The 123,241-nt window shown below is 31.8% G+C and overlaps 3 protein-coding genes across 3 annotated transcripts in view; 1 reads left to right on the top strand and 2 right to left on the bottom strand.

Annotated features, from left to right (window-relative positions):
* The first annotated feature begins 30,776 nt into the window (after positions 1-30,776).
* Positions 30,777-83,040, top strand: LOC115882635 (ras-related and estrogen-regulated growth inhibitor-like protein). Its single transcript, XM_030900826.1, has 5 exons — positions 30,777-31,019; positions 43,277-43,355; positions 49,489-49,545; positions 67,868-68,124; positions 81,645-83,040. Exons 2-5 carry the CDS (start codon positions 43,280-43,282, stop codon positions 81,954-81,956), a joined length of 702 nt encoding a protein of 233 aa, XP_030756686.1. The 5' UTR covers positions 30,777-31,019; positions 43,277-43,279; the 3' UTR covers positions 81,957-83,040.
* A 2,382-nt stretch (positions 83,041-85,422) lies between these two features.
* LOC115882636 (mitochondrial fission 1 protein-like) lies at positions 85,423-91,016 on the bottom strand. Its single transcript, XM_030900827.1, has 3 exons — positions 90,873-91,016; positions 90,475-90,733; positions 85,423-85,900 (listed from the first exon to the last, which is right to left on the bottom strand). Exons 1-3 carry the CDS (start codon positions 90,915-90,917, stop codon positions 85,755-85,757), a joined length of 450 nt encoding a protein of 149 aa, XP_030756687.1. The 5' UTR covers positions 90,918-91,016; the 3' UTR covers positions 85,423-85,754.
* Positions 91,017-96,648: 5,632 nt separating this feature from the next.
* The window catches only part of LOC115882638 (leucine-rich repeat and immunoglobulin-like domain-containing nogo receptor-interacting protein 2), a gene marked incomplete at its 5' end in the record, with an annotated part of 56,877 nt that continues 30,284 nt past the window's right edge, over positions 96,649-123,241 (bottom strand). Inside the window, one exon of the mRNA XM_030900828.1 lies at positions 96,649-99,317. Within this exon, the coding sequence (XP_030756688.1) occupies positions 97,787-99,317 (1,531 nt within the window). The remainder of the gene's footprint in view (positions 99,318-123,241) is intronic.

Here is a 123,241-nt window from a genome sequence, read left to right as displayed (position 1 = left end):
AAAATATAATTGCAATATAAAAATTGGACAAACTATAAACCACATTTAACCACAAACGGAAAGTAGAATTTTATAAATATCTTTAGCAAAATTGAGAGTTTGAAATAAAATATTTCTCTATATTGTGGAATCGGTGGAGGGGTTAAACTCATAGTTACGGCCATGGATTTCTAAATAATAGGTTTTTGCTTATTAGGAAATACAATAATTCTATCAGAGTATCTAGTTGAGTATTTGAGTAATGTTTCAATCAAACTCGATTGCCTGACTAGAATATTATTTAGAAAAACATTATAAATGTTCATGAATTAGATTTTAGTATACCTATTAACTAGTATATTAAAGAACATTTATAAAACAACTTAATTAGTTAGCTTAACATATACGTTCGATAGCAAGTTAAAGTAGGCTCATTTAATAATATTGACCTTATCCTTGATGAAAATAATTCTAGGCCTTTACTAGAACTTAATACCCTGAACAACCCCATAGGACTTCTATCAAGGTAAATATTATACGAAAGCGGATAAAAGCAAAAGTGTGTCCCCAGATCGCAAAAAATAATATCACCACAACAAACCTGGACATTTATATTTCATTATATGTATATGTGTTTCTATTATGAAATTTGAAAAAAACAAATATAAGAACTAAACAAAATTTTTGAATGATAGTTATTGTTAAATTGTTAAAAACGCAATATCTCCACCATCTTTTAATATATTTTTATATAAAACTTTTGATTTTAATTAATGAGGGTTCATAAGTTACTATACACTTGCTATCTATTCCTACTTTAAATTCTGAGGAGTGGGGTTGACTTTATTAATGCCCACTTGCACCGTTTGTATAATTAATGTATTAGAAACTTGTATTTTTTCAATTCATGTAAATATGAATTATCACTTAATTATACAGGGTGAGTCTTAAATAAGTGCAAATATTTTCAGGGCTGGTAAATCTCGATAAAAGAAAAATATTTTCTCTTTACCATTTTTCAGATAAGTCCAAAATTACCGAGTTATTTAAGTTTGAAAATTTAAATAAAATTGATTTTTTGAAAAAATTTTAAGATTTCCACCGGATTTTTCTTGTATTTGCATCCCTTTTATTGCCGTAACTATGGTAATATCAGAGATTAAGAAATTATACCGTGGGAAAATTTGCGGTGAACAGGCAGTTTTAAAAAGTTTTCGAAAAATATACAGGGAAATTTAAAAGAAAAGCAGAAAATTTTAAAATTGAAAATGCTTTTTTCAAGAAATTTCATTCTTGAAAATGCTTTTTTCAAGACAAACACATTCTTTAGCCAATTCACTTATCTGTTAACACCTTTGCCTGAAGTATTATGGAAAACATTCTATATAACATTTAAACTTATGCAATTTATAAAATGTGGTATCTACAGCATGAAGTTATTTTTAAGTCGGGTAGTTAATATCGTAAACAACTCACACGTGTGCTGTTTTTCTTTATTCAACAAAACAGCGAGAGTCCGCGGGGAGTGAAGGTCGTTGTCGTATACTTCCCCACACGTCTAGAAGCATTAGAAGAGAAACCAAGCTAGCTAAATAGGGATTAATTATACACGAACGATAAGTTTCACCCCCCTTAGAATTCGAGTTTCCAAAAATCCCTTCTTATCGAACCCTCTACACCCTAAAGTCAATCTGTTTTCCAAAATCAGCTTTTACATCAAGCGCTTTAAGCAGGATCGTGATTAATCAATGACCAGATTTTCGAAACACCCCTGTATACATTTTAAAAAATCTTAAAATATGTAAAAAAATAAAATATACTGTTTTTAAGCGTTTTTCCGAAACTTGAACCGTTTTTAAATATAAAATATTGTAATATTTGGGGTGTGGTGGTTTCACCCCTGTTGGAACTGGAATTTCGAAAATCCCTTCTTATCGAACCTCTATACCCTAGAATCAACCTGGTATGCCAAAATTGAGCTTCTTATGTTGAGTGGTTTGAGCAGGATCGTGATTAATCAGTATGTCAGTCACTTAAGGATTTTATATATTAGTATAGATTAGTTACAGAATAATATTACAAAACGCCGTTTAAATAAATACGAAAAAAGTTATGTATTATATTTTATTAAATACGAATTAAAGTTACTGACATCTCTGTAATAGTTGTCTGGCACAACTAGTCCTCGTAATGTTAAACGAACCGTTTGAACTTCTCGCTATGCCATTTTCTCTACGTAACCTTGCCCTTCTCTTTCTACGATTCGCTTACAAAAGCCTTTACGTAAAGCCATTTTCTCCATTTAAATAGAGTTTAAGTCGCAGAATCTGTGTCGCTTCATTGTGGGTTCATTTTTGATTACGTTGTACGTGTAGTATCGACTTACAAAGAACTTGCGTAAGTTATTCGAAGTTTATATCGGAGTTTGTTTCTGGAAGAGCCAATGTTTGGCGTTATGAGACGTAAAGGTCAATGTTAGTTTAATAATGGGACTTAATTATAGGGGCTGCTTGTTGATGTTTATTTATAAAACGATTTATTTCGAGAAATGATATAAGGTTGTTATGAGGAATTTTGTAAGTTCGGTTTTAAAGTGACCTTAAATTTATATGTCGGTTAAATTGTTACTTTTTCATTATACATATTTGAAAATGCTTATTTGAAATTGCGAAAAATCTTTGGAGATTTGCTCTTTATTATGGCAGAATGACATTTATATTGTTATCTCCTCTGCAGTATTTGTTTAGAAATAAATTAAATTGAAATAGCTTGGCTTCTGACAACTTTACTTTACAAAACGCGAATACAATAATCACCTAAATATAGATAATCTAGATGTAGAATGTAGAATGTTTAGGAGGGGAATTAATCACCGCGACCTTAGAGATCTATTGTGTGTTCCCCTTTCTTGAGTTATAACGAGTTATAACTCATCATACAGTCTCAGGGCTTTAACAAAAGCCAATATCTGAGACGGGTTCCCAGAGACCAGCTCTCCATCCTCGACATCAGCCGTACCAAAGTTCATGGCACGAATGGTCGTCGTTTCGGCGCACTCAGTGATAAGGTATTCTGGTGTTTCCCCATTTTCCCTACGGATCTGTAATAGCCGCTGTTTCTCAGCTTCAGCCTACTGAGGTGTTCGTTGAGGAGACAGTGTCCTGTTAGAAACCCCGTGACAATCCGAAGATTGTTTTTACTTAAATCAAGGAAAACCTTGATTTAAGTAAAAATTGATTTTGATTTTTGATTTTTTCTCGGTCGTAAGTTCTGTGGAACTTTTTCGCGTGTCTTAGACCGTTGGAGGACACCTATTCCAGGTTACGGATGGAGTCTTCCAGATTCTTCAGTTCCGCTTTCAGTTGGCTCCCGCTTAAGGCGTGTCCTCACCTGTCAGTTTCGCTGACGCAGTCCAACTGATTCAGTGATACTGAACAAATAATGAACGTCAGAACACATTTTTATGTTAAATGATCAGTACATTCGTACTTTCGGTTAAAGTGAAACCCAGTTCTACTTTTTTTCATTTTTGACTGATCATTATCGAATAATGAATAGAAACTGAAGCGTGAGAACTACATTTTCGTGATTTGTTCAGTTTACAAGTTTTAAGGTTAGATTAATAATTCGCGTTAGCATATCGCACATCGTTATTCAAAATGGTTTTCCGATGGCGTGATAAACACATGGATGCATTTTTGGATAATTATAGAAAATATGAGTGCCTTTGGAATATCACCGAACACCTGGTTTCAATTTTGTTTTAACCATTTTCATGTCTACGAAATCACCACGTTAAAATGTTTGGACCAACTGAATACTGAATGTAGCAAAACATGAAACGTGTGAATACAATCGTTGTTTTTTATTTTTCATTGATAATGAATCAACAAGTGAGAACCCGCCTTAATGCCATAATATTCATACATTCCATAACATTAATAATTATATTGTAGCGGTAGTATTTGAGTAATAGATGGTAACAGATCCATTCTTTTTTAATCTATCGGTGTTCTTTTTAGCACCGTTGTGCAGGTGTTGTTAATTAGAAAAAAAGTCAAAAATTCAAGCAGGGCCTAACTTATATAATATAAAATTAAAAAAAGAAACAAAAATAAAACAAATTAAAACAATTCACAATAATAATAAAAGTATAATATTATTATCATCATCATTTTCAGCTTATTCAACCATTTCCAATTATGGTGTAGCCCCTAGTTGGATTCATTGTTGTCTGTTGTTGGCTATGCTGGTTCAAGTTATCCCTGCTAATTTCCAACTAAATATCATGGTCATATCTCAGGTTCGGTCTTCTTTTAGTCTCTTAATTCCTCGTGGGTACCATGCTGTAATTTTTGTGGTCCATATGTTGTCCGTCCTTCTTGCCAGGTGTCCTGCCCATTGCCATTTGAGGAATTTGACTTTGTGGATGACATCTATTACCTGGGTCTTTTGTCGTATCCACTATATTCTTTTACGGTCTTTTTTGGTTAAGCTTGATTTTCATGCATCCGTTGTCCGACGATACGATGATAATTAGTTGAATTTAAAGGCTTCGATTGGTTAACCGTTTCTAACCAATCGAAATCTTTAAATTCAACCAATAAAATTAATATCGTATCATCGTATCGTCGGACAACGGATGCATGAAAATCAAGCTTTTTTTATTCCCAGCATATTTCGTTCCATTGAGCGTTGTACGACCTGCAGTTTTCTTATGATGTCCGTTTTAAGTGTCCAGGTTTCGCATGCATAGACCATGACTGGTAGTACACATTGGTCGATTATTTTATTTATTTAGATAGAGAGGCATTCTATGTTTGAATATGATTGAGTTTTTTCTATAAGTACTCCATGCTAACTTAATTCTTCTGTTGATTTCTGGTAGTAGAGATCCCGAGCTGTGTATTAGTTGTCCCAAATATATATGTATATTTTTTCTACTATTTCCAGTGTTGTGTATTAGAATGTCTTTTCTTTCCACCAGTTCGTTGTACATTACTTTAGTACTCGTAATCTACAGTTATTAGAAATGCATAATTAATCTCAAGTAAAATAGCTAAAAAATTAGCTAAATTATATTCAAAAAAGAAAAAAATTGTCTGATGTTAACATTTTAATTGAAATGGAGAAATACTCTAGTTGTCTTTTTGCAGGACAACAAAAGGGTTCTGGTATGAATGGCATTGTTTAGTCATTCCATCTTGCTTTTTCGTTACACTTGTGATCTTCGTATCCCGGTATTCAAACTTGTATAACTTTACTGTTTTCTTCAGTATTTATGGTACGTACAAAATCCCATACCAGTCTATATTTTATTAAATAATTAAAGTTTTCTCATTACAGGAGACCGGAGGGCTGGACTGGAGGCTTATTTGTACAGATTCTCAATATAATAACTATAGTATTGTAAGTTGTAAAGGTCTGTTGAAATTGGTCTGTTAAATGCAGAAATTTATTTTCTTTTATGGTTTATGGAGCATAAAATAATAAGTATGAGCATAAAGTATAATTTAATAAATTTCTACTGTAATGTAACACTAAAATCGATGACCTACATTTATAATATATTATAAAGTGAATATTAAAGCAAATAATGAGATCATAGAGATTTGATAAAAATTAGTGAACTCAATTTATATGGTACCTACCCTACATTTATTGTAATTGATTTATATTGTGAGCGCCAACAACAACTTTGTTTATTATATAGGTACTTACTAATCTGATTACTAATGCTAGGTAATAATATGCTAAATTTACTTTTAATATATAATTTAGCGTATTAATCATTTATTAATCTATAATATAATATTTAATAGCACATTGATGGCCGCTTCATCTATTAAATAGCTACTACAAAACAAATTTATTTTGAATGAAATTGTACGTATTTAGTATACCGGGTGCCGTCTCGAAAGTGACTCACCCACCCCTATAACTTTTTTATTTTTTTAGATAAAAAAAACGAGATTTGGTATGTTATTAGGTATGACATAAATTAGGATTGATGACGTATTCTAATAATTGTTTTTGGTCACTTCCTGTTTCATCGGAAATGACTACAACTTTTGATTATTAAATGGTACCCTCGGTATATATTTACTTTATTCGATAGAAACTGACACTTTGAATAGAATAACATATCATATGTGAACTTTTGACATTTTCGCTTTAAAAGTAATCGTGTTTTAAATTTCAATCTAAGCGCCATGGCTGTGTTAAAAACACTAATTTTTAGTTAAGGAGCCTTGGAAAAATAGTTTTGATCGTCAATTGTTTTTCGAGTCTTGTCCTGGCCTGTTAAAAGATGCCTAAATCGTATTTTTAATCATACCTCAATTTTTCCAAATGGAACAAGTGTGGCTCACGAGCATATTTGGAAAAAGCATTTTTTATGAATAATTTGGTACCACACACTTGACATTTCAAGTCAAGTTGTCGTTATAAACCGCATGTTACAATTTCAGATACACCATAGGCGGAAATGTCAAAAGTTGACATATGATATGTCATTCTATTCAGAGTGTCATTTTCTATCGAATAAAGTAGAAATATACCGAGCGTGTCATTTAAAAATCAAAAGTTGTAGTCATTTCCGATGAAACAGGAAGTGACCAAAAAAAATTGGATACGTCAATCAATCCTAATTTATGTCATATACTAACATACCAAATATCGTTTTTTTTATCTGAAAAAATAAAAAAAATAGAGGTGAGCCACTTTTGAGACAAACCCGGTATAGGTAGCATCTGGGGAATCAAATCACAAATAGTGTATTGGCTTAGTACTACAATAATAAAGTAAGGAACGTGAGATCTAGGTTTATCATCTCAGGTGTAATTACCTTGAACAGGAGGACTGACTGGATATTTCATATATATGCTAAAAAAGCGGGTTTTGAAAGTTAGAACTTCATTATCAAAATGAAATAGAAGCAAATTGGCTAATGCTGAACATAATTTTATTTTCAAATCAATATTTTGAATTAAAATATTTTGGTGTTGTTCTTTATATTAAAACACCTCTGTATTTGTAAATCTGTTTTTTGTAATTTTATATTCTGTATTAACTTTAAATAATATAGTAGGCTTGAGCCTTAAAATGTGAACATTTAACTAGAAAACAATCAACTTAAAAATTAAATAAACCCTTTAAATGGTCGGAGAATCTTTTTTTATTGTTTTAGAAATCACCAGGTTATATTTCTAGTTACTTTTATTAAGCTAGAATTCAATCAGTTCAATAAACTGGTGGTAAATCATGTAAAATGTTTATGTAAAACATATAATCTAGCTCTAAAAATAATATAAAAAGAAAATATTAACATTTTTTAGAATTAGATTAGGAGGTCAATTATGTTATACCAAGGTATGTGTAAAACATTTTTAATTTCAAGTTGAGTTAGATAGATTCACCATGACACATCATTCAGAATTAAATTTATAATGGAACTCGATATTTATTCTGATAATTTTATATTATTTATAGGAAAAAAAGTTGAAGGAAACGTTTCCTCCAAATCACTATTTTACATAAAACCTTCAGTTTTCAAATAGAACGAATTTTTATAAAAGTAAAATTTAGACAACTTAACTGGATTAAACCAATAAACATTTTTTGTTAAATGTCACAATATCGCAAAAAAGCATAAACCCTATATTGTTCCTCATATTAACTTCAATCTTCATAAACATTTTATAGAGTCTGCCGTTTTTAGATTTATTGTGGTCTTTTCTGTCAAATTTTATTAATATCTAGCGTCATGTGTCCGATAAAGCGTTACATATTAGTGTGTTAAAAACACTAATTTTTAACCAAGGAGCCTTGGAAAATTATATTTGATCGTCTAATTTTATTCGTGTCTTGTCCTGGCCGGTTAAAAGATACCCAAATCGTATTTTTAATCATATTTCAATTTTTTCAAATAGAACGAGGGTGTCTTATGAGCATATTTGGAAAAAACATTTTTTTACGAATAATTTGATACCACACACTTGGTATTTTGAGTCAAATAATTGTCGTTATGAATCGCATGTTGCAATTTCAAATAAACCATATTTGAAATTTTGACATTATTGTCAAAAGCTGACACATGATTTGTCATTCTATTCAGAGTGTCATATTCTATCGAATAAAGCAACAAAACACCGAGGGTACCATTTAAAAATCAAAAGTTGTAGTCATTTCTGGTGAAACAGGAAGTGACAGGTTGAAAACAACTGAATACGTCCAATCAATCCAATCAATTTATGTTATATATTAATCTCGATATTAATATACCAAATCTCGATTTTTTATCTGAAAAAATAAAAAAGTTATAGGGGGGCGAGCCACTTTTGAGACGCACCCGGTATACAGCTCTTTCAATTTCAATTTCAGTAGTAAATTTTTATCAAAAACGGCGTCAGCGATGTCTACGAAATGAAGATCGCTATAATTTTACATGTAAAATTATATGAGGAATGTCATCATCTATCCTCACTTCCAAGTCAACTGGACACCGTTTTTATTCAATCATACGGCATTTGACTACTGAAAGAGTCATATGCAATGTAATATAATACTGCAAATATTTGCAAAACGGTTACTTGCCGATCTTACCTTGCATTGATATAGATAGCTGCTAAGATACATAACGAAATATTGAGTTTATAAATGGACTTACTTAAATTATAAATTAAAAAATCATTTTACTGCGACCTAAATGTTCCGTTTAATGCTCGATGATCTAATTACAAATCAGAAGGCATAGTAACACAAATTCGTATCAAGGTTTCCGATTCGAATCGCCACTTTCCACCCACCCCACCCTACCTAGCTTCTTAATTGGGTCGTAAAATTGCTTCTGAAAAAGATTTGGTGGAAATACTGGAAAGTCTTGGCGTTTTTCGGTTCTTTCGACCTAAAATGTCTCTCTTGCCCCTTATCGACAACCACCCGCTCCGTTTTTTTGGGTTCGTTTTGTGTTTTTCCTGACTCTGACGGTTTGGGAACGAAATCTCCAGACGGCGAAATTAAAAATGCTTGTTAAGCCCCGATTGTCCCAAAACTGCCTCGAGTTGAATCATTTTCTGATAGAAGTAAAATCTGGAGAAAGATTTTCTTTTCGTATTGTTTTTTATATTAATGAAAATGTTTCTTTTAATAAGTATTAGTATTCGTTAAATATTTTAATACCGGGTGCATCTCAAAACCGGTTCACCCCTATAACTTTTTTATTTTTTTTTGATAAAAAAAAAACGAGATTTGGTTAGTATATGACATAAATTAGGATTGATTGACGTATTCAATTCTTTTTGACCCCTTCTTGTTTCACAGGAAATCACTTCAACTTTTGATTTTTAAATGGCACCCTCGGTATTATCTATCTAGAGTGTCATGGTTGTAGCACCCTTGTTCATTTTCAAACGGAACAAGGGTAGCTCATTAGCATATTTGGAAAAAACATTTTTTTACGAATTTGATACCACACACTTGGTATTTCGAGTCAAATTGTCGTTATGAATCGCATGTTGCAATTTCAAATAAATCATAAGCGAAAATGTCCAAAATTTTCTATTCTATTCAGAGTGTTATTTTCAATCGAATAAAGTAACAAAATACCGCGAAATAATAATATAAAAATTTAAAAAAAGTTGTAGTATTTTCCGTTGAAACAGGAAATGACCGAAAACAATTTAATACGTCAGTCAATCCTAGCTTATGTCATATACTAACATACCAAATCTCATAAAAAACATACCAAAATCTTATAAAAAAGTTATAGGGGTGAGCCACTTTTGAAACGCACCCAGTATAATTAAAGTTGAAACTTATTTAAGAAAAATAAATACAAACACAGCGATACATGTTTTCATTGAAAAATAAAATAAATAAAAAACAATCTCAAATGTTTAGGAGGGGGAGGGGGTAATCACCGCGACCCTTACAGATCTATTGTGTTTTTGAGTTATCTTCTTCTTCGGGTTCCATCTCCCAATAGAGTTTGGAAATCATCATGGCAATTCTAACTTTGTTAATAGCTGCTCTGAATAACTGGTTTGAAGTCATTCCAAACCATTCTCTCAAATTCTGGAGCATGATGTTCTTCTCTTCCTTTGGCTCCTTCTGCCCTTTTATCTTTTCCTTCTATTATGTTCTGCAGCAGAGCATATTTAGGTCCTGTCATTATGTGTCCAAAGTATTCAAGTTTTCTCTTTAAAGGGTGTTAATCACCTCTTTCGTTCTTCTGAATTCTGCGTCGCAGTTCTATTATTATATTTTTGAGGTTATAACGATTGATAACTCATCATAGGGTCTTCGGGCTTTGGATGAAAGTTAGTATCTAAGACTGCTCCACAGAGGCCAGTTTCCTCAATCTTCGACATCAGCCGTACCAAAGTTTATGGCTCGAACGGTTGTCGTCTAGGCGCACTCGGTGATGAGGTGTTCTGGTGTTTCCCCATTTTCCACACAGAATCTGCATTCTGCCGTTGTTTCTCAGCTTCAATCTGCTGAAGTGTTGGTTGAAGAGAAACCTCGTAATAATACGAAGATTGTTCAAATTAAATCTTTTATTTTTTTCGGTCGTAAGTTCTGAGAAATTTCTTCGACCGTTGATTGATGATGATTCCCTGATTCCCATTTCAGGTTACAGATGGAGTTTTCCAGGTTCTTGAGTTTCGCCTCAAATTAGTTTTCACTTGGAAAGTAGAACGGTTCTGGTCCAGTTAGTGGAGTGTTTGCTCCTTTTCTAGCTAGTTCTTTTGTTTTTTCATTGCTTTCTATCCCTTGGTGAGTTGAAACCCAGAGTAGGAGGACTTTATTTCCTTTGCCTAATTTGTTGAGCTTTTCTAGGCATTTGACCAACTTCGAATTGATGGTTACTGAGTTGATCGCCTTTTTGTGCTGTTTAACTATCGGATAAGATGGCTATTTCCTGTTTTCGATATAGTTTTTATCGAAGATAAAGTATACGAATCTTCCGATAACGTAGAATTCTAACTGAATGATGCTGAGTAGGTGCCCATTGGTTTGGAGTATTTAATTTTCAGCCCAAATATCCTTATCCCTGTCCTTGCTTTGGTTTTGGAAGCATAAGTATACTAAGTTGTGGTATGGTTTTTTACATGCTGAGCAAACGTTTCTCTCTTCCAATGCTTTTTATTGCTCAATACTATACAGTGAGGTGTTTCTTAAAGTTGTACATTCTTGGTTTGTCATCTAATGGGAGTTGGAGGAGTAGAATTTTCTTCTTGAGGGTGTTAAAATGTGCCGAAGTGAGTGCGTCACTCATTATATTGTAGATAAAACAAGGATAAAAGTGTACTATAAAACCGACGCATACGCGACAGGCTATAATACAGGTTAAACTGCGCAGACTGGCCTGTACCGTCTGTCTGTGTTAAATAAATTTGCGTTCGTAGGGGCTCTAAAAGTGTTTAGAGAATTTATACATTCATACAGGGCGAGTCTTAAATAAGTGCAAATATCTTTAGAGGTGGTATATTACCACCTAAGCTCCTGAGCTGACAATTCTCCCAATACTTTTTCCGTCAATGACCATTCTAATCATTGTCGCATTGGCATATCTACAGACTAGTCTAGAATGACCTCTATTGCTGCGTTTGACATGTTCTCATGGCACCTGTGATGCAGATGCATGCTAGTCTCTGCACTTTGCACAGGATTTTCCTTGCTGTACGTTGCTCTAGTTTGTGTACCAAGCAACTGCTCCATGGGTAATCATGGGTCTCACTATTATGACATACATCACATTGACATTTTTCTTTGATACTGAGTAAAGAAATTTATTTTTATTATTATTATCATTATCACTTCACTGTTAGGCGGGGGTACCGTACGAACTTTCTAAGACGGGTAGGCTAGCAACGTGCAATTAAATAAAAAAATATTGTAAGTAAAAAATAATTAAAAAAAAAAACAAATTAAAAAAACATTATTATCATCCACTCTCTTTACTCGTTTGACTAACCTTATTTTCTTCCAAAGCATTTTTTCTGCTATTTGACCGCCGAATTCTCGCGTACATGACACCAACTTGATCAAGCTACCAAAAACAATTCTCAAAATACTCAAACGAGAACTCATCTACATAGCATTGTTCTTACTGTATCCATTTCATTTTATATTTGAGCGATATCTCTTATGGTTGAAAATAATCATATTTTCGCTTTAGAAACAAATGAACCAATAAATAGGTAGTGACACTAATATGTCACGGTTTATCGGACTCTCGACGCCAGATCATTGGTAAAATGTGACAGAAACCACGACAGTAAAATTTAAAACGACAGACGCCATAAAAAGTTTATGAAGATTTTCAAAAAATAATCTGGAGGAACGGGATGGTTTATGGTTTTTTTGCGATGTTGTGACATTTATTACGATCGAAAAAATGTTTATTGCTTTAATCCAGCTTGTCATAATTCATACCTATTTATAAAAACTCGTTCTATTTAAAAATAGAAGGTTTTATATGAAGGAGTGATTTGGAGGAGAGGCTGTCGTTGGCAATAAAGATTAGTATATTTAAAAATGCCTTCAAATTTTTTTGCTATAAAATATATATAAAAATGTCGGAATAAACATATGAAATTCCATTTAAGTTTAAATTCTGAGTTATCTGCCATGAAAATTTGTATCAATTTCAAATGAAGAATGTTGTTTGTTGAATGCGTTTGAACATAGTACAAAATAAGAAATTTCCTAATTTGATTTAAAAAAAAATGATTTAATAAGTTGCGTCCTTAAGGCGTGTTTCCATTAGAGCTGGGTAGATCCAGTATTCTAAAAGACTCGGGTCCGGAGTTACATCAAGCTCCATGGACCTACATCCAGGTTCCAGTTCTGCTGGATTTATATATCCAAAAAATCCTATATGGGTATTTCGCCACTGCAAGAAAATCTACAAAATAAAATAGTTATTTTTTGTAAACACTGCTGCGTTAATCCAAACGAAAACTACTTGTCAGCAGTTAGGTTTACAAATATACAAATTTGCCTAACGAACAAGAAAATGCTTAACGTTCCGGAAAGTTTATTTCTTTTCGTCGTCGGAAGCAAAAAAATACAAAGAATAAAGAAAAAAACTATTTAAAATATTTAAATTCAACTATTCGAGAACCACTTTAGTTTTTTAAAATAGCTACATCTATAAAAACCGTTGACGTTCTGTTAAAATGATATTATATCAAGTTAAACTTCAAAATTAACAATTAGTACCTGATAACAATTACTTAATAAGGTAAAACCAAAAAGCTTCATACTCTCTGTACGATTATTTTTAACTTGTTTTTAATTTTTACATATTGCCATGCATTACTAACGTCTACATATGCAAGAGCAATACATTTATTTTTATTAGATTGTATTAAAAAGCCTCTTTTATTTTTCTTTTAGAGACTTATCGCTTCTTTCATTATAATTTTAGGCGTTATTAAAATTTATTCTGTGCCCTGTGTCCCATGAATGCTGAAAAATCTTAGATTTGTGAAAATCCCCTTTCTTAAATAATCTTTATGTTCTTTAATTCGAACATTTAAGGGTCTAGATGTTTCACCAATGTAAAATTTATAGCATTCACATGGTATTTTGTATATTACATTTTTTGTTTGTTATTGTGTATTCATTGGTTTAGTATGTGATAAAATGGATCTAAGTGTATTTTGTGTTTTGAAAGATGTTCGTAGGTTATATTGTTTTCCTATCTTTCATATTTTTTCCGAAACGCCTCGTATGCATGGAATTGTACCTAAGTTGTATAAATTGTGTATTGTTATCATTGTGTCTAAGATTTGGGGTTTGTATTTCGTTTAATGTTTTGTCAATAAAATATGGTGGATAGTCGTTTTTTATTAATGTATTTTTATGTGGTTTATATCTCTGTTTAGTGAAATGTCTGAACATATTAATTTTGCCCTATCATATATACTTTTTATAACACCTTTTTTACACATATACTGTGATTAGATGTGAAATTTAAATATCAATTGTATCTTTGGATTTATATCATTCTAACTTTTAGTTTTAATTTAACTAACCTAATCAACGTTGAAAAGTTTCGTGGTAAGTTAGAGAATCCGTCTGATGTTGGAGTTTTGTCAAATCCTTATCACCTGATTTTAGCTGTTCTGTTTATTTGGTAGATATACCTTAAGGTTCAAATTTATGACTATGAGACAAAGCATTACGAACTCTAACGAAAGTGGCTCTTGCTTTCTCTATGCGGCATTTTATGTCTACCCAACTCCATTGCTCATTAATCGTAGTACCCAAATATGTGTAATTAGCAACTCTTTCAATTGGGTGATTATTGATTACCTGTTGGCCGGGTTGTATGTTATGTTTACTAATTACCATGAACTTGTTTTTATTTTGGTGAAGAGATAGTCCGTACTCAGTTCTGGCGCTAACTATAATTTTCATTAGTTCTTGGAGACCTTCGAGCGAATCAGCTAACACAACGGTATCGTCCGTATATATTTATATCTTCTGAGTAGTCGCTCTCCGCTCTGATTCTTGCAGTTTGGTGCTAGTACAAATTTATTATAACCGTATAGATTTTTCTCGTCGATGCCTGTTCTTTTCCTTTGTCTTTTTTGAAGTAAAGTTAAAAACAGTAAATACAACTCAATTACAATTCCCTCTTTCTTCCAATATTCTTCAATACGGATTTATTTCGCTGCATCCTTATGTTTTTCATTTCATCTGCCGACGACGACGTGGCCGGTTGGCTGTCAGCAATGCAGCTCCGCGGATATAGGTCGATATTCTTAATCAGTACCGGCGCCGGAGTCCGTGAATTCGTATCTATCTGGACCTACTCATCTCTAGTTTCCATTTATCGGCTTTTGCTGGTCGATACAGACGGAAATACAAAGACTAAAACTACTGAGCTTTTATACTACAGCCAGGCATTCACCCGTGAAGAAGTTGGATGCTGTCAATCGCCAGTTTATCCACTTAAAAGCCTGCATTGGTGCGTTTTATTAGTAGTTGCTATATCGTAGATATTCCCGTTCTAGGATAGCTAAAAATGTTGTTGTTTGCAATAAAAACGGCCTTTTAAAATTTATGCTTTATCTAATGAGGTTCCCTGTGGACAACCCGAGCTGCTGACCACTTTATATTACGCTGCTTTGACCAAACATAGTCTGCTATAATAGACTTCATTGTTAGAATCGATCCAGATTTAAAGGCAGTTTTAATTTTATATTTTTTGGATAACAAACTAAAATAACACAAACAAGACCGGAGTCATTTAAACAAGAGAAAGAGTTTATCTGCCACCTTGTGAATGCGGTGAGTCGTATATTGGAGAGACTAAACGTCCTCTAAATGTAAGCTGAAAATATGAGCGGTTGAACTACAAATTTAGCAAGTGTGGACGCGTTGTTTCATGTTACAGTAGCAGTGTTGCGCAACATTTTTTGATCATTACTGACTACAAATGGGTAACATCTGAGAGATTTTTCCCATTCCACTTGCTTGCGGGCGTTTTAAGCGTCAATCCTGTCAATGTATGTAAATAAGATGTAAATAGTAAATAATAGTCAAAATCACAGAAGAGAATTCAAAAAATCTGTCTCAAAAAAAAATAAATCAAAATGTCTTTGGCGACAGTTGGATATTTGGTGCATCGGAATGTCTCTGAAACTTCTTCATCTAGTTCAGACGAATAGTGGAATGCAATTTTACAAAATCGCGATCGTAAAAAGCGAAAACTTAGGCCACATATTATTGGCTATGAGAATCTATAAAAAAATTTATCTTAAGTCTTTTGTCTAAGTTTTAAAAATTGCGCCAAAATTCCTCAACGTCCACTTCGATCCTAATATTCAGAACTCGGCGTGAGCGAAAATAATGACGTCATTAGTGACGTTTTCGCCGCGACCACAACGTCCGCGATCGTCATGTGGAAGGACCGAAGGCATATTTTGAGCATTATGGAAGCGCTTAGTGGAACGCACTCCTAGTGAGCAGCGAAATTTGCTAAATGCCATAACCAAAAATATGTTATGGAGCAGTGTTATATAGCAAGTGTGCACCCTCCTTTAGAACGTAAATAAAATAACATAATGCATTTAAGAGTTACATACAAAATCAGTTTTTGGTTTGGTACACAAGATTTCAAATGTTTTATAATAATTCAGATACTACAGGGTATTATTAAAGAATCGCTCTTGTGAAATCCAAATACTATATAATAGAAAAAAAAGCGTCCAAATGGTTTGGAAATGTCGATCGATGATATTCTCCATATAATTTTATATATAAAATGCCAGCAATCTTCACTTCATAGCCATCGATAACGCCGTTTTTCTTTCGATCATATTGTATAAAAAAAAAACAGAAAGGGGGGACCCACCACCACAATCCCACCGACCGCCATCTCTTAAGGAGATGAGCGGCGCGGCGCCCCACAATGCTAGTGATTATTTTTTTGTCCTTTCTGTTTTGTCTTTTTTCTCTATTTTCTTTATTGCCAAATAAATTAATAGTAATTCATTTTTAAAGGACCGCTCCTCCGAGACGGCAGAGGGTTGCGTAGCAGCCTCCTTACAATTTGCCCGAAGGCCGGAGGTACCTATCAACCCTCCGTATCATATTGTATAAATGACAATTTTTTATTACGCACTTCTAAACATTAGGAAAACTCTAGGCTATATTTTTATTGGCTGTAATATAGAAAACTCTCATTCGCATTGTCCATTTGTAGTAGGAGAGTGGCAATATCGTAAAATTAACAGGATTACCGCTCCAGTCGAGAACTTATGTGAAATATGGCACCCATTGTGCGAATTTATGGATATTTCTGGATTTAGAAAAGACATACACATCCTGTTTGTCACAAGTAATGTCGAAATGCTTTATTTGCTTGTGAAAATGAAATGAACAGTTTCTTTTTACGTTTGTTATGAATGAATTCTCTGGGGAACAATGGCGGCGAGAGAGAGCTTTAAAAATAAGAGTAAGACCAAAAGGTTGAGATGATGGAAAACATATTCTGTTTAATGAAGTTCCTGAATTGCTGGAATTTGGATAATCGAAAATAGCATCTTAAGTGTTTTGAGTTTATTAAACATATTGGATACTCCTCTTTTTCTCGCAAAGTATTTGAGGAATGTTTTGAAAGCGAAAAATTGTCTATATTATCGGTTAAGCTAAAATTTTATTTTTTTGACACCCATATCTACAAGTTCAAACGAAATAACTGTTTAGTCACTAATCACGTGACTAAACATTTATTTCGTTGGATAGCTTGATCGGCACTGCGTTGCCCTCTTTTATGTATTCCCTTTTAATCAAAATAATTTACGAAACAAAAATAAATGAATTATAAATACATAAACAGTTATAATTTACATACATCAACAAAACTCATCTTCTTAACAGCATTTAAGGGACTTAAAGGGTCAGTATCTACTACCGCTTTCCCGTTCAAAATATTCTAATAAAGTTGCGATGATTTTTTACGGTTATTAAGCTATCTTTTCCACTTCGCACTAAAAGAGGTTTTATAAAGAACAATGTTCGACTGCAATGTTTACTAGTAAACATTTTTAAGTTTAAATTATCACAACACTATTTATTTAAACGAAAAACTAGTAATACAAAACTAAAGTGTCAAAACGAATGGCAATGTCTGGAAATAAATAAATAAATGTGACTGTAAGAAATGTGAATTTACATTTCTTACAGCAGAGCTACCACCTGAATCTGCAGCGCAAAACCTAAAATCCAGTTAGTCAGTCCGGCGCCGAATATGTCCATTGTTGGCAACAATGAATTAATTATTAAATTATAAAACCCTCTGCTACTGCACAGGTTGAAAAACAGATGCTTGATGAACTAAGACCTTCTCTACAAGCGCCAGGTGTATAGGTTGCAGTAAATTGTTTTTAATGTAATACTGTATATTTTTTTAGTCATTAATTTTAAAACAAAAAAAACTGAGTAGTTTTTTGAATACCCTATCGCTGCTCATCTGCGGGATAATTTGAAAACTTTGACCTGCGCTAACTAAAGAGATTCCGCGAGTCTATTGAACCAACCAACGCTCCGAACGATCCAATTTGACATTTTTAAGATTATAAAATTGTTTTTTTAAGCGACAACATGCTTGCTCTCTGTATGGGAGCGTCGCATTCTTTTTTATTTATATCGCGGCGCTGGGCACGAGGCGCCAACATTTATTAAATTCTCTCAGATTTAGAAAAAAGCGCTACTTGCGATGCCGTTTCCGGCTTTTTACCGCTTACTTTTCGTTTTGTACCAAATTGGTTTATTTAATGTTCGTTCAAAGCGGCAACATGAAAAGGTGCTGTTAATTTCAAAGTACCATATTTTTCAAGTTTATTTAGCCAAAAAATATATAAATCATGGATGTTGATCTCTCGCTCGTTATTACAGGATGAGTAATTGGTAGTGGCTAAATTAGATTGGACTGATTTAGCCATGATGCTAAGTTAATATCGTTCTTATCCTATATATTAGAGTGGAAACATCAAATGCATGTGAGGATTTATTCTTCTACTATAAAAATTATTTACATTTTTATTTTTTTTTTTTTTTTTTTTTTTTTTTTTTTTTCTTTTAAAAAGATTATTAAAAAGTTAACTATCGCACGAGCACCGCGTTAAGCCAGGCACGTTTTCTGTCGTTATGTGCCGCTTTTCCAGCCAACATGACCTTAATTTCAGGCAAATTTTCCCCGTTCTCCTTTTTGACATTTGTGACTTGTTATTTCAGTGCAATCGAGCAATAATACAAACGATATTTTATCCATTTGACTGGATGGGGATTGAAAACATATTTTATATTAAACGAATTTCAACGTTTTACAAGCTGGACAGTATTATCTGTTTTGTCTTAGGTGTAAAGATATTCTGATATACGATACATAACTAAACCAAGTTGATTTTTCATTTTTTTTTTGGTGATTAAAAAAAAAAAAAAAAAAAAAAAAAAAAAAAAAAAAAAAAAAAAAGAAATAATAAAAGAAAACCTACAAAACATTTTTTTTCTTTTCATTTGTAACGGGGGAAAATCTGCAAACCAGAGACCGTATGTGGTACTGTCGGGGTGGTTGAGTTACCTTACCGACGAAAAAAACCTCCACAAACCACTTTCGTATTCCCCAAAGAAACTACTTTCGGCATTACTTCTCGATGAGGCGGTTTTACTGTGATGTTTCAGTTAGTTCGTCTAGCTTCTTTCTTTTTTATATCTATTAGTGTCTCCATAAAAGTGTGAACACCATTCCAATTTTCTGGGGATCAAATCATTTCTGAAACTTAGATCGGAAATCTTAATTTTATCGATTCTTAGTTTTTTGTATAGCACTCTTGTTCAAGTTTGTCCATCGGTTAGCATTCTAAAAAAGGGTGTGCCTCCACCGTATCTGCCATTGAAGTGTGTGTGTTATACCTAAAGCAACCGTGGCCAGAAAGTTCTCCATATTCTCTGCTTATCCAACACTCTAGGTCATTTATAAGTGTTCTAGTCCCATTTCTGTTTTCACCCCATCTTTTACACCATATTTCCAAAACTCTATTCCTAATTTCTTCCGGTGTTCTTCCTGAATGTTCCTGCCTTTCCATTCTTTCTTCAATCAGAACTTGTGCAGCCTCCGCAGATATTGTCCTGTATCTACGACATACTCTTTGACCAATCTTTGATGTAATGCAAGAATTTGCTCTCTATGTCTCCGAATCTTGCAGGTTTCTCCCTAAATTTCGGATCCGTACAGAATTGTAAATGCTTGTACAGCAGCTAGCACTGGGCATTTCGTTTGACCCAAGGTAGACCAGTTTGGCATAATTCTGTATAAAATGGCGTTCTGTTTTTCTGCTTTCAAAACTGTACGTCGGATATGCTCAGAAAAGCCTTCGCCCGCTTGGAAAACAATCCCCAAATATTTTATTGTTTTTTGATCCAATTAAGTGTACAGCATACAAGTTAGTGTCTTATACCTTAATTGCCTGAGACACTTCTCTAAGACGATCGATTTGCTACGGGATTTTTTTTTGGAACCGCGCACTGACCTTCCCATTTTATACACCTAGTTATATTTCATTCCAATCATCTTTAAGACCATTTATTAATTTGACCATCGAGTCTAGCAGGCATATAGGTCGATAGCTAAGTTTTTCATTTTCTTTCTGGGGTTTTTTCTATTAATACCAGCTTGGCACGTTTCCACCTACTCGGAATAGATGCATTTCCAGTAACATCTTTGCAGATTACTGTTACTACCAGTACATCAGGTTTTTCCTGAGCAACAATCTGAACTATCTCAATCGGAATGCCCTCTGGTCCAACTGCCTTTCCTCTTTTTAGTAGTAGTGGGAACTATCGAATGAATACTATCGAAACATTCGATAGTTGCAAATCATTCGAATAATTCGATAGCTAATAAGAAAACATTCGTCGAAAACCATTCGAATAAAAATATCGAATAGATGCATTTTTTTCATCTGCCTTGAAATATATTAATTCGGCAGCAAAACCATTCATTTATAAAATTCATTCATTTGTAAAATTCATTTATTGTCAGGATCGATAATAAAATATAAACTGGATTTAGTTGTCGCCCGGCGACGTAGGTTTCTTTCCTAAAAACCCGACAGCGGTCGGCGGTCAGTGGCAATGGTATGAAAAAAGCCGGCATCTTTGATTTTGAGTCAGATAAAGATAAGGACATTATTTTTTATTGAGGCAAGTATTTACACAGAAAATACATTATGAACGGCGCTGTTGCCGTATAATCGTATTAGTTATATTAGCAAAGAATATATTTTGGTATTATAGTTAGTTAGGGATAGTATGACCTGTGGTATGACTATATATTTTGCATTTTTATTAATATTCTGTTGTTACACTGCAATAATACTTTTATTTTGGATGTAGGAAAATGATTTTAAATGTTTTGAAAAAAAAACTGGTTTAATAAATAATAATAGTAATATTGTTATACCTATTAACACCAAAATTGAAAATCATTTAATATAAACATTTTTAAAAAAAAATCTAGAATTATTTTTTGAAGAATTAAAATTATTTATATTAGATCCTATTTAAAAAATAATATAGTTCTAAATTTTTTGTGTGTCAACGTTGGTTTATTAAATAATAATACTACAGAACTAATTTGTTATATTAACAACAAATTTTAACATCATGAAATATAAAACATTTATTAATTTTCTACATGCAGTGTAATAGAAGAAAAATATAAATAAAAATTAGAAATCAAAATTATATATGTTTATTACTTTTTATTACTTTGTATTAGCATTTAAAATAATATTTGGTTTTACTGGTATTTACTTTAAAAAATAAATGAAATTTCTTCGCAAAAAACTATGTAAGAGAATTAGCATAAAAAAATACAAATATCGTTAACTTTTTTAATTAATGCTCGGGCACGTGTAAAACTTTAATCAATCAATTTAATTTTCTCACCCCAAAATTTGAGTTCGATAACCATTTACTTAACCACATTACCACATTACTTAAATATGATTATTAAGTTCAACTAATTCATATTACTAAACATCTAAAAATACAACACATATGTATTTTTAAAATTAATTGTAAGTTCACCTCATCTCTTAAAATTGTTACTTCAAAAATTTCCCCATTAAAAAATAGACCATATACCGTATAAAATTAAATAATTGAAAGATCGGAAAATCACACAAATTTTCGGAAAAATTTTGACCACCTGCACACGTACACAATCGTCAATTTTAAAAAACACTACTACTTTAGTATTTTAAATATTTTAATAAAACGCAAAATAGCACAGTATTTAGAAGGCAAGTTATAAAAATTTTTGAAGAACTAATAATGCACGCAGACACAAACATCAAACGAATACTAAATTTCATTTATCTAAAGCATATGATAGTCGTGGCTTAACGATAACCATTTAGTCGCACGGCGAGGTTCACATATGCTTTAGTATAGTTAAAATGAATGAATGATTTATTCGAATGAAACCATTTGATAGTTGAAATCATTCAGTAACCATTCGATAGTCTTATTTATTCGATAGTTCCCATCGCTACTTTTTAGCCTCCTAACTGCGTTATTGACTTCAGTCATAGATACTTTGGGGAAATCAACTATAGGAAATCTCTTCCAGTTCACATTCTCGCCCCTTGGAAACAGCTTCCTAACTTCATTTAGTTGAGCATCCTTGTCAATTGCATTTTTGTTTTTATTTTTTTCATAATAATTTTAAGTGCCTGTCCTGTGTGTATATGGACATGTCATTTTCCAGTTTATTTACAATATTTCTCCAAGAGATGTCCTTTTGATTTTCGAATTTCATATTTTAGTTTTTTGAAACACCCAGAACTTTCATCACTGAGTGCTGAGACAAAAACGAATAGTGCCATAAGCCATAAATTTTGGTACGACTGATATCGGAGATGGAGAACTACTCTGTCAAGCTGTCTCAGATACTAGCTTTTGTAAAACCTCTGGGATTGTATGATGAGTTATAACTTGTTATAACTCAAGAAAGAGGGACACAATATATTTGTAAGGTCGCGGGTACTAACTCCCCTCCCCAATTCCTCCCTCCGAAAAATTCTATATTCTATATTCTACATGTATTTTTGTTCGATTCATGAAGGAGCTACAGCTTCACCAATTTCTTTGCTTTTTTTTATATGAAAGATCTTTATCCTCAGATGGAACATGGTATCCATCTGTATTGTTTAATCACTATTTGCATATGTGAACGAAATTAGTAAATAAAATGTATTGAAAAAGCTTATGTCATTAAGCAATCTAATACTCAATTATAATATCTGTCGATGAAATTCGTCAGGTTTCAACTAGATATATTTAGATGTCACCATTTTAGAAACAGAAAATTCCTTACGCCTCATATTTAAAATTTTAATAAATTTAATCGTTTTCAAAATATTTATTGTTGCTTCTGTATTCGAATTGGAGTGATCGCAACTGAGGAAAAAACAACATATCGCTTTGATTCGATACTATAAATCTTCCAAAGAAAACAACAATACGTTATTAGTTCATATTGGTTGTCATCGGTGCAAAAAGGAAACCGGATTCAAGGAATCCCGTTTTTAAAATAGATGCCGTTTGCTAAATCTGGATTCGCAGGTTAATTTTTAGACGACTAAAATTAAATAGGTAACAAAAATCTAATTGGGGAAGGTAATTACTTAATATCAAGTGAATGGCACCGGATATAAATAAGAACAGTATTTTATTTATTTTATGGACCAAGGTTATTAAGGAAATTATTAATTAAAGTAATACACATTATAGGGCTGTCTTTTCAGGAAATACCCAGATTTATAAGGCGAATAATACTTTTCTGAGATTTCTAAAAATTTGCAAATATAAAAAATAATTTCTATATGGTTTAGATTTAGATTTTGAAGTGACTATCATTCTTTCAATACGACCAATTCAGATTTATTGTATAGTCCTCTTCTCTGATCCTTAGGTTACATTTTTCATTTACACTCTATATAGATCTTTGTCAACACCTACACAAAATGTGTTCTGTCGTTTCTTCTTTACATTGACTAAATCTGCTCTTTGTCCATCAATCCCATCAAAGAGAGCAGTTCGATATTATTGAGACTGAACAGTAGAACACTGCCAGAATTTCTTTAAAAATTTCAAATACTCATTCTTCCTTCTTTTATTCATTTTTAATCCGTTTACTTAATCCGCAAGCACATATCTGCTATTCCTGAAAGGCCATCTCATAACTATCCACTTAGGATTGCGGAGCACGATCTTTATCTGCCAACCCCGAGCCAGAACTAGTTAAAGGCTCAGTATTGTACAATGCCAAAAATGTACAATCATCTTCCTTTGAATATCAAGTCGCTTTCATTCTTTCCCGCATTTCGCAAAGCTCTGAAAGCATACTTACTGGAGAGAGCCCTATATGCGGTAAACGACTTTTGTTGATGTTTAATCATGAACAATTTTGAATTTTAAATGGATCTACGATTTTTTAAAAAACAAAATTAATTTAATATTTTATAACTCTTAAATAATTATATCCATTTACAATTTTCCTATTAAAAATTTTATTAATACGCCTTTTGTGTGTTCTCCATGTATGTTCTATTTGTACTTGACTTGATTTTTGAATTGAATGGATTTGTATTGTATGACATTTTATTATTTTGTATTTTTTGTGCTTTTGTTTGTTTTGTAAATGCTTTGTCGATGAAGCTATTTTGGCTTTTTGTACAATAAAGCGTTATTTTATTATTTTATCAGTTTTAGATGCCTATTGAGCTTTCAATATATCCTGTTAGATAGATTCACTATATACCGTTTTTCTGTGTTTGCTTATCCGGTCTGCAATAAATTTTAAGGAATTTGATATGAACTTTTTGTTTATCTCTTCTCCACCTAAAATGGTGAAATTTGTTGGCCACCCACCGTTTTGTTAGGTTAGCTACAATGCCGCAGAAGGGTTCCGGGCATATGAATCACATTGAAGAGTCTTTTATATTGTGTATAAAATGCTGAATAGATATACCTGGGCATACCAGGCTTTGGGACTTAGACTGAACATCGATAAAAATAAAATAATGTGCACTCCCCTGGAAAATCACAATAATGCTATAAAAGTCGGAGAAGAACTATTGAAATGTGTAGCGGAATTCAATTATCTCGGCAGTTTGATTCCGGAAAAGGCCAATATCGATCCCGAAATTCACCACAGACGCACTTTAAGAGAGGCGAAGTAAATGACTAAATGACGTTTATAGGCTTGACTCGCAAAAATTAGCATCGATTGTTATTTCCCAGCCGTCATTGAGGCGTTTTTTTCGATCCTATGTATATGAGCGTGTCATATTTTTCTCTGGAAATATTACATTTTTTAACTAAAGTCTTTTTATTAAACATTTTTAAATAGAATTTTTTTTTTTTTGTTTTAAAAATATAAACATTTTGCCAATGTGCACCATTAATAAATCGTTTGTCGTACTCACATGCTAGGTAACTATTTTTATGCAACTCATTTTTTCAAAATTTATATAAATTTTAAAAAAAAAAAAAAAAAAAAAAACAATAATAAATTATTTTTAATGGTTTTATAATGTAGGATATAACATTTTCGTTAACAGATAAATTACGTTTTGTAAATTATGTAATTGGATTGAATTACATCAATGCATGAGACATAATAATAATTGAATACTTTAATCTTGCATTTGTTTTAATATCTTTCGTAATATATTTATATATAACAAAGTTTCACAACCAAAAATTTAACAAGTTTTGGTTGAAACTTTCTTTCAAACATGTTTAGCGAAAGTTGGGTTTAGAGGTTAAAAGGTACTTTTAAGGTGGTGTATTGATGTCAATTTTCTATAATTTTCTATTTAAAGAAATATCTAATTTAGCGTTCCATTAAATAATTAAAAAGTACACAGTAATCATCATCATTCAGCTTATTCAACCATTTCCATTCAGCTTATTTTCCAATTATGGTGTAGTCTCCTTCTTATATTTAGATACTCTATTTGTAGTTTGGCCCATCGTTGTCTATTGTTGGCTATGCGGGCCCAAGTTATCATCCCTGCTAATTTCCTGATATAATCATCCCATCTCAGGTTTGGTCTTCTTCGTACCATGGTGTAATTTTTATGATCCATCTGTCGTCCGTCCTTCTTGCCAGGTGTCCTGCCCATTGCCACTTGAGGGATTTCATTCTGTGGATGACATCTATTACCTGGATCTTTTGTCGTATCCACTCTATTCTTTTACGGTCTATCTTGGTTATTCCTAGAATATTTCGTTCTATTGAGCGTTGTGCTACCTGTAGTTTCCTTATAATGTCCGTTTTAATTGCCCAGGTTTCGCATGCATAACTGGTAGAATAAACCAGTCGAATGTTTTCTTCTTTAGATGACTTGATAGTGGCATTCTAAATTTAAATATGATTGAGTTTCTTCCATAAATACTCCAGGCTAACTTAATTCTTCTGTTGATTTCTGCTAGTAAAGATCCCGAGCTGCGTTGTTAGTTGTCCCAAATATACAGGGTGTCCCAGGTTCCAGGCTGTTTCTAGAGAACCACAATATCTATATCGGAGATTTTTTGCACTTCATTGTTTTACAAAGAGATCTATCGATTAAAAATATTTTCAGTATGGCGACACTTCCGGAAATACCGGAAGTTGACAGCAACTTTCTTATCTTTATCTAGGCAGTTTTTTTCGTTCAAAAATTTTAAATATTTTTTTTTATTTAAATTTAAATTTTAAGGATAATTTAAGTATGTAATAATAAATGGGGGTACCGATTTAAAATAAGAAAGTTGCTGTCAGCTGCCGATATTTCCGGAAGTGCTGCCATATTGAAAATATTTTTAATCGATAGATCTCGTTGTGAAACTATGATGTGCAAAAAATCTCAGAGCTAGATGTTGTAGTTCTCTAGAAACTTCTAACGCACGCTCAGCCTAGGACACCCTGTATATATTCTTACTATTTCCAGTGTTGTGATATTTATTAGAATGTATTTTCTGTATACTAGTTCGTTGTACATTACTTTAGTTTTTGCTAAATTCATTTTGAGACATACTTTATTGCTGGCTGTATTTAGTTCGTTAATTTGTGCTTGTAGATCTTCAGGACTATTGGCAATTAGGACTATGTCACCAGCAAATCTTAGATAGTAAAGATATTCTCCATCTATTCTTAATCCTTTGTTGGTCCAGTCCAGTTGACAAAAGATTTCTTCTAGTGTTGCTGTAAATAGTTTTGGGGATATTGCGTCTCCCTGACTCGTCTTCCCTTTGCCAGTTGAGAACTTTGGGGTTGTTTTATATATCATTACTCTTGCTTTGGCTTCCTTTTTTATATTAGCAAGAGTTTTTATGTCAGGCCTGTCAATACCTTCTATTATTGCCTTAGGATATATTATATATCGAGTTGAAAGTCTTCTCAAAAGCTATGGTTAGTGGAAGTTCTTATTCTTTCTAATCTATAAATTGGGTTAAATATTAGGCTTTTGGGTTAAAAATGACGCCCTAAAAAGCATATTCTACGTTACTTTTTTTTTGGGCCCCCCTGAAATAAATTCCTGTATCCGCCCCTGGTACTAACAATGTATTGGGAAATTAAAATAACTGTGGCTACACATCATAATACGACCACCAGCAAACTCCATAAGACGACGCATGGTGCCATTGATGACGTGCAAAAAAGTTGTTTTAATTTCCCGTTATTTTGAAATCCACTTCTCAAATAAAATTTCATTAATTATTGTTGCTACTAGATACTTACAATTATTAGTGGGAAGTCTATTTTTTCCAACTTTGTTTAAAAATTTGCAACATCTTTTTAAAATTTAAAATAATAAAATAGAGTTATGACAATTTGTAGAGATTTGCATGTGTCCAGGCAGCTAGTAAATACTACTCTTACTAGGATTATTCAAATTAATGAGCAGACAAAACCGTATTTTCAGAGCAACGTCAATTTTTCAGAGAATCACAGGATTTCCGAGAAACGTTGGCGCTTTTGGGAAAGCAATATTACAATAATTCGCAGTGAGTAAGCTCGTGAGTGCGAAATGATTTAAGGCTATTTTTGAAATTGGTGCTTTCCTAACAATACACAAACCGGTCTATTTAAGGTATTTTTTTCACGTATCCTTGATGGAAATAATAAAATATTCTTGACGTAATAGAAATAAAAATGAACTACAACTAAATATATTTTTTATTGCGATTGTGGTATATATTTAGACGCACTTTCTATATTTACAAACGCGGTTTTGCCCGCCTCGAATCATTTCTAAAGTGTTAGTTTAGCTCTATATAATATTTTCGCCTTGACACATGCTTATTGAAAATATTTGATATTAGCTTTGCCGAGAGGACGAACAAGTGTCTCCTTCGAGCCGTTCCAGATTTCGTCCCAAAAATGTCTGGAAGGGAAGAAGGGATTGAAAAGATTTTATGTCGCATTATCACTCTTTCGAAAATTGTGTTAAGGTCGCGACAACAATTAAAGCGAAGGTTTTGATGTGGAGATGATGAACAACAGGATCAACTTTTTCAATATTCTTCTAGATAAAATAAGTATTTGTATTTACTTTTATTTTAAAATAAAAAAAGACTGATCGAATGTTATACAGGATTCTGCAAAAGTCGGTATAGTTATAAAAAAATCATTTACTTGTTGAACTGTACAGAGTGTCGCAAGATTCCGTGGACATAGAACTACCACGTATTTTTGGAATCAAAATAATTTCATTGGATACAATTTACCTCTATACAGGGTGGCCTCTCATACGCCGCGGAAGCTCCAAGGAGAACGCTAGTTTATATAGAAATGAAATTTTGGCAGCATATGTAGGTTAACTGAAAGCATTTTATAAAAATATATAGAATTATACAGGGTGTCCCCCAAAAAGTTACACATCAAAGTTGTGTTTTTTTTCTAATGGAACACCCCATATATTAATTAATTTTCGGATTCTAAGAAAAAGATAATGGTGACTGTTATTAAAGAAGCATATACCTAAAATCTAAGGATTTTGACATATTTCACATTTTGTGAAAATGAAGAGTAAATTTTAAATTTTGCTAACAGCTACCTAAATTGTAGTTGACCTTGTATAGCCTGATATTTAATTACAGTAATCATTGTACATTAAACCAAATTGAAATTTGACCCGAAAAGTTATACAGGGTGAGACAAAATTAATATGGAACATTAGTCACTTTTAAAAGCAAGTTACTCCATTATTTTAAATGGAACACCTAGTATATTTTTCCGGTGTTCAATGGGGAATTTATATATCTTCAAAATATTATTAAGGTTGCCTACCCCTCAGACAAAGATTTTTCTAGATATTTTAATTTTTATGATTTTGCGTCAGTAGATTTATTATTAGAAAAAATCTATGGGGGGCGGGGGGAGTGGCTGTGTGATATACCTTTTGTTAATTAAACAAAAATTAAAGATTGTAGAGTAAAATATCCAACGGTAATAAAAAGATACACGTTATATAAAATATATTTTAATTATTACAGAATTAAAACTAGATATAAACTTATAATTACGTGACAAAAATTAGCTACATGAAATCAAATGCTCAAAATGCTTCCTTTCCTATTAACTGCATAAAATGATTGTCTTTTCAAAAGGATCTTTTCATAATAAAAGGCATATGTGGAGTTCTACCTCGAAAAGCAGCTTCGTCGACAATAGTTCGGGTTTTGTAAACACTGTCTTTAACATATCCCGGATATCCCCATAAAAAAATCCTGACTAGATAAAATTAGAAGCAGTTAAGAATTCTGTGAATGCACACTGCATTCACCAACTAATAGAATCATATCAATTCTCTCTGATGTAAGATAAATTTGCATTGTCGGCAAATTTCTGAGAATTATTTTGTTTTAACGGACACAATATGATAACTAGTTGTTAAAGTTCGACTAATTAGACAGCTATGTTGAAGTAACGTCAGACATATCACATCCAACTAGATTTTATCAAATAACAAAGATCTACTCAGATCAAATCATGTAAATGAAAATATCTAGGAAAATCTGTTTGAGGGTAGGCAACCTTAACAGTAATTTGAAGAGACAAGAATTCTCCATTGAATATCGAAATAATATACTGGGTGTTAGGTTAGGGTAACATGTTTTTAAAGGTGACCAATGTTCAATATTAATTTTGTCTCAACCTGTATAACTTTTTGGATCATATTTTAATTTGATTTAAAGTACAATAGTTCATTTAACTACATATTAGGCTATACCGGGTAAATTCCAATTTAGGTAGCTTTTATTGTAATTTAAAAATTGTTCTTTATTTCTAGAAAATGTTAAATATGTCAAAAACCTTACATTTTTGTCATATAGTTTTCTTATAAAACTCACCTTTATTTTTCTCTCAGAATCCGAAAATCAATTAATATATAGAGAGTTACATTACAAAAAACACAACTTTGATATGTAACTTTTTTTGGGAACACTCTGTAGAACTCTATATATTAAGTGCTCTGAATTAACCTACATAAGCTCACAAAATTTCATTTCAATATAAACTGTCGTTCTCCTTGGAGCCCCTGCGGCGTATTAGAGGCTCCACCCTGTACAAAAGTACTTTGATTGTCCGTTAGAGGACATCAAACTTTAAAAAAATAAACACATTTTTTCAGATATTTGAAGAACCGTTATTCCGATTTGAATAAGAATTTGGGTGTCTAAGAGTTCCGTCCACTGCTGAACAAAAGCCTCCGTTAACTCTAGCCATTTCTTTCTATCTTGTGCCACTTGGATCCAGTTTCCAGTCATTCTCTTAATGTCATATGTCCATCGACTAGGAGATCGTCCTCTGCTTCTATAGGTCTCGTGTCTTGGTCTCCATTCCACAAGTCTCTTTGTCCACCGTCCATCTGTCATCCTGTAAGACAGATATCACCGCATCTCTTACTCCTGTTCGATTTCGTATGGTATGATTGGGTATTTTATCGCTAAGTGTAACTTCCAACAATGGAAAGGTTCATGTTGGGATTTACACTAAAAATAAGACATATTATTAAAGTAAAATATAAAAAGTCCCTTATACCTCTTCTATATATCAAAATTTTTTTTGTTGAGGTTTAACGAATCTACTTCTTTAAAAAACACGACACGCGTTTCGAATTTTCAGCACATGCGGCGCGACGCCGTTTTTCAGCGTCCCGACGTCGCCCTGGCAACCGGAGTTGATATATACCACGGCGTCGCCGTTGCCCTCGCTCAGTTCGAGCGACGGTTGGTTTCTGGCAAAGCGCTCCTGAAAACAGACCGGAAACTTCCAAAGATAAATAAACTGAAACGCGCTTCTTTAAGTTCCGCGCGAAAGTTTATTGAAATCGCTCTTAACTCTTCAGTACTGCAATTTCGGGTCGTGTACGACTAGAATTGTCATCGTTGTTGCTGTGAAGAGAAAATATTTCACGCTGAAGAAGCTACTCGAAGACGTGGTTGCGGTTTTTGTACAAGTAGGTTTTGTAGTTTTAAAAGAATCATTCAAAATATTAAGTTAAAGATGTTAGTTATTTCTATTATACTAACAAAAATCTTGAGTGAATTCTAGTTTATTATTCGCGTGTCTTAAGTTTGTTAAGAACTATAATTTAAGCTTCATTTTGAACCTCGCAATTCGTGGAAGAAATTAGTGGTTTCAATTACACTTTATACTTTTTAGTATACGATCATTCACAATGTTTAAAAAACACAATTAAAATTAGTAGAATATCCTAGCAACAGCTTGCGTTACTCAGTTATATCCATAGAGAAAGCCTAATATTTAGCTTATGAAACAATCAACTTTTGATTTCTAACCACAATTTCTCTTGACGGAAGATAATCAAAGGCCAAAATAACATTTCTAGCAAATTTTGAAGTATAATTTGGGGAAAAGTTAAAAGTTTGATAACTTTTTCTACTAATTGAAAATGTCTACCACTAATTTTGACGTTCTGAATGCTTACATTGAAATTAAAGGAACAAACTTCTACGCTAGTTGAAACCACTAATTTATTCCACTAATTGCGAGGTTCTGAATGAAGCTTTAGAGTAGTTTAATTTTACAAATTTGTAAGTGGGTACAATTTATTGGTCAGAATTACATACATTTTGCATTATCTTGTTAAGGCACAATTCCTAATATATTTAAATAACACTTTATGTTAGTTTATAACATTTATTTTTGTAGTTTAATTTTACTAATTTTTAGATACTTTTTTATGGCTGAATTAAAACCTAGAATTTTTTAAGTGTTACGGTTCGATCTCTTCGTTCGGTTCGAAAAATCTTGTCAATATTTTTCTTTTTTGTACTAACCTGAATGATGAAATAAAAATATATTCTTATACATTTAAAAGAAATACTAGAATTAGTAATCAAAAATTCATAGAAAAATTAATTTACATTTATTATTTTTTTAATTACTATACAGGGTGTCCCAGAAATAAGTGCAAATATTTTAACTGGTAGTATAGTTCAACCCCAGAAACACGCCTATGAGGTTTTTTTCGCGAAAAAAAAAATTGAAAATTCGAAATTTTTAAAAAAAATTTGGAAATATTTTTAGTTTTAAGTTGAAAAACATAATTTCTTGATAATTTGGCAACATAGGTATTAGATTAAATTTACAAGGGAGAAAATCCAGAAAATATCCAGTGGTTCTCAAAATTTTAGCAAAAAATTTTTTTTTGGAAATTTTCAAAGTAAAATAACTCCGTTATTTTGGACTTATTAAAAAACGATAAAGAGAAAATATGTTTCTTTTATCGAGAACTATCACCCCTTAAAATATTTGCACTTATTTCTGGGACACCCTGTATAATACTAATATAACTTTTTTTAATTACTTTACATCTATTATGCAGCTTTACTGGAATTAATTTCTTATTAATATACAAACTAGTTCTTAGTGAAGCCGCTTTATTTGATATATTTGTAATTACACAGGGTGAGTCTTAAATAAGTATAAATATTTTTAGAGGTAGTATATTTCGACCCTAGACTGACCATTATGATTATTTTTTCGCGAAAGAAAAAATTTGACAATTTGGATTTTTTTTACCTTTTAGTTAAAAAACATAATTTATTGATAATATGGCAACATAGATAGTAGATTAAATTTATAAGAAAGAAAACCCAGAAAACATCCAGTGGTTCTCAAAATTTAAGCAAGAAATATTTTTTTTTTGAAAATTTGTATATGAGAACCAATATCTTTCTAATGTTTTAAAATTGTTCTATTAAGTTTATTAAAATTTAAAAAAAAATCTTAAAAATATTGACGTTTAATAATAAAGTTGAGCTTGTCTAGCCCACAATGTTATTTTCATTTGATTGTCCTCTGTTTTTTTTTTTCTCTAAATGTCTTTAGTTCTATCTGTGATTAGGGCGATCCCTGACCTTTTTAAGCCTCTTGGGTTCCGCTGGGTTGTAATTTTGGTAGTCCACCTGTTGTTTAATCCGTATTGATATTTGAAGGATTATATTCTGTAAATTGAATAATTTCAGGGGTCTTCTGTCTTATCCACTCAGTCCTATATTGGACGGTCTTTATTATTCATCATACATCGTTCTATAGACCTTTGTATTACCTGGAATTTACTTATGGATTTTTGCTTATACATATCCAAGTTTCAAAGCTGTCTACAGAGCGAGTCTTAAATAAGTGCATATATTTTCAGGGCTGGTAAATCTTGATAAAAGAAATATAAATATTTTCTCTTTGCCGTTTTTTAAATAAGTCCAAAATATCCGAGTTATTTAAGTTTGAAAATTTAAAATAAACTGAATTATTTAAAAAAAATAAGAGCCACCGTTTTTTTTTCTGTATTTGCATCCCTTTTAGTACCATAACCACAGAGCAAAGCCATTTTTTTGCTGAGTTTGCAAAACTTTTTTTAAATATACAGGAAAATTTAAAAGAAAATGTACGATTTTCAACATTGTTTTGCAAAAAAACCTCATTGGCGTGTTCTTTGGGTCGAAATATACCACCCCTAAGAATATTTGCACTTATTTAAGACTTACCCTGTATATTGAATAACAACCAGTTCACTGTTCAAAATGGTGATTATCTTCAAAAATTTAAGCTGGTTATAACCGTGATTATAAAAATGTCTAAATCCAGGTATATAAGAACGTCAATGGTTAACCGTTGATAATTTTCTTTTTGAATTTAATTATTTTGTATGCTTATGTTTTTGTAACTCATTAACAAATATTACTTATACATATATTAATAATGACAAAATATCATTTAAATTTTCTTTGATTTTCGGTCAGTTAGCATCTCATTCAAAATATTTAGGTGTCAATTAGAAAGATTTATTTACGCTCGAAGTAAAACAGTTAAATATAAACAAAAATATGTCGAAATGATTCATAAACATTTTTGCCTCCATTACATTCTCGAATAAACAATTTATTACTTTTCAAACTGGCATGCCGTACAGCTTCTTGGCTCCTGGCGAAGTTATGCCACTAATTTTAATCTCCAAAAAAACGGTACGTGTTCAAGGGATTAGTATCTTCTAAATTTCGCATGCCAGAGAAAAAGAAGAGTTATATAACGTGTTTGTATTTAATCTTTAAGACACCTGTTTATGTATTAAATCTTCAAGGCATTTAATTTTATATGGAGAACATTACTTTATTTTGGTGAAAAATTTAAAATATAAAAACATAATATGCGGTATTATAAAGATATGCAAAGTTTAGTGTTCATAATGAATTTATAGAAATTATAATATACCAGCGTGTACCAGCGACTTCGTTCGCGTCAAATTGAGGGGTAGTTTCATCTCGTTGGAATTTGACTTTCGAAAAATCCATTTGCCAAAAATAAGCTTTTTACGTCAAACAGTTTAAGCAGAATCGTGGTTAAGAAATTACCCAACTTTTTGGAACACCTTGTATGATTTTTTAAAAAAATGCAAAATATGTAAAAAAACTAAATAAATTATGCTTGTCCAAGCGTTTTCACGAAAGACTAACCGTTTTTTAAATAACAAATATTCTAATATTTGAGGGGCGTTTTCACCCTCTTGGAATTAGAGATTCGAGAAACCCCTCCTTATCCCCAACTCTACACCCCACAGTCAATCCTTTTGCCAAAAATCAGCTTTAAACGTCAAGCAGTTTAAGCAGAATCGTGATTACTCAATGGTTAATCTTAGAATATGTAAAAAACAAAATAAAATATACGTGTTTAAGCGTTTTTTCGCAAACTTGACCGTTTTTTAAATAAAAAATATTGTAATATTTGAGGGGTGGTTTCACCCTCTTGGAACTGGAATTTCAAAAAATCCCTTCTTATCGAACCTCTACACCCTAGAATCAACCTGTATGCCAAAATTCAGCTTCTTACGTTGAGTGGTTTGAGCAGGATCGTTATTAATCAGTATGTCAGTCACTTAGGGATTTTATATATTAGCATAGATAATAAAAACATATATTGGGTTTGCAATGTATAATTTATAATTTATATAACATAAAACCCAATATAGCGTTAATTTTTATGGTTCTTAACTGGAAAAGGCTTAAAACTGGAAAATTCTACCGTCTGGAAATAGACTGAGGGGCGTTTCGAAACAACAAAAGCAGCCTAGACGCGTGGTTACATCGCGGCGCGATTTCCTGGTTTTCCGAGCTGGATAACCGGATAATATGTGGCGACAGCCGCGTTTTGTAATAAAGTAGACGGGGATTAGCGCCGATCTTAATGGGAATACGTCGTTTTCTTTTTGATTCTGGAATGTCAAAGATATCGTAAAATCCACTTTAAAGAGTTGCGAGGCCGACGAATAAAATATTTATTTATTTCTGTCTGAATTAGCCATAATTTATTATTTCAAAGCAACTTTTCTCAAAAAGGTTCGTTTGAAAACTCGACTTTTGTCTTAAACGCTTCATGCTGTGAAGGATAATTGTCTGTTTTGAAGTCTTGGTGTGCTGTTGACAAGATTACTGGTTTCGGTTGCTTATTTATTTGAATGAATTTATCAATTAATTTAACAAATACATTAGGCGAAGAAAACAAAGTATTCCTATGTAATGGAAGGTAATGAGAAAGCAAATGATCTAGCTAGAAAACGAGGGACCACTCTACTAACTGGACCAGAACCGTTCCGCTTCTCAAGTGGAAACCAACTCAAAGCGGAACTCAAGAACTTGGAAGACTCCATCCTTAACTTGGAATGGGAATCCTGCAACGGTCTAAGACACTGGTAGAAGTTTCTTAGGACTTACGAGGGGAATATATATTTATCGGACACTGTTTCCTCATTGAACATCTCAGTATATTGAAGCTAAGCGTACAAACATAGTGGTGCATCTCGATACGATGCTCGCCGCGATGCATCCTACGCGCACGTTTTAAGCACTGTTTTTAAACGGCGAGTAAGTGCGCGTAGGATCGCGGCGAGCATCGGCATCGAGATGCCTCACTATGTTTGTACCCTAAGAAACAACGGCGTATGCAGATTCTGTGGGGAAAATGAGGAAACAACACTTCATCACTGGGTGCGTCGAGATGAGAACTACCTTCTGTAAAATCGTCTCAGATATTGGCTTTTGTCAAAGTTCTGGGATTGTATGATGAGTTATAATTCAAGAAAGGGGGACACAATAGATCTGTAAGGTCGCGGTGATTAACCCCCCTCCCATTCATTCTACATTCTTCTTAAGTAAAGAACCACTGAGAAGTTTGTTTCTATTAGTTTCGAATCTAGTAGCGTTTTATATATATCAGAACTTTTGACATTTATGTATTCTGCTTTAATGGCCCTATTCCCAGAAATTTGCAGTAATATATCAGAGGTTAAATAAATAGGGTTTATATATGTGGTTAATTTATATATTGCAGATAAATAATTTAATTAATTACAGTTGTCGATATAGAAACGCTATTGATCCGATACTGAAAGTTAGAAGTTCAAATATAGCAAGTATTTGGTGATAGTTTTTAGATAATTAAAGGTTAGAGTATCCTTTGTGTCCGTGTAAAGGTTTTAATACATTTCTAAATTAGATATTGCGAGGGATAGTTAGTTTTTTAATCGGTATAATAAATTTAATTAATGTTAAAATTAGGTAATTCATATTATATTAAACGTCTTATAAATTAAAACGTTTAAAAAACAAAGCGTTTATTAATATCATTATATTAACTGACTGACATTCTATACTCTTAATATGGTTCAAAAAAACACACGTATGTCATCATTTACTGTCAGCTGTATTGAAAAAGTCAACAAATTATGAGAAAAAATAATACGCTTTCCTCGATATTTTCAGAGAAGATTTCTTGGAAAATAATTGTTTTCGGAATAATTTATTTTTATGTCATTGGAAATCCATTGTTGGATTCTCTGAAACACGTAATTTATTTTCTTATAAAATAATACTTCATCTGTCAATTACATGAATCTTCGTTGAAGTAAGAAAATTTTTAATAAGGGAAATATTGGAAAATCCGTCATAATCTTGAAGATATTTTCTTTTCTTATTATTCGAGATGCCGACAAGATGTTTTTGAAATACCTATATTTTTTTTACTTTTATGTAATAAAGGGTTGATAAAAATACTGAAAAATGAATATTTAAGAGGGTGATTCCTGGACCTATTCTAAGAAAAAAAATTCATATGAATGTGTGTCCTAACTTCTTTTCGCAGTAACTCTGATGTTTTTATAGATATCTTTATACATTTTAATACACCCTTTTCATGCATCAAAATGCCTATTTTGCTCCACAAATCATTTTATTTATTTTAATCAGTAGCGTCCATACGGGTTTTGCATTGAATATTTTTGAACGAAAAAATGGTGTTTTTCTATTCTTGATTTTATTTCGTCTGACGCATTACTTCAGTATCAAATCGCTAAAAAGGTAGTTATGCTGTTACTGTTGTGTGGAAATCCTTTCTGCATCGGCTGGATGGAAATTAAGAGATATAACAAATATTTTTTGTAGATCTAAAAATAATTTTTAAACATAGAAGACGTGTCTGAAATTTTATAAAGATATCTACAATAACATCAGAGTTATTATGAAAAACACTTTTTTTTAGAAAAATTTACCACCCTGTATCTCAAAATGAGAAATGAAATATCTCAATGAAAGATGTTTAGGACATACATTTTATATATAAGTTACAATAAGTGCAATAAGTCCAAGGGTCACTTCCTTAAATATTAACATGTTATTTTAGTGAATAGGTACCCTATATATTAATTCAAATAAAATCAGATAATGAATATTTACTAGATATATACTAGACATACAAATTTATCATAAAATTATCACTTTAATTAATATTTATATAATTTTGAAGCAGGTTGAAAATATAAACACTGATTTGTGAAATCCTATTTTTAGTTTTCACAAATGCATTCGTATCGTGCTAAAAATTTGCATTTACATTAATACGGCGCAATATTTAGATTACGTATTATTTACTACATTCTGTTTGGTAATGAAATATACATATTTATATGACCGATATTAAAATATGTTGTTTTTGTATCAAAGAATGTTTACATTTTTGGTATGACAACAAGTGGTTATACATATGTATGTATTTTATATTTTATATTGTTGGAGATAAATATTAAATCTGATTGGTAAGCAGCTTATTTGGTATACAAAATGGGATTACATGGTTGAATTGTCTAAAGAGAAAAAATTCTATAAAGTTGAAACGTTAGTCTGTTTCTAGGTATTCGATAGGTGGAGTAGATTTTTTTTCTTAGGTTCTCTAAGCAACTAAACAACTAAACTCACATATTACAGAGAATATTAAATAAAAATTTAAGTTTCTCTCTCCGACAGGATAGCAATGTCATTTTAGGTGTTATTTGCGAAGTCTGATATATTAAAAATCTGTTCCTTATTTGAATTTAGTGTGAAAAATGCTGTTCGGCATCAAATAGTTCTGATGACCACTGTAATTGAAGGATAGATTGAGTGGTACTTACAATACATACACATATACAATACGAATTTTATTTAAAAATAAAAAAATGAAAAGAAGAAAGAAAACAAAACAAAGACATAAAGTAGAAAAAGAAGAAAAGGAAAAAGAACAAACAAGAAATGAAAATGGTAGTTCGAAGATGGTGGCAAAATCTGATAGCCATAAACATACGCTACAATTATTGCCGAGACCTCACTATCAGCTGTTAACAAGGCGCGGTTACGTCGGCAAAACAAAAAGAAAAAAAAGAAAAGAAAAAAAAATAAATAAAAAGACCAAAATAAAGGAGAAAAGAAAAAGGAAAGAAAAAATAAAACATAAAATTAATTTTGATTAATCGTTTTTTAATAATATTTTTTATTTATTTTTTGTTTAATAATATTAATCTAGTTTATTTAATGGAAACAATTTCGACTGCGTATTGTTTTGTTCATTTTAATTCATCAAACAATCGAGACTCAGGGTTGGAACGATACATAGCGATCGGTATTTTTAACCGTCTGATTTTGGACGTGTTCAGCGGTACTGCCGGGCTCCCCTTACTCCTCCTCACCCGTGGAATTCCTCAACGAGGTCTCTATTTTTAGGAGCATGGCGGCGCCGATTCTGGAACCAATGTTGCCAGACAGTATTATAAAACTTACATTTGCGATAATATTTTAATGAAATAAAAATAAAAAGAATAAACAGAAAAAGAAAAATTCATTCTTATTAAACATTACAAACCAACAAGTACCACCGGTACTATTTTTTTAGAAAAGTCAAAATAAAATTGTTTTGTCATCATCGCGACCTTATAGATCTATTGTATCTTCCTTCTCTATCTTCTTATTCCTATCGTATTATTCCCAGTCTCAGGGCTTTGACAAAAGCCAGTATATGGGACGGTTTTACAGAGGTTAGTTTTCCATCTCCGATGTCAGTCGTATCAAAGTTTATAGCACGAATGGTTCTCGTCTCGGCTACTCATTGATTAGGTGTTTTGGTGTTTCCCCCATTTTCCCCAGAGATTCTGTATTCGCCGTTGTTTCTTAGCTGCTCAAATCTACTGAGGTATTCATTGAGGAGGCAGTGTTCTGTTTGGATGATTCTCCCATTCCAGGTTACGGATACAGTCTTCCATGTTTTTGAGTTTTGCTTTAAGTTGGTTTCCACTTGGAAAGCGGAACGGTTCTGGTTCAGTTAGTAAAGTGTTTGCTCCTGTTTTAGCTAAATCGTTTACTTTCTCATTACTTTATCCTATAATTATTATTGAGATAATGAAATGTTTAGTTTCATATGACAAACGTTATACAAATAAATCTATTTATATGCTACTAGACCCAGTTAAAAATATCTCGGTCTGGCAACATTGCCTCGCCTATCCACAACATCATGGAATCAGTCTGGATTTCTAGGAATTGTATGTAAACTTTACGGAGTCAGGTGTATGTGCTTTCCGAAATCTTGTTTTCTTTTTCTTTTATTGTGTTACTGCGTAGATAGTTTATTTGCATTCTAACCTGGATTAAACGGTACCGAATTACGATAGTGCCGAATCGATTAGACTCTAGTCCCGGTGATTTTTTTATTTTAGGCAAAATGGATTCTTTGTAATGTTCGCCAAATTTTTTCACAGTATAATAACTTAATGGGATGAGCATTATAATTGATTATATAGATCCTTTGCCAACATTAATTTTCCAGTTTTTTTCACTTTAGTAAAAAAATATAAGCTGGTATTTTTAGCTAGACTTGTTTCTCAATCAGCTTTTGTAACTTGATGTATTGAATGGAAAATAACGTATGATCGCATAAAAACGGCGTTAAAGAGGTCTGGGAAATGACAATCGATGATAATTTTTGACGAGGTCAATCTATAGACGTCATTTACTATAAATTGACATAAAACTTGTCAAAATTGACACTAATTATAGAAAGATTAAAAAAAAATTTCAGAAATCTATTTCCAAAAAAATATTTTTTCTCGAATTTTAAACTCCAACATTTAAAATTGATTTTACTCAATATAAAAATAAGTTTATAGTATAGTCTTTTTTAGTATTGTATTTGAATATTTTTTAAGGATATTTATCGGATTATAAATATCTACAGGATATTTTAAAAACTTGGTAATTAAATATATTAATTAATTTGTTTATTTTATTTTGCCGTTTATTAAACTTGAATATTTTTATTACAGAAATATTATTTCATATCTGATTCATCTTCTCAATGGAGTTTAATGTTGGAAATACTCTGTAAATGAGCTGTTAAACTCGTCAGACAGTTTATTTTGCAACAAAAAAGAGATTAATTGATATACCGAGTGTGTCTCAAAAGTGGCTCACCGCTAGAATTTTTTTATTTTTTCAGATAAAAAAACGAGATTTGGTATGTGGAGTATATGACATAAATTAGGATCAATTGATGGTATTCAATTGTTTTTGGTCACTTTCTGTTTCAGCGGCAATGGTTTTTGATTTTTAAATAGCACCCTCGCTGTATTTATACTTTACTCGATAGAAAATGACACTCTGAATAGAATGACATATCATATGTCAACTTTTGACATTTTCGCATATGGTTTATTTGAAATTGGAAGATGCGGTTAACGACAATTTGATTCGAAATACCAAGTGTGTGGTTCTAAATTATTCTTAAAAGTATGCTTTTTACAAATATGCCTATGAGCCACCATTGTTTCTTTGAAAAAAAATGAGATACGATTAAAAATACGATTTGGGTATCTTTTAACCGGCCAGAACAAGACACGAAAAACATTAGACGATCAAATCTATTTTTAGTGTTTTTAACACAGCCATGGCAATCTAGATTGAAATTTAAAATACGATTTTTTAAGCGAAAGTGTCAAAAGTTGACATATGATATGTCATACCACTCAGAGTGTTATTTTCTTTCGAATAAAGCAGAAATATACCATTAATGAGTGCCATTTAAAAATCAAAAGTGGTATTGTTTTGTTTTTGTCATTTCCTGTGAAACAGTAAGTGACCAAAAACAATTAAATGCGTCAATCAATCCTAATTTTTGTAATATACTACATACTAAAAAAATAAAAGAGATGAGCCACTTTCTAGACGAACCCGGTATACTGGACAAACGAACCAGAAAAACTAGCCCTATTTGGTGACAATAATTACGTATATTCTTCAGGAACCGTGTTTCGTAATAATACAATTTTGAGCAAAACATAGAAACGGAACTGAGAACAATAATAATAAACTAAATAATAACGTAATAAATTCTTATTCACCATTTCCTCAGTTTATTTATACTTTTATTATTCAAAAATATTTTAATGGAATTTCTTATTATATAGTAGAATGTAGAATGTTTAGGAGGGGGGTTAATCACCGCGACCTTACAGATCTAGTGTGTGTTCCCCTTTCTTTAGTTATAACGAGTTATAATAACGATTTATCTCAGGGCTTTAACAAAAGCCAGTATCTGAGACGAGTCCGCAGAGGCCAGCTCTCCATCCTCGACATCAGCCATACTAAAGTTCATGGCACGAACGGTCGTCGTCTCAGCGCACTCAGTGATAAGGTGTTCTGGTGATTCCCCATTTTCCCCACAGAATCTGCATTTGCCCTTGTTTCTCAGCTTCAGCCTACTGAGGTGTTCGTTGAGGAGACAGTGTCCTGTTAGAAACTCCGTGACAATCCGAGGATTGTTTTTACTTAAATCAAGAAAAATCTTTGATTTTTCTCGGTCGTAAGTTCTGAGGGACTTTTTTGAATGTCTGAGACCGTTGGAGGACTCCCATTTCAGGTTACGGATGGAGTCTTCCAGGTTCTTCAGTTCCGCTTTTAGATGGTCACCGCTTGGAAAACAGAACGGTTCTTGAGAAGCAGAACTGTTCTGGTCCATTTAGTGGAGTATTTGCTTCTTTTCTAGCTAGATCATTTTCTTTTTCATTGCCTTCTATTCCTTGGTAAGCGGGCATCCAGAGTAGGAAGACTTTATTTTCTTTGCATAAGTTGTTGAGCTTTTCTAGGCATTCTTTCACCAACTTCGAATTGATGGTTACTGAGTTCATCGCGTTTAGTGCTGCTTGACTATCGGATAAGATGGCTATTTCCTGTTTTCCATAGTTTCTATCTAAAATAAATGATACGCATCTTTCGATAGGGTAGATTTCTACCTGAAGGATGGTGGGGTAGGTGCCCATTGATTCGAAGTATTTAGTTTTTGGCCCAAATACTCCTATCCCTGTCCCTGCTTTAGTTTTGAAAGCATCAGTATACCACGTTATGGTATGGTCTTTTACATGCTGAGCAACCCCAACCCAACTCTTCCAATCCTTTTTATCTCTCAATACTATAGTGAGGTATTTCTCAAAGTTGTAAATTCTTGGTATGTCATCCACTGGGAGTGGAATTTCAAGTGGAATTTTCTTTTTGAGGGTCCTTTTCTTCCAAGCCCCTGACCTGAAAATTCTCACAGTACTGTTTTTTGATTTAAAATGACAGACAACACCTCTCGTTATCATGTATTCTCTCATTGTACAAACTATAGAATAAATGACTTATATTTATTTACTTATAGGGTTATTCCTATAGGTAAATATTATAAGTACCTATAGTTGTAATAGGGCGTTCAAGATCATGATAATATTAACAAAAAATAATGATTGTTTTATTAATGTAGTAAAAAATGTCAATACCTATGTGGCGGATTCATCTCTCCAAAAAAATCCTTTATAGGAATTTTTTAATATAGTAGATAGTACATTTATATTTTTTGTTACAGAAAATGAAAACCGAAGACAAAAACACTGTTCCTAAAGCCCGTATAGCGGTTATTGGCAAATCAAATGTTGGAAAGTCAGGTATGTACTTATAGCTCAAGTCTACATAAATTGATATTGAAAAATTTAAATTCATTTATCAAAGTTAAACTGATTATTCCTTGCTATTAGAGTCCAATTTTCTGTGTATTTTTTCTTCATACAGTAGAGTCCTGGAAAATAAAAATTAGGACTATAATTAACATACATTATTTATCACATTTAACGCTACGAATGCATCCTGTATTCTATAAATATCTAATTGGGCGGGTATAAAATAGGGTTTTTAATTTTTAACCTTCGGAGTGAAAATTGAAATAGTTTATACGATTTTTTTACAAGTCAACCGAGAACCAGGAAGCATTTTATAATAGCAAATTAAATTTTGAGTATGAGCCAGATTAGTTAAAATTAAAACGTGCGAATTATTTTGAATTAAACATAGCAGATCTTATATTAAGATTAATAATATAAGTTCGGTTGAGAAGGTTATGCGCGTGGATGCAGCCAGCATATGGAGACCATTCCTTAATCATAATATTAATGTATCAAAAATTGGTCAAGTGCGAGTCGGACTCGCGCACGAAGGGTTCCGTACCATTCATTATCTATACAACATTAGACACTATATTATTATAAACTTTTTTTTTCCGATTTAGCTGAAATTTTGAATGCTCGTATAAGTAATTTAAAAAAAAATGAAGAAACACATTACTAAAAATTGTATTAATCAATAATAAATATGTAAAAATATGTAAAAATAAAAAAAAAGATTAAAAAAATTCGCCTTCACTAGGATTTGAACCTGCCTTACTACGGCTCCAACGTCATAGCAGCGTAAAGTCCTAACGCTTTAACCACGCGGCCACCGAGGTCTTGAAAGATTCTATGTAAAATTCTTATTTAAAAGAGAATGTTTAGTGAAAGTACTTTTTTATTTATAAACATTTATTTAATTCTGTTTTTAGTACTTGTTCTTATAGCGGCAACATAGATACATTATCTGTAAAAATGTCAACTATCTAGCTATAAGGGTTCATAAGATAGACCTTTGTGACAGACTTTGTAAGACAGCGAAGTCTTAGTAATGGGTTCCCGTTTTTACCCTTTGGGTACGGAACCTTAAAAATGATATAATTTTAAATGTTAAATGTGGCTAATTGTTTAAAATTCAATTATCGGTTTGGTATAAAGTGCTTTAAAATATTATTGATTTAATAGATATTATTTAAGTTTAATATGCGTTTTATTTTTAGGTACTATACATCTTCAACCCATAAAACATTAATTAATAACTATTAAACTTTGAAAATTAGCCAAAAATATGGTAAACGCTTTTAAAATCATTGATTGGGCAGTGAAAAATGAAATATTATACAGGAAGAGTCATAAAAAACTGCAAATATTTTTAGGGGTGGTATAATTGGAACTCAGGAATATGTATATGATTTTTTTTCGCGAAAAAATATTTTGTAATTTTTGTGTTTTCGATTTTTTTTTTAATTTTTAAAGTAAAATAATTCGGCGCTTTTGGGCTTATTTGAAAAACGACGACGTAGATAAAAAATATTTCTTTTATCGAGATATCTTCTTCTTCTTGAGGTGCCTCTTCTCAGCGAAGATTGGCGATAACCACAGCGAATTCTTCTTGTATTTCTGCTGTTCTGCCGAGTGTTTGGACATTCATTCCTGTTCAACCCTTTATGTTTCTCATCCACAACATCTGTCTTTTGCCTGGACCTCGTTTCCCTTGAATTTTACCTTTGATGATAAGGTGTAATAGATTGTCGATATATACCAGCCCTAAAATCATTTGCACATATTAAGAGCTATCGAGATATACCAGCCCTAAAACCATTTACACATATTAAGATTATGTATCATTCAATAACAGAAAGTTGGAATTATACAGAGTGAGTCTTAAATAAGTGCAAATATTTTTAGGGGTAGTATATTTCGATCCCAGAAACACGATTATGAGGTTTTTTAACCGAAAAAAATTTGAAAATTTGGAATTTTTAGAAAAAAATTTTGGAATTCTTTTTAGTTTTTGCTTGAAAAGAAAATTTCTTGATAATCTAGCAGCATAGGTAGTAGATTAAATTTAGAAGAAATAAAACCCAGAAAAGATCCAGTGGTTCTCAAAAATATAGGAAAAAAAAATCTTTTTTTTTTAAATTTTCAAAGTACATTAGCTCGGTTATTTTGGACCTTTGAACGGCAAAGAGAAAATATGTTTCTTTTATGGAAATCTATCAGCCCTGAAGATATTTGCATTTATTTAAGACACCCTGTAGAGACATAAAATTCCTTCCATGGTGTAAAGTTGTGTGTTTAAAAACAACCAACAAATAAAAATTAAAATTTTTTGTCTGGTCTGTAAGTTGGATTGTTACAAGTCTAAATCTATATTACTCTGATGCTAATAATATTTTTTTTGCATAGCAACTGTTAAAATTGCCTTATATCTATCAAAAATAGTATATAAAATAGTACCTACTTTAACCGCAAGGGTAGATTAAATGATACTTTAACAGCAAGGATAGGTTAAAAACTTTATTTCTTCTGGCACGTTTTTTTAATTGCTTCCATTTTTGAAAATTTTTGTATTCCTTTTCATAAGTTATTCGGGATTTAAATGGAAGTAGTTTGGATATGGCGTTTGTCGCCTCAACCTGAATATCTATTGGTAATTTACTTATTTCGTTTTGAGCCATTTCTGGCTCCAATTCAATCAGCAGTTGACACGAAAGAGAATTAAAAAATATTGACTCAAAACTGACAACTAAAGAGACAGCTTTATTTATTTGTCAAATTATATAGAAACCAACGCCAACCCAACACAATATTTTTTCTACTCGTAATAAATTCCTTGAAATAATAATTTCTGAATATTTTTAAAACGTAACTTGCTATGGAAAAACACATTCTTTTATACACGACGATAAAATTGCATTATCGTCGCCCGAAATTAATTCACTCGCGATTTTATCGCTCGTGAATTAATCTTTTCGGTCAAAATACCATTTTATCGTCATGTATAAAAAATAACTATTATTAAATTGTATATACTACTAGTTAAAATCATACTTTACTCATACTTAGTGTCAAAGTTTGGTTTGAGAAGAGAGGTTAGAGAGAAGAAAACAAAGAAGACGAAAATAAAAAGTTTTATATTTGGACCGTTGATATTAAGATTATGTTTATTTAAATAAGTTATGTCAGAAATTAAATTCTTAAACGACGTAATAATTTAATAATATTCTAATAATATGTTTGATCCCAACTTTATGGTATCTTTTAGTGCCAAGTTTACCAATGAATATTTATTATTCACATAATCCCAATGTCCCATTAGTTAAAAAAATAGGAAAATTAATTTTGGACTATCTATTAAATATTCTAAAAGTATTTTAAATAGACCATTAGTTATAGTATTAATATTTATTCCAAACTATTTTATGAAGCCCGCGAATGTTAAATCCATAAATTTTGCCGGTGGCCAGCTCAGCAGGTAGCAAAGAGAATGAGGAAGTGTTTTCATTGTATTAGATTTAATGTTGAGTTTGTGCCAGACCAGTCAAATCCATTCGACGTTTTTTATGGAAGCGTTTATTCTGCGATGTTTTTGAAGGCTATTTTCAGATCATTACTCGATTGAATGGTAGTTTCTGTCGGCTTGCGGTAAGTGAGCCTCGATTTTTATTATTACTTTATTTTTGCGTGTACATTCGATCTTTTCTGCGTGCGCTATGCATATACGAAACATTCGACCTAATTTTCGGTTTTTGGTTTTGGGTTGAGGTCAGTTCGTCGGTTATCTTAAATCAAAAAGAGCTTACGTATACCAACCTTGATTTTTTTCGTAGATTCATCGCTATTGTATTGGGAAATAAATGTTTGCGTTTAAAATTGCTTGCAGACCAAACCAAAGTGTCAAGGTTAACGTTGTTTCCAGTTGGAAACAATTTGTTCAAAAATTGTCTGTCAGTGACAGTTGTTGTCGGTAATTTTAATTGAAAAGTTAATTGTATTTTTCTGATAATTTTTAGATGTCAAACTATCAAACTATGTAATTTCGTGCATAGCATGTGGAAAAATTCATAAAGTTTCTGACAATATCTCCATTAATCAAAAACATTTTAAAATAATTCAATATAATTGATGGATTAAGAAATTATTAAAACATGTTTCTTCTTCTTCTTTCTTCTCAAACTCTCCTTTTTAGGAGGGAGTTGCATTGCCTAGGCTGCCAGGACCATTCTGGTAAAGTACTTTTCTGCTTATCTTTTTTCTGGGTGGTCACGTTTTATGAACTTTCACCGATTTGTCTTTCTTAACGACTAACAATTATTGAGGCTATTAAACAGGTTGCTTTAAGCTCTGCAACTATTCAGTTATGCATGCATTCTACGAATAGCAGATCTAAGTCCCAATAATTACTGTGCATTTCAAGAAAATGTGATTATGACATTTCAAATTGGCGGCTAGTTTTTTTTCTTGATAAAGTTAATGTTAGGCTTGTTATTAGTAAATATTTAGAGTTTTAAATTACTAACATTCAAAAACAAAGCGACTTGTTTTATGTGTGCTGTCTGGTTGAATTTGAAAAGGATGTCATGCAGGGAAGCCGGTTTTTGATCTCATTGTCGAAATAGGAGTATAAGATTTTTTTGGTGATTATACACAGTGACAGACATCAGCAACCTCTCCACACTGACACAAATTGTCTCTATTAATTCTGATTTTATAGAGATGTGACCGGGATAAGCAATGGTTTGATCTGAGTCGACACATGGTGGTTATTTGTTGCTTTGTCAAGGATTTATATTGTTTGAACCATGGAGTCCTGTTATGACTTTCTTCTTAGTTATATCTAATACGTGACATTTCACAAGAGGTATATTTACTCTTCATTCTTATTTGAAAAAATATAAATCAAGTTAAAGCAAGAACATTTATTGCATTTTTGCAGATATGTCTACACGAATAATGAAATTAACCATTTCTACTTAATATCAGTACCTAGTGTGTCAAAAATCAAAAGATATTACAGTGCCTCTATATGAAATAGTTAGTGCTTTGGAAAGTAAAAAAGAAATAATTTCCAAAATCGCAACAAGAAAATTTATATTAAAATATCAAGTATTTTATTGGTAATATTACAAAATATAAGCGATACCAAATAAATTTTTAGTTACGTCATAGAAGGCGCGATTATTAAATTTATTGTTGCCAACCATGGAAATATTCGGCGCCGGGCTGACTAACTGGAATTTAAATTTCTCACTGGCGATTCAGGTGGTACCTCTGCTGTAAAAAATGCGAAGTTGCCACATTTATTTATTTATTTCCTGACATTTTGATCTATTTTGACACTTTAGTTTTGATTTATTAGAGTTTTTGGTTTAAGTGAATTTTTTACTAGCAGACCTTGCAGTCAAAAATTGTTTTTTTAGAGCCGCTTGTAGTGCGGGGTGCGCAAGATAGCGACGCAGCTTAACAGCCGTTTCTAAAAACTCATCGCAACCTTATTAGAATATTTTGAACGGGAATACCGTAAATAATGGCCCTTTATGCCTCTTAAGTGTTGTTAAAGAAGTGAGTTTTGTTGATGTAAATAATAACTGTTTTTATATTTATAATTAATTCATTTTTATTCCCTAAATAGTTTGATTAAAAGAAAATATGTAAAATTGGGCAACGCTGTGTCGATGAAGCTTAATCACCTGATTAAAAGTTTAATTGGTATGATATTATTCTTGATTAGTAAACAGCAAAATTCACTTATTCGTCTGAATTTTTAGTTGATGAAAAAAAAAATGAACAGCTGGGCTAGTAGAATATCCTAAATGATTACAGGTCGAAAATATTGTATACGATATAATTCTTAAGCTAAACTAGAAAAACTATACCTTATTCTTGACGTTGAATAATGTATAGTTTTTCTAGTAATATGTTCATCATACCTTGTTAAATTATGAATAAAATTGAATAAAAATATATATGTGTATATTTTAAAACTATGTGTACACTATTAATGTAAATTTAATATTAGTATGTTAAATGGATAACCTAAAAATATCAGTTTTATTCATAAAAATATGTGTGAAATGCGCTTTATATATAATTTGGTAAAATGTACTTAAATTTATAATTTATATTTTTTTTTCAGCATTGACTGTCCGATACCTCACAAGAAGATATATTGGAGAATACAGGAGTAACACTGGTAAGTAGGTTAACTGTTGCGTTAGGCTAAACTAATTTAGTTTTTGATTAGATATAATAAATGACGTTTTTGCTTTTCGCCTAATTGAACAGTAAACTACAAATCCATCGTTTCGGTAAAGATAATGATAAAAAACGTCAATAGAAATATTCGTTCACGTGTTAGGTAGCTGCGAAACAAATTTTGGCAACTAATAAGAATTTACCGCACACGCCATTTAAAATCCTTTTCATACATATATTTATTTTGGATGGTAATTTTAGAAATTAAAACAGACTGTTATAAAGAACATTTCTTTTTAATGAAAAACTTTTATACAAATTTCTATAAAAATGTTTTCAAGCAAGTATTGTTAGATTTTCAATGTTGTTTAAGTCAGCAAGCTAGTACGAGGTAATACTAATGTTTTTTAATATTAATAAACAGTAAGAAAATTAATAAACAAAATAGTACATACAAATACGATTTGAAATGCTGAGAGTTTTGTTGGCTGGGCAAATTTTTATATGAGTAGAATATGACATAAGTAAATAAATAATTTTTAAGGTTTTTGTTTCAGTGGCAATGTAACACGAATTAATGCGTTAAAAAAAAAGAACACAGTATACTGCTAAGAAAATATTAAGAAAACAGCTCTTACTTTTAATTAGGTTTATCTAAATTAATTTAGTTTAAAATAGTGTTTTAATAACGCCTATTAATAAATATATTAGCCATGAAGTAGGCTTCAAAAATGCGTCATAATTAAATGATGCATGAATGATAATAATTAAACATGCCCTATAAATTAAACCACAAATTTTTTTTTTTATTTTATTCTAGTGACTAACATAATCTGGCAATCCGTTATCAGCCTTGACTACAGATGAACTTTTGTAAACATTAGTGCCCTTGAACGAGAATTGAACACTATTAGAAAAAAATCTAGGACAATTGCTTAAACAATTTACATAATCCATAATTTTTGGCGGTCAGACAGGTGGGAATCACATTTCTTTCATAACTGTTAGGGTCGTTAAACTAACAAGAATAAATAATTTAAAAATTTTTAATTGTTTTTTTTATAAAGTTTTAATTTTATTTAGTAAGCTACTCTACACCTAACTATTAATGGGCCACATATAATCTAAACTAATATAGTAATAAAAACAAATACAAAATAAGAAAAAAAACACAACAAAGTACAAAGTAAAGAAGAAAAAAAAACAATTTAAACACAATATAACAATTCAAGCAGACAATCAAATGTGAATTGAATTTATATCTGTAATTAACATAAACTGCAATAGATTCCTACATAGGTAAATATTTTGTCAATATGTATTTCAAACTTAAAAAATATTAGTACCTATATATTTATAGTTTAAAAATTATATTAAAAATATTGAGACCATGCCAAATTTAGTCAGTTCCAATTGAAACGTCACTCATTCTCATCAACTTTTCTATTATTTTTACACTGTTCCATTTATTTTATATTATCCATCTTGTACAGAAAAAAATTCATCTCACCGACAATTCGGGTCAACACTTTTTTACCGGTCTCAATTTTTTCATGCCAGAAAACCAAACAATATCACTTAGTTTATTTCTAGACAAGCTTACAAATAAAATTTGAGCTGATGTATTTTGAGAAAAAAAATGTTTGTTAAATGAATGGGAGAGTGCTTTGCTATCGTTAGTCATTAGCTTTAAAAATAGAATTTTCTCTAGGCATAATAAAGATCATAACATACCTTCTACAATAGAATAATATATATGATATATAGACTTATTTTTACTTTTAGTTTACGGCATTATGTTTATAGCGCCGAATTTATTATTTTAATAATTGAAACAATGCGTATTAATGAAAATGATTTAGACCTAGATACTATTTAATCGAAAAATAGAGGAAGAAAGTTTAGAAAACATCTATTTTTAAAGACGGCAAATAGGTGGATAGATACATAAAATGAGGTCTTAATAATCATTAACGCTAGAAAGATATGGTGTAAACAATTATAAAATGGTAACACTGATTTTGAACAGGTGAAGGTCGGTAAACAGTACTGGCTATATTTAAGGTTGAGTCAAGAAGTTAAGAATTTTTATAGCAGGATATCTTCCGATATTTTGAAATATTTTGAGATTTTTCTCAGAAAAAATTCTTGAAATACTAAAAGTAATAGCCTTTTTTTAATCGTATTGATTTCGTATAGATTATAAATGGTATATGATTACTAGAGTTAGATATGAACATTTTTTCTACCTTTAAAAGGTTCTGTTGTAGTTAAACTATCTTCATATGTAATTATGTTGGATAAAGTTATTTTCGAGATTTAAAAATAGCACCACTGGAACAGGAAAATTTATAAAGAAATTATGGTATAATGCTACTTGGTTTAGAATCTACGCATGTAAACATCTTATACTAGGGCTGTTTGTACACAAAGTTGCTTAGCCAACAAAAAATGTTGAAAATGTCTGAATGATGGTGAGATATAACAGAAAAAAATAGCTGTTCAAAATCCGACTATAACGAGACAAACAAGTAATAATCCAATCCAGAGATAAACACATTATCTAATAAATAACAACAGAAAAAAAAAATGAAAATAACAACTGAAGAATGTTTTCTATGACAATCGCTCTTAACTTAAAATACTTAATACCGATATTTTCTCTTACAATATAAATGTTAATTCTAAGGAAAATTAAGTGGATATTCTTTCAAGGCGATGAAATTTCATATGTTGGTAGGATAACAAATATATTGTTATGTTGTTTGGATTACTCATATTGCTTTTTTCTCAAAATTGTAAATATTTACAGAAATCTAGAGATATGTTAGATGTTAGGTGTAATGAAAGAGCAAAATTATAAAGCCGAAGACAGACCTGACGAATGTTAGAGGAAAGGGTTGTAATATGGAACGTGCTAATATTATGGAACCCCTCTTTTATTATGGAACTATATACAGATGACATTTGTACTAAGTAACTAAAACTATGTTAGTAGTCATCTACAAACGCCAAAATGCTTATAATATATTATGCCGTGTCGCTAGTTTAGCTATAAACGATCTATGTGCTGATCGCAGGTTTCTTAAAGCTTTTTTACCAAGAATATTATACAATAATTCTGACTTATTTTGTGGTAAGTAAGTTTCGAGTGTTTTAATAGTTTAATATAGGGTTTGTTCATAATGTTTTCTTACAGAAATATCATTAATGATATCTATAAAAATATAACGTAACAATTTTCAAAAGCATGTATTGTTGTTAATATGCACCCTCTTTTCTGCTGGTATTTTGGAACTGGGTTCCATATTACGTACAGGGGGACTATTATATACATAATTTGTAATTATGATAACAAGGTTGTATGAAATGTAGACCCACTTTGAGTGTGCGGACTGTGAAAAATTGCGATTTTTGTCGATCAATGTTGATAACGTTGATGAAAATAAAATATTACATTTTTGTATTTCCAATATTGTGTATTTTTTTAATCATATATTTTGCCTATGTTTACATTTTTTTAAAAATCCTGATAAATTTCTGGGGGTCCATATTATAAGCATATTTTTTCACGCGCGAAAATTGCGCTTTGATTGAAATTGGTACTTTTCTCCAAAGTAGCTTTCTTGGTGTTAATTTTATTATTCAGTAATTAACAAATCATTAAACAACGAACTTTCTCATGTATAGTTTTTGTCGTTAATAGAAAAAATAAAACAAAATGGGGTTCTATATTACCACCCTCTCCTCAACCATTCGTTCATATTGCAGTGGCGTGACACATTTGAAAATTCTATTCTAGGTGTGACAATACTAATGTTACGTACATCTCAGTACTTGAAACTAAATGCAATGCGTAAGTTATGACGTTGCTCTGAGATTTTCAGCAATAAATTATGTACGTGTTTCAAGTAATCCCTCTATGACACGCAGTGACGTACTATCACCCAGATCAAACTGGCCATTTTTAGGCGGCACGACAAAAAGTAAACATCATTCACAAAATCTGCGCTATTTTAAAAGTAACACAACTATCGAACGAAAAATTACGTCAAACAGTGCTAATTTTAATTGGATAAATATTCGCGTTCGACTTTCTAGCGCTTCTGACAATGCCACAATACTGCGTGGATGTTGAACTTTAATTCAGGTTTTTTCTCGATCATTTTCAAGGAAAATTCCCCGCGGTTTATCACTCACTGTTCAAGTCGGCTAGGTCATTTATCCTCGGCCATTGTCAGGGGCGCACGATGAAATTTTAAGTAAGGAAAGCCCAATTCTTAGAAACTTACCTATTTATAATATAATTCGCCTCTTCATCATTTTCCAATGACGCATGAAAATTATTTTTGGAACATATAACATAGATTACAGTTGGGGGTTGGAATCTTTAGTGTTACACACTAATTCACCACAATACACCGAAACACTGCTTTTAAACACTGAACACGCGTTTTGGTAACCATATTAGCTTCATCAGCAGATGATTAGTACGTTATACTGTTCGAGTTGCTCTCAGGGGTCTGGTGAAGCAGGTGTGTGGTCGAAGGAAATATATATTATATTTCAGGAATTTGCCTAAAGCTTAGCCCGATCCTGTCGTGTTAAGCCATACCCAAAATTCCAAATACACGTGCTTTGATTAAGGTTTGCAGAGCTTCAGCATTTGCCATAAAATAGCGAGCAATTTGTTACAAAACCATATAAATTATATATCACTGTAATCACAAAACTTTAATCTATTTCCGTATTGTAATGGAATTTTAAATTACGTCTTTATTTTCGAGAACATTTATTCCAAACATAAGGAATATTTTGTTGATGTTTGACCATCAAAATCTTCAAAATAAAAAAGTTGTCTAAAAATGTGCTACAATATGGATATAGTATAATTCTTTATGTTTAATTTCCTTCTTCATTTGTGTAAAAATACCTAGCCAGTTTTACATAAAACGTTAAATGCCGAACGCTTGTTTTGCTACTTTTTCGGACTAGTGAAATGGACTCTTAAGAGTAAAGAGTTTTGGTATATTGTGGTGGAAGAAGAAGATGTGGTAGGCTTAATTCTGTTTGTTATCTTAGAATCAAACATGAAATAAAAGTACTATAATACGAATATTGAAATTCAAAACGACAATATTTGAGATTTTTACTATTTTATCAAACTGTTTAGTAAGCTTCAATATACTGACGTATTCATTGAGTGGACAGTGTCCTGATAAAAGTGTTCTTACTTAAATCAAAGAAAATCTTTAATTTTTTCGTGGTCTGGTGAAGCAGGTGTGGTCGAAGGAAATATATATTATATTTCAGGAATTTTGCCTAAAAGCTTAGCCCGATCCTGTCGTGTTAAGCCATACCCAAAAATTCCAAATACACGTGCTTTGATTAAGGTTTGGAGAGCTTCAGGTTTTGATTTGCCATAAAATAGCGAGCAATTTGTTAGCAAAACCATATCTTATATCACTGTAATCACAAAACTTTAATCTATTTCTAGCTATATTGTAATGGGCCTTTTCATTGCCGTCTATATTTTTGGTGGGCTGGCATCCAAACATAAGAGAATATTTTGTTACCTAATTTGTTCAGCAAAATCTAAATAAAAAAGTTGTCTAAAAATGTGATTTGATGGTTACTGAGTTGATCACCTTTAATTATCTCGGTTTATCAACCTGGATAACCTGGTGTTACAATGGAATACAGCCAAAGTATGTCTTTTTTACATCCTCATGTAAATCCCTGGAAAAGTTGGTAATTTTTCCATCGAAAAAGGAATCTAAAAACCAACAATGTTATTTTTGTAAAATGTTACATTGAACATTGTTTGGTTTCAAACCAAACGGAAATCAGTGAACATCGGAACATACCGATATCCGTTAAAACACAGAACCTACTGCAAAGATAGCCCAATTAAAGCACCCATTGAATGTAAAAAATGCAAACAGGTGGTTGAATGTCCTCGATCTATACGAAATACTGCAGAGAAGCTACCGGGCGGCAGTCTAGCTTCAATTCGAGTGTCTACTGTGGATCGGTCGAATTTAAAACCGTATATGTTATGGTCTTTAATATTAACTGAATTAATTGTTTCTTATTTCAAGAATTCAATTTTTGAAAAATGGTTTGCAATTTCTTAAGGAGAATAACTGCTCTGCTTGTTTCCGTGATTTGCACGTCTCTGGCCAATGTTTATGTATCCGTTATTTCGCGAATTCAAAATCGAACTGGCTGAGATATTGTACGTTCGGTGCGCCGTATATTGTATAATTAAGGATAAATATGCCTGGATATTGTTTGAAAATTTTACGTTAAAACTAAACATTTCCGTTGGATTTGTTTAAAGTATAAAATTCCTTTAAATGGTATTCTTCTAAAATCTATTTTTGGAAGTTGTGTTTGGTTATTTTGGTTAAAAACTGATATAAATATGTCTCTTGTTAAAACAACAACAAATCTTTTTTGTTGAGATGTGAAGATTGGCGATAACCACAGCGAATTCTTCTCGTCTTTCTGCTGTTCTGGCGAGTGTTTGAACTTTCATTCCTGTCCAATCTCTTATGTTTCTAATGCACGACAAATGTCTTCTGCTTGGACCTCGCTTCACTTCAATTTTACCTTTGATGATAAGGTGTAGTAGATGGTATTTGTCGTTCCTGAGAATATCACCAAAGTATGCGAATTTCCTTTTCTTTATTATACTTAGAAGCCCTCTCTCTTTCTTTTGGTTCTTACGATGTAATACGGAGTCATTTGACATGTGCTCCATCATCCAAGGTATCTTTAGTTAGTATCTATCCAAGTTTTTGTTCAAGGATCGAAAATGTTTGCTGTTGTTTTGAAAATATTTTGTCAAAGATCAATACAAATCAAAATTAACTGCTTAAATAAAGGAAAAATAGAGAAAAATACCAGTTCAAAGTCAAGCTAAAACCTTCAACGTAATAGACAGGGAAGATTCTTAAAGAAAAAAGTAATTTAAGGCATCAACAAGTGTTGAGAATTATTATTTTTTAGGTATTATTTAAATAACATAGAGAAGATATCCCTCTGAGAGAATACGATAAAACAATGAAAAATTATTAGTGTGAGTATGACACATTTCAATTGAAGGCATTTTACAAAATAAGAAGAATTTATCGACATAATCGCAGTTATAAAATAATTTTGTAGAAAGCAAACTGCTTGTTGAATTTTAGTTTCCTTGTAGCACTTCCTCTAAAGTTCATTACTAGGTCTTACTATCATTTTGGAGGTTCCCTGATCGGTCTTCTTCCTTGTTAAACATTGTTAAGTTCCATTTTGGATTGAAAGCTTTCTGCAGATATGCAGTTTTTACTTTTTTCTAGACTTTCTTAGCCATTTTATTACATTTTACACCATATATTTTTGATTGGCATACATTATACTTTTTAATATATTTTTGTGATATAACCACACTTATGTAAATAGGTTAGTCATGATTAACTGACTGATGTGTACTTGTTTTCAAAAGAAGCTGGTATTATATTCACTTTCAACCAGTTGGCTCGTATGAGTCAAATAAATTGAGCGCGATACTACAAACGCAACAAATGTTTATGTTACATCAATCAGGATTTTCTCTGCATTTTCATATTTTTAGCAAAAACTGAGCTATTTTAGTTTACCGACATGTTGGCGAAAACAAGGTACATGATGTACATTATGCGAGAAAAAATAAATATTGAAAAAAGCTACAATATTTAGTAATTTTCTAGGAAATGCATCGCAAAAACAGTCATTTTAAAATCACAATGGAAAATTCAGTGGTGTGAAAAACAGGCAAAATACTTTTATGGAACAAAGATTTGTTTATTTAGTATACACAAAACACTTGTTTGAAGTGTAATTCGGGGTTCTATTTTGGCGGAATTTTTGATTTTCCGAAATTGAAAGAAAATAGAAAACAGATTTCATAAATAAATTAACAATTTGCAGGCACTTAAATATCTTAATATACAAAATTAAATCTAACAATATTTACTCATTACTCCAGTTAATTCAGTGCTTTTATATTTATTATACGAATATGAGTAATTATAATAATTTGCTGTGAAGGTTACAAATTTATAATATATTTTTGTTTCTTTAACATTTAATAATTTTGTTTCCTATTAATACCTACTTCTTACTAAAGATTTTTTTATCTTGTAGTAAATTACAGTTAAAACTATTAGAAATATATAAACTTTTTTTTTTAAATCAAACTAACTCTAAAGTTTAATATTTCTTCTATTGTCTTAAAAGTATTGATCCATGTTGCTCAGATTACGTTTATAAACATCGTTGAAAACTTATTTTTGATCTCTTTATGTAAAGACCCAATTTCAAATCTCATTAACTTACTTTCCAGAGCTTTCACTTTGCTTTCGTACTATTTAAATCATCATTCTGTTCCATATTTTTTCCACACAGTAGGTAGATTGTTTGATGTTATTTTTCTTGATATATTTATTATTTTTTATTTTAATTTTACTAGATTAGAGATATATTGTTTTCCTTTCAGGCGATGCGGTATAACATCTTTTTTTATTTTTGATCTCAGTATACTATAAGCATAATAACATTTATATAAAAGCACTAAGATATTAAGATTGTTTTTATGCAAAATATATTATTTTTGTTTTATACAATATCTAATACTTACATCGTTTAATCAACATTTTTTAAATAAGCATATTTGAAGTATTTGTATTAGAATTAATTTAATGCTAATTTGTTTAAAAATTGTTAAATTAATTTGTTTTATTTATTTGTATTTAAAATTCACAACTATGTATAAAGATAATTCGTGTTTTGTAGTGTTGTGTGCAAAATTCTGGCATACTTCTGAAATATTTGACGTTGTTTGAGAATTAATATCTGGCTATTTATGTGACCACCGCATTTGTAAATTGACTAACTGCGAGAAGATGCTCCAGAAATTCAAAAAAAATCGAAATTTTGTTGAACTAAAATCAATATTTAACCCAGGTAACCAATAATCACGAATCAATAATTTTTCCATTACACCAGCAAATAAAATGCTCAAGAGTCATGGTTCTGACTGCCAAATTATGTTTTAGGAAAATTTACACACGAAATTATTTCACAGGGTGTTTTAAAGTTAGGCTAAAAAACAACCCTTCGATTAACCCTGTATAATATGCCAAATACTAAAGTTCATAAAGCTGATATAATTATATACAGCTTACTAAAAAAATCATCAAAGTAGAACTAAAAATAACAAAAATATAACACTTGCGTTTTTTTTTCTCGTTTTTTTTGCATCTGAGAGTTTTTTTTGAAGTTGCAATATTGTTACAACACAACCTTATTTAGTTAGCAATATTGTTGTTACAATATTGTGTGGAATATTATACAATATAGGTGTTACAATACAGTGTAATATACTAGAAAAATACTACTCTGCAAATACTGCAGACAAACAGTTGCAAAATTTGTAAAAAAAATTGTAACCGCCATTCTACAGGGTGAGTCAGAAATAAGTGCAAATCTTTTTAGGATTGGTAGATCGGGATAAAAGAAACATATTTTCTCTTTACCGTTTTTTAAATAAGTCCAAAATAACTGAGTTATTTTACTTACCGTTTTTTAAATAAGTCCAAAATAACTGAGTTATTTTACTTTGAAAATTAAAAAAAATCAATTTTTTGCTAAAATTTTGAGAAGCACTGGATCTTTTCTGTTTTTTTTGTAAGTTTAATCTATAACCTATGTTGCCATATTATCAATATATTATGCTTTTTAACTAAAACTAAAAAAAATACCTTATAATTTTCATTTTTTTTGCGAAAAATACCTAATAGACGTGTTTCTGGGGTCGAAATATACTACCCCGAAAAAAATATTCTCACAATTATTTAAGACTCATCCTGTATAATGCATAAAACAAACAATAATAACAGTTAACTTTAATGTTTACAATACTGGTTAAATTGATATCTTCGCTAACATATATTGTCTTAACTATTCGAATGCGAGAACTCAAAATGTAAACGAAAGCCAACAATTGCAGAATATCAACGTTCTAGATTTTATTTTTAGTTGGGCAACGTAGAACAGATTCGGCATTCTTCGGCTCAGTTTTGTGTACGTTAAAAGGCATAATATATATTATCTTGTGCAAGCGCAATGTTTATAATAAGGAATGAAATTGAGAGAAATTCCGAAGAGATTGCACCAAAGTTTCTGCCATTCCATTTTATTCGAAATAAATCGATTTTAAAATTGCTCCTATGTATATTTTGCTTTCCGATAAATACCAGTTTGGGATGACTCAAAATTGTATTCTAGTAAAGCAAAAGTTTATTTGATTTTTTCAATTTGTTTAATTTATTAATATCTCCGTATTGCTTCTGCGGACTGTTTTTACGTTTTTTTCTTCCTCTAATAATTCAGTACTTCCCTACTAGACTTTAGGGGAATTTTTTTATTGTTATCCGGAATAGTTTTCATTAGAATGATGTATTTCTGTTAGCTTAGCCTGAAACAAAACATATTTGTTTATTTCATAAATCACTAGATCGCCAAAGATGTTTTTCAGTTATTTCTGGGAACAGTGTAATATTTTAATATGTTAAAAGATTGTATATATCTCTTTTTTATTATATACTATATATAAAAAATTTTAATTTAAAACTAGAAAAAACAATAGCTTGGTAATCTATGCAAACTAATTTAATGGAAATTTCTTGTTAGAAAAATTTTGACCTTTCTAGAGACAATGCCCTTTATCTGAGAATAATAAAGTGAATTTGAAAAAAAAACTACGGTTTCTTTCAACTAAAAAGAGAAAAACAATCAAGTTTTAGGATAATCAGTTTTAAAAAGTTAAACGAGATTTCCTAAGTAATTGAAACTGTTTACTTTCAAAATATAATTTCATAATAAAATTTGAATAAATCCTATCCAAGACCTATCGCTGAAGTTCTTGACATTGATAATTACAGCTATTTGTAAGTTATTTAAAATTCTTGTCAAAGGTTTAATTGTATCGAGCGAGCAACAATGGTTGAAACTGCTAATACTGTATTAGATGATTTTAATATTAATGATACCGATGCTAAAATGATTTATTAAAACTAATTATTTGAGTTTCGTATATTATTACTATTTGCCGCTTAAAACTTTTTAAAGTGTTTTTATACAAATATATCTGGTACTTTCGTTCCTTAATGATATTTAATAGTTGATACCTAATATTAATAATAGACCATATTATGATCAAAAAACAATCGCGCAAGTTGACTTGGAAATTACGATCGATTATGTACTGATCTTTTAACAAAGTGTCATGATATGACATGGCCAAATATATTGTTTTACATCTTTGAATAAGAAGACTAAGGAAGGAGCATATCAAAAATCTTAGGTACACCGCGATGGGCCTCAAATATGGCCGACTTAAATTCCGGTTTATCAGTGTCGTTCTAATTTTATTTAAAAAATGTAAAACTATGATGTAGGGTAGACGTGGGGTAGACTCAATAATTTGTTGTTTTATTTTACGTTGTGAATAAATGTTGGTAGTTATTAAAATTGTTATAAAAATATATAATTCTAATAAAAATAGATAAGTTATAATAAGTATTTATTAACACAAACATCCGATACGCTACTGAAGCAGGTAAATCAAATTAACGTATCTAAATTCTTTGACATCTAATCTTTGACAAGTAATAAATAAAAGCTAAAATGCAAGAAAAATATATAATTTAGTTAATTTAAGTGAATTTCATAAATGATCGGTTTACTACACGTATGTATATTATATAGTCACTTACTACCGAAAAATTTCACTCAATTTTTGCCGAGATCTACCGCACGCTACACAACCATTTTAGAGTCTTTTTCGATAAATCGCGATAGTGTCACTGTTAATTTAAGTTCTGTCACAATTTCCATCTAGATTTACTACCTTTATACAACTATCAGTAGTAGAACAAATAATAAATAGCATAAATTAAGCTCCGTAAAGACTGACAAATCCACAAAATTTCAAATCAAATTCAAATGTGTCAAATGAATCGTCAAACAGAACTGTCAAGGATCCCCACCCTAGAGTGCTTTTTCCGCCCACCATGCATGAATACATGGATAGCATTATGCTAATTCCTTAGTCTTCTTATTCAATGTTTTACATCGATTGACGTTTAAAGTCATAGGCTACTACGAAAAAGTAACGAATTGAGAAATCTTTTCACTAGCGAAATAAAAAGGGTTTCTATTTGATAAAAATAATTTATGATAATTTTTTAATCGCTCAATTCCATAACCTCTACGGCCAATATTATATAATATTCGAAATAAATTAATTATTGAAATAGATAGCCACACGTCTTCTCTTAATGTCAAAGTGACTGTGGTATCCGCTAAATTTGACGTTTAGGCTATACACGTTTTTTTTACAGGCAGATTTTTTCGTCCAAAAAATTTACATATTTTTTTTCCAAAATCGGTTAATGTTAGATATAGAATGTTCAATATCTCAATCAATTCTAATTTATGTCGTATACTAACATACCAAATCTCGTTTTTGTATCTGAAAAAATAAAAAAGTTATAAAGGTGAACCACTTTTGAGACGCACCCGGTATAATAAAAAACGGGAGTGCCGGTTTAAAATAAGAAAGTTGCTGTCAATCTCCGGTATTTTCGGTAGTGCCACCATATTGAAACCATTTTTAGTCAATAGATCTCGTTGTGAAACAATGATGTGCAAAAAATCTCCCATCGAGATATTGTTGTTCTCTAGAATTGAGACACTCTGTATAACTGTAGTTAAATTCCAAAATATAATTTATTAATTTGGAATTATTAAGTTTGAAGAGATATGCACGATAATCCACACTATAAATTTACTGAAAGAGAAAAAAATACTTCCAGTATTTTTAATTATATCCTCTTTCAGTAAAGGATTTCTAAAAAATACTTCTTTTCAAAACCTGCATTAATAAATGGTTCATAATAATTTCTAAGAAAATATAATAAGCGTAATAATATCAATATTTACTCTGTTTAATTGGAAGGAACTCGCTTAATACTTCCCGGCACTGAAGTGCAAAATAAACAACAACCTGGAAAATTAAATATCGTATTTGTTATGTAAAAATTTGATAAACAATGATATAAATTCGTGGCGTTGCGACTTCCTCGTGTGTTTCCACATATTTTCTATTTAATTGCGAAACGGTAAACATTTAATTCGAATAGCTGGACCTCGGCTGGATATCGGGCGCCAAGTTAGAAAAACTGGATATTTCCTGAACGCTTCCAACAAATTGATTCGATAAATATTTAAAATCCACTCCGGTTCGTAATAGAAAAATTCTAGAGATTTTAAGAGGTTATTATTTTATTAATCGGCCTGTTATATATACAAATTATTTTTCTTTGTGATTGTTAAAGTAATTTTATAGTTCTGTGATGCAAAGTTTTGCGTTATAAGTTTTATATAAAATTAGGGAAATATTTTTTCTTAGAATACAATGGTTTAATGTATCTGATAGTTTTAGGGACATTTTATGGTGATTCATCAAAATTAAAAAAATGTTCAGGCACAATTCAACAGAAAGTTGATAAATAATGTCTATATCTTTGTGGCGGATTTATTTCTTCAAAAAATCTACAAAACAAAATAGTTGTTTTTTTTAAACACCGATGTGATAAGAGATTAGACCAAAAGTTGATAATTAATTTTATTAAAAATTCCGTTGAAATTAGAGTCGACGATTACTATTTCTCAGGAGAACTCATATGTAAATTTGCTAACAACAAAAACATTTGATATTTCATAGAGAAAAACACTTTAAGAAAATGATCGAAATCTAACTAAAACAAACATTTTCACACTTATATGCCTCTATTCAATTTCCATTCTCATTCTGATGTAATGCCAGTCGAGGAATCATCAAGAAGCCCATGTTTTTATGGAATAATTTATGAATTTTCTCCAGAACATCGAATTTCTCGAAACTATTTCGGTTACGTTCATAACTTGTGTCTGAGCCACGGCACGTGAAACTAACATTAGGAATTTAATTAAACATAGAGACAAATTATGGAGATATTAACCTTGGCGTATTAGAATTCCGAGTTATTTTATGACTTCTTGAATCATATTTACTCGACAAATCGCCGAACAGTTCCGCATCATAAATATCTTCATGGCGCTTTAAAATGTCTATTAACGCTCAGACACCAGATATAAAACGGCCGTCTTGTTAAATAAAGGGTCCTTGAAGAGCAATTTTGATTTCGAAATCTATTAATGTTTACAAAAAGAAATTATGCTTATGCAATATAGTATCCTTGAAACCGCTTGACACATCCTAGGTTACTTTTACAGCTAATAACATCGGAATATTATGTTGAAACTGTAATTTGGTAAAATAAATAGAAGATAAACATGAAAAAGCGATTTGTTTAAAAATATGCAGGAGTATAAATTTAATAGAGAATTAAGTTATTAGATCTTAAAGGCCTTATTCTTATTACTATTATTGCCAATCACTGAAAACACAAATGTGATTTAAATTTCCACTGCCTAGATTTTAAGATGTATTGTGGATGTATGTCTTAAAGAGATTAGGAAAAAAAATGAAAGAGTATTTTAAATTAACGTCTCCTTTTTGCTGTTAAGGCGAATCTGCACGGAGCCTACTTTGTTTTGGCGGAATTCGAACCGTGGTCCTCGGCCATATTCTCAAGACTTCAATTTAGACAAACTTGGATTTATATTAAATTGGGAAAAATCATATAAAATATAATTCAAAATAGTTTACAATATAATTACACTAACCCGGCAACGGCCGCGAGGAAATCGAACTTCGGTGACCTGCCTTTGATTATCGACCAGAAATTGTTATATTTTAATTGTTTAATTATTAATGTTATTTAACAACATATATTGGATGATTTTTCCCAATTTGATATAAATCCAAGTTCGTCTAAATTGAAGTCTTGACAATATCATTGTCAAAGGCCTACCGACTTGGTGAGTGTCCAACTCGATTCTTACTCACGAGATATCCGATCCCATCCGGCCTCTAACCGGTGTGAATGAGCATTGTGTGTCAATAGATTTTAGACTCTTGCCATGGAATAACAGCCTAATGGAGTTTCCACACAGTTACCCGTCTATTCACTCACGTCGTTTAATGTCGCTTAACATCAGTGATCTATCGAGAACCAATGTTTCCATGTTGCTGGTCCTTTGTCCAGATTAAGGGAAACTGATATTTACTATTTTTAATTAATATTTTAAAATTCATAGAAAGAGGCCTCCATGGATTTGTAGTTTTCATAAAGCTGCAATTCCATTTTTAAGGTCATTCGAAATTATTCAACGATATATAAAGTTTCAAAGTCTATGTATTTTATCAGTAAGTTTATTCATCATTTACTTTCAACTAACCTTGATTTACCACAGTTTACAGTAATTTTATGGTCTCTTAAATTATATCCACTCGACAAATAGTCTAATATAAAATTCGATATCAATTCTGCTATATTTTCATGGCCTTCCCGTCAATGCCAATTCACATAGAGTAAAAATGCATAAAAATTTAAAGGTAAAACATCAAGAAATCAAGAATTTGTCTAAAAAATGTATTTTATTGTGTTTTCAACATAAACAGTATAATTTTTGAATCTAGAAAGACTTTTTTAGCGGAGATTGAACTTAGGTTGAGATGCAGTTATTTTACTGATTTAAAAATGTGTGTTTTAAGTTTCAAAATGTAAACAAACGGTGCCGATGAAAAGGACACATTTGTCAAAATACCTTGGAAGATGTTTGTTAGAAATTCCCCAAACAAAATTTTTGTTGCGCCAGGTCATTTTGTACATTCTCGAAGTTTTCTGTCACTCACATTATCTCGTTCGTTAAAGTGTGATTTACGACTGGCTTGTAACAGTTCTCAGAATACCAGCTAGAAATAAGGACAATAAAAAATTAACTATCTTTACACATTCCGACCGAATGTATCAACGTTAATTTGTTTCTTACTCATTAGAAACTATTTGTACTCTTAGAATACCCGCATATTCTCAAAAAGATGGTTTGTCTTTAGTTTTTTACAATATTAAGTTTGATTTTTTTTCCTTGATCTTCCAGATTCTTCAGTTCCGCTTTCAGTTGGTTCCCATTTTCCCCAAATCCTTTAATTTAATAGGCGTTAGTAATGTGAACACAATTTTTTTAAGTGTTATTAATTTTAGAAGAATATGTAGATACGTTTAGATGACCTTTCTATATTTGCGTCATATTTTAATAAATTGAAGTAATTCTCTCTAAATAATAAATATTCGTCGATAATCGATTAATGCTACGTCATTACTAAGTTACAAAAATAAAAATAATAAGTCTTCCAGACTTCTGCTCTTACTACGTCATACTTATGTCGAAAGAAACTTTCCATAGAAATTATTCCTACTAATCATGCATTTTTGATACGACTATTAAGTATATCGATATATGATGCTATTACAGTCACCCACTGAGTGTTCATTAAATAGTTATTTTATTATTGATTTCTTCTGATTTAGATTGCTTTAATAACATTGAAAAAAAAAATGGAAACTATATCTGAAAGACAGTATAATAGATTTCAATAAAGCACATGTAGTTAATCGCGCGCCCGCGTTTTTTTTTATTTATTTAATATTTATTAATAATTTTAATCACGTCGGCACTGGCAAATCCTAGCCATATAATGAGAGAAACAATGCTATCCCGTCATATGAAAGAACATCTGCCTATGATAATCAATGAAATCCCTTATGAAAATCCTCCATGGCTAATACCTGAAACTGAAGTAAGACCTGAATAAACTAAAAGGTCAAGACACATCGCCTGAAATATATCAACGAAAGTTCCAGAAAATATTAGAACAGTACAATGAAAAAAATTTCATTTATACTGATGTCTCCAAAACACAAACTGGTGCTGGATGTGCAATTATTATGAACGGGTCAGCTTTCCAATGGGCTTTGAGATATTTATGAAGCATCAGCTTTCTTCACAGAAGCCTTATCCTATGTCATCGAGGAATATAATCAAACTAGAGTGGTAATTGTTTCTGACTACTTAGAGATCGTGTCTAAAATTAATGAAATTTTTGTCCATGATCCTCTAAAACAAAAAAATCAAACGCTTATTCGAGAGTGCAGCGAAAAGGGAAACAAACTCACGGTTGTATGGGTCCTAAGCCACACTAATATACTTGGCAACACAATGGCAGAGGAAACTGCTCGGCAAGCTGCTAGAAGAGATACCATTGATTTCCCTTATATTAGTAAATACTATTTCAAAGTACTACTACATAAAAGAACAGAAAGGGAATAGCAGGATGAGTGGGCAGGTAAACCTTCAAAGCTTCGCGCAATAAAACAGGATCCGTCAACCCCATCCTTATACATCCTGTCTTGCACTAGGATGAGCGGATGATTCCAGAGTGCATCATCTCTGTATTGGGCATACTGCAGTGACTCATGCATATCTGCTTAAAGGAGAAATGCCTCCAATGTGCATAGTCTGTGATGTAACAGAGTTGTTGACAGTAACTCACATTATATATGAATGTCCTCAATATACTGTAGAAAGAAGTAGATTCGATATACGTTGCGAAATTCGCTAAAATTTAATTGAAGAAAAAATTAAAAATATTTTGAACTTTATGAAAGATATTAATATATACCACCAACTGTGGTACTCGCCTCTGATACTGTAATTCAACTGTGATAGTGTGGTGTACATAATTACCTATTTTTCTCGTTATTTGTTTTCGTTTATCTACTTTTTTCTTTTGTTTTTAATCTTCTGTCACTCAAATTGAAATGTTTATGTCAGTGTAGATTTTTAAATTTTGAATTGCTCTTATAAGAGTGATCCCTTGAGGGTATTAAGATAGATCTCTGTGATTACATTGTTATCAATAGCGAGTTGCACATAGCTAATGATCCTGGTGGTGGTCGATGCCTAGGAAAAAATCATATTTTTTTTAAACCAAACCAAACCATATTAAAGAGGTATTATTTCTGAAAATATTACATTTTTGGAGCTATAAGCAAAAAAAGCAAAAATTGCAATTTTTTTACGTTTATTTTTGCATTTTTTTTGGTTCCGTCACGAAATTTGGTTAGCAAACATCAGATTCGGTTTCAGCGCCCGGCGCCCCCAAAAAACTTAAAGAACAAAATAAATCAGAACTACCCCAAAATTTTCCCAAAAAAATACAATTATTTGACCAGACTATAAATTAATACATTCAATGAATTTAAATCGTGTATTTTTTTCAGATTTGCTGTATAGACAAACGCTTACAATTAACAACAGCCCCATAGAAGTAGAGATTGTGGACGTATGTAGTTGTGATCTAGAAGCTTTTCCAGAAGAAGCAATTTACTGGGCGGATGCAGCGATAGTAGTATACGACATCACGTGTAGAGCATCGTTCAATCAAGCCACGGAGATGCTTCAAAAAGTTCTGCAGTTACGTTCACAGTTACCGACGGTATTGCTAGGAAACAAGGCTGATCTCGAACACCTCCGAAAAGTAAGCTTACGTATTTATTTAGCTTAAAAAAATATCTTATTTTTATTGTCATTCAAAATAAACCAATAATCGCCTTTTATATTTCTTAAGTTTAAGTTAATGTGGTTAATCATTTTCAAAACTCATTTAATAGACCTAGAAGATGCGAACTAAATTTTTAGGTTTCAGCTAGTGATGAGCAAATACAAAACCAAGACCAAGACTCCCATGGTTATGGTCTTGGTCTTGCAGAATCCAGTCTTGGTCTTGGTCATGCTCAATACTTTTGCAAGTCTTACATTTTTTTAATAAATTTTTACTAGGCGTACTTTCTACATAGGTAATCTTGAACAAAAAAGTATTTTTGGTAATTTAATGCAAAAAAAACTTTAAAGAAAAACTTATTACAATATTTGTCTGAAGGAAATTATATTATTTTTCAATATATTATATTAAATCAGCATCTTTTTCTTTAAAATTTTATGCAGTAGTCAGAAAATCACTTTATAATAAATTAAAATAATAATTTTGAAAAACTAAGTCATTTCTTATACAAGGTGTCCCAGAAATAAGTGCAAGTATTTTAACTGGTAGTATAGTTCAACCCCAGAAACACGCCTATGAGGATTTTTCCTCGAAAAAATTGAAAATTCGGAATATTTTGAAAAAAAAATTTGGATTTTTTTTAGTTTTTAGTTAAAAAACATTGCACTTATTTCTGGAAGATACCATGTATAATAAAAAAGAAAAAAAAATGCACGACCGCAATAGTCTCGCAACCTTTGTCTTGGTCTTGCAGAAATCTTGCAATGCACGGTCTTGGTCTTGGTCTTGTAGATCAAAGGTCTGATCCTTAGTCTTGGTCATGATCCTGCTTTTTCCGCTAGGCCAAGACCAGTTTCACTCATCACTAATTTCAGCTACCTAAAAATAAATTTCAAATAAATACAAAGGTATATGAAAACACTCTTTGTTTTCAGAAGACAATACTTTGGGTATGTCATTTTTTTTAATATTCCCACAGATAAGATAATATATTGTTACGCATATACTATACCAATTTATTAAACAGAGGTTATCAGAAGAGCTAATCGTTTCTGAAATATGAGAATATCCAGACAAAAATAAACATACATTACCTTCATAGCAACCCAACTTCATAAATTCGTGCATTGGTAAAAAATCTTGGTTAATAATATGGTTATAGTTACAGAACGTAAAGTTTTAAAACTATTTCTCTTAAATATGTCTTAAATACTTGTTAGCATTGATGATATGCCAAAAGGCACTTAGTTAAACATCGTGTGTTTTAGTAAATAACCACTTACAAATAAATAATAGGTCTCAGTAGATGATTTAAATATTTTAAATAGTGAGAATAGATATGTACATTTCTTCTTTTATAATTTGGAATAACAGCACTTGTGAACAAATGATGGAGCATAATATGTTTGGATTTCATTCGGTAAATACCAAAATTTCACCAGTCTTGACGTGCAGTTATTGTTTGGCAACTGAATTGACGTAAATGATTTGCGATAATTTACAAAATAGACGATAGAATCGCAATTAAATAATTATTTTTGAACAAAAATTTGCCTAGAAAAATTAAAGGTCAGTTGGTTGTTTGTCTATATACTTCTCCACCGTCCTTCACCAAGATCCAAAAATAAATCTGCTACAAAGGTACGAACATTGCTTAAAGTGCTAACCCATTTTCCGTTTGTATAAGTTCTGTGTATTATACAGTATGTCCCCGGAATGTCTTTACACGAGGAAAAACTTTTTTATTATTGACATTTAGAGGCAAATTTTGCTTGTTCTAAAATGGTTATTCCCGTTTATACTTTTCCAAATTTTTTTACCGTTTTAGAGAAAATATAAAAAAAACATGAAAAATATTGTTGAATTTTGTCATAGAAGACGTTTCTATGGTAATATAACTTTTGAATAGCATTCTTTAAAGATCGTTCTAATTAATTTTGTTTTTTTCTGTTTGTGTGTATTGTTGCTGTAATAATATGAAAAGTTGCTGCAGCTTTAAATAAATAAAATAAGGCTTTTATTGTACAAAAAGCCAAAATAGCTTCATCGATAAAGCATTTAAAAAACAAACAAAAGCAAAAAAACATATACAAATAATAAAAAAATATCACACAATACAAATCATACAATTCAAAAAAAATTACGTCATTAAAATTACAAATAGAACACAAATGGACAATGCAGAACACAAAAAAGACATATCGATAAAATTTTACAATATGAAAATTGTAAATGGATATTATCATTAAAAAGTTATAAAATATTAAATACTAGAGACTTTTAACCAGAGATGATCAAAATTTTAAAATTCAAAATTGTTCAAGATTAAACATCAACAAAAAAGTCGTTTATCGCATATAGGACTTTCTCCAGTAAGTATGATTTCAGAGCTTTGCGAAATGCGGGAAAGAATGAAAGCGACTTGATATCCAAAGGCAGATGATTGTACATTTTTTGGCATTGTACAGTATTGAGCCTTTAACTAGTTCTGAGCTCGGGGTTGGCAGTTAAAGATTGTGCTCCGCATTTCTAAGTGGATAGTTGTGAGGTGGGCTTTCGGGAATAGCAGATATCTGCTTGCGGATTAAGCTTTTCTTGCATGCAAGTAGAATTGCGAACCGTAAAAACGATCTTAACGCTAAAGATATGTATACAAGTCGGTTGTATACAAATATTCAGATTAAAGTAATTTTCACATAATTCCTCGACATCTGTTGAAAGATCGTGTTTAAGATCGATTCGCACTTTACAACTTTCAGCGTTAAAAAAGGCACCGACATCCATAAATGTATTTATTTTTGTATCACTCGTGTATTTTCATTAACGTGGAAACTTATCTCAAGTAAATATTCAGATTAACAACGTGCAAATTGCACGACGCTCGTAAATATCACGCTGGGTTCGTGTGATCTGGCTGCCGGGGAAGTCGTGAAATTGATCGATTTTTTACTCGTATGAAGTGGTTTTTTGATACGTTCGCCGTTATCATTTATTATTTTTGCCCTGATTCGGTTGCATGTCTCGTGCTGAGCTAATTTGATATTTTTACGATTTTTTCCTAATAATTTAGATAATATTATTTATTGCTTTAGCATGATAATATCTGAAAGTATATAAAAAATGAGATATAATATAGATAAAAAAATCATTCATAAACATAATGTGATAGTTAATCAATATATTTTTTTTATGTCTATAATGCTGGCACCAATTCTTTTCAACATATATACAAATGACCAACGTATTCCAGATAATACTAGAACCTTTGCATATGCAGATGACCTAGCAATAACAGTTGAAGGCAAACGGTTCGAAGATATCGAGAAGAAACTAGAAAGCTCCCTAAAAACAATGTCAACCTATTACAAAAAGAATTCTTTAAAACCCAACCCCACCAAAACGAAAGTGAGTGCATTCCACCTTAATTCGAGACAGGCGACCCGCAGACTTAATGTTACATGGGACGGGACACTACTAGAACACAGAGATAAGCCTACCTATCTTGGCGTCGTGCTGGACAGAACATTGACTTACAAATATCACTGCGAAAAAACACGCAAAAAAGTAGAAGCACGAAATTCCCTTATAAGGAAGCTGACCAATAGTAACTGGGGAGCCAAACCTACTCCTTTGCTGGACAGAAATGAAGACAAATGCGACTGCGGCGCCTTTCAGGACATGGAACATCTTCTTCAATGTCCTGCGTGCCCCCACAGATGTACCCTCGATAACCTATGGCTGGCTAAACGGGAAGCATTGGACGTAGCCCATTACTGGGTTAATAAACTATAATATAATCCGGATACGAAAAAGTAAAGTAAAGTTATGTCTATAATTATAAATATGTCATCATAATCATCATTTATTCAACCATTTCCAATTATGGTGTAGCCTCCCTCATATATTTAGCTATTCTCTTTGTAATTGGGCCCATTGTTAGCTATGTGGGCACATAGCATAAGTTATCCCTGGCAATTATTATGGTCCGATCTCAGGTTTGTTCTTCTTCTAGGTCTCTTAATTCCTCGTGGGTGCCATGCAGTAATTTCTGTGGTCCATCTGTAGTTCGTCCTTCGTTGATTTCCTGCCCACTTGAGGGATTTGATTTTGTTAATGACATCTATTACCTGGGTCGTTTGTCGTATCCACTCTATTCTTTTACGGTATTTCTTTATTACTCCCAGCATATTTCGTTCCATTGAGTGTTGTGCGACCTGTAATTTCCTTATAATGTCCGTTTTAAGTGTCAAGGTTTCGCACTCATAGGTCATGACTGGTCAGGGGCGTAGATAGGTGTATGCTATGGGGGTGGTACTATGATTAAGTCGCAAAAAAAATCACCGTCGGAATTTTTTTGTCGAATTAAAACGACGGCGATATTTTTGTCTATAAAAAGATATAAAAACATAACACAAAAATTAAAATATAGATTTGTAAATAACATACACAAAAATGAAACAACGACGTTTATTAGTTAATTTTCTATAAACTATAAATAAAAAAATCTAAACTATCAAAAAAAACTATAAAAACTATAAATAAAACTACAAAACAAAATCAAGTTTTCTAGTACGCTGTTTGGAAAACCTATCAATAACAGCATCGACATTTATTTCAATATCTTTATGGATATTGATTAGAGTTAACCCCACTAATCTGTCCTGGCCAATAAGAACACTTTGTGTGCTTTTAATTAGGTCGAACATATTATAAACGATAAATCAACATAATTAAAAGCATACAAAGTGTTCTTATATGTCGGATATTAATTAAAAAAAATCCTTTCATAGTCAATGACTATTTCAATTCTCGTATCTCGTCAAGCGTCAGGGGGGGGGGTACTGTCCCCCAGTACCCCCCCCCCCCTTATCTACGCCCTTGTGACTGGTAGTACACATTGGTCGGATGTTTTCTTCTTTAGTAAGTGGCATTCTAGATTTGAATATGACTGAGTTTCTCTCATAAGTACTCCGTATTAGTTTAATTCTTCTGTTGATTTCTGGTAGTAGAGATCACGAGCTGTGTACTAGTTGTACCAAATATTTTCAATGGTTCATGTACTTTTTCTAGTGTTGTGTTATTTATTAGATTATCTTTTCTATCTACTAGTTCGTTATACATTACTTTAGTGTTTGCTAAATTCATTTTGAGACCCACTTTATTGCTGGCTGCATTTAGTTCGTTAATTTGTGCTTGTAGTTCTTCAGGACCTTTGTTGGTTCAGTCCAGTAGACGGAAGATTTCTTCTAGTGTTGCTATTTCTTCTATCATTACTCTTGCTTTGGCTTATTTGTATATATTGGCCAGAGTTTATAAATATATATCTCATATTATATTCTTTTAGTACTATGTGATATAGAGTGATCATGATTTGCCATCTCAATAAAGGCAATGATAAAGGATCTTGAGAATATTTAAAGAAGGCGTCCATTCTTCTCAAAGAGAACTGGTTTAAATTAAAAAGAAGTAAAAAAAGTCTCGGTCTCAACGTTTATATTAAATTAAACAGTGTTTATATATTTAATATGTAAAATGTGAACGTGTGTGTGGATTTACTTTTATTGTATTTGTCTGATGATGCTCGTATGAGTGAAAATGTTGAGACCGAGACTTTGAGTCCTAGTTTTCTTTTTAATTGAGAATTGCTTAGTACACCTCTCAAATAGTGTCGTTCTGATTCGAGTCGTGAACACCTTTGTGTTTGTGAAAAACTGATGATACACACTATATAGATCTGTCATTACAAGAAATTTATTTCTTAATAAACTTTACAAAAATAGTTTTATTTTCAATGTTTTTATTATGGTAAAAATAATATTTTATTCTTCTGGCACTATTGAAAGAAATACAAATATAAAAACTTAAAATTATTGGTTAAGATTAAAAGAAATTTAATTCTAAAAAAAGATCAAAATCTTATCAAAAGCAGGTTTAGATTGCACATTAAATACGAAACCTAAATAAAAACTCAAAATATAACAAAAACTAGCCAATCTAAAAATAAGCAGAGAAGATGGATTATATCGAAATAAATTCAGAATAAAATTAACGAGACTAAAATAATCACTCTCCTCTTTGTTCGATAAAAATCAAACAATAAAATCCGGGAATAACTGGTTTTTTACTTTTATCGTTCCATCGACATTTTCTGGCTAAATATTGGCCATGAAAAAATAAGTCCAACCGATGACATTGAACATTAACAGTCTCGTTAACCGTGCATGAATCAAATGTCGAATTGTTTTTTTTACCAACAAAATAATAAATAAAGGTGCCACGACCAATGCTGCTTCTTTTCCCATTCCGTCTCCTTCTTGATTCATTGAAAAAAACCGAGCGAATGCCGGGCCTAAAAATATTTTTTTTCGGAAGCCTTGAGGAGTTTAGTTAACCTCCCGATCGAATAATAAATAAATATCTGTAATTAGGAAGCTGTAAATGCGCGCCTGGTTAATATCCAGTTTTATAGTCGCTTTTTAAAGAAAAAGAAATAATTTTTTTTGCGGAGGTTATTACTTATCCTTTTGAAAAGAAATTGAATCAATTTTAATTTTACTTTATTGCATTTAAGTGATTTAGGTTAATATAATAAAGAATTTTTTAATTAATTACAATAAACAAATATGATATCTACAGGGTGATATCTACGACGTTCTCTATGGGTATCTCGGAAAGTATTCTAGATAGAGAGTTGGTTAAATCGAGAAAGAATTGGAGTTTTGTGGGGTCATAAATATGCGCCTTTCAGATTTTTGAAAAAGTTCATGGCTTACTAGATATTTTGAAAAAAAAAAATTTCGGCTATTTTAAAAATTGTCCCTAATTCCATTATAATCAATTTAGAAACAAAATTTTCGGATAATAGTTGTAGATAAACGCATCACTAATGAGTTTGTGTTCTCCGATTTTCTTTAAAGCCTGTAATTTTCGACATATGACACAAACATACTATGTTTTTTTTAAATGGAATGGAAACCATAGTTGGCCATGACTTCATAAAGAGCGCGATTTTTTTAAGCTTTTTAGCTATATAAGCTATAGCCAATTCTTATCTTTTTTGACTAATTTCACTTAGTTGGCATGGTGGTCTTATTTTGTTATGATTTATAAAAAGACAGAATATATTATTAAACGGTTCTTTACAATTTACATTATACAAACTAAAACTTAAAAAAATAATATTACTACATATATCAGACTTTTATCAGTTATTTTAGAAAATGTTCAAAAAATCTGCCATTGTTTTGAGTACATAAATGCATCTTTTTAAAACTGAATTACAAGCTATTCTCACAGAACGACGCGACCGGTCGACTTAATAATTAAACTTTTCCCGTACCGCCTCTTCGAGTGCCTCTCTTAATTCATAAGTTCTTTTGTAAACCTTGTTATTAACCATACCGTGTAAAAAAATCTAAAATGGATAGGTGATCGAGTAGGCCCTTGCAATTGGTCCATCTCTTCATATCCCTGAATCTGCATATTTATGATATAAATAATTATTAATATTTCTTTCATTATGTGAAAAAGGGGGGGGGTCATAATGAAATTCAAGTTGGAACCACTCTGTTGATGCGTGATTTAATTTTTCTAACATTCTTAAAATAGCCAAAATTTGTTTTGTTTGGAAATATCTAGTAAGCCATGAACTTTTTCAAAAATCTAAAAGGCGCATATTTATGACCCCACAAAACTGTAATTCTTTCCCCATTTAACCGACTCTCTATCTCCAGTAGTTTCCGAAATACCCATAGAGAACATCGTACGAAACTCACCCTGTATATACTTCTGTGATGGGTTTAAAAAATTATTAGAGGAAAATCTGGTTATTTTTCTATAGAAGGCAGCTAGAATATAGAACGAAGAATGAGTGGAGGTGGGTTAATCACCGCGACCTTAAAGATCTATTGAGTCTCCCTTTCTTGAGTTATAACTCATGATACAGTCTATAACTCATCATGCATGGGGATCTTCCTGTTGTAGAAGGACAGGGTATTTCTCATCCTCCTGTAATGACAGCTGTTCATCCTACGAGGAATGGACATCTATCTCCTCCCTAGAGTGTATATCCTCACACCCTTCGACGGTTGGGGTTTAGCCGTCCGTGCCTTTCACAGTCGAGGAGCTTGTCTCCGGCTGAGGTACCCTTGAGGTGGAGGCTGGAGGAGCAGTCTCTATTTTCTCCACCAATTTTATTTCACTCTTTAACTTGGTTTCTCCTTACACCTGATACCTGATACAGGTATTGTCCCGGATCTATAGATAGAGGCCATATCTCTCTTTCTCTATTGCCTCCTTAGATTTGACGTCAGTTCCTTTTGTAAGGGCCTAACCATGGCCCTCCTCCCTCGGGTTGATGACTTGCCAACACGATGTTCTTACATTGGAGGTCTGGTAGAGCAAGTTATACACCGCAATGGTTAATCCACTTCTACAGAGCTCCGCCTGTAGAAGTAAAAGAGACGAGAATATAATGGTGCCCCAAGGTTGAAACTAGTAGATGTTAGTCTTCTATCTAGTCACGCATCCCTTTGGCCTGGTCCCTCCATCGTAGGATTTAGGTTTTTGGTGATGTTGTCGCCTCTAAATCCTGGTGGTTAAGCGGAGACCACACCCCCTGCCTTAGAGCAATAATTTAAAAAGTCTTAATTTTAAACTATTTGTTAATCAACTGATAATGTTACTTTGTTAAAAATGAAAACAAGAAGGTATTAAAGCTAAAATTGTGTGTTACATTTGAGATGTAAAAAGGTACCAGTTTTCATAATCCGTTAGGTTATGATTATAATTTCTTTAATTGTATAATTTTTAGTCACTTAATTATTAAAACGAACGTCTATACCTTGAATTGAAGATAGATACCGTGTAAGAGTCCAAATCTATTTTATGTCAAATGTCACTGGGTGTAAAAAACATATTTCTTCTTATTTTTTCCAGAGGAGGTAGACTTCTTTGAAAGAATGTGTTTTATTGGTAGGGCAAGTTATTATTAAACAATAAATAGAGTATTTGTTGTATTATATAATGTTGAATATTATTTATATAATATTATATAGTTCTCATATTATGTTATGAGAATATTATGTTATGAAGTTAAATAGATAAAATATTAATCTATTGATAGAATTTTCAGTGTAATTTGGATCTACTTTAACACGTATATTATTAATTTTAGATTTATCCCGCATTATTTTGGCGACCCAATGCATATATAAACTGAAAACTAAATCTTAAACACAAAAAGGATTACTAAAATTTGAGACATTATATTCTACCATTGCCAAATACGTCACAGGATGTCATTACGCTCAAATAATATCCGTTCACCGACGTGGAAAGCACGTATAGAGGAAATTCGCATCTCACAGAAATGATTCCTTGTGTCAGAAATTTGATTTTATGCAAAACGCCTTTGTTTTCTGGATTAAATTCGCCGATCCACCGGTTATTCAACCCTCTGCAGTTATTAAATTAAAAAGTGTCTGCAAATCTTTTAAGGCGGGTTTAGAGCGTTAATATTTATTTTAAGTATAATCCAGAGCGAAAATAATAAAATTTAATACTTAATTACATAGTTTTAGAAATCAGATAGTAACCGACTCTAAGCATTTAGTTAAAAATTGACTTGAATAATACATCTCCGGATTTATTTCCGGTAATTATTAATACTAATTATTACTTAGTAGCATTAAATCCCTTTTTACTGAATTAAAATATTATAATCGTGGAAAAAATCGGAATTACTTTACTATTAATATAACTGTTTTAAATATGGCTAAAATTTATATATAATTTTATAATTATTACTGTATCAAATTCTATCATTATTGAAAATAAACAAAATCTATTTTAACACCATTAAAATAAAACTGAATATCTTGCCTTGAACATAATGAAGTACATACCAATATAAGCATACTTCCATACCTTTATGTGATTTAAAGGTTCATAATAAAGCATTTTTAAGTAAAAAATTTGGAATATAAAGGGCAATGTACTCAAGATGAAACAGACTAAACTTTAACAATTTTTACAGATTTAAGAATTAGTGTATCCACATCATTTTTTACTTTTTCCTCCCATTAAAGAAGAAAAAAAAGAGAAAAATTGAATTTATCCTCGTATACACTAGGGTTGTTAAACCCAGAAAACCGACAGCAAAAAGTTTGCAAATTGGAAATGTTTGAATATCGTTTACGAAATAAAAGAAGTTAAATATTTCGGTTTTCCAGTATGTTACTTTACAAGAGGTCTTGCAAAATAGAAATATAATCCATCAAAATCTAGCAATATGAATTTTTCTTTGGAATTTCTTAAATTATCGAAATCACAGTGGATTTGACAATTATTCTAGTGTCTTAAAAATTGAAACCTGAAAAAAAATTATTTTCTTGGAAACATGGTGTAAGAACAAAACAAAACTTTTTACAAGAGGTTTTGCTTCCATATAACATGGTGGGGATTATTATTTTAAATCGTATCTTTTAATTTCCAGAATGCTCTTGAGTCTCTGCTAATTCTGTGCTGAATTTCAGAGTTTTTTCCAAAATTTTTCCAAGGCCTTTTTCCAAACCAAACCAAAATCAAACTGCCGAAGTAATTGATTTCCGCTACGCATTTCAACAACATATTACACAAAGCCTAGAAAGTACATAGTACATAATATTTGAATTTTTTGTTCCGATATAAAATTACACAATTTAATAACAATATAACGAAACACATTTCTATCACACTAGATAAATAATGGGGCAGGCTATCGTGGATAAATTGTGTATTTTTCTATAAGTGATTGAAAAAAATTAGTTTCATTTATTATTGTCATAACAGACACTTGTCGAAATAGTGGATTTCTTTAAGAATGCCGATTTTTATTCAAAATAGAAATAAAATAATAATATTTACACACGCAAAAACTGAAATACTTAAAAGTAAATAGCAAAGTTGCAGGTTATTGAAAACAAAGTCGATGAAAACATGAACTTGCTTTGAAGGATTTGTTAATATACAGAAATGATCTTAGAAGTCAATCAATTTCTTTCGCCTAGGCTAACTTAACGCTGTTGTGTTAACATTGAGCCCGCTACTTGTTTATTTTCTCAATACGCTTTATGATCCTCCTAGGAAAAACATTTTTGTCGGGAACGAACGAGAAAAGCGGAACGCTAGAGATATGTAATGGGGATAAAAATAACTGCTAGAAAGTGTGTGAGAAAACGTTGGCACCTGATCGTCCGTAAATTTCGGTTGTAATAAAAGGTGGACTCTAATCGTGTTACGACCATCGGATTTATAATATCACCCAAGCGTTAGAAAAACGAAAAAGAACTCTGCACGCTCTGGAGAGCCAAATGGATTTCATTTATTTTTGCAATTTTGTCGAGGTGTTTTCGAAATACCCGCTATTTTTGCAATAACGCCCGTAGTGTCTGCCAACAAATTTATTTACCGCAACTAATTCATGTTATGTTATGGAGTCTCGAGCCTTGGAATCCTGCTAGGCCCATATTCACTTCTGTTACAATCGGATTCCTGTGTAATGACTTTATTACCTAAACATTTTCTTTAATTTGCACATTACGTCTGGTTATTAGCTGAGCAAGTTTAAAATAAAATGATATTGTGTTGCATTATGTGTCATTAAATACGAACCACTTTATATATCACGGAATGGAATTTCATATTCGCGACAAGTATTATCAATTTAAATCCGAATAATTTTTTATGAGGCAGGCAGTTACTTAAGCAGTTTGGTAATATGATACATTTATTTGTTAACTCATTTTGATTTGGTTTGGTTTAATAGTTTAATGAAACTTAGTCCTTACCAAAGTCTTTTAATGAAAAATACTGGATAGCTATATGGATAGCAATAAAAAAATAATCAGTGCACAAAATAAACACAATGGTATTTTTTTGGTTTTTGAAACGTAATTTTTTTTAATTGTCAAAAAGCAAAAACAAAAGGAAAATTGATAATTATAATAATCCGTGTAGATATCTCTATCCCTTATGCAAGCTTCTATCCGCGCTGGCATGCTTCTTAATAAATTATCAACGTTGTCTTAGGGTATGTTTTGCCATTCTGCTAATGCTGCATCAATAAGCTGTGCGATATTTCTTGGATTATTTCGATGAGCTCTAACCCTTTTTTTGAGCTGGTTCTACAAGTGTTCGATAGGGTTTAGATCTGGTGAACATGCAGGCCTATCTGAAACTATGATACCTTCCGTTTCAAGACATTCTCTAGCCACTCTGCTGGTATGAGGAGGTGCATGAAGGTAAAATTATCCAAATTGCAGCTCTCCAAAACCGAACCATTGGTTCTAGCACTAAATCAACATACCTCCGACCGGTTAAAGTTTGTTGAAGTGGTAATAATGGAGTTTCCAGCATAATACCTCTCCAGAATATTATAGTTCCTCCTATGGTACAGATTTGGCAGCCTGGAGTCTCGCTCGTTTTCCTGCAGCTCTGAGAACCCGAATTCGATGGTCATCTGATCTTAGGCCAATTCTGGTCGCATCCGAACTTTTGTCAATTCTCAATTGTCCAGTTTTGATGTTGAAGGTACCAATTTAGCCGGTCAATTTTATTTTGCCGATAACTGTGGGACCCGTAACTGAAACGTTCACACCTGTAGCTGCCAGAAATTGTCTTTGTAGCTGGATGAGAAACATTGGCATTTCTTTTAGCAATTTGGCACACAAAGCGGTCTTGTTCAGTTGTGATTCTTTGACGACTTTGTCTGGGCCTAGTTCTAAGTTCCTTGCATATGTTTTCGATACAACACCCTGGGTAACGCCTGTTATCTCTGCTACGTCTCTTTGGGTCATTCCTTGTTCAATGAGAGCAATAATTCTTCCCCTATGTACATCTGTTAATCCAACATAAGACTTTTTTGGATCTAATGAAAATTACCAGACAATAATTATTTTACTACTGAACACAAAATTCACAAGAAAATAACTCGCAGCAGTCGTTTATTCTTTATTATCATGTTTATTTACAACAAAAGTCTTTATCTTAAAGTTGTATACCCATTTTTACTCTTGCAAAAAGTTTAGTCAAAAATAAAGAATGATTCCATATATTTTGAAACAGCCACTTTTAAATTTAGGTCTTAAATTCATAAGCCAACAAAAATGCAATTTGAATAAATTTATTGTAAAGATTTACCAATATTACTTGACAATTATTATAGTAGAACAGAAAAATAATATAAGAAAAATAAAACAGAAAATAATATAAGGTTCCTTAATAAAAAAACACATAAAAAACCTTTAAATTAAAATATGTATTTACATGTATTATGAGACGACATTGCATTTTATACTTTTATTAAGTATAATTTAAAAATATTCTATCAAAAAATATATCAACCATGATTTGATTAAATTCTTGAAAGACTAATGATATTAAAAAATACCTATTATAAAAAATCCAATTTATATTTTATAGTTACCTTGATTTAACGATATGTCTCTTTGTTACAGGTCGAAGAAACAGAAGGCCGTACCGTTGGTATTAAAAACAACTGCAGTTTCCACGAAGTGTCCGTGGCAGAAAACTCACAGGACATCTACAAAGCTTTCGACGCCGTACTTAGCGAATGTCGTCAAGCACCTCAAAAAACGAGAAAATTCTCCGTATCCAAGATGCTAGGCACCCTTATAGGCAACGTGAACACCAAAACACCACCGGAAACGAAACAGGGTGGTACTGTCGTAGTATGTCACAAATCCGACCTCTACAAGTCCAGAGTCTTGAGAAGGAGACAGAACTTTACAGCTACTGCGTCCCTTTGACTATCGGTGAATGAGTCATAAATTTATTTGATAAGAGTGCTCTGTATATACGATGCGTACTGTAAATTCGAATTATCTGTACAGAATTAAATTTTAACAGTTTTATATCATAGATAAAACCGTTATAAAATTTGAACTTATCTTGAGGATCTTATTTTATTACACTAGAAAACTGTTCTGGTTCAGGTGCATTAAATATAACATTCGTTAAAAGACCAATGTATTAAAATTTACTTAAAGATTTATTCTGCTCGTTTAAAATGTAAGTATTAATGTAAGTCTGTAATTTAAGAATCTTAAAGCTAATGCCTGACTTGGTTTATTTATTATATATGTATATATTATTAAAAACATTTGTGAATCATATCAACACAAATTATGCAGATTAGACTTAAGAGTTCTGAGTAGCAAATTATAATATAATCTAGATACTACTCAGAATAACATCACAATAAAAATTATATTTATAAAACACTTGAAGGAACTAAATGTTGTATATAGTGAAATAAGTACTGAAAAAAACTACACCTTTTTATAATTAATTTTTTCATTATAAAAACTCATATGTATACATATGTATTCAATTCAGTATGCATCGTATATAAAGAATTATTATGGACATATTACCTCAGTTTTATGAGGAGAAAAACATCATGGTCCCTGTAAAAATACATTTTTTTTTATTTTTGGGAACAAATTTTCTTTGATACGGTTATTTTTATACGATAATAATATGTTTAAACTAAATGTTTGCATGAAGTGTTTCATATTAAACATTAAATAAGATCAGTTTTTTGGGATAAAAATAAAGTTACTCGCTTGCAAATGCACATTAAAGTTAAACATATCTGAAAACATTTTTAAATGGATTATTATCCCAGGAGACTAAATTAAAACTAATAGTAATATATTTAGTTTTAATATTCATTCATGTTACTGTAAATATATTTATCAAATTCACTTAGTATACTTTTATATAAATATGATTGTGTGTGCTAAGAAAATGGCTGTGATATATTCATTTCTGGTTTTATTAGAAAATTAGATATAAGTTGTAGGTAATAAAGTATAAATTTATTTATTAGATCATGTAGTTTTATTTGCTCCTATTAATAACCTTTTAAGCATTACGGACTTCTCATTTTGAGTAATAATTTCAATATGAAACAGCATTAAAACTTTAAAAATAAATATGAACACTAAATATCCTGAACAAAAATGAGTTTTCATATAGCTAAATTTAGTATTTTACATTAAAATTTTAATTTAACAAATTTGTTTTTTTGGCTAAGATATTTAATCCATACTACATATCAAGAGATGGCAGTTTAGCCAGAGAATAACATTATTTTTAACTAATGAATGCTTTGCGGTTATAGACATGTTAATTTTTATACTGCTGGAAACAAAAAGAAGCAGTTCCTTGTTAATGTTCCACAGAACGGCTACTGCACCCCTTTGACTATCGACGAATGAGTCTTAATTTATTTGATAAGATAGCTTAGTATACAGGGTGTTACAAAAACATGTACCATCTCTTGTGGGGAGATTTCTTTCGTAAAAATAAAGTTTTCATATTGACATTGGACATTCTGTAGCTTTGTTTCATAGCTACAGAAGGTTAGGTTCGATTTATCATAATTTTCTTCCAAGTGCTTTTAGCATGAATGAAATTTTGAGGCTAAAAGTTACTATAAGTGTGACATAATTTAATGCTAAAAAAGGGTCGACATATATTCACTAGAGACGTGCATATGGGTTTTACCACTGAAATATTTTTCTAAAAAAAAGCATGTATGCCACTGACTTTTTTCTTGTTAGCGAAATAGTGTAAGCAGTTTAATGCCGATTAAAAGTTGTCTCTTGATATTTTGTCGATTTCGGCCTTCTTGATGAGATAAAAGCAATTTTATTAATATCATTAACTTGCGAAAGTTTTAAATAAGTTCTCATTGATTCCTCATCAAAAATACGAAAAAAAGTTCCTGTAAACATGAATATGGAAATGCATAGTTTTACAGTTACAGGATGATAAATCTTTTTAAATTTTTTTTTTGTAATTATCTTAAATAGGTACCACTATTTTTTTATTTGAAATTGCTGCGGCGCACATGTTTTTTTAATGCTCCTATTAATAACCTTCTAAGCATTACGAACTTCTAATTTTAAGTATTCAATATGAAACAGTATGAAAAATATACAAATAAACATAACTATGAAATACCATGAACAAAAATGCGTTTTTACATAGCTAAATTTAATATTTTACTTTATTTACTTTTATTTTTTTTATTACCTTAATCTGCATGTTATAATGATAGGCAAAATAAATACATTTTCCAGAAATTGACAGGGATGACAACGATAATGAGCTGACAGTTATTGTATTTTTCGGAAAACTTTCTGGTTCGCTAAAATGTTCTTAGGAAAACTATGATTTCCGGCCATTTTCCATTAGAGCAGTCTCCGTTTCGATGATTTGCTTGCGGTCAATTTTCCTTTGGCCATTTATTCTTGGACAATTTTCTGGATACGCATTGCTTATTTCTTTCAAGTGTGTTGAATTAGCTACACTGTAAAAGAGAGTTGCCATGATAGAACTTTTATTTTGCTCCAAGCAACCATCAGAAAATAATCTACATATATAAAATGCTAATGTTTATCTGTGTCGTCTCTACTGAAGTAACGACTTGCTCTAGAAAGTTGCTTTTTTTACTAAAAGATAGCTAATTGGCTCTTCTGAAATCTGTAGTCGCCGGAATTTTTGTTTTTCATTTAATTAAAAAAAGTATTTTTTTCCTGATGCCGATGTTGTGGCGGATGCGCCAGGCTTCAACTAGTAGAAAATAAAAGAGAGAATGTGTCATTTTCTTTCGCACGCATTTTGTATGTAACTTAAAACAAAGGACCTAACTCAAATTCCATCTTTCTTGTAGTATAACAATTGATATAACAAAAAGCTCTATCTCAATATACGTCTCTCCATCATAATGAAGAATTCTAGCAATTGAGATGGGGCAAATTTTTAAACGAATATGAAATGAATAAGGTATAATATTGAGATGAGTAAATTCCCTATGTTAAAAAAATTACCTATTGGGTATGTCATGACGTTGATATCTCAAAATCGCCAAAAATCAAGTTACGACTTTTCGTCATAAAGCCGACGATATGTACTTATATTTTTCATATAACAAACATATGAATTAACTAAGAGAATCATTATTACTTACAGGTTATCTTCAGTAAAAGACAAATTAAATATTTATTGACATATATGAAATATTTAATAAAATAAAGCACCAAAATTACCACAATACACCAAAACACTTTTACTTTTGCACTGGAATTTTATATGTATTGCGGTTATTTTAGTGTTTTATTTTATTTTGCTGTTGTAACACTAAAGGTTCCAACCTCCAACTGTAATATAAGGTAGGCTAAACTAAAATAAAATACCATAATATAGTAGGTAGACTTTTATAAATATTGTGTAAGGTACAAACAGACAATCTAATAGAGGTTATCCTTATAAATGTACATTTCTATAGTAATAACTAAAAAAATATTTTTTGGTTTTGTTTTATTTACAAAAATCGTGGCAAAAACATAAATATAGTATAAATTCCTTTTTGGATGAAAGCTTAACACTGACGTAACAAAAATTTAATAACAATAAATTAATAGTACTTACATTACATATACGAAAGTACTAAGTAAAACTAACTAAATTATAGATCTTTTATTAAAATTATCTATCACTCGCTGGAATACAAAATTGTAAGGACTAAAAAACTATCACTTAGACTTTGATATAGCCATTCCGACACCGACAATAGCGCCAACTGCTACCAATACTCCACCAGCTACCGCCATACCCATGAGGCCCTCTTTTTCCATTTTCTTCTTTATTGTCTGTTCTAATGACATTACTTGTTGATTTCCTAATGAATATAAAGATATTTTAGACATTTTCAAATTATAATATAAATAATATGTATAAGCTGTTATGTTTTAAACATTTTGAATTAATGTAAGTGTTTTAAACATGTTTTAATTTCTTTGTTTAAAACTATTTACAACTCTGCTTTAAATATATTTGATATTAAGATGATTTTTTTGTGAAAAAATAAGAAAAACTCTTTCATTTAATTATCTAATTAAAAAAAACTCCTAATACAAAAAGAATAAGAAACAAAAAAGTCACCTCGATCCTGCCAACTTTCAAAATAAAACATAGAGGATGAGAGCATAAATGTTGTCGTTGGACCAATCCAAAAGTTATGTAAACGTTATGCAGTTCGTGGTCTTTTTTACTTTCTTAAAAATATTTATACTCATAACGTGTTAAAATGAAACAAACGATGTAGCGACAGACAGGAGCGGATACAGAAATCTATTTAAGGGGGGGGCCCAAATAAATTTTAATGTAGAATATGCTTTTTAGAGCGCCATTTTTAACCCAAAAGCTTAAATTTAACCCAATTTATAGATTTTAGGGGGGGGGCCTTAGCCCCATGGAACCTCTCTGTATGGGACCCCTCTGTAAACTATGCTATAATTCGGTGAAGTACCATTAAGTAATCTAAAAATTGAATTAAGTTATGCAATCTTATCGTTTGATACATACTTATAAATTTTAAGTAGGTTAGGTACCTACGTTTAAATTTTGAACGACACTATGCAGTTTAAAATAAAGTTTAGAACAACATTATCCCGACTTTAGAGTTAAATCAATAAAAATCATTTTAAATCTTAAAAACACACCGTAAGATTAAAAATAACAAAAGATATGTTTTTTCAAGCCTGTATAGAATCAATATGGAGATACATAAATACATAAATTACATTTAAAGGCTTGTAAATATATAATTACCATTTTAAAATATAGTATACCTATAAAATACATATTCTTTTAAAAATATTCAGCAAATGCCCCAGAAAAATATTTTATTTATGGTAACTTCCACAACTACAGGTGATATTTATGATCTGTGTAATATTATGAGTCTATGTTATGAGGTGATATTTATGATCTGTATATATATTATGAGTATCTGATAGTCAAGCAGCGTTAAAGGCGATCAACTCAGTATCAATCAATTCGAAATTGGTCAAAGAATGCATAGAGAAGCTGAATAAATTAGGCAAAGAAAACAAAGTCCTCCTACACTGGGTGCCTGCTCACCAAGGGATAGAAGGCAATGAAAAAGCAAATAATCTAGCTAGGAAAGGAGCGAACACTCCACTAACTGGAGCAGAACCGTTCTGCTTTCCAAGTGGTAACCAACTCAAGGCGGAACTGAAGAACTTGGAAGATTCCATCCGCAACCTGGAATGGAAATCTTGCAATGGTCTAAGACACTCGAAGAAGTTTCTGAGGGCTTATGATCAAGAAAAATCACAGATCTTCCTGGGTCTGAGTAAGAACAATCTTCGGATTGTCACGGGGTTTTTAACAGGACACTGTCTCCTCAATGAACACCTCAGTAGATTGAAACTAAGAAGAAACGGCGAATGCAGATTCTGTGGGGAAGATGGGAAACACCAGTACACCTCATCACTGAGTGCGCCGAGACGACAACCATTCGTGCCATGAATTTTGGTACGACTGATATTGGAAATGGAGAACTACCCTCTAAAACCGTCCCAGATACTGGCTTTTGTCAAAGCCCTGGGACTGTATGATGAGTTATGATTCAAGAAAGGGGGACACAATGAATCTGTAAGGTCGAAGTGATTAACTCCCCTCCCACTCATTCTAAATTCTAAAATTCTAAATTCTAATTGGTACATAATATAGTATGTTAATTTTAGTTTGTCCCCCTTTAACTAACTGACTATAACTTTTTTATTTTCGGAGTTACATCACTTATTAGAAAATTAAATTGTGGGGTTTTTAGTCAAGTTTTATGGCATATTACCATAAATCATAAATGTCATAAGCTGTCAAATGTTACAGTTATTGGGCGCATTCAGTAAACACACTGTTATTAACTGGTAAAGACCTACCGATGACTTTTCATTGAACGATTAAATTACCGGTACGTAAATAAACCGGAAACAAAATACGGTAGGCCCTCAAGTGACCGGTGACCACAACCGGTGAGTTACCATTGGTATTCACTTTAATTTTTTGCATCGGTGGAGTAACCGGTGTGTTTACTGAATGCGCCTATTGATAGACAAACTACTATCTTTATTTTAAATTGGATACCCTATACAGTCTGTTCTATCGCCGACCTGGACATAGGAAATCCCATGTAAATTTTAAAAATGATGAATAAGTTTTCCCTATTTTATTTTACAGAAAAAAACTTATTGAAACTTTTTAAAGAACTTCTTAAAATGAAGCAAATTGTTCATTTTGAATGATATATACAAATTTCGTTCTTGAGTTGTGAGAGATACAAAAATACTAAATTAATCAAAAAAATAATACGGCCCTGATTAAACTACCAAATATGCCACTTTAATACATGATGAAATAATCTTTTAATGTTAAATTGACTTTATTGTTGCCAAAAATAATTTTAAAGAAATATTTTTTTTAATGCCATATTGACTTTAAACTTTTTTTTGGTTTGTGCTAAATATAATTCGTAAATATAAATAACACAATTAAATAAAAAAATTGTTTAGTGTATTATGGAGAAAAAAGTGTACAGGCTGTAAAGGATTTACTTTTTGTACATTTTCCAAATATGCCAGACCAATTATTGACGACTATAAATGTAAGAGAAGAATTCGAACATGAACAGTTATTAAAGACTATAAATACAAAAAGAAGATTAATATTGATGAGCATCATGGAAAAATAATAAATAAAAATTAATTAAATATTCTGTTACAAGTGGAATATGAAAACCAAGTAAGTACCAAGATCCTTGGAGAAATAGTCGAAAAACATCGAACCACTTCTTAGCGAATTTGAAGAAACATAATTATAACCAATAATAAGTCATTTAAATATTTCAAACACCAAGAATTATTGGACGGAGGTAAAGAACGTAGGACAAATTTTATTCAATACTTAATTTTGTGAATTGTTTAGTGATAATAAATACATTTTCTTTTGAAGCAGTATGTTTACTTGTCTACAAAATATATTTGATTCTTAAAAGATTCATATAGATATGTCCACAGTGTAGTTTTTGTAACTTTTAATAGAGAATATGGAGAGTAATTTCAAAATAATTTTTGACAGAACTTTGTAAAAGAAAATCATAATAGATTTGCACTATTGCCAACTTAGAGGTTTTCCGCTAGATCTAGCGGTTTATTTTTCAGTTTAGCGGGAAAAAATATTATTTAACGGCTAGCAGTTTTTTAGCAGTTTACCATATTTGATTAAAAAATAAGTAAAATTGACACAAAAATTATTATTTCAATTCTAAAAAACGATTTTTTTTAAAATTTGCCTCAATATTCGCTTTATAATCATATATTCTTATAGTACCTAGAGCTAGAATATTAGAAGTCACTTTAAATTCGTCTTATCTGGCGATGAAAGCCCTAATAAAAGGTTCAAAATTAGACAAAAATGATAATTTCAGGTTCAATATCATTCCTAGCGGATTCTAGCGCTTTTAAATATACGAATCTAGCGGGTCTTCACTATCGATCTTCCAGAGTTGGCAACCCAGTAGATTTGTCATATTGTGACATAACTTGTGATTGTCATGTTTGATTGTTCAGGGCCGTATTATTTTAAATTTTTGCCTAATTTAGTATTTTTATATCTCTTATAACTCAAGAACAAATATGAATTTGTTCTGAATAAACCATTCAAAATGAACAATTTGCTTCATTTTAAAGAGTTCTTTAAAAAGTTTCAAATATTTTTTTCTGTAAAATAAAATGGGAAAAACTTATTCATCATTTTTAAAATTTAAATGGGATTTCCCGAGGGATTTCCTTTATCCAGGTCGGCGATGCATCACACTGTATATTAGAAGTGTACTGGGTACTTTTTAGCATATTATTTTCTAATATCAAAAATATATCATTCTTATTAAAATTCTATAAAATATAAACCAATGTTATTTGTTTTAACATAGTTAGGTTGTTGACTATCTTATATAGACCATACTATACTGTTAGTTTTACGTTTAGAAATTTAATGTCAACATTAAATAAAACTCATAAGAAGAAAGGGTACGAAATATATTTTTGATATCAGAAAAAATATGCTATTAAATATCAAATACATTAATCTCTAATATACAGAAAACTTGATTAGGTAAATCTTCTCTCCAAAAATAAAAAAGTTATAGTCAATACAATAACAGTACAATATTGATGAAAAATATAAACTCTGTTGCATGTCATTTGTCATAACCACTATGTTTAAATATTTGAAAAACACAATATTGAATCATATTAACTAATATTAGCTGATGACATGGTCAAAGTTCAAACTCATTAAATATATTTATATTAGGAGATTTATTTTAATAAGTAGATATGTTATTAGAATTTAAATGATAATTTAGGCTTTTCGAAACATATTATTTACCTGGTTCAATTGACAAGAATGATCTAACGTATCCTAATGCTTTTGAATATTCCTTTAGTCTCGCAGTTCCAATTGCTAAGTAGTATAAATAGTCTCTTTGGCCTTCTTCATTCGTTCTGTATAGATCTTCTAGTAGAGCTATGCCTTTCTGTATATCAGCTGGGTATTTGCTTCGAACAAGACAGAATGCATAATCGAATTGTGCCTTAGGGGTAACGTCATTTTTGTAGAGCTGTCCGTGGTAGATTTGTTCGAATTTCTACAACACAAATAAGAATTTTAGATGAACATTATTAACGACGCAACAGAATTATAGGTTAGACAGTTGCAGTCAGGGTTTATTTTTCTCTGCGGTAACACAATCATTGAAGTAAGTTCACAATAAATAAGAAATTTACCTTTAAATCTTCTGGTAGGACCGTTTCTGTTAGTACATCAGCCATTTTTCAGTAACATATGATTTTCAATTTACCACGAAAACCTTGAAACGTCAAAATAATGACTAATTTTATGATTATCTAAAAAATGACAGATACAGAGAGTTCCACCACAGAGTAAATAATGATAAGAGATAAATCAAAAATAATCCTTAAATTAAAAATAAAATATATTTTAGAGCATGAATCAACACATTATCTAAATTATCATTATTCAGTACTATTTATCAACTTTTTGCTAAATGATATTTCCAGTTATTTCTAATTTCAGTATTTCTATGAGCAGCAGAAAGAAAAATGCAAATTAAATAAAGATTTCTGTATAAATGAATGGCATAGCTATTATACATTTCTGTAATATAAATATGGTTTAACAACAATGTAACGGAAACTGTAAAAATAAAGGAGATTTCTGTGGGGAAAATTTCACAGTTATTGTAGATATCTGTGAAAATACTGATTTTCATGTTTAGGATAATTTCCGTTAGATGGCAGCAAAGTCGTTCCATAATTTGTTTTTAAAAGTTTCTAGGATTTTAATTTAATTTTTAATATAGTAACACAGATAACACATAATCTTATGTGTTATCTGTGATAGTAATTAGTTTGTGAATATATTCTTTCTTTATAAGCTAAATATTTATAAGGTAAATATGTATATCGTTTGTAGAACTAAGTAATTTTCACATCCTTTACAGAATTTTTATTTTGACGATACCTTCCAGGGGGTTATATACAGGGTGTCCCAATATTCCGTGGATATAGAATTACTTTGTATTTTTCGAATCAAAATAAGTTCATTGGATACAATTTACCTCTATACAGAAGTGCTTCGATTGTCCGCCTTAAAATTATTTTTGTCCGCTTTTAAAATTTATTAATTTTTTTAATCTTTTTATGAAGCTTATTGTCAAATATTATTTGTGATACTAATATAAAATTCCATATTTTCGCCAACTAGATTATTAGAGCCAGAGTTAGAGAGCATAATAATCGTTTTTATGCACATCCATAGCTTGATTTGACAAAAAAACATTTTTTGGAAGTCAGCTTTGGAAATTTTTTTCCCAACAACTATGAGTGGTGGCGATTTATTACAAGAGACAGAAAATATAGTAAATACTAGAAGGAACAAAAAAAACTCGGTCGTCGGTTGAGTGGAAGTCAAATGTTAAAGCACTTAGCAAAACATAGATACTTAGCTAAAATCATATTCAAATCGGAATAATGGTTCTTAAAATATATACAGGGTGAGTTATTTTCTACGATGTTTTCTATGGGTATCATCGGAAATTACTGGAGATAGAGAGTCGGTTAAATGGGGAAAGAATTGCAGTTTTGTGTAGCCATAAATATGCGCCTTTCTGATTTTTAAAAAAGTTCATGGCTAACTAGAAATTTCGAAATAAAAAAATTTGGGCTATTTTAAAAATGGTCCCTAATTCCATTATAATCTATTTTAGACAAAAAAATTTCATATAGAAGTTGTAAATAATTACATCCTTAATGAGATTTTGTTCTCCGTTTTTTTCCTAAAGCCTGTCATTTTTGACATAATATGACACAAATTTATGTTTTTTTGAATGGAACTCCATAAAAAGCGTAATTTTTAAGCTTTTTAGCGATATAAGCTATATGTTTTTTTTTCGAAAAATTACTGAGTTATAGCCAATTCTTATCTTTCTGGACTAATTTCACTTAGTTGGTATGGTATTCTTATTCTGTTATTTATTTAATTATTATAATTTATAACTTATAAAAAGACAGAATATTTTATTAAACGGTTCTTTATAATTTACATTACACAAACTAAAACTAGAAAAAATAATATCACTATATATAGGTACCTACTTTAAGTTATTTTAGAAAATGTTCAAAAAATATACCGCATAAAATTTAAAATGGATAGGTCAGGTGATTGAGGAGGCCCATGCAATTAGTCCACCTCTTCCTATCCCTGAGTTTGGATAATTATGATATACATAATTTTTAACATTTTTGTTTCATTATGGGGGGGGATGTCATAATAAAAGTCATTTGGAACCACTCTAATGATGCGCGAGTCTCTAAATTTAACTTTTCTAAGATGTCTTGAAAACCGTTCTCTAAAAAGCGTATGTAACGTATCCTCGAAAATGTATGGCCAAGAAAAATTGAACCAATAACCCTACACGCTTTTCTTCATTTGAAAAAATCAAATTTACAATTTTTGGTTACTTTAATTTACAAAGTTTGGATGTAACAGTTTCACATTTCTGAGAGGAAAGACGATTGAACTTGTTTCCATGGCTAACTAAGTGAAATTGTTTAAAAATGATAAGAATTGGCTTCAGTAATTTTTCGAAAAAATATATTAGATATAGCTTATATCGCTGAAAAGTTTAAAACGACGCTTTTTATGAAGTCATGGCCAACTACGGTTTCCATTAAAAAAAAACATAAGTTTGTGTCATATGTCAAAAATGACAAACTTTAGAAAAAAGCGGAGAACACAGTCTCATTAAGGATGTGATTATTTACGACTTTTATCTGAAAACTTTTTGTCTAAAATATATTATAATGGAATTAAGGACCATTTTTAAAATAACCAAAATCTGTTTTTTTTTCGAAATATCTAGTAAACCATGAACTTCAAAAATCTGAAAGGCGCATATTTATGACCACACAAAACTGCAAATCTTCCCCATTTAACCGACTCTCTATCTCCAGTAGTTTCCAAGATATCCATAGAGAACATCGTAGAAAACTCACTCTGTACATATATCTGAAAAAAATGTGTTAATTTTTTTAAAGTTTGATTTTTAAACGAAGCACTTTTGTATAGAGGTAAATTATGTCCAATGAACTTATTTTGATTCGGCAAAATAAAACACTAACTACAATCCACCAAAAGACTTTACTTTTGCACTGGACGCGCGTTTCGCTAACCATGTTACCATCTGCATAGTTTTAAAACTAGTTTTGTTGATCTGTTGATGTTGCAATATGGTTAGCAAAACGCGTGTCCAGTGCAAAAGTAAAAGGTTTTGGTGTATTGTGGTGAATTAGTGTTTAATTTTTCTTTTGGAACACCAAAGGTTCCAACTCCCAACTATAATAAATATAGAATTCCATTTTAAAAAATAAAAATATTGCGTAAAAATATATTTATGTAAAGGGCTATTTTTTGGTAGAAAATTGTAATTATATGAATTTTTTTATTAAAATTTTGAAGATAAGGTTAGGTAGGATTCATACATCAAAACAAGGGATGAAGATTTAAAACGTATTTATTTTGTAAATAAGTATGATAGTTTAAGATAAATCATTATGTACAAAACATTATTTTATATTTACAGATAAAAATGTACTTAAAAGGTACATTACACATGCACTCGCACATTCACCAAAATAATTTATCATGACTAGTTTAAAACTGCAATTAGCTGTATTTTATTTTTATCTAATATAAACAAATTCGCCGTGGACATTTACAAAACAATCAGCTGCGTGTATCGCCATTGCATATTAAATTGCTTACAATGAAATAAAAAACTAGTACCTAAATAATACTCCCAAATCATTTGATATTTACACAGGGCTGCCATAAAACTAATTACAGATTCACTCAATATGTAATACTCTCAAACATTTATTTGGAATGCAATATTCCTGTCTGCTAGATCGTTTCTAGCTGACAAAATCAAAATAAATACTCTTATGTATATTTTATATCGTGATTTAAAGTATTTACAAATATATATAGTTTGTATCGTAGAGAAATATTGCATATTATTGTTACAGTACATCGACTTAAATATTTTCAAACCGTCTGAAAATACAAAATCTAGCTTTGCACAGGCTCAAGAGTAGCATGGCGATATCATTAAAAATGAACATATTCATCTTGTAAGAAATAATCTCTTGAGCAGTTAATTGTGGAACACAAAGTACGGTATATTTTAATCTTTCTTAAAGAAATTGTGCTTGTATATCTCAGAAAATATATGAAATATTTACAAAGAAAATAATTTTCTGAGCATTCAAGTAAGTACTATATATCTGAACAATAAGATTATTCCAGGTCAAATATCTTCTAAATGATTAATCGTATACTCTACATTATACGTTTGGTTATATGCATGTCGTGTTCCATTACATGTTATTGCCATACTGCCCTTGGTGCCTAACAGTCCAATTTTAATTTATAGAAAGAAACAACGCGAACGCCCGCAGGAGGCCAACGTAACGACAGCTGTGCCTAGTTGCATGTTGCCACATTTCTCCACTGTTCCATATAATATCTTTTTTATAATTTATGACTTATTTATTAACATTATACATTGTCCGTAAAGCTGGTAAAACAATTCTGTAATGATTAAAGATTATTTTTTTTATTAATTGTGATTATACAGGATGTCCCAGAAATAAGTGCAAGTATTTTAAGGAGTGGTAGATCTCGATAAAAGACATATTTTCTCTTTATCGTTTTTCAAATAAGTCCAAAATAACGAAGTTATTTTACTTTGAAAATTTAAAAAAAATATATTTTTTTGGTAAAATTTTGAGAGCCACTGGATCTTTTCTGGATTTTCTTTCTTGTAAATTTACTACCTATGTTGCCATATTATCAAGAAATTATGTTTTTTAACTAAAAACTAAAAAAAAAATCCAAAATTTTTTTCAAAAAATCCCGAATTTTCAATTTTTTTTGCCTTATAGGCCTGTTTCTAAGGTTGAACTATACTTCCAGTTAAAATACTTGTACTTATTTCTGGAACACCCTGTATATAATTCAGACAATCCTACGAAAAAAATGTATTTTTAGATTATTTCATCTATTTTTAGTATGTTAAATATTTCTACTTAGTTTAAACGATTTTAATAAGAGTTCGAATTTATAATTTTTGGTTGAACATGCAGAGTATACAGGGTGTCCCAGACTGAGCGTGCATTAGAAGTTTCTAGAGAACCAGAATATCTAGATCGGAGATTTTTTGCACATCACTGTTTTACAACGAGATCTATCGATTAAAACTATTTTCAGTAAGGCGGCACTTCCGGAAATACCGGAAGTTGACAGCAACTTTCTTAATAAATCGTTTTTAAGTTGTCTTCTTTTTATGTTGCAGTGGTTGTGGTAATCACAAAATTTGACGTTTAGGCTATAGACATTTTTTTGATATCCAGTTTTTATCGTCCAAAACTTTTAAATATTTTTTTCTCAAAAACAGTTAATGTTAAGTACAGAATGTTTATCAACATTCATAAAATTTTACAGAGAATTTAAGTACCTATTTAATCAAAAATGGGGATATACCCATTTAAAATAAGAAAGTTGCTGTCAACTTCTGGTATTTCCGGAAGTGCCGCCATATTGAACATATTTTTAATCGATATATCTCTTTGTGAAACTATGATGTGCAAAAAATCTCCGATCTAGATATTGTCTCTAGAAACTTCTAATACACGCTCAGTCTGGGACACCCTGTATACCTTCTATATCTAATAAAACGCAAGAATAATTTAAACTATTGTAAAAATATTCAATTTAGGAGAACAATTATCTTTGGATAGACAAAATTCTAGCACTAGCTTGACACAAAATGGTGAAAAAAATATACAAAAAAGGCAATTTGACATTTTTAGAGACTAAATGCCCTTTTATTAACAGAAAATATATTTTGGTATTTTCATAAATAAATTGGTGGCTAACAGTGATAGGCAACTTGTTTAATGTTAAATTGTTAATTGTATTTCTATATACCATGTGTTGCATCGCTGATCTGAATATAAAAAATCTCAAGTGAATTTTTAATTTCGAATAAAACGCCGAACAAAAATCCCATTTTATTTTAGGGAAAACTTTTAAAAATTTCATTAAAATAAAGCACACTCTCGCTATTGAATAGTTACAAAGTTATTTTTAGTTATAAAAATATTATCTACCAAATTAATTGAAAAGGTAGTCTGGACCTGGATAAACACATATCGACTTGGAGCCTGAAATTCTACAAAGTGTTGATAAGCTAACTTCTCAGAGGAAGAAGCGACGATTTTAATTTTCCATATTTTATTTTGCATTTTTTTATGGATATTTGTTATTATTGCTAAGTTTATTTGACAAAGCAGATTAAATAATCCACATTATTTTAATTTTATGTTTCTACTGGAGTTGAATTAACATAGGATATATATTCCGACTTAAAAATGTCAGTTAAGAGATATTCCAGAATACGAGTAGATATGTTATGTTATGACAATAGGTATGGTTTTCGCCCTCTACAGGTCAATCAAAAACATCCTAAATTTTATTCTGTATAAAAAGTTAAAAAATGCATACCAAATGAACATTTTATAGAAAAGAACGAAAAAATGAACGATTGGTTTCATTCGAGCCCTTTAAAAATTTCGTACACATTTTCTTTGAAATAAAATGGATAATATTATATGTATGTTCAGATCGGAGATGCAACAAAGGGTATGTAGATATTAGAAATTAGTTTTTGATACTTTCCAATCTTTTGTGTTAGTTCTTACAGTTCGGGTCGTACCACAGCCTCCCCTACGGGCACGCGTTGTCGCATACGTAAAACTATACTTAGCAAACTAACTGTACAGTCTCTATATATCGTAAAAATCACATTTTGGAATGGATTCAATGGGCTGGGCGCGCTGCCGTCTTAGCGTGGGAAGGCGTCGGCGGTGCAGGGGACGCAGCCGTTCCTGGCGCCCGAGGGTAGCGCCCGAAGCGAGTGCGCCCTGCAGGTGTCGCTGGCTCGAAGGTACGTGAATCCGGGTGCGGGAAGGGTGCCCGCAGGACCGCGAGGGGCCCTCACTCGCCTACCCTCGCCTCCCAGACAGAACACTCCCGTCGGCGGCGCGCTCAGCTCTAGCTACAACTCCGTCACCGGAATATGTTTGATGGGCAGCTGGCCGCCACGTAAAGTGTAGTCGTCCTCGGAGAAGGTCTTTTGGTACTCGTGCTCCTTGCGACTGATGGCGCGCTTGTTAAACTTGTAGTCTTTCAACGCGTCGCGAACTTTAAGGCGGTAACGAAACAAAAATAGTCCCAGCACGGCCAAAAGGATGATAGCACTCACGCAGAATGTTACGATTATCACTTGCTGACTCGGCTCTCCCAGCGAGCATCCCAAATCTCCAGGGGAAAGTGATTTTAACGAGCGTTCGCGTAAATGCGTCGGCGATGAGCACTGGACGTTGGTCAAGTTACGTTGATTTGTTAATTTCAGTAACCATAACAGTTTACAGTCGCACCGAATAGGATTGTCGGTCAGTTCCAATCCCCGTAGTTCGCCCCATGACGCTACTGCTTCCGGAAGACTTTCCAAAGCGTTCTCTCGCAAAACCAAATGCCTCAAATTGGGCAATCCTTCCAAAACACCCTCATCTAACTCTCTCAGTTTTTTGTTACTAACTAGCACTACCGTTTCTAAATTAAGATTCTCTGCGAAAGCTCCTCGTTCGATACGTTCTAAATTTCTCGCGCCCGTCACATCCAGTCGACGTAAATTGGTCAAGCCACTAAACACACCTTTTTCTAACAGCATAAATTCATTTTGACCTATACTCAATTCTTCGAGGCGAGCCAAGGTTCCTAGTTGAGTGGTGGGTACCCGTTGGAGTCGATTGTCTGCTAAATTAAGGCTACGAAGACCCTCGAGGCCGCGGAAGGCGTTTTGGCTGATGTTTGAAATACCGCCGCTACTCAAATCCAGCACGGCTAATCGGTTCAAACCCTGGAACGCATCATCGGGTAATCCGTCAAAAGAATTAAGCCCAACGTGGAGCTCGGCCAGGCTACCCAAAACGGAAAAGGCCGGTGTAGGCACGGATTTGAGCAGATTGTCATCCAGAAACAATACTCGCAGACTAAGCAATCCTTCGAACGCTAGAGGATCTATCCTCGCTATTCTATTCTGTCCCAGATTTAGCTCCTCCAGTTTAGGAAGAATAGAAAAAATCCGTTTCGGCAATTCATCCAAAAAGTTCTCACGTAAATTCAACACCGTCAACGACTTCAAACCTTCGAATGTCGTACTATTTAACGATGAAAGTTTGTTTTTGTTTAAATGCAACTCCTGTAGCTTTTCTTGATGCAGGAAACTTTTCGACGGGATGCTGTGCAGGTGATTGAAGGAGAGATCGACGTACTGCAAATCTCTGTAGAAAGTGAAGGCGGCGTCTACCGACCTAATCTTGTTATTGCGGAGCACCAGCCTCTGTATAGCGGGATTCAATGTGATGGGAATGATATCCAGCTTGTTGTGGTCGCACTGGACGACGAAGGTGTCATCGTTGCAAATACAGCCGACGGGACAGCCTAGGACACTTCCTGCCCATGTGTACGTTGAGAGGAAACCGGTAAGCAGCAAAAGAAACAACATTGTTGTCGAAGTGGGGTATCTGAAACAATACAAAGGTTTTTTATAATTAATTTCTAATAAAAAAGAATATCTAAATCTTTAATTCTAGATATAAAATATAAATATAAAGCTTAAAGTTTTATTGTGTGCGTAATGCGAATTTTTTGATGACACTTTCATGGCGAATATAGTTTTTCATAGACTAAATTATTTATTATTGACATAACATTTTGAGTGACTTTTTTTCAAATGAATGCAAAGCAGGAAGATGTCCCATATATAAATTCCGAGATAAATTCAATAAGAGATCGTGTTTCTCTATTTCTTTCCAAAACGCTATTCGATGTTCTTTTTAAATAATGCGATGAAGGCGGAATATTATTACAGTCTCATGTATTATAACTGTCTGATGGAAGAGACGATTTTTTACCTCTTGTGTTATTTGAAACTCTGAATGCTATTGGATCGGTCCATAAAAACGAGAGTGTGAATGGTAAGAAATACGATATGCTTTTTTACCTAAAAGAAGTTTTAGCCTCATTCCCACTATTTTTTAAAGATTTATACTTTTGAAACGAGTTTTTTATGACATACTAAATAGTTATTAATTACCCCAGATTTAGAAACTAGTAACTGTGTGTTAACTAATGTATATTTCACTTCAAATTAATAAGCAATTATCATACTTCACGATAGTGATTACATTTATTAATAAATTAATAATTATGGTTAAATAGTTTTATTTTTCCGAAAAATTATTAATTGTATCAATATTGGTAGTAAATTAATTAATTCTAGTATTGGTCATGTAGTGTATTCCAATTAAGCTAATAATTTAATAGAAACATTGTATAAATAATAAAACAATAACATTACCGAATTCCACCGGGCTTGAAGTCGATGAATAACCAGGTTACTGAATATAGATTAATTACTCTGAGACTATATCTGTTCATGTGTCTTTAAACGAATGTGCTCACAGGAAACCGTCCTGTGTACACATATGTACCATTGCGATAAAAAAAAAGTAGTACAAGAATTAGTAGTCCCAGATAGAACTCCTGTATAAGGATATCGATATGCCACCGATATATGATATGATATAATTATGTCACCTAACTTTTTAGGCGTTACCATGGATTTGGTAATAATTGGTAGATATACGTGGCGAAATAAAAGTATAAAAATTCTGATGATACTCAGTTATCAGTTTGAAAGAAAATATTTTATTATAGACCAGCAGATTAAATCATATTTTGTTGTACTACTTTTTTTTTATCGCAATGGTACATACACATCCATCCTTTTCCAGTTCAACATTTTTTTTTCATCCCATTAAGAGTCTATTACGGTTATTTTACGGTCTGTTCGGGTTGCTCTCAGGGGTAGAGTACTTCGGGTGTGTGGCTGAAGGAAATATATATTATATTTCAGAAATCTGCAGAGACTTAGCCTGTCCTATCGTGTTAAGCTACACTCACAATTCCAAACACACGTGCTTTGATTAAGGCTTGATTAAGGTTTGCAGAGATTAATTTACCAAAAAATAGCGAGCAATTTGTTACAAAACCATATAAATTATATATCACTGTAATCACAAAACTTCAATCTATTTCCGTATTGTAACGGAATTTTAAATTATGTCTTTATTTACCAGAAAATTTAGTCCAAACATAAGGAATATTTTGTTGATGTTTGACATCAAAATCTTAAAAATATAGAAGTTGTCTAAAAATGTGCTAAAATACGAATATACCTAGCCAGTTTTCCATAAAACGTTAAATGCTGAAGACTTATTTTGGAATGGAATTATCATTCACTCTATAGCGCCCATTTCTAATGGTAAAGTTTTGCAAGTAATCTTCATTAATTCTGATGATGTTTCATGTATGGTAGTAGGCACTACTTTCCTATTATATAGTTCTTTTCAGTCATTCTCTTATTTTCTCTGGGAATGGGTATTCTTCTGCATATCCATGCAGACTGATCATAATATATATCATTAGTATGAATAATCTGTTCAGGTATTTATAAAAAAGTTACATTGCAATACCAAACATTATTCCAGGTACATTGGATAACTCCAAAGGTACAAAAATATTTTCCACGAAAACTTAAAGGGGATTAGCAAGCAGAATGAGTGGGAAGATGCAGCTCACAATAGAATGGAATAGAGAAGAATTGTAAACTCAGTTAACAGCGACAATCAAAAAGAATAGAGGCAACAAAGCAATGAGATTTTTGAATGTCCGGAGTGCGGTAGACAGATACCATCACGTATTGGGCTTTTCTGTCACAGAAAAGCTCATGAAAGAAAACACCTTGCGTGACCATCTTCTGATGCGTGTCAAATACTCGTCAGCGAGTAATGGCAGTATGTATGTATGTACAGTGCAATTCATCTATATTAGTGAAAATGGGCCTTAAACACATCTTTAACGCCTATTATCATTGCCCGACACCTAATTTCCATTTGTTTTCAATTTTTAATTGTTCTAAACCTTATTTGCTATAACCATCTTGTGTTTTGAATTATCTCTACACGCCGGTCACTAATATCAACTGATTCTTCTATATCTGATGCTATTGTGCCGTCTATAACTATCTGTTTATTATGGACTAATTTTTTTTATGTTTTTGTCTATTGAATGCTTAACGATCTTCTTATAGCATCCATTGTTACTGTACAGTACAGCATGTTATTTTCGTTACTCGTGCTGAACTACCTAGTACCATTTTCGAATGATATTTTTGCTTGACGTTACCTTGCATCAATTCCTTGCTTTCTCTCATTTGAATTTTTTTTTCGCTTCGAAGCATTTTCTGGAAACGGGTATAACTATCCAACTAACAGTGTAAACAGTGTAATACTAGAAGGATTTTAAGAGACAAAAAAAGTAGTACGAAGATCAAATTTCCCATAGACGATAGCCGCCTTGGCGAAATCCGTTTTGTTGGTGGTCCTGGCGCGAAAAGGTGAACAAACCCAATCCCTCGGTAACTAATGCCGAGACAATGCCGGCAGAGCGTCTGAGAAAAATCCACTCGCGATAATGAATCGGTTACGGTGACTGGCAAACCGTCACGAGAGAAACGAAGTGGATAGTCGCACGCTGCCGCCGTTAGTTAAACGCGGGGAAAGAACAGCCCGGGGCCAATCGATCGGTACAAGTAAACGAACCCAGTGAAAGACCATCAGATATCCTTTTTTCGACGTCTGTTGTGGAAACATTTAGCAAAACTAATAAATGAAATGATGACGTCAAATGTTTTTTCAAATATTCTCAAATCAGCCGGGGTGGTTCGTTTTCAAGGGGGGTAGCGATGGTGACTGCTGTAATTACGGACTAATTTAAATATTGCCAATAGTCTTTAAAATAGCTGAAAAGATCATGGCAATCATGTTGAATTTTTTGAAAACTATCAATGCTTGAACTCGTGTCAATATAGCTTTCGAAAGAATAGAAGCAGAACGTCTGCAATCTTGGATCTAGATCAGCGGATGTCTCAGGCTCATTGAGGCTATGGTGCCGTTCTGTTTTGTCACCTTAGCGTTCGATTGTATGGTGCTTGACATACTTCTTCGCAAGCCTCAATATTACAACTTCCATCCTAGTAGTAGGGTGCAAAAATGACAATACCAAAACGCAGAGGGACATATTTTCACTAAGAGATATCAAGGGTGAACCCGAAAATGCTCCTGAAAGGATTCTTTGGAAGTATTTCTTGATCCAAAATTAAAATGGGATGTCCACATCCAAATAAATATCTTGATAAGAGATTCGGGAGAAGTAATAAAGGCCTTACATACCTCGTTCTTCTCTGCTGTTTTTAACCGACGGCGACGGTTAAAAAACATAGGAAAAACAGAAAAAAGGTAATTATATCAAAACACAATTTATAATGTGCATAAGATACTTTATAATCAAAATCTCTTTTTCTTACATGACCTTTTTGCCTCTTTTTTCTCATTTTCTGGTGCTATGTGTAGTAGAGTTGCGCGGAAGCCCAAAATTTCTAGATACGCCAGTGTTTAAAAAATTGTGGAAATGTCTAAAATGGAACTGAAGATGAGATGTTGTGCTCTCTAGATGTGTGTCTACGGATTTTTGGCAATAATTTATTGGATGTTCTAAATTTCAAATAAGAAGATCTTCGATAAGGTTGCCTGTGACACATCCTATGGAAAATTAAATATTAATAGTTACAGCTCATTTTATGTAAAGAGATACTAAAAACCAACCAAATTTAACTTTCTAGATTATTACAAATTCTAGATTATTCATACATCAAACTCAGTTTAACTAAAAAAAAGGATTCTATCAAAGCGATCCATAGTGCTGACGGATCGCATCTAAAAACTTTGGCCCGAACTAGTCCGAAACAAGTAATGTCCCTTAGGTCTTCGCTGAAAACAATCGCTTTAGAAGTTTCTCGCTTCGTCGAAACCGTTCGTCGAATCCGGTATCGAATTTCCGATGGCGGCGACAAAGTTCACGACATTCAAGCACCCAAACTCTCGGGAACAAAGGTCATCGAATATTTTTTAGATTATTGTATGATTATACAGTTTTTACATTTTGACAATTTTTTTCATTATGACGAATAACGAATCATCAAGACTTAAATAGACTAAAAGACTTAAATATACGAGTACTTGGGTTTATATCAATTAGGAAAAAATCATATTTCAGTAAGCCAATTTGATGTAAACCTAAGGGAATCGTTCACGTATACGATTCCTCTGGTTGATTGTGATGAGCAGACAAAATACAAAAGAGTATGCCGAAGACAGTGCGGTTAGTTAATAGTCAATAATCAATAGACAGTGCTATAGTCTGTGAAACGAATAACTTTGAATTTGTCAGTTCCCGCGGGCTTTTCTAGTGTTAATTTTATTAGGTTAGCAACTTGCGGCCATGCTGACGCAATGCCGTCTCTAATAGAGGAGCCTCGAAGCGAAATTTATGACGTCACGCTAGTTAGATACTACGGATTAATAAATATGTTGTAGAATACATGGAAAACATAATTATTCCTCGTATTTTTGGTTTGTATTTTAAAAATGATATAGTTTACATGAAATATACATAATATACAGTTAATAAATACAATATATATATATATATATATATATATATATATATATATATATATATATATATATATATATATATATATATATATATATATATATATATATATATATATATATATATATATATATATATATATATATATATATATATATATATATATATATATACCTATTTATAGTAATAAATAACTTTGGCAAATAAACTATGAACCATACAAATGCAGCAAATTAATGTTTTACAATATAGAAATAATGAATAGATACATAAGATAATGGGTAAAATGTAAAATATATTTTAAATTTTGGGGTTTGAAAATCGATCTAATTTAACAAAAAACATTCAATATCTACTAATAGTGATGTATTATTATTTGCATTCACAAACTTTATATGTATATTTTGCAAGTATCAATGTTCGAAAATTTATATTTGAAAATAATACAATATCATAGAAAAAAAGGCGTTAGCGACGGCTATGAAATAAAGATCGCTGTCATTTTATACGTAAAATTATTATAAAATTTTTGATTTTCTTGGGATTTAGGTTCGGGAAAAATGCTGATTAAGTTTTCATTTGTTTTTTCATTATTTTTATTTGGTTTAAAAAAAAACGTTTCGGCTAACATTATAGCCTTCATCAGTGTTGTGTCATATGAAAAAAATAGTGTCGAATATAATCCAAAAAATTACATATAAAATATTCACACCACACACCACATAATGTTTACTGCAATTAATAAATTAATATAAACTTGTCAAAAGATGACCACATATTTTTTAAAATTATCATTCTTAACGCTAAAACTATCTACATTGACTATGGCTGAAATCGTACTCCAGACTATATCATTGTAGTGTGTGGATATAGTAAACAATATCATTTTTTAAATACAAACCAAAAATACTAGGAATAATTATGTTTTCCATGTATTCTAGAACATATTTATTAATCCGTAGTATCTAACTAGCGTGACGTCATAAATCTCGCTCCGTGGCTGTTCTATTAGAGACGGCATTGGTTTGATATTTAGAAATGTCAAAAGCTGATGACATTTAACTTTTGACAATTATGGCATTTCGTGTTGATTTTTGCAAGAAGCGGAAGAACTGTCACTTGTTTTATTATTTTCTTTCTATTTCAGGAAAGTAAAAAGATTCTATCTACTATAAAAGATCCTATACTATCTGATTCGTTCAGGCACTCAATTTAAAGAATATCAGTAACTTTTTTGACAGAGGGATTTAATATTTGCCATGTTGGTAAAAAATAACGGTCAAAATTCAAAGTTATTCATTTTATAGACTATAGTAAGTCAGTAGATAACCAGTGAAGACAGCACAGCCAGCATGTTTCTTCTGTAAGTATTCAGCATACTCTATACCTACTTTTTGACATTTTCTAAAATTACTTCATAATATTTGGTTATTGTATATTATTGCATAATAAATGAATCGTTTTGTAATGGTTGCTTTGATCTAAATGTTAGTAATGAGAACTAAATGTTAGTCATCATCATGTGTAGCCTCCCTCACATATTTAAATACTCTCTTTGTAGCCCATTGTTGTCTGTTGTTGGCTAGGTTATCCCTGCTAATTTCCAAATATCATGGTCCCATCTCAGATTTGATCTTCCTCTAGGTCTCTTAATTTCCCGTGGGTACCATGCTGTAATTTTTGTGGTCCATCTGTTTTCCGTCCTTCTTGCCAGGTGTCCTGCCCATTGCCACTTAAAGGATTTGATTCTGTGGATGACATCTATCACCTGCGTCTTTTGTCGCATCCACTCTATTCTTTTACGGTCTTTCTTGGTTATTCCCAGCATATTTCGTTTCATTGAGCGTTGTGTGCCTGCATCCTGACCTTGTGTTTCCTTAAAATATCAAGTCGGTTTTAAGTGTCCAGATTTCGCATGCATAGGTCATGACTGGTAGTACACATTGGTCGAATGTTTTATTCTTTAGATAATATGATATCTGTAATATATAATATATTTATTTGAATATGATTGAGGTTCATCCATAAATAATCCATGCTAACTTAATTCTTCGGTTGATTTCTGGTAGTAGAGATACCGAGCTGTGTATTAGTTGACCCAAATATATGTATTTATTGTTATTTATTAAAATGTCTTTTTTGTCTACTGGTTCTTTGTACATTACTTTGGTTTTTGCTAATTTTTTTTTGAGACCTACTTCATTGCTGGCTGTATTTAGTTCGTTAATTTGTGTTTGTAGTTCTTCAGTACTATTGGCAATTAGAACTATGTCATCAGCGAATTTTAGATGGTTAAGATATTCTCCATCTATTTTTAATCCTTTGTTCGTCCAGTCTAGCCAATGTAAAGTTTGTTTTGTAGTATTGGGAAGTAAATCCCAGAAATAATACTTTCCTCAAAATTCCTTGTTTATTTTCTTTACAAGTTTACTCTGAGGGAAGATATTTCAGTTTATTTTAAATAGAATTGGCAATACTTTGTATTAAACATACAACAAAACCGCTTTCAGCTCTGCGCTGTATTTTTTTTGTTTTCCTCTGTTTATTTTTTATCGGATCTTGATATTCGGCCTCTCTTAGATCTCAATTCTTCCGTGAAATGGAATTCGAGAAGCGCCTTAACGTAGAGAGATATACGTTTGAGAAAAAGAGAGAGGTGAGCCGAAGGGCCCCGGCGGCGTAGGGCCTTATGTAAATAAAACGGTTTTGTTGTGATTACATTACCGCAAATGCTCGGGAAATGTATCAAATCCCCCGGAAAAACCATCTATGCGGCCTCTCGGTTCGGAAAAGCGTTTAGGGTAGAGCGAGATACGCGGCGTACGGATAACCGAGCCCGTTTAAAATTTCACGTGATAAGTCACGACCTTATTGGCTTAGTTTCGGTTTGCTCGCTTTTCGTATAATTAAAACGTTTCATTTTGGGAGTTCGTCGAATGTCATCGATTTGTAGTTAGACTGAATAAATTGTAGTTTTAAAAAATTTCTAAACCTCTGTAGTACTTAATATTGAAAAATAAAAATTGTCATCGCACAAATAGAGTTTCTTTTTTCTTTCTTTAAAGTTACATTTGTTTTAAATTACTTGAGAAATTATTTTTAAAATATTTTCTATGTAGAAATTGCCTTTGGTAAAAATCTGTCAAAAAATGCAAGACTTGCAAGAGTCTCGCAGCAAGGCCAAGACCAATCCAAGACTAGGTCCTGCAAGACCAAGACTACACTTAGACTAAAATACCAGAACCAAGAGAATGCGGGTCTTGCAGCGGTTATTGGTGTTGAATGGGTGTTGGCTCGTCACTGTTACTGGGACCTCTTTCATTTTTCCTTAGTCTACTTCGCAAAATTCTGGATAGGGATCAATTTTAAAACATGTTTCGTAATCACCACATTCTTTTGTTTCTTTCACTCATTCATTTTGGCATTTTTGATAAACAAGTTCGAAAGAACGAACAAGAAATTCAAAACTGACAAATGATAAATGATAAATTTTGGCATTTTTTCTATACTTTTTCATTTTCGAGATAAAATATTGTACCTAACTTTTAGAAAAAAATCGCTTTTTTTGATTTGAATCAGATTTTTTGATGTTAATCAATTTTCTATTTAAATCGGATTTCCAAATAATTAACGACTTATTTCCATTCCAGTTAAAGTCCTATTCTAAATGGTTAAATTTTCGTAACTCTGCCCGATATCGATAATATTAACAGTTCCACGGAGCGAAGTGGTTTGGTTTGGTTTGGTTTTCAGCAAAGTTTACAGAATAAAATATATCGGTTGCCGTATATTTTATTCTGTAAACTTTGCTGATGCCCCTATTTCCGCAAAAAAAGTCGCTATCATCAATATTAAAGAGATTTTGTTTGAAAATAATCATGACTGTCTTAAGTCGAGAATAAAATTAGTACCATCTAATGGTGAAAGTGCAAAGTACTTACTGCAAAACAAAATGTCGGTAGAAATTATGTGGCAGAAATTTGGAAAGGACTAGAAGATTGATGTAAAGACAGAAGTTATATAGCTTGATCAACATACAGCTGTTTTAAAAAAGATATAAAACAGCTTTGACACCAGCATATTTTTTGACATTTATTAAAGATTCTCAAGAATAAACATATAACCTAATATCAAAAGAAACTAGTTCTGTACTAGAATTTGCAAATAAAATGTATTCGAATACCTGATTCTTTCGGTCACTTTACGGTTTCAAAATAAAATTCTGAAAAAGACTGATAGAAAATTACTTTAAAAATCGGCTCAACATTTTAATAGATGAATTCATTTTCGATTTATTAAAAGCATTTAAACGTTATAACAGCATGTGTAACTTTTGTTTGACGGACTTAAGTCCTGATAGTAATGAGCTTAAGTAAGCTTCCTCATTATTGAACTACCTCATTAATAAAGAAAGAAAGAAAACTTAAGTCCCACCTTAACCTTAATTCTTGGAAACTAGGTCACCGTTCCTGGTTTCCCTCAATCCTCATTCCAACAATGCCTTTTTTAAATTAACAGAATTTACATCTTCAGTGCCCGTTAGAGATTCTGCGGCGAGATTAAAAAAATTATTAAGCTTCATGTCTGGCAAGGTGAACAGTTTCCGTTGTAGCCGCGGATCTTTTTAATAGATCCTTCGAGGGATAAGGAACGAATTCCGCATAATGCGTAATTAAAACAAATCTTTGGCTGAAGATGGGCGTAGGGTATGGGACGAGGAAACGCCTCGTATGATAATGGAATTTTGGCACACAAACGCCGTTGCCTAATTGGTTTGGAAGTTGAGAAGGGTATTTTAGCTGTTGGAAATTTTCGTTTTTGTAGGGTTAATTTAGAAAACCTTTTGCCTTGAAAGTTAAATATCGCGTGCTGGTCTTTTTTTTTATCTATACATCCTCTATAGTGTGACCAACGGATCTGTAGCTACGGGGTATCGGCAGGGGAACGCAGTTGTAAACAAAACACGCCCAATTTCATTCATAAAATAGGCATGGGCGTACGGTGTTTTATGAAAATAATGTGTATCATAAATATAATATTCATATTAATAATTTTTTCAAAAAACTTTATGCTGTTTGAATCGTTACTGTTGAGTTAGCAGATAAACACACTAAAAGCTTTTATTAAAGCTCCCTTAAATATTTTGAATCATTTTATTATTATGTGTTGTTAATATAATAGAAGAAATAATTACAGCTGGGGGTTGGAACCTTTGGTCTTACACAGCAAAATAAAACACTAAATCAGTACAATACACCAAAACACTTTTAATTTTACACTGAACGCACGTTTCGCTAACCATGTCTGCCATCAGCAGATGATCAAGACTGAGTCTTGAGGTATATTTATTTATATATCTGTACTAACTATATTTTTTTCTATAATACATAATTTTAGATATAACTATTTCCAGCAAAAAAAAAAAATCTTGAAAATAGTTAACTTTGGAAGCACAAACAAAACATAATTTTACTCACCAGTAGATCCAATATTTTCTATTACACCAGATATGGTATCGCTCCGCCAGCACTTTTTAAAGGTTAGGTCATTGTCGACCCATATGTTTCATCCAAATAGATAATACTTGGCTATATTTTCGAATCTCGCGTATATATTTATATCTCTCTCTGCAATTTAATGGGCCGCTCCATTAATATTTATCTGTTATTTTGACATTTATGCCAAAAAAAAATCAGTTGATTTTAATAACCCCCTTAGCTTTCCTTCGATTCTTCCTGCAATTTTTGCAAAAGCTTTCTAATTGTGGGGACGAGTTTGAATTCGAGATAAAATCTATTTATCAAATTCCTGACCACTTGGAAAAAGTCGTCGAGCGTTTCAACAGCAGTCTCACGTGGTCGTTTCTTTCCAGGGCTGGATATCATTTTATCGGGGTTAGTTTCCAGCTTTTTGTTTATCTTTTGTGTGAATTTTTTTATAGTCGATACGCTAACTCCGGTATAAAGAAATATCCGCTCAAGTTTACGTTTAAGCGGCAACTTAAGCGAATTCTCTGTAGCTTCTTCGTCGCAAACCCTATTATGAACACAAGGAAATAAACCAAATGAGATTTCATCCACGTTTATATATATTTAACTATCAAATATACGAAAAACATAGAAATAAAGTTTAGGATAACCGGTATAAAATAATGAAATAAAGTAATAATGATCAAAAGAATGACACCGCCACTGGGTATTTCAATAGTATTCAATATTCCTACTCTTTTCAGAAGAGACCGTGCAAGCGAATAGGAAAGGCGTAAAAGCCATGGCAACCGCGTGGTAACAAATCCTGTGACGTACTCTCGCCAATCATGTTCGATGAATAGGCGGCCATGCGCGGCGATGCCGGTTTGCCAATGATATCGTTGAAAAATCTTCAACTTTCATAATAAGCAGATTATACAGAATGAAAGAAATAAGTTATTAAATAAAACATATCGAACAATATGAACTACGTTAAAATTCCTTAGTAATATACGTCAGAATATATGCTAAACACATTATATATAATAAAAATTATATTAAATTTATAGTTCATGTCTGGCGATTTTGCAATTTTATAGATAAACGTGGCAATGTCGATTTTTTTTTCTCGCATTCCTTCCGTAGCTTCAGATCCGCTGGTCAAACAGTAGATTAATTGTTTCTGAATGGGTTGTAGTAGATTTTTTTTGTCAATTGTCTTATTCCGTGGTCTTAAATTAAATAATGTGTTAAAATGTATATTCGCATATTCGAAAAGATTATCGAGTCTAAACCAAAAACTTAAGATTAATTTACTTCATCAACAAAACTTTACTTTAAAGAAGCTCACACACTGGCAAACAAGTTGTCATGACTAACGAAAGGATCAGTAGGTATTGAATAGTATCTATTTTTATAAATAGGCGGTCTTAGTTTTCTATATTTCAGGTAAATTTTTATCAACTGCAATTAATTCTCTCTAACATTATATTTAACAAAGGAATATACATTATCTGTAAATGCTTTTGTGAGGCTGGTATTTACCAGCCGTTTTGTCTGAAGTAAAGAAATTCTTAAACTGAGTAGTTTTTACATAAAATAGAGAAGACATTTAGATTTCTAGGATTCGATTTTCTAGTTTCTAGTACATTATTACAAAACTATAAACATTTTACTATAAAAAATGATTGAAATAGTTGGGCTTTTTTTATTCGGCTCATTTAGTTGACAGTTGGTTTGGTTTGGATTTCTTACTAGTTTTATTCCAAAAGATGTTTATTAGAAATATACAGGGTGAGTTTTAAATAAGTGCAAATATTTTTAGGGGTAGAATATTTAAAAAATTTGGAATTTTTTGGAATTTATTTTAATGTTTAAGTTAAAAAACATAATATCTTCATAATATGGCAACATAGGTAATAGATTGAATTTACAAGAAAGAAAACCCAGAAATGATCCAGTGTTTCTCAAAATTTAAGTAAAAAATCTACTTTTTTTAAACTTTCAAAGTATCTCGGTTATTTTGGACTTATTTGAAAAAATGGTAAAGTGAAAATATGTTTCTTTTATATGTTTATATGTTTTTTTTTTCGAGATCTACCAGCTCTGAAAATATTTGCACTTATTTACGATTCACCCTGTAAAATATGATACATTTGAAATTAAAAGTATAAAATATTACATACTTTAATAATATAAGTGCCGGTTTAAGGTAGTTTGCCGCCCGGTGCTACAAAAATGCAGCGCCCCCACCCGGCCAGGGTGGGGGAAACATTCAAACAACAATTTTTTTCGAGCATTTATTTCAAAAAATAAACAAAACACAAAATAAAAAGAAACATACATCTAAATTAGAGGCATGTCAACGCCAATAGATAAATAAAATATAAAACAAAGCTTTAACAAAAATTAAAATAAATTCTATCTTTGGTTTAGAAGGAAAAAATAATTTGAACTAAAAAATAATAACATAATCAAGTCAGTCATTTGAAAAATCGTTTTCTTGCTTTTAATGAAGCAAACTTTTTCTATTATACAATTTGTATCTATTTTATTTCATCCAGTATGTGTTTATTAATGGACACAATTATTGCCAAATAATTCAAATTTTCTTGGGCTATTGAGTTTCGCAGGTAAGTTTTAACTCTCTTAAGTGTGGAAAAGGGAGTTAAAGACTTGCATTTGTTGGAAAATGATTTTGAATGAAAACATTAGGTCCTCCCCTAAGATTTTGCCGCCCGGTGCTACAGCACCCAAAAGACCCCTTGTTAAACCGGCACTTTTAATAAATTTAAAAGGGTACCATTATATAGGCTTATCATATTCTTCCACCTTCTATTTCATGGTCACCAGTATTTTGAAATTGTTCAACCCTGCGACTTTGATATTTAATAAATAATTAAATTGTGCTCAACAGTAGACGAAAATAAGCCCTAACTATGAAAGTTTTCCTCTTCCATGTTGAACACTATAGCTGTATTAAAAAATATATTAATTTTTTACATTAAAAAATAAGTTTCACAAATATCGAAATCAAAACTTGTAAATTTATAAGCAGATAAAGAAAGACATAAAAATGACATCAATTAATTGACATAATCATTGTCGATAGCTCCGTCCAAATTAAATTAGATTAATTTGTAAAATAAACCAACATATTTAAGAAAAAAGCAGATGAAAAAAATGAAGAAAATGTCGCGCTTGAACAAATGCCTCCAAAAAACAACTTTCCGGCCTTTGCTTTGTGAGACTTTCATTTTATTAAAATACTTTTTTTCTTAAATGCCCGACAGAACAAAAGAGCACGAAAGGACCTCCACGAGTTTTACTTTTTCCCCAAAACAGCACCGCGACAATATAAATCTGCGTTAAAAAAGCGGCGCTATCCGTCGGATCAAAGTTGGCGCGTCCAGGGACACATTCCGGTGAATTTAAATGGCGTGAAGCTAAAACGGGGGGAGGAGAAGTCGAAAGGGGGGTTTTCATTTCGGGCCCCCTTCTAACAATCATGGCGGCTGACGAGTGTAAGCTGCTTAAGAGACCCAAGGGGTGCATTACAGAGATTGCCACCGCAGTTTCCACGCACCGCAACTCTATGTATTCGCCGTCCCAAATGGCATTAGAGCGGAGATTACTTTTATTTTTATTAAATTATTATGGACATAATACCGTGATCTTTTGAGGCGAAAGTGTTTGCTGCTCCGCAATGCGCTGAAAAATAAATAGAAGGGTGTATAGAGGGATTATAGTAACAGCCAGGATAAGGATTACTGAGATTTTACTGACTTGTATAGTGTTGTCAAGACTTGAATGAAACTGCTAGGAGAATGGTGAATTGATTGGGGTCCACGTGAGAAAAAAACTCATCGAAAAAGCTAATAGACTTTTAATAAGTACATCAAATAATAAAGTATATTGTCTGTAGTTTTCTTTTTGACAGTTAGATTGTTGAGTAAGATCCCAGAGCGATCAGACATAATTTATTTTCACAAGGATGCCACCTTAGGATGTTAGTAGTGCTCTCATGTGCTTTGAATACCAGCGTGTTTGTGACAACCACTGCAGACCAACAAAATTATATTACAAAAGTGCTACGAAAGAAATAAAATTACCTTTTTTGTTCTGATGTGTTTATGTCACTCTCTTCATTCTTTCTGATTAAATAATTGTTCTTTTAAAAACTATTATTTACTTGTTCTTATTCGATTTGTCTTACTTAATTACATCAGTCTATAAACTTTTGAATATCAACCAACCAAGTATATTGAATTTCAATTCATTTCATTAACGTCTTTGCAAGTTATTAAAGCTAACAAGATAAACACCATTTTCCATTTAAATCATAATACGATATTAAAACTATAATCGAGTTGTTTATTCAATTCTTACTCGACATGCGACGTACTCAACAACAATCAATTCGCCCTTGTTATCGCCCCTTCAAGAAAATTAATATTTCACCGGTAAATGCAGGCTGGCAAATTGGGTCAAACAAAAGTAATAACTCGTCGATTCTGGAACTGTTGCCGATAATTTCCTGCCAGCCAGCTAGGTACGATGGCAAAACAACTTGTTACAACACAACCCCACGGATTCGAAATCAAACGGTTGCAATTTCAACCGAGCGAAATAAAAACACGACCCTCCTGCTCGCTAATGATTCGGGTGGTTGTTTTTTTTTCAAACTGGGTTATTGGTGTTTTTAATCGATGGAAAATGAAATGGAATTGTTTGATTGTATCGTTGGCACGAGCGGGAAGAATAATATTGTGATTGTGTGTTTTTACATTGAAATATTAAAGTTAATATGACTAGGAAGCTTCGAAGAAATAGTTCATAGTAGAATATTTCTCAAAATTTCCAATAGACGTGATACACAAAGACAGGAAAACAGTAAAAACTATAGTGGGTTTATTAACAGAGAATTTAAAACTAATGCGATTAGTAGACAAAGCCATTCACGGAGTCAGGTCAATCTGAACAAGTGTGATAGCCTGGCAAATTCTACGTATAGGCGATGACAAACCATTAACAAAGAGCTATAAAGTAAGTCCAGTTTAAAAGTTAATAGACTATGTAAAGATTGTAACCTAAAGACCACAATATATCTGAAAAAGTTGCAGTGAGGCAGACCAACAGCAACCTCATAAAATTTCAGAAAGCTAGCAAACAAAAATAGATTTTAAAAAATATTACGGAAGTGCTACGAAAGAAATAAAATTACTCTTTTATCTTTTGACATATTCTTGTCACTCCCCTCTTTATTCTCTCTGATTAAATAACTGTAAGAAATAGTTCATAGTAGAATATTTCTCAAAATTTTGAATAGACGTGATAAAGAAAGACAGAAAAACAGTCAAAACTATAGTGGGTTTATTAATAGAGAATTTAAAACTGATGCGATTCAGGTCAATCTGAATAAGTGCGATAGTCTGGCAAATTCTACGTATAGGCAATGAAAAACCATTAGCAAAGAGCTATAAGGAAAGTTCAGTTTAACGATTAATAGACTAGGTAAAGGATACAGTTAAGCAGACCAACAGCAACCTAATAAAATTTCAGAAAGCCAACAAACAAAAATAGATTTTAAAAAATATTTCATTATTACATACTATTCACATAATGTTTAATAAACTGTACTATAGGCTTAATAATATGAGAAAATTGGCAGTTAATATTAAATTAAGAGAATTAAGTACAAATTTAAAATTTATATCAAATTATAGCAAAATATTACAGACCCAGCGTTGGCATATGACCCAACCGGAAAAAGTTAGTTGTAATCATCTGTTGATGAAGTTAACGTGGTTAGCGAAACGCGCGTCCAGTGCAAAAGTAAAAGTGTTTTGGTGTATTGTGGCGATTTAGTGTCTTATTTTGTTGTTGTAATACCAAAGGTTCCAACTGTAATGGACAAAGTGTTGGTTATATTAAATATTAACCAAAATAGATAATAATTAACCATTAATCATCAATTAAGAATACAAAAAAATGTTATATATTCGTTTTGTCATCCGAAAAGACATATATTCGTTTTGTCATGCGAAATCCACATTTAGGCACGTAAATGTTATAACTAGCGTCAACTAAATTACTTTGAGTAGTGTCCTCTCTCTTGTTCGCTCCGCTAACCTCACAAATTAAATACCGAAACGACCGAACGGACCGTGCGGCAAATGCAATTCGCTTCGCATTTCCACACGAAGATTCCCGATCCGGAATTTGGCAACGGCAATGGTGCCGCCATTACGGCCGCAATTTCATTTTTGGCATTCTGCGAGGTTCATTACAAAAATTACGACGACCATTTAACCAGAAGAGAAAGGGAGAGAGAAACAGCGACACGCGAATATTTCGATCGAGTTATCATATAACCTCAATTATACATAATATGTATAGTGTGTCCATACACATATGTATAGAAACTCTCGCTGATATATACAAAGAAGCCAAAGCAAGAATATAATGATATATAAAACAACCCCAGAGATCCCAAGTGGCAAAGGAGTACGACAGGGAGACGCGATATCGCCAAAGCTGACAGATATTGCCAGCAACACTAGAAGAAATCTTCGGTCAAATGGTCTGGACCCACAAAGGATTAAAAATAGATGGGGAATATCTTAATCATCTAAGATTCGCTGATGAGATAGCCCTGATTGCCAAGAGTCTTGGTTTGGTTTGGTTTGGTTTGAATGTAATAAGCACAAATTAACGAACTAAATGCAGCCAGCAATAAAGTAGGTCTCAAACTGAATTTAGCAAAAACTAAAGCAATGCACATCGAACTAGCAGACAGAAAAACATTTTGGGACAACTAATACAGCTCTAGATCTCGACTGCCAGAAATCAAAAGCAGAATTAAGTTAAAAATCTATACATATATTGTCAACAACAAGTAGCAGTACTAATGTGAACAAAAAAAATGATTGTGTTTTAATATTGTATGTGTGTTTTTAATATTTATCAAAAATAAGGAAAAGGTCAACTTTCTTTGCTTGGTTCAAATCTCACACATAACGGAATTTATATTCCAGCTGAGTATATTGTAGGGAAAATATTTTCTGAAGTATAAAGTTTGATAAGATTGTTATATATATCGCTAGATCAAACCTCTATTTATAGAAATTCTACCGATTGAGAGTCGATTTCGAGTTCGTTCCATTTCAAATTACTTTTGCTTGAATTTTCATGGCGTAATACGTACCCTGGAGACTATTAACGGAGACTATTCATCGGACACAGGTCACCGAATAGATTTTAACAACGCCAAAATTATAATGAAAGAAGCGATAACCTCTAAAGAAAAACAAAAGAGGCTTTTTAATACAATCTAATAAAAATAAATGTATTGCTCAGCATCTTTAGATGTTAGTAATGCATGGCAATCGCTTCTTTGATTTTAAAGAACATAACATAAATAAAGTTAACATACGTAAAAATTGAAACAAATTAAAAATAATCATACAGAAAGTTTGAAGCTTTTTGGTTTTACCTTATTATGTAATTGTTATCAGGTAGTAATTGTTAATTTAGAAGTTTAACTCATAGAGATAAAGGAAATAAATTTAGATTGGGAAGCCCGTCAAAATATAAAATTGTTTTGGGCGCTGCTATGGCGGTTGCTAAGAACAACCGCCAAACAATAACAGAAATAATTTTCTCTTGCTCAAAAGTTATAAAATCTTTCAAAATTTAAACCGCTCTTATTGAAAAAATACCGAAAAGTACTTAAAGCGTCCATTCTCTAAGTAATTATTGCTATCTTGTGAGTTTAATTTAAATTTTACTTACTCAAACCCGCGATAATTGTGAAAAAGTGGAATTAAAAACTAAAAAACTGTATTGTGAACTGCAAAAATCGTAGATCGTGGCATAACATTGGTTTCCAACGTTTCATAGATATTTCACATACATGTCCTTATATAAAATAAAGTTTTTGTATGCAGCACACTGTATTTTATTCATAAAATTAAAAGAAAATAATAATAAATTTGAATAAATAATATTTGGCGACATAATTCCGGAAAAGCCGCACCGATCCGAAATTATCAAAAGCTTTGGGTCGCGACCGTTGCAAAAATAGCGCCAAATAGTGTTTACATTGTCTTTATGGGCACTTTCCAATCTAAACTTGATTCAATTATCTATGGTTTAAATTGATATAATGCCATTTTAACAGAACGTCAACGGTTTTTGTAGACGTATCTGTTTAAAAAAAAGTAAAGTGTTCTCGAATAGTTGCATTTAAATATTTTAAATAGTTTTGTTCTTTATTCTTTGTATTTTTTTGCTTCCGACGACGGAAAGAGATAAACTTTCCGAAACATAAAGCATTTTTTTGTCCGTTAGACAAATTTGTTCATTTGTAAGCAACTGCCGACAATTAGTCCCCGTCTTTGAATAAGAAGACTAAGGAAGGAGCATATCAAAAATCTTAGGTACACCGCGATGGGCCTCAAATATGGCCGACTTAAATTCCGGTTTATCAGTGTCGTTCTAATTTTATTTAAAAAATGTAAAACTATGATGTAGGGTAGACGTGGGGTAGACTCAATAATTTGTTGTTTTATTTTACGTTGTGAATAAATGTTGGTAGTTATTAAAATTGTTATAAAAATATATAATTGTAATAAAAATAGATAAGTTATAATAAGTATTTATTAACACAAACATCCGATACGCTACTGAAGCAGGTAAGTCAAATTAACATATCTAAATTCTTTGACATTAAATCTTTGACAAGTAATAAATAAAAGCTAAAATGCAAGAAAAATATATAATTTAGTTAATTTAAGTGAATTTCATAAATGATCGGTTTACTACACGTATGTATATTATACCTATAGTCACTTACTAGCGAAAAGTTGTTCCATTATTTCACTCAATTTTTGCCGAGATCTACCGCACGCTACACAACCAACTATTTTAGAGTCTTTTTCGATAAATGCGATAGTGTCACTGTTAATTTAAGTTCTGCCACAATTTCCATCTAGATTTACTACCATTATACAACTATCAGTAGTAGAATAAATAATAAATAACATAAATAAGCTCCAAAAAGACTGACAAATCCACAAAATTTCAAATCAAATTCAAATGTGTCAAATGAATCGTCAAACAGAACTGTCAAGGATCCCCACCCTAGAGAGCTTTTATGGTGCCTTTTCCGCCCACCATGCATGAATACATGGATAGCATTATGCTCCTTCCCTAGTCTTCTTATTCAAAGGTCCCCGTTGGATTAACGCAGGAGTGTTAACTATAAATATCTATTTTATTTTGTAGATTTTCTTGCAGTAACGAAATACCCATATAGGATTTTTTTGGAGAGATGAATCCGCCACATAGGTATAGACATTTTTTACTATTAATGGACTATCAATGATGACTTTTACATGTATTTGATACATTTTGCCAATGAGAGCGGTAAAAAAGATACCTTTCAAATTAACTATTATTAAAGAATATATCTTAGTTTTTTTATGATTTTTTCTACACAAAAAACTTAAACAGTAAACAAAATGTAAAAGTTTGTTTATATAAGTGGGTTGTCAAATCAGAATTACACCCTGTTAAAACACTCGTCAAACGAAACAGTTACGCTTAATCCGTCACAGGCTCCCGTTCAAATACGCGAAAATTAACTTGCCACGCAAACGTTCTCTCGAGCGTGACGGGGTTTAGAGCGACGCCCCCCGGCCGCCCTACACTAATTAGGGCGACGTGTCGCAGTCGAGCGCCGCGACGCCTGTGACACGCCGGACGCGAACTGTACCTAAACGGAACAGAAACAATAAACAAAACACCGACGAAAACAAATTATTATTTGCTCCAATTCCCGTTTTCAGCCGCCGTTGCTGCTGCTGCTTGCGAAAATTCAAATTTATTTAAATGCGCGCACAGTTTCTTTCTTTACACTACCCCCCGCCATCTCCACTTTCTCCTTAGGCTTTTTAGTCGAAAATGCCGCGGCCCCTATTCTTCCGATTTTCGTTTTTGCTTGTTTTTTTCCTCCATATTATAGTCTCGCAGGGGATGAAACAATTTGGGAGTAAATAAAAGTGAGGAAAAGAAGAGGATTTTAAATTTGTTTGGATATAATAAAGAAGGATTATATTTTTGATTTTGATCGCTGAGGATGAAGGAAATTTGGAAATATGCTGATTTCATCTGGGAAAAGTGTCAGGAATGCCACGTGTCCGTAACGTACAATCAATATTTAATAGATATTGCGTCGAAGAAGGTGGTATAAAGATATTTTCAAGTATGTTAAAATGTATTGTAAAAAGATGTGACAAAATAACATAGCAAAGTTGAAAAAATAATAATTAATACAAAATTAAATTTATTTTTTTTTAGTTAAAAAGTCTATCTCTGATATCAGTCGTACCAAAGTTTATGGCACGAATGGATGTCCTCTCGGCGCACTCAGTGATGAGGTGTTCTAGTGTTTTCCCATTTTCCCCACAGAATCTGCATTTGCCGTTGTTTCTCAGCTTCAATCTACTGAGGTGTTCGTTGAGGAGACAGTGTCCTGGTAAAAATCCCGTGACAATCCAAATATTGTTCTTACATAAATCAAGAAAAATCTTTGATATTTCTCGGTCGTAAGTTTTGAGAAATTTCCTCGAGTGTCTTAGACCGGTTGGAAGATTCCCATTAGATATTACAGATAGAGTTTTCCAGGTTCTTGAGTTCCATTTTAAGTTGGTTTCCACTTGGAAAACAGAATTGTTCTGGTCCAGTTAATGGAGTGTATTCTATTTCTAGCTAGATGGTTTGCTTTTTCATTGCCTTCTATCCCTTGGTAGAATGTAGAATGAGTGGGAGGGGGTTTAATCATTGCGAACCTTAAAGATCTATTATGTCCCCCTTACTTGAGTTATAACTCATCATACAGTCTATAACCCATCATACATGTTGTAGGGGGGACAGGGTATTTTCCATCCTCCTCTGACGACAGATGTTCTTCCTTCGAGGGTATACACCCTTCCACGGTTGGCCTTCCGTACCCTACACAGTCGAGGAGCTTGCCTCTGGCTGATGTATCCCTGAGGTGGAGGCTGGAGGATCTGCCTCCATTTTCTCCACCTCTTTAACTTGATAACTAATAGAGGATATATTTTCTTTGCTTTCTCTATTGCCTCCTTGTATTTGAGGCCAATTGCTATTGTGAGGGCCTGAACATAAAAATCGATGTCCTTACATTGGAGTTCTGAGCCTCGATAAGGCTCAGCAGGTAGGTGGTGTCTTTCCCCTTGCTCCTCGGCAGAAAGACCGCGATGGCCGTCCCTTTTGTAAGTCCCTTGGTAACTTGGCACCCAGAGTAGGAGGAGTTTATTTTCTTTGCCTAATTTGTTCAGCTTCTCTAGTCTAGTCATTCAATTTTTTCTTTGATTTTTTCCAATTCATTCTTTGACCAACTACGAATTGAAAGTTCCTAAGTTGATCGCTTATGGTGCTGCTTGACTATCAAATAAGATGGCTATTTTCTGTTTCCGATAGATCATATTTAAAAGATAAAATTTACTTATTAACCATCTTTCGATTGCAACTCGTTAAGTGGCATATTATTTTTGATCTCCCCATTAGTAGCTCCAAATTATCTTAGAAACTGAATTTTTAAGAAAAAAAAGGAAAATTTAGAATTACTCTAGTAAATTACATAAAGCTATTATAGTTTTTTGAAAATCCTACTAGTAGAATTTTCAAAACTACTACCTACTACTACCTAGGTATTTACTGAAACTACGTAAAGTACTTATACTTCTATCAACCCCCATTTCTCATCATCATTATTTTTTACCTTTGCATTTGTGTTTATAATGGAAATTGCAGAGGTCGCTATTCTTCTGATTTTCGGTTTTGTTTCTTTGCCTATAGTTTCCTTGCCTCCAGTCCTTCTAATCTCGCAGGAGACGTAATTTGAGCCATAATTTGATAAAAATGATTGCCAAATCAAGTCTATGCTGCCATTATGAAGATATATGGCGAGAAATGGATGAGAGTTTCAAGTGATTCGGTCAGAAAATTGTCGGAAAAAAAATATTTTAATAAAAAATAAAAAAAATCAAGCAACACAACTGGGATTGGAATGACGAAACTAGAAGAGCCATGATATACAGAAATTCAAGGGAGATGCTCACAACACGTAGTTGGATAAGAAATTTGTAAGACGGCTTCTTACTGTAGTTTGATTGATATAATGAATATACTTTAAAATTGTAATGTATATTTTTACGATGACACAATTTAATTTCTAATAAGTCATTTCTTAACATTCTAGGTATCCCGGTACGTACTTATTTTGACGACGCCGTTACAATTCTCCAGCATTAATACGAAAATTGTCGTAGCATTTAACTTAAGCGCCGGCAGATGAGGATTATTTCCAAGTAAAACAATAGGAAATTAGTAGAGCGATTGAGATAATCTTTGGCGATAACATTTTTAATGGGCCCTGACTCCCCGGTACGGCCCTGCGTCGCCGTCCGCTCTTTAATGGCGTCGACCGCATTGTTCCTCTCGCTATTGCACATAATTGCAGGCAGGTCGACTGATTGGCCTGCAGGAGGCCGGCATTTAAGGCTCCGAAAGCTCTCGATAATCGTCGTTTTTTGCCATTAAACTGGGCGGCTTCGGAGACCAAAAACATACCGTTCGTGTTTTCGGCGAGCTTTGGCGTTTAAGCGCAGCCAAGTAGTCGAAACAAAAAATTGGTTCAGTTAGGGGCATAAATTGTATCTGGAATATTTGTTCCTGGAGAATTTCGATAATGAACTTTATTAATTTGGGTAATCGCGCTAGTTATGCTGTAACTGGCAACAAGGGGGTCTGACACAAATTTATTGACGCAGAATCGGACTAAGTATATCAAAAGAATCTGAAGAAACAGTAAAAATAGATTTAATAAAAACTCAGGGGCTACTAAAAAAATTTTATTGAACAAAGATACAAAAAAGAACCCAACAAAATTTAATTGCTTTACTCTTGCTCTGTTGAGGCATGTCTGGACATGCTCCATAAAAGAATAATTATTTTACTTATTAACCATCTTATAATGACGCTAACATAATTAGCGAAACGCGCGTTCATCAGTGCAAAAGTAAAGTATTTTAGGGTATTGTGCTGAATTAGTGTTTTATTTTGCTAGAACCATATGACATAAAAATAGTATTAAATATTATATCTTTCTTCTTAATACTCTATCAAAATTTCAAAAATAAGATACACTTAAAAATAACGATCACTAATATAAAACATCGACCAAAAACCAAAGATGTCTTAAATCCCTGATAGATACTATCTAAAGAAAAAAGTTTTAAATTACGTTATTTATATTCAAATCGGATCTGGAAAGCAAGAGCAGGTAGCAAGCAGTCCGTGAAATATTATGGCAT

This window comes from Sitophilus oryzae, unplaced genomic scaffold (genome assembly GCF_002938485.1).
Source record: "Sitophilus oryzae breed Bouriz unplaced genomic scaffold, Soryzae_2.0 scaffold_1790_pilon_pilon, whole genome shotgun sequence".
Classification (NCBI taxonomy): Eukaryota; Metazoa; Arthropoda; class Insecta; order Coleoptera; family Curculionidae; genus Sitophilus; species Sitophilus oryzae.
The sequence above is the reverse complement of the archived record's forward strand: the minus strand, read 5'-3'. Positions and strand labels throughout refer to the sequence as shown.

Coding starts and splice junctions, on each gene's coding strand:
- LOC115882636 (XM_030900827.1), bottom strand. CDS start 90,917: ATGGCTGATGTACTAACAGAAACGGTCCTACCAGAAGATTTAAAG. Junction 90,734..90,872: donor TCCTACCAGAAGATTTAAAG/GTAAATTTCTTA, acceptor TTTGTGTTGTAG/AAATTCGAACAAATCTACCA. Junction 85,901..90,474: donor ATTCTTGTCAATTGAACCAG/GTAAATAATATG, acceptor TATATTCATTAG/GAAATCAACAAGTAATGTCA.
- LOC115882635 (XM_030900826.1), top strand. CDS start 43,280: ATGAAAACCGAAGACAAAAACACTGTTCCTAAAGCCCGTATAGCGGTT. Junction 43,356..49,488: donor ATCAAATGTTGGAAAGTCAG/GTATGTACTTAT, acceptor TTTTTTTTTCAG/CATTGACTGTCCGATACCTC. Junction 49,546..67,867: donor AGAATACAGGAGTAACACTG/GTAAGTAGGTTA, acceptor TATTTTTTTCAG/ATTTGCTGTATAGACAAACG.